This window comes from Eucalyptus grandis, chromosome 8, assembly GCF_016545825.1.
Source record: "Eucalyptus grandis isolate ANBG69807.140 chromosome 8, ASM1654582v1, whole genome shotgun sequence".
NCBI lineage: Eukaryota > Viridiplantae > Streptophyta > Magnoliopsida > Myrtales > Myrtaceae > Eucalyptus > Eucalyptus grandis.
This window is the reverse complement of record NC_052619.1, coordinates 45,905,875-46,048,550: the sequence shown is the minus strand read 5'-3', so window position 1 is coordinate 46,048,550 and position 142,676 is coordinate 45,905,875. Positions and strand designations below refer to the sequence as shown.

General features: G+C 41.2%; 11 protein-coding genes, 1 long non-coding RNA gene and 1 pseudogene across 26 annotated transcripts; 3 read left to right on the top strand and 10 right to left on the bottom strand.

Annotated features, from left to right (window-relative positions):
* Nucleotides 1–14,714: 14,714 nt before the first annotated feature.
* Nucleotides 14,715–17,328, top strand: LOC104414598 (CBL-interacting serine/threonine-protein kinase 4). The gene is made up of 2 exons (XM_010025752.3): nucleotides 14,715–15,398; nucleotides 16,227–17,328. The coding sequence occupies exons 1-2, from the start codon at nucleotides 14,730–14,732 to the stop codon at nucleotides 16,944–16,946; spliced, it is 1,389 nt and encodes a 462-aa protein (XP_010024054.2). The 5' UTR covers nucleotides 14,715–14,729; the 3' UTR covers nucleotides 16,947–17,328.
* A 12,495-nt stretch (nucleotides 17,329–29,823) lies between these two features.
* LOC104414597 (serine/threonine receptor-like kinase NFP) lies at nucleotides 29,824–34,733 on the top strand. The gene is made up of 2 exons (XM_010025751.3): nucleotides 29,824–31,036; nucleotides 33,754–34,733. The coding sequence occupies exons 1-2, from the start codon at nucleotides 29,888–29,890 to the stop codon at nucleotides 34,501–34,503; spliced, it is 1,899 nt and encodes a 632-aa protein (XP_010024053.2). The 5' UTR covers nucleotides 29,824–29,887; the 3' UTR covers nucleotides 34,504–34,733.
* Nucleotides 34,734–39,335: 4,602 nt separating this feature from the next.
* Nucleotides 39,336–51,372, bottom strand: LOC120286258 (adenosylhomocysteinase-like). Of its 3 annotated transcripts, none has more exons than XM_039301247.1 (5): nucleotides 51,322–51,372; nucleotides 51,166–51,276; nucleotides 40,547–40,699; nucleotides 40,148–40,411; nucleotides 39,336–40,046 (listed from the first exon to the last, which is right to left on the bottom strand). In XM_039301247.1, the coding sequence occupies exons 1-5, from the start codon at nucleotides 51,370–51,372 to the stop codon at nucleotides 39,345–39,347; spliced, it is 1,281 nt and encodes a 426-aa protein (XP_039157181.1). In that variant the 3' UTR covers nucleotides 39,336–39,344. The 3 variants fall into 3 exon arrangements, with proteins under 3 accessions (XP_039157181.1, XP_039157180.1, XP_039157179.1); XM_039301246.1 differs by having other exon boundaries at nucleotides 40,148–40,492; nucleotides 40,619–40,699; XM_039301245.1 differs by having other exon boundaries at nucleotides 40,148–40,699.
* Nucleotides 51,373–55,758: 4,386 nt separating this feature from the next.
* Nucleotides 55,759–58,162, bottom strand: LOC120286842. Of its 6 annotated transcripts, XR_005545546.1 has the most exons (4): nucleotides 56,770–58,162; nucleotides 56,420–56,490; nucleotides 56,242–56,296; nucleotides 55,759–56,166 (listed from the first exon to the last, which is right to left on the bottom strand). XR_005545546.1 is itself a non-coding variant. In XM_039299400.1 (3 exons), exons 1-3 carry the CDS (start codon nucleotides 57,707–57,709, stop codon nucleotides 56,435–56,437), a joined length of 255 nt encoding a protein of 84 aa, XP_039155334.1. In that variant the 5' UTR covers nucleotides 57,710–58,161; the 3' UTR covers nucleotides 55,759–56,434. The 6 variants fall into 6 exon arrangements, 3 of the variants coding, with proteins under 3 accessions (XP_039155334.1, XP_039155332.1, XP_039155333.1); XR_005545545.1 differs by having other exon boundaries at nucleotides 56,242–56,490; XR_005545544.1 differs by having other exon boundaries at nucleotides 55,759–56,296; nucleotides 56,770–58,161.
* Nucleotides 58,163–58,537: 375 nt separating this feature from the next.
* LOC104414593 (adenosylhomocysteinase 1) lies at nucleotides 58,538–60,039 on the bottom strand. 2 transcript variants are annotated; one of them, XM_010025744.1, is made up of 3 exons: nucleotides 59,728–60,039; nucleotides 59,329–59,592; nucleotides 58,538–59,224 (listed from the first exon to the last, which is right to left on the bottom strand). In XM_010025744.1, the coding sequence occupies exons 1-3, from the start codon at nucleotides 60,037–60,039 to the stop codon at nucleotides 58,538–58,540; spliced, it is 1,263 nt and encodes a 420-aa protein (XP_010024046.1). The 2 variants fall into 2 exon arrangements, with proteins under 2 accessions (XP_010024046.1, XP_018716826.1); XM_018861281.1 differs by having other exon boundaries at nucleotides 59,329–60,039.
* Nucleotides 60,040–66,974: 6,935 nt separating this feature from the next.
* LOC120287780 (adenosylhomocysteinase 1-like) lies at nucleotides 66,975–68,488 on the bottom strand. The gene is made up of 2 exons (XM_039301146.1): nucleotides 67,778–68,488; nucleotides 66,975–67,676 (listed from the first exon to the last, which is right to left on the bottom strand). Exons 1-2 carry the CDS (start codon nucleotides 68,486–68,488, stop codon nucleotides 66,975–66,977), a joined length of 1,413 nt encoding a protein of 470 aa, XP_039157080.1.
* Nucleotides 68,489–86,971: 18,483 nt separating this feature from the next.
* Nucleotides 86,972–88,484, bottom strand: LOC104414586 (adenosylhomocysteinase). Of its 3 annotated transcripts, none has more exons than XM_010025738.3 (3): nucleotides 88,173–88,484; nucleotides 87,774–88,037; nucleotides 86,972–87,673 (listed from the first exon to the last, which is right to left on the bottom strand). In XM_010025738.3, exons 1-3 carry the CDS (start codon nucleotides 88,482–88,484, stop codon nucleotides 86,972–86,974), a joined length of 1,278 nt encoding a protein of 425 aa, XP_010024040.2. The 3 variants fall into 3 exon arrangements, with proteins under 3 accessions (XP_010024040.2, XP_039154656.1, XP_018716824.2); XM_039298722.1 differs by having other exon boundaries at nucleotides 87,774–88,118; nucleotides 88,245–88,484; XM_018861279.2 differs by having other exon boundaries at nucleotides 87,774–88,484.
* Nucleotides 88,485–103,744: 15,260 nt separating this feature from the next.
* On the bottom strand, nucleotides 103,745–104,889 carry LOC104414596 (adenosylhomocysteinase 1). Its single transcript, XM_039300027.1, has 2 exons — nucleotides 104,179–104,889; nucleotides 103,745–103,759 (listed from the first exon to the last, which is right to left on the bottom strand). Exons 1-2 carry the CDS (start codon nucleotides 104,887–104,889, stop codon nucleotides 103,745–103,747), a joined length of 726 nt encoding a protein of 241 aa, XP_039155961.1.
* A 1,688-nt stretch (nucleotides 104,890–106,577) lies between these two features.
* LOC104417266 (serine/threonine receptor-like kinase NFP) lies at nucleotides 106,578–106,898 on the top strand. The gene has a single exon (XM_010028574.2). The coding sequence runs from the start codon at nucleotides 106,578–106,580 to the stop codon at nucleotides 106,896–106,898; it is 321 nt and encodes a 106-aa protein (XP_010026876.2).
* A 5,902-nt stretch (nucleotides 106,899–112,800) lies between these two features.
* Nucleotides 112,801–115,012, bottom strand: LOC120287728. Of its 2 annotated transcripts, XR_005545990.1 has the most exons (4): nucleotides 114,926–115,012; nucleotides 113,426–113,740; nucleotides 113,263–113,333; nucleotides 112,801–113,139 (listed from the first exon to the last, which is right to left on the bottom strand). It is a non-coding gene; the product is annotated as an uncharacterized LOC120287728 (long non-coding RNA). The 2 variants fall into 2 exon arrangements; XR_005545989.1 differs by having other exon boundaries at nucleotides 112,801–113,333.
* Nucleotides 115,013–115,363: 351 nt separating this feature from the next.
* Nucleotides 115,364–116,862, bottom strand: LOC120287727 (annotated as a pseudogene).
* Nucleotides 116,863–122,608: 5,746 nt separating this feature from the next.
* LOC120287726 (adenosylhomocysteinase-like) lies at nucleotides 122,609–124,102 on the bottom strand. Of its 3 annotated transcripts, none has more exons than XM_039301031.1 (3): nucleotides 123,791–124,102; nucleotides 123,392–123,655; nucleotides 122,609–123,298 (listed from the first exon to the last, which is right to left on the bottom strand). In XM_039301031.1, exons 1-3 carry the CDS (start codon nucleotides 124,100–124,102, stop codon nucleotides 122,609–122,611), a joined length of 1,266 nt encoding a protein of 421 aa, XP_039156965.1. The 3 variants fall into 3 exon arrangements, with proteins under 3 accessions (XP_039156965.1, XP_039156966.1, XP_039156964.1); XM_039301032.1 differs by having other exon boundaries at nucleotides 123,392–123,736; nucleotides 123,863–124,090; XM_039301030.1 differs by having other exon boundaries at nucleotides 123,392–124,102.
* A 9,654-nt stretch (nucleotides 124,103–133,756) lies between these two features.
* On the bottom strand, nucleotides 133,757–135,276 carry LOC120286474 (adenosylhomocysteinase 1-like). Of its 2 annotated transcripts, XM_039298696.1 has the most exons (3): nucleotides 134,965–135,276; nucleotides 134,563–134,829; nucleotides 133,757–134,458 (listed from the first exon to the last, which is right to left on the bottom strand). In XM_039298696.1, exons 1-3 carry the CDS (start codon nucleotides 135,274–135,276, stop codon nucleotides 133,757–133,759), a joined length of 1,281 nt encoding a protein of 426 aa, XP_039154630.1. The 2 variants fall into 2 exon arrangements, with proteins under 2 accessions (XP_039154630.1, XP_039154629.1); XM_039298695.1 differs by having other exon boundaries at nucleotides 134,563–135,276.
* Between the last annotated feature and the right edge of the window lie 7,400 nt (nucleotides 135,277–142,676).

Below are 142,676 nucleotides of genomic sequence, written 5' to 3'. Positions count from 1 at the left end.
CAGTTTTTGAAATTTGATCACCATCCTATTTTAGTCACTCAATAGGAATGCTTTGTCACCTTTCAAAGTCCTTCTAACTTTCAACAATGGTCGATACAGCAAGGTTATACACACCTTTAATTTAGTGCCATTGGGCTTGCTTTATCATTTCATGAAAGGAATGGATTAACTATAGTTGCTTAAATGGCTCTTTTAGATACCCGTTTCTTGAACTATTAGCATGCTTGCATCGATACCATCCAAACCACCCTTAACATAGGAATAGTGTTTGTTATGCTGTTTCCAAACTTCAATACGGCTCTCTCAGATTCACCCCTTCTCTCAGCCCCTAAGATCTAGCTGTAGATTACTGAAGCACGTCAAACTTCGAACTCTATTGTTGCTACCTTATATCACCAAATAATTTATTCGGTCTAGAATCATGCCATTGACCTCAATTTCCCTTGTTTAGAAGATGCCTTGTTCATCTTGGTGGATAATAACCAAATTTCCTATGTCCATGTTCCTAAATAGATCCATCGAGATCAATTAGTTAAGTTACTCCCAGATACGTGGGTAATTAACTATGAAAAAATCCACCAAAATTCCAAATTGATCCAATCCACAAAGTCCCAATTCACTAAGAAGAAAGATGGCACAATTGTCATCAAATTTAGTAAGGAAAATGAAGAGACCACATCTTCTATTTTTCTTACTATTTTTATGATGCAACCTTATGCAACTCATGTTCCAGCCGATGAAGGCCATCCATATCCAAAATCTATGATTGAGTCTTCTAAGCGGGAGGGGTGTCCAACTCATTATTATAAAGATCCCCATACGAGACATTATTTCAGGGATCTAGATTGTCAGTGCCCTCTTTGCACAAATCCTCCAAATGACAAAGAAGATGATAGACCATCCAAAAGAAAAAAAGGTCAAAAGATAAACTTTACCAGAGGTACCTTGACGGAGACCCTAGTGTCGAATTTCTAGATGAAGATGAAGGAAAATATGAATTTATGGTCTCGTATGGACCACCTCGACCACACCCACCTCCAAAATTCCTTAAACCATATGAACCCGAACCTCCTCCATCTCCTCAGTTGCCACCTAGAAAGAAACCCTAGTCCCAAAAGCCAGTTATCTCACCCTTCTATAAACCTGTCCACAAATGGTTAAGAAGAATTCATTTCCTCTTAAAGTACCCAAAATGCCTTGGTCCTCATGTTCCCCAAAACTAGAACTATCACTTGTCCTTCCATTTGTTTATATGTTCCAATCCTCAGACTTTCCGCCTTGGGAAAGATCTAATTCTAATGTCTCATTCCCAGCATTAGAAGTGTTTATAGATGTTCACAATCAATGTTGTCATATCTCTAAGATCTCGAATCCTACAGATATTGATGACCATGGGAGGTAAAAAAAAAGTTATGGCAACCGAAGTTGTCCTAAATTGCCAGGCAAAAAATGATTGACCCAGAATAATGTTCTCAAAACAATTGATACCAAGCTTTCAACTAACTAAGCCCGTTTTGATTATGTTGACCAGAAGGTTGATCAAACGGCTTTGATCACAAATAAATTGCTCAAGACATTTCAAAAGAAACTTCACCAGATGGAATCTGGGAGAAATGTTTCTCATCATTATTTGGAAGATCAAAACGGCTGAAATGGAAAAATTGAGGAGACAAATCAAGCTCTTGTAGGATAGAAAAATTATTTCTCCTCCAGATCCATTTTCTCAGCCTTGTCAAGCGATTCCCAAGGATGTGGGCCCCTCTAGGGCTACCTCAATTGCTTCAATTATTGATGAAGCCCCAAAGTAGGATTAGAGGGATATTGTTACACTCTAAAATTGCATCGGAGAAATAGGAAGGCAAAGAAGAAGCAATGAAGAAAAGAAGCCAGCTCCTGAATCTTTTCTAGAGCCTCCCTATGTTCATATGGTCTCCAACCCACTTGAAGCTTTCCCACGAGACCTAGATAGACAAAGTATACAAAATATTACTTCGTTTGATTCTGCCAAGCAAAATTCCTCCGAATCAGTCTCAAAATCGGATTCCTCATCCTCCAAAAACACTTCAACTTCTGAGCCATAAACACAGTATCCCATGTACTTGCTATTTTTATGGTTGACCCCCTGAAGCAAAGATGGAATCAAATTCATCCAAGCTAGAAATAGTACACCTTCATGACTTAAATCTTGAACAGAAGTCTTCGACTTCAAAATACTACTTCACACCCAATGACATTCCATATTCCAAATGGCAAGTTAGACTGCAAGAATTCCATACTTGGCTCAACACCAAAGCACTTTTTATTGAACATCGTTATGATATGTTGACTAAGTTCGTGAGCAGATTCACTAGAAGTCTAAAAGATTGGTGGAGATCTATTTTGACCAGGATCAAATGACATTTTTGCTTTAGATAGATTTTCATCATGTGATCCGAGTTATCCACCAATTCTTTATTGGCGAACCAAAAGATCTCATTAAGCTTAGAAGATTATAATTTTTTTTTAAATGAAATGATGTTCTCTACGAAGAAAGCATCTCAATATGCATTTCCAAGAAATGCTTAAATCAGTACATGCTCTTGGAGTTTGTCCTAACCTTAGGTATTTTTAGCCTCTATTCCAAGGGAGATTAGCCAAATGGTGGAAAAATCCATTAAAAATAAATAGCAAATTGTTGCCAATGCTCCCTTAGAGAACTCTAGCAAGAGATACATCTTGCTCTTGATAATCTTTACGTTTGTAGAAAGGCTTTCAAAAGTTATCTAATAAATGGAACTTATTATCTCGGTCCTTATATTGCTAAGGAACTACAAAAGTTTCTGATGAAAATCTCTCCCACGGGTAAGTTCAGCAATTCCTTGGGATTGTAAATTATCTCGAGATTTTGTTCCAAAAATCACAGAGTTTGTAAATCCACTACAACAAATGTTCAAGAAAGATGCTCCTTCGTAAGGAACACAACAAACTAAGTTTGTACATAGACTTAAGGAAATTTTGCAACATCTTCCTCCTTTGCAAATCTCATCCACAGGAAATACTTGAAATAGACATCAATGATGAATATTGAGTTGCTATTCTTTTTGAAGAAATTGATGGAAAGTGATGAGTTTGTAGACATGAGGGTGGAAAATTTACACAAGCAGAAATGCATTTCTACTCTACATTCAAAGAAATTTTGACGGTAAAATAAGGCATTAAAAAATTTGAATTCGATCTTATAGGACATATTTTCCTGGTGGAGATGGACATGTTTTTATTCTCTCAAATGCTGAAGCTCAAACATAAGCAAGTTCCGCATCCACAACTTAGGTGGGCATAATGATTTTCACCAAACATATAGTGGGAAAAAATAAAATGTACTTGCTGATTTTCTGTCCAAGCCAAAAGAATTTGCAGCTATCACATCCATAAATATGTATGTGATAATAAATCCAAGGGGTAGTTTCAAGGCCTGAGAAATCAAACCCAAATCCCTTCATATTCATACCCACCGGAAATCTCTATACTTATCCAAGATAATGTTCTTGTTAAAAATCTTTGAAGACATATGTGGCAATATCATTTTCATATTTTTAGTGAATATAATGGTCTTCTCCTTAGACCAGATAGATTGTATCCAAAATATCTATTTATTCATCCTCTCACTTTCTTTCCGAATGAAGAATTTCCAGGAAAACTCAATGGTTTAATTGGTATTTGTTTAATCTTTATATCAATACCATCGAGTTTCCAATAGCCAAAATATCTCTTATTATTAGTAGAATTATTCAAGGAGAAACCAAGCATAAATATCTTGGGGACATACTTAGTTGGTTTAAACCATTAGGTGCATGAAAAAAATATTTTTCAAGCCTAAGTCAAAGCATGAATGCTTGACTCAAAACTTTATACAATCGTCTTACTTTTCAAACCATGAGTATTTGTTCGATCCAACGGAGATATGTGTAAAACTCAGATAAATGTTGAAGTATCCATATATAAGCCCCAACCTATTCAAAAAGAAATTTTTATAACACTCTCTTGTAGAATCCCAACTTATCCTCGATTGTATCGGGAATTATAGAGGATATTGTGCTAGCACAATTTATTCTGTTATAAGCTTCTCCAACAAAAGATAATCATGCTTCTTAGTATCATAGTGATGACTATCGCATGACTTGGCCAACAATCAATGCTTGCTTAAGAAATATACTACGGAATGGATGTACCGAACACTTCAAAGTCACCAGCAAATTCACAAGATCCATAGGGAGGACCACTGTCATAAGATCCTTTTGATCATATTAAATTACAGCTTGCACCCAACCTAGGCCTTGACAAAGAAAGTTCATTACTCCAACTTGAATATTTACCCCAACCTGGTATTCCAGCAAGTTCCAATGATGCTCCTACAAGTTCTCACCAGTCATCCAAAAGACCATGATCGATTGAAGTAATTGAAGAAGTAGAAAAGCTTCTCAAAATGCTCAGGCAACAGTATCCAGAAAAAAACACTTCCAATCCTCCTGACATTCCATCCAACTCATACCAATCTTTATATGATATAGGTATCAAACATCTTGAAGCTCTGGAAATCGAAACAATACTCAAAGAATATCGAAGATAAAAGTATGGAGAAGACTTGAATGACTCAAACGACCGTATTGAAGAGTCTATCCATAGGCATAATAAGTGAAGGGAAAGAAGACTTTGTTAAATACTTATTCAAGACAAAACAAAGAAGACGGAGGAATGAAGTGAAGGAGACGAAAAATTTGACCCAAAATACTATTCACATTCTATTTAGCATTGTTCATGTACTATTTTAGCACTATTTTGGAACAATAGCATACTGTTCATAATACGTAGCATTATAGTGGAACCGAAAAAAGCAGGATAATGAATACAGAAGTCAATCTCTCAGTAGAATAGCCTAGTAGTATGCACAAATAATTGCCTTTTTGTCGGCCATACGGAGTTTGTAAAGTTCTAGCATGTTGTTTCATGCCTATATAAGGCAGTATATGTAACTGTTAAGGGATAGAACGCAGTCTCTTTAGAAATAATATTATGTGGTTTGTTATAAATTTCTAAAACTTCTCTCTCCTCTTCATTTCTACCTGGTATGATCCCTTAAAAACTAGAATTGTTCTGATCAATCCTAGTACTATGCTCGTCACTTGCTACAATATGGAATCTATGCATTAGAATTCTCATACCCTAAAATTTTCTATGATATGAACCAAAAAACAAAAAGGAATTTGGTGGCTAATAAGCAATCCCTATTCTAAGGCCGAGGAAGGGTCGTGCGTGTGGGATAGCATACTTGCCACAAATTCTATTTTTGGTTTTCTAGATTCATATCATAGGCCATATAGGATGATGGTGATGAATAGATTTTACATCAACAATTGGCTAAAGAAATTATATTGAACCTTCACGTAAAAATTTAGGATTATATTATTAAAATTGAGAAGTTTAGAATTGAATCGGTATTAAAAAATGATTTGATAATTATCCCTCTCTAGATCGACTAAATTAATTCGAGTTGCATTTCATGGTTGTGAAGAATAATACTCCCAAAGCTTATTCCTAAAAAAAAAAAAAAATCCCAAATTTAGATCCAATTTCAAAGCTGCCCCAAAAATTTTTGTCTAAAAATTTGTTAACATTCACTTTAATCTTAAATCTATCCATGCATTCAAAAATTACCATAGGATTTTTCAAGATTTTCAACTTGAAAATATTGTTACTCCATACAAAAGCAAGGATCTCGATGAAAACGTGGGTTCGATAATGAATAGCTAATTAGCATTAATATTGATAAATATGGAAAAACAAGTAGCAATTTTTGGAAACATCGATAGATTTAGGGCTGAGTGAATATTGAGATATTTTTATTAGATAAAAAAATTCGTAGCAAAATTAGAGTTGGACTTGAAGTTTGTGAATTTTTTAGGGAATTGGGCAACTCTTCTCCATTTACTAGAATTATTGAAATAGCCTAAATTTTGCATCTGAGCCTATCCTTCATCCTTTTGTTTGGTAGTGCCGGAGAAAATTAGGTGAAGATTGGAAGGTGGGAAACAAATACTCGTGGAGAATTGATGGGCCCATTAGTTGAGCGTCGATTGAGGTAATGAGAGGCGGTGGTCCCGCGGGGTTAGGTTTTTATTTTACAGATGAGTAAAATTGGACTTTTAAAAAGATTTTGAGGGCGAAAAGGGAAATGGATCAAATTTCATTTTGAAAATGCTAAAAGTCCAAAGTAAATCCCTATATACCTTAGACTTTCAGCATTTGGCCAAATACTAAACCAAAACTTGAACCAAATGTCTCATTTTTTTTTTTCCTAATGGGCTTTAGAGGCTAAAAACTCTTTGAGAAAGCTAAACCAAATGCACCATTTGTCTCCGGAGAATCTATTTCCCTACAAAAGAAGTCAAATGAATTAATTTATAGATTCACAAAGATTAGAATTTTTAGATTGAAAAATACATACAAGAGAAACTCTTTTTTTTTAAAATTATCTTAAGCTAGCTTCATTCACTCAATTAAATTTGGTCGGAACATTCTAGTGACTATAGAAATCCACTTTAAAATGTGGCTGAACGATAAAGTAATATTGCACTAAATAAGGATATTTACTTTTAAAAGAGGATACATGACAAGTTAATTAAACTCATCAAATGAATTAGATAATTATTTAACTTGACAGTGGACTAATTTATTTTTATAAAAATTATGTACATATTATATCTCCTCTTCACTCAAGTGCAAATAGTCATCTTATGCAAACACATTTTTCCTTTCAATTCCTTTCTCTTTCCAAGCAAATCAAACTTCAATTCCTACACCTTATCTTTTTCTGTCTTATTCTCTGTTCCAAACAATTTCGAAGGAAAAATATCTCCTTCACCTAGATTTTCTTTGTTATAGGAGAAGTCTTACGTTCCTTTTAAAAATAAAATTTACAAAAATGTGATCTAACTTACTTTTGATGATTTACATGAACTACACACAAACATTCGACCTGCTGCTCGAACTAAGCGATCCTGCCTTACAGCAAGACCGCGTGATTGCGGAAGGGCCCAGCGAGATTTCGATAGCTTTCCTACTCGAGCCCAATTGGCCAACTTTAAAATTCTCTATTGTCTTCCAGCATATTCCTAAAGAGAAAAGATTGGTACTCTTTATCTTATTGTTTGTATGACATATAATCTCCACCAGGGCCACACAGATTAATAATGCACCTGATCTAACCTTTATTTCCATTGACTTTTTTCTCTAGATCAATAGGAAAGGAGCCTTAGACGAGAGGCGGAGGACGGGGTCCCCCCTGCCCCCATCCTCCTCCACAAATTGCCAAAAAGAATATTCTATAAAGAATGATTTTAATTAGCGATTGGAAGTGAGCCACAAGCTGTAATCAACCAGGTAGCAATCATGGGATTTGGAGCCTCGTTAGTTTTTTCTTTTTAATTTGTTTATTCTCAGCCTAGTGCGTACTCTTCTTCAGGAAGATGCTAAAAGCAAATTATGCCTAATTATTACATGAGTCACGTCATTAGCACCGTGGGGCATAGTGATCGATATTTTATTATTTCTCGAAACTAGTGTTTGACGTTAGACGAGCCGAACATTACATATTTAATGTGCACGACCCTATGTACCCCTTTGAATAAGCTAACGTTTATGAATACAATTATATGCTTTGTGTAGTAGAATCTTCACTTTTCAATTGAAATGCATGAGTCAGACTATGAGATTAGCGGGGCCGATTCATGGTTCTAGAATTATATGCATTGGCGATCTTCCTCGTCATTAAATAATTCATACCATCTATTGCCAAAAAGATAAAAAGAAGTTATAATGTACCTAAATATTTACTGCAGATTTTATTTCATGCCCATAGTCTAATATCCATGAATCCTATTGTCTGCTTTCCTATAAGATGGTTTTCATAAGTAGAAATCGTTTATTTCCAATTGAAATGCACGCATGTTGTCCGTTCAACACAAACTTACATCAACTAAACTAGAATTCTGTCTACAGCGGAAGTCACTAAAGATGTTTGCATGCCATGAGATTAGCAGGTCATTTCATGAGTCCGGACGTGACAAAATAATGGAATTACATTCCCGCGCCCATGCTAAGGTGTACCAAAATATGCATAGCAAACACAAAGGAAATAATTTAATAATTTATATAATATGATACCAAAAGGACGATTCTTCCTCCACGCTCTACTTATGGCACCATATTTTATTTATAAAGAGACAGCCGAACCCTTTTTTACTTAATATTTGGTTCATCAAAGCATATGCTTTAAAGATCCAAAATCTTAGCAAATATTTATGAAAAGAAGTGGAGAAGGGAGCACAAACGGAAAAACATAGCAAGAACACATGGGGCATGCATGGGGTGCAAAGGACCCAAAAGAAAAAGATGCCCCACTTTTCTAGGAGTCTTGTGGCTTTAAGAAAAAAAAATATCGTTTGATTTATTTAAGAGTTGTCTAGGTTAATAAGAATTCGACACATCATAAATCATATGTGAGCTGACTTGAGACTCGCTAAAATTATGATATGCATTGATTACACATGGAGCCGGTTCACTTTGTAATTCTTCTTTTAATTTCTTTAATCGATTTCTCCTATTGACTGATAAGTATTTTCAATGGTGATATCTCTAAGAAAAGAAAACATTCAAAGTTACAAGCCATTTTTTTTTATGTAAATTTCTCGACTTCTTTAAAAGAGCGGAAATCGTGAATCATCATTTTTTTAAGAGATTTGTATAAGATTCTTTGGTAATATTTCTTCGAGGAGATAAATAAGGGACCTAAAAAGATTCAAAATTATGTCTTTTTTTCGGATATCCCATGAGATTTCGTTAAACCATGGTTGGCTGTTTTAAAATTTTAATCTATCATATGATAGCACGGTTTAATATTTATATATTTTATCAATTTGAAATTGAGTCTCACTTTACTAATTTACAACTAATAATGAGTGTCTATATATATAATCACAAACGAGCCTTGGATTTAGCGGCTGGTTGTTCTAGAGATTTTAATTGTGCATTATTGGTATTCTATTAAAAGACACTCTTGGTAATAAAATAATCGTGGATCCTCCAACTATATTCCCTCCTAACCTCCTGATTTTTTATAATAATAATAATAATAATAAAGCGTCATGCGCGATCATTTCCACGCATCCTAATTGGCGCCGGACATTATAGTGTGGGCCCCATACCTTCGCACACGTGTCGCGAGAGGGACGGTGGGTCTGAATTCCCCCGCGATTGCTGCGATGCAACCTCCCAATGTCTGTATTACGATGACGAAAGTGGGGCCCGCCTGAAGTCGTGCCCCTTTTCGATTCCCGTACGATCGATCCGAGGGCCAGGATCGGTCCTACCGGTCAAAGGTTGCCAAAGCTACAGTTGAGCTCGCCTGTTGAAATTACGGAAACGGGGCAAGTCATATTCCCCACTGATTTTTGTCTAAATAAATACAGCCTTCGTTTATTGCGCGAAAAATAAATAATTTGAGTTTTCTTAAAAATAATCATCTGCATCGCTTAAAATAATTAATGAATAATAAAGTTTATTATTGACAATAATTTATGTTTGATATTTTTATGCGTGATGAAATTTTATTCATTCGATTTATAAATGATATTTTTTCAGTTTTTTTTCTTCAAAATTCTACAAAACATACCGAGCCTTAACAGACTAATCTTCAAACCACCTCCAATGACAGACGAGTGGGATTGCAAAAGCTCTATTTTCTTCTCCCTCCTGCGGAGAAATTAGTCTATTGATCATTTTTCTCTCATTATGTGGGTTTGTTGATCCACTACTCTTCTAAAGGAAAGTCATTTTGTAGATAGCAAAGAGAAAACCAAATTGTTGTAGAAAACTTACAATTGATAAGGGTGCTTTTACATCATATTGTGAATAAAAAATACATAATTCACTTTTACAAATTCCATATGCTTGAAATTTTCTCCCATTTACTACACAGTTACGTATGTGATTTTTCCTTTATTTGTTGGCATCCTTCTTGAAATATTGAGGATATCCCTAAATTGACAGAGTTTTGTAATTTCCTTATATTGTTTCGCATTGTATGATTGTTATATTTAATATGGACATAAAGGGATATTGAAATTAATTAAGATGGTAATGTTTGCAATTAATAATTAGGGTATACCACAAAAAACTCCAAGTTATGCTCACTGTGACACAAATACTCTATTTTTTCTTTGTGTCATTAAAAACCCTAAAATGCCCATTGTAATGTAAATATTATAATTCTAAAATTTACTGAAATAGAAATTATATATGTCACACAAGCATATGTTTGGGTTTCTTTATGACAAAAAAAAAAATTAATGGTATTTGTATCATAGTGGGCAAGTTTAAGGTTTTTGGTGACACAAAAAAATTAAGGTATTTGTGTCACAATAAGCATAATTTGAGATTTTATGTGGTATTTGCCTTAATAATTATGAGAAAATTAATGATATTAATAGCAATAGTACTATAACCAAAGAAAAGCAACAGAGAGAGACAAGTTGAGTAGAGGTCCGACCAAACTCGACGCATATTGGTTTGGCTGCATCCTTGATAGCAGATATGACTAATCGAAAGTGGACAGGCAGTCCGTTGCCAATGGCCATGGGCACTTATGGCCATAGATACGGTGGTGATGGCGGCGGCGGCGGCAACGACAAAGGCAAAAAATCGATGGACTCTTGTACACTTTGCAAAAATTGATGGATGATATGATATGTGGACTCGAGCTACTTTGTGGTAACTCGAGCTGATAACGGCACCTAGCTAAAGAACCTTAATATGGGTTATGCGTATGGAAATCAACATTGCAACTAGCCCTCACACGGCACCTAGCTAAAGAACCTTAATTTAGTGTAAAGTGATTAGCGTGGGATAGGAACCGGATACAGTACACATCTATGTAAGTTCAAGATGACCCAATGAAGGTCGTGCAAAGCCAGGATAGACCCATCTTTCACATGCAGAACGATAAAGCAAAAACAAAGGTAATGTGATAAGGAATATCTCATTGACAAAATAGAGTTTGGCCAAATCAAATCTTCGCCATATCAATTTTAGTCCAACACGCTTGAGTTCATCATCTACCTTTCGTAGAATTTAGATATGTGTCAAATAAAGAAAGAAAAGGTGGGAATTGCTTGTAAGTGTATGCATTCAACGAGTTTCAAAATTATCGCAAACGTTATGATAGGAAAGATTTATAAGTGATATGATCGCAAAAGTGGATAACTTAAATTATCCTAGAGATAAAAGAGGTAACTGTTGATTAGCTGTGTCCAATTAATGGCTGAGGTGATGTTTTTGGTACCGTCCATTGGACAAGTTGCTTCCCTCAGTTAAATTTAGAGAAAAAAGTCGCGAATGCAATAATATCTTTGCTTCCTCGCATGTGATTTGCTTGCTCCACTAAGAGAGCTCGGGATATCATTGTTTATTTCCCACTTGACACTACTTTATCTTTGGCGTCATAGTCTTGAATTGTCGCGCTTCTCCTGTGTTTGGTTTTTGTGTCTAATGGCGTTGTCATTTTGGTCTTTATTTTTTAGTGGGGGTTGCTTTTCGCGGAGCCGTCCTTTCATTCGATTTCACATCCTTGGTGGTTTTCAGCCGACACAGGATGAATCCTCCTCCTCAAATGAGGGGCGAGCCGTGTATTTTTGGTACTGATTGACGTTTACCTCACCAAGACACAGGAGTCCGAGAGCTTCATTGAGGCCGACCCTCCTACCAGGTTATTCTAATAGACCTATAAGACCGCGATCCTTAATTTGATATGTTGTTACCCACATGCCTCAATCCCCGATTGTGGAGATATTTTTCCCCCTCTCGAGGGGAATATCCTCAAATTTTATGACTTAGAGTTCAGCCGTAACAGTTTAAGGACTTATTAAGTTCCATTACTGATCTCTTCAAATAGGGCTCAAGGAACAAATTAATGCACCATTTACTAAGACATTTCAAGTAAGTAATAAGGCAAGATTACATTAGGTGCTTAAATTTAGAGAAGCCAGCGAATAAATGTATGGACATAATGGTGGACAAAAAGCTTTAGATTAGAGGCAAGAGACAGAAAATTTGTAACAACGGTTTCAAGCCTTAAAATGCTTATAAAAAATATCTTAATTTTAGAAGGTAAGTGTTGTTGTATGCATGAGGGCAAGGGACACCACGAACCTTAGGTGCTCTTGTGCATGAGACCTCTCTGATGAGAATCGGGATCACTTCGAGATCCAACTATTCATATGTTATGATTTCAGTGAGGTCTCAATGTCATTCTCCTAATTTTGATTAGGTACCACCAAGATCTAAACGAGCGTCTCTTCTCAATCTGGTAGTTGAGAGAGAGATAGATGTGCAGAGAATTATGGTTGGTGGGGTACTTGCTACTTCGCAGGTTGATGCGTTTTCAACATCCTTTTCGGCCCACCTTTTTTTTATTTTATTTTTTTAGTATAAATTTGACAGACATGTTTATAATCCACCAATTAGAAAATCAATTGAAGAAATTTTGCTCCTATCAAGAAGAGATGAGAGAAAACAATCATTTTTCACCTGTCACCAAGTAATAAAATAATTCATCCACATAATGGTTTTTGAGTGGTGGGATAGCCATGGAATTAATTTCACTCATAAAGGATTACCACGTAATATCATCCGGATTTAAGTACGATTAAGAAGATATAAATGTATCAAAATAACTAAAACTTATTATAAAAATATAATTAAATTTTAAAATTTTCAAAAATTGTAATCAAGTCTTAAAACTTGTCAAATTGATATAATTAAGTTCCACTGTTAACACCATCTAATTTAACAAATGGAAAATGCCGATGTGATTTTTTTTTATTTTAAGATAAATCATGCTGTAAAAAAATTAAAAAAAAAAAAAGAGGAAAAGAAGATTTTAGGCTGTCAAATGTGATATAATTAAGTTCCACTGTCAAATTGCTTTGGTTGGATACTCGGCTTTCATCTTCCCTGACCTTTCCTCATGTGTCCCTATTTTTAGAAGTCTTCGCATCTCCAAATCTATCATTGGAAGAACAACAGAGTGAGCAATAAACTCAGGCGGCCATGGCTGGAAGCTCGAAGTGAGCAATAAGCATTCGAAGAAATTTCCGCGAGCTTGAAGGATACAGTAAACATTCAAAGAAAGAAGAAGCTCATGCTTCTTTTGAGCAAGCGGCCATGGCTGTTTGAGTTTCGTTGAGCACGGACATGGCCACCCGAGCTTCGGCATTGTGTCCCCCTCGGCAGTTCTTTCAATCGAACGCTCGAGATCTTAACAGGGATGCGGGAGGCATAAGAGACCTGTACAAAGACCCAGATACAAGCGTCCATCTCCCTTGTCTCAATGAGAAAGTATATATAAATTCAATTATAAACTTTTTAATTGAACTGAATCTTTTTATCTTTTACCAATCGAGTCTATTTGATCAATTTATGTAGAAAATTACTGATGTAAACATTGGTTGACCGTCATACATGGCATGACACATTTGACATTAATGTTGATGATTTTTAAAAAAAAATATTAAATTTTCTTTTCGTTTTCATTTCCTCTTTTTCTTATATTTTCCTTCTTCTTCTTTTTATTTTTTCATTGTGGCCGGTGGTGCTTGCCAAAGCTTGTCGACCATAGGAGGAGGCCAGCCTCACCATGACCTAGCCAACTGCAAGCGAAGGCGGCCTTGCTGGCGGCTAGTGAGGCATGCTCACCTTCGCCCACAACTAGCAAGGCCAGCCTCACCAGAAATTGCCTATGAGGGCATAGTGGTTGATAAGTTCCGACGATTGGCTATAGTGAAAATGAAAAGAAAAAAATAAAAATTAATAAAAAATCAGAAAAAAAAAAAGTATTGTTAAAATTATAAATAAATAAATAAAATATTTATGTAAATAAATAAATAAAACATTGATGTCAATATCAACCGAGTCACCCACAGTCTACATCACTGATTACGGTTCACCGCCCAGCATTCTGACACGCCTCCCTCAAACAGTCAATGACGTGCGAGTCACTCCCTTCATGAATGGTTTCCGTTTGAAGAGTGGCTTCCGGCCTCTACAGACAGACTTGCAGATGCGAAAGACATCTGAAAATTTAGACGCATGTGAAAGCTAGAAGAAGATGAATGGTAACCTTTACTATTATTTTTTTTTCCCTTCTTAACTTTTGCCCTTTAAAAAAAAGATCTGATGTGGCGGGGACCACATTGGCACTGCTTATCAAAAATTAATTTGACAAAAAAGGCCACGTATCACGATGTTAACCGAAGAACTTGATCACAATATTTTGATAAGTTTCAAATTTCGATTTTACTTGTGAAAATTTTTAGTATTCAATTGTACTTGCTATAAGTTTTCGGACCTACGGTGCATTTATTCCGATTAAAAAAGAGTAATTGCTTTTGTATATATTTCACCAACCACAGTAATCCTCGGATTAAAAATATGTCACTGTCTCTTTTCCTCGGATAAAATAAGGAAATTAGGAAAAGGACATTTTCATTTCTTTTCCATCGATGAAAACAACACCAACGGGGAAGGGGGCAATTGCGGAAACCCAGGACAAAGAGACTCCTAGATTTGACTGAGAGTACAAAACCCAACTGCCCAACCGGTCCCCTTTATAATACACCCCCCACCACATTTCTCCTCGCATGAAAAACTCTCTCCTCGTGCTAACCAAACTCTCCTCCCCCAACAACCATGAAACCGCCGTCGCCGCCGTCGCCGCCGCCTCAGCCGCCGCCGGCGCCACCGCCCGCCCCCGCCTCCCGATCCTCCTCCACCACCACCACCAGACGATCCAGAACAAGTACCAACTGGGCCGGCTCCTAGGCCGGGGCAGCTTCGCCAAGGTCTACCAGGCCCTGTCCCTCGCCGACAACGCCCACGTTGCGATCAAAGTCATCAACAAGGACAGCTCCGCGCTCGCCCTCGAGCCCCAGATCCTCCGCGAGATCGGCGCCATGCGGCGGCTCCAGTCCCACCCCAACATCCTCCGGATCCACGAGGTGATGGCCACCCGGACCCGGATCTACCTCGTCATGGAGCTCGCCGCCGGCGGGGAGCTCTTCTCCAGGATCGTCCGCCGCGGCCGGTTCACCGAGCCGGCCGCCCGCCGATACTTCCAGCAGCTCGTGTCGGCGCTCAACTACTGCCACGAGAACGGGGTCGCGCACCGGGACGTCAAGCCGCAGAACCTGCTGCTGGACCACAAGGGGAACCTGAAGGTCTCGGACTTCGGGCTGTCGGCGCTGCCGGAGCAGCTCCGCGACGGCCTGCTCCACACCGCCTGCGGGACCCCGGCTTTCACTGCTCCTGAGGTTTGTTTGTGGTCTCTGATGAATCTGTTAAGTACGATGCCTGGTCAACTTTACGGTAGTTAAGGATTGGCTAGTTGTTGAATGTCCAGTATGTGGCTGTGAATATGCTTCGAATAATGTGGTTGGAGTTCGATGACGCCAACGGACATTACGAGGACGTAATTACGTAAGATTAACACATATAAACTTCTCTGATCTAAAGAAAAATCAGTCACTCTAGTCTATAAGAACGGATGAATTTATCTTGTCGAGTTGTTCTATATGAACTCCTGTTCTTCTTCTATCTGTTTTGCTTTTTCGCTGGTGACAAGTTCGATTTCAAAACACGGTATATAAAGTTTAGGACACTTCCAATCTTGTTACGGGTTGTCTATACAGTGCAATACACCCTATTGACTTGCGAAATGAATTCATGGTATGATTGAACACTTCTGATCGTCTTCAAGACTCATTTTGGGTGTGGAAAGTATCGATGAGTTACAGTTATAGCAAGTAGTTTTTTTCCCATTTCTTTTGAGTGTGGAAAGTGTCAGACTCCATTTGGCTTGAATCGAGTTGAAGTATTGCATACTTAATATACTCTGCTTGGTTTCATGGGAGATCATTCCTTGCCACATAATTGAACCTAGAAAGTATCAAAATGAGAAATATCTATCCCGGAGCCCACCATATATAAAGTTGATCAAGATGCCTCATACTATCAACTCATAGATAAATTATGTTTTGCTCTATTATGAACTAGGTGCTATGTCGATATCGACATCTTGCTGTACTATGAACTAATTCGTTCAACGGTTTACATCTCTCCTCGTTTCCATTCTACTTCAGGTTATTTGCCGGCGTGGCTACGAGGGATCCAAGGCGGACGCGTGGTCTTGTGGCGTCATCCTGTACATGTTGCTCTGCGGTCACATGCCCTTCAACGACAACAACCTGGTGACCATGTACAAGAAAATCCACAAGAGGGACTACCAGTTCCCCGAATGGATCTCCAAACCGGTGAAGCACATCATCCACCAGCTTCTCGATCCCAATCCCGACACGAGGATGAGCTTGCAAGTTTTGGCGGGCACTTCTTGGTTCAAGAAATCGCTCCCTTTGAAGTCCCACAATAGCTTCTCGGACATAGAACACTTGTTAGCCAGTGAAAAGGATTGTAGCGACTTCGATGTAGGTCCGAGCCTAAACGCGTTTGACATTATTTCTTTGTCGTCGGGTCTCGATTTGTCCGGGCTTTTCGAGATCGACAGTAGGAATGAGAGGAGGTTCGTGTCCAATGCTTCTATGGAAGTGATAATGGGGAAGTTGAAGGAGGTTGGTGGGAGATTAGGGTATAGTTTGGAGAGGGGGAAGGGTAGTAGTGTCATCTTAGGGAAAGGGAAGTTGGTCTTGGTGGTGGAAGTGGTGGCGGTTGTGGAGAAGGCGGTGTTAGTGGAGGCGAAGGTGGTCGTGGACGGTGGCGGCGAGTTTGAGGAGGCTCACTGGGGAGAGTGGAAGGTCGGGCTCGAGGACATTGTCGTCTCGTGGCACGACGAGCAAGTTTCTTGATCGAGATCCGAGGGATGAGATGCGAGATGGACGACTGTTATTCCCGACGTGATATAGCATGACATTTTATTCTGAAATAGGCAGAGAAGAGTTCGGGTTGTAGGATATTAACTGGAAAGAGGCAAGAACGTGATGGCGTTCGTATCGACGTAAGCCCTGGTATAGTCATTGGTACATTGTTTGATTGTAAGAGAAGGGAACGGGATGGGTTTGAACTAATGCTGGAGAGGAACATGTAATGGTCTTGTACATAACCCTCGGGCAAAATTGCTCTTTCGGTTCCTGCTCCGATTAGAGATTTCAGTATTGTGCTGTCAATGACTTTTGTGTATATTTTGGCTATTTGGCCTAGACAAATAAAGATGAATGCCTTTCCACAATACTAAAATCGATCAAGCTCCCATCTTTTTGTTGGCCGGAGGAAGCTCAATGAATTACAAATATAAAGGCTTGAGCCCATATGAATATGGGCTAATTCATATGAAGAAAATAATCTTTCATTATCTTTTGTATAGTAGCCACAAAAAGTGTTCACTCAAACTGTAGGGGTGAGCATGATCAGGTTGACGGTTCCCATCTTGGAACCTAGAATCATTCACTAAGGACCAGTTTTTAAAAATTGGAACCAAGACCAGCTCGTTAGTTCTAAGGATCCACCCAAACCGTCGGTCTAGTGCAGTTCCTAGGTGGGTGTGCAGTTTCTAGGTGGGTTTATAGAATTGGTTCTCAATCCCTATAAAGCTTGTTCGGCCTTATATTCAGATTAAATTGCAAGCCATTGATTTTGATTAAAAATTGAAAACTATAAAGCAAAATGACTAAATAATACTCGTTAACTAAAAACTTAATTTCTTCCAAGGTCATGGTATGATCTTTTAAAGGATTCTCGACACCGGAAACAAGCAGAGAATCAGACTTCACGTTAAAAGTCCTAACCTCCATAAAAATTAAAATATTAATCGTTTGATTCATCTTTTTTTAACATCAACATAATTTAATCATGAGAATGGCTAATAAGAGACCTAATTATATTCTTAAAATGAGCCGTTGGCTCTTATCGACATATCCAATAAGTTCTCTCCTTCCTCTCTATTTTTCTTTTTGGTTAAGAGAGCAAGTAAATGGATTATAAGAATGAAAAAAAAAGTAAGGGATTAATCCTATTATACACCAAAGAAATAAAATTAGTCAATAATATCTAATAACTACAAAATGCATGTGTGTGTGAGTGTGTGTGTGTGTGTGTATTGTTAAAAAACTACAAAATAATTAAGTATTTGAGATGGAATTTCTTTTTTTAAATATATATACCGGTCTGGCTTGTGTGTGTGTGTGTGTGTGTGTGTGTGGTGTGTTGTTAAAAAACTACAAAATAATTCAAATGGATAAACGAGCAATTCCACGCTTAAAAAGAGGAATTGAACCAATACTCACCAATTTCACTAAATTGGAATTGGGAACCGGACTGCCCCATAAGAATCGCCGATTCCAATTGAGTTGGTCCGATTCCTAGCGAGTTGGGTGGTTTCTGATTCTTTTACACAACCCTAGTTAAGAGGCAATAACAAGAGAGCCAGAGAGAGCAAGAAATATGGGTTGAGGACAATATATAATTTGCATCAAGCTGAAGTTCGGAAGTCGATCTGTGGCTTGATTGAGCTGAAATTTTGTTAGGATGCTCATGATACATTCTTCTTGATTCTAATCAATTTGATTGTCACTTCAAGCTCCCTACATCAAGTTTTTCATGGGTTTTATCGAACTTGCATTTCTGGTGAGATTTATCCTTGATCTTGATGTCTTTATGGCTATGTACCTCTAGCATTTTTAGAGAAGAACTTTGTTCATCCATTTTTGTTGATAGTGAAGATTTTTAGGTGGACTTTAGTCTTGTGGTTTTTATCTCCTCATGTCAATGAAGTTTTTTATGCAAAAAAATTACCTTTTATCTACATGCTTGGTATTATATTGCTATATTATATTGTTTCTTAAAGGTTTGCACAAGAGAGGAGATCGTTTTGTTCCGTTGCGCTAACTCGATATTATTCAGGTTGTTAATGCTCACCCAACTTTTCTATCTTTTAGAAAAGAAAAATTGACATCTTCAATTAATCATCTCGATGCAAGAACATATCAATATGTTTATATTGATGATCGATGTGTGTTCTCAAAGTTTACATATATATATATCCACTTTATTCTTCCACGAAAAATCTTGGACTATTTCTCTTACCATAGGCAGAGACCATCTTCTCTTCTACCCTCTTCATGCTCGGGATATTTTCTCTGAGCTTACCAAGCTCCTTCATTTGGAGTTAAGCCGATACATAGACCTTGTGAGTAAGAAAAAAAATCAAATTGAATTAGAAATTGGACCAAATTTACAAGTTCTAGGCACTTCTTGGTTCCTAAAAAATGGAACTGGTGAATACCGATCCCGTTTCCGGTCCAAGTGTGGACCCACCCACGCGGATCCCCCAGACTGGATAGTTATATATATTTTTAATTCTTATCATTGCAAACTAAAAACCTAACCTCTAATTGCCCATCCTTTCCATTTCACTCTGAGTCACAATGAAAGGTATAAACTCTAATTTCCCCTTTCTTTGCTCACGCATCTCTCTCGCTCACACGCTCAATCTCAGACTCTCGATCACGCCTCGTCGCTCACTCTTAGTTACGCCTTTCGCTCACAACAGCAACGCTCACTCTCAATCTCGTGAACCACGCCTGTCATGCCTCCCTCCTCATTGTCCTTAGTCCTTCTCGCTCATGGCTTAATGCTGGTGGCTCAACACCATCCTTTGTCCCTCTCGCTCGAGGCTCAATGCCACCCTCTGTCCGTCGCTCCTGTAAATCCCTCGATCCCTCTCCAGTCTGACACGACAGTAACCAGTCAAAGTGGTCTACATGAGGAATTGCACTATGAGAAGGTCCATTATGTTTCTTGGTTTGGAGAGACGATTATGAATATTTTACTTGAATTTATCTACTAGTGCCGTGATGGGACAAAACTGATAGTTACATGAGGTAATCTCTATACTCAAATTTGGCTAAATCATGAACGGCTAGTTCCTAGACCGACGAGGGAGTTGGACTAACTGGTCCAGTTCAATTCTCAGGTGGGTCTAGTCAGGTGGGCTGATTCCCGATTCTATAAAATAAAAACCAGTCCATCCTAAAAATGACTAACTCTAGTAGATCTGTCAAAAGAGTAGGTCAAATCATATTTGAATGAGTCCAAAATGAGTTCCATTCAAATTGACAAATTTATTTCATTATTGTAAATTTTTATTTTATGATCTAACCGTTTATTTTTCTGGGTGCTGTCAAGCAATCGGTAACATCAACAGACTATGTTTCCTTTTCTTGGAGAAAAAAAAGGCAAGAAATATTGTTAATTTGATTCTTTTTGGCAAAATATTAGCGGGCAGAATAATATTAGGTTTGCGTGGGATGTTATTTGTATATAGGTGATGTTTTTATTCGAGGAAAAAGTGGGTATATCGGAAAAACCTTGGTGCTGTCTCGGCATGCTGTTTTGGGTTCCTGATAAGTACAGTAATCAAGTATAAATTGTAAGCCGTTGAAAACGGCACCCCCAGGATCGACAAAGCAAGAATCTAGAACATAGTAACGGAAACAAGAGACTTGTATATGCGATTTAGAATCTATTGTTTTTAATGTGAAATAGCAGTGATCCAAAATTCAAATTTTCTCCTTTATTGCTCTCTAAATCACTAGCTCAAAGAGAGTGTCTTTCACAATACAATTCTATAACAGCTCCTTATGTGAGATTGTATTTGTGCATGCAGATTAAAGAAGAGACTTTAGTGCTATTTTAAAAAAATTCAGCTAGACTCTCTCATCTCGGATCGGGCTTAACTGCCCCCATAAACCTGACCCATATTACACCGATTAAGAACCTTTATAACTTACCTTATTAGACTAAAGCCGTAAAACAGTAAATTACAATTTCAATTAATATAATCCACATCAAAAAGCTCTTACATAAATGAAGTTCGTGCTAAAAGACCACTTATAGAACTTTCCCTTTTGATTAACATGGATAATTGGTGGGTATCATTATCAAACCCAAATCTAATTGGGTTTTGCTAGTTTAAATTGTCTAAATCCATAAGAATCCATTCTCTAAATTTTAACTAATCCACTTATGACTTAACCCACTAAATATGAGTTTTTTTTTTTTTTTTTTTTTTGTCTGTCATATTCTAACAATCATCTCTTTTATATTTTTGCTATGCCATTTGTAGAGCGTGAGGGTCAAACCTCACAGTTAAAAGTAAATATCATTACTTCCCTTACTATTGGGTCACTAAATCTGAGTTAAAAAGTGAATATATGACTCATTTTGACACCGATTTCTCACAATAATAGATGTATTTCCCTTCCGTCATCAGAAATGATGGTTATGAGATCATTCACGTTAAATTAGCCTAATAACTAATTTAGCTTCTGGTGCCTTCACAAGTAAGCTTGGATATGCAATTGCTAATGTAAAGCCAACCACTCTTAAGATGCGTTTGAGAGAGCATTTATAAGAAGCTCTGGGCCTCTAGAGGCTCTTAAATCAAAGTTTTGGTGTTTGATAGCACAATTTCAAAGATTTTGTCGCAGAGTTTTTCTTTGAAAATGTTCAAAACTCAATGCAAGCGCCTTACTTTGGGTTTTAGTATTTTTGCAAAATGCAACTTAAGAGGTTTAATGAAGTTTTTTGTTCCAATCTTGCCCTCATTAATATATTAAAATTTATGTTTTACTCCTAAATTTTGAACTTTTCTTGCGCCAGATCTGAATAAGAGACAGAGAGAAAGCCGTGGTCGATCATGGCTAGGAAGCTTTACGAAGGAGGCTGGCAAATTTCGCCGAGGGTCGATAGGGTTCGCCAAAGGTCATGCGAGTCAAATTCCATGATTTGCTGTTCAAAAAAAAAAAAATCCATGATTTGACTGACACTTGTGAGAGTCATGCATTTGAAATCTAGCCAAGTGGTCTCACCTCGCAAGAACTAGCTTGTTACTCGAATGCCAGTACTTCGTGCAAGCGGCGCCTTGCCTAGGGTCACCCAGCGTCAGTGTCACATTACCTAAGGTTGCAAGGCCTTGCTCTCTCGGTTGTCATTACGCCAAGGATCGCATTGCTTGAGATTGCTCTCTCATTTTTGTTAATCATTTATTTTATTTCTCATTTTACAAGTTGGTTTCTAAAGTATGATTTTTATTGTTTACCAAACAATATCTGCGTCAAGTGAGAATCCGTGGAATCAAATTCTTTCGTCTAGATTCAAAGTTACAAAGTCAAAACTGTCCCAAACGCAACGCTCAATCAATAGTGCGGCAACCTCGCCATGTCGTGTACGAGGTGCTTGCTTCGATGATGCGTCCAGTGCCTTTCTCAATCACGCCGTGCCCCGCACGGGACGCAAACGATGAAGGGGTTTCTTTCTGCTAAGTGGGAGAAGAATCTAACTCTTTCGTCCTATCCAAAGCTGTTCTAGTCCCGACAAACAAGTTCGTTGTTGAATTTTTGAGGCTGCGAAATCGTTACTTATTTGACGGTACGAGTGTCGGCTAAGTTTAAGGTTTTATTTTGTAAAAAATAAATAATTTTAAAAATATTTTTTTAAAAATGTTGTCTCTATCACTTGAAATAATTAATTGATGAAAGATATTTTATTACTGACAATAATTTCTTATCTAAACATTTTCGTGAACATTGAAATTGTTTTCATTCATTTAATTATGTAAGGAATGGGTATGTTTATTTTTAGAAAAATATTTTTTAAATCTTTTATTTTTTGTAAAGCAAATAACCTAAGAGTCAACATTGATCTTACAATCTGTACCGAATTAAGCTGTTAGGTAGACTAAAAAAAAATACTGCAAAAGAATTATAAAGTCGGTTTGATAGTGGATAAAAATCGACTGATAAATTTTATTAGCTTCCCTACCAAACATGGACGAGTGAATATTATTTGGAAGGTTTTGAGAATATAACAAATATGGTTTTATTTTCCATGGGATATTTTATATCTTAACCACTTAAGTAAACCCTTCCTTACTTACAAACTATATTATTTGAAGGTTTAGATACTATAATTGATAAGATTTTAATTTCCACCGGATATTTTAAAACTTAACCAAGTGGTTTTTGGTTTTAAAAAAATTCATTAAGTTATGCGTCATTGAATGCACTTAATGAATTAAGGATGTTTGTTTCGTGGATAATGTTTTCAAAGAAAATATTTTCCAATCAATAGAAAATAAAAAAGAATATATATCCTTCAAAAATTGGGGAAAATGATTTATGTTTCTAAAAACAAAAAATCATTTCCCTTCTTTCTCACGCCAAGACTTCTCTTTTCTCCCTTTTGCACCTTCACTACTCCTCAATCCTCATGTTCATGTGCACGGACTACTCGCCATAACTTCACCGGCACTCGCCCAACGCCATCCAAACCTCCGAGCTGCACCACAACCTCCAACGACCCCTCCGCGACCTCAGCTCCTTGTCATCGCGAGGGTGTCACGGGGCTCAAGTGACCCGTGATCTGAACTCAGTGATGTTGAATTTGATGTCCCGAGCTCGAATTCGAGCTCGACAACATTGAATCGGTCACGATCAGCCTTGACTCAGTCGCGATAGACTCGGCCGTGATTCACCACTCAGTCTTCTTCCTCAGCTCTCTCTGCATCGACTAGGTCGTGCGCAGTAGCTGTTATGTCGGCTTCGAGAGCAACTTTGCATCGAGCCCCTCCGCCGTGGTCTTGCTCTCAGCAGATTTCACTGGATAATCGAAAGGGAAAGAAGAGCACGAGGCCCCTGTCCATCATCTTCTCCGAATTTCACCTTTACAGTTTGATTTTTGGCGATTAGTTTTTCTTCCTCTTTGGTTTATTTGGTCTTTGTTGTCTAGAGAGTCAAGCGAAGAGAATTTGTGTCCAATTTCCAATTTGCCTGTTGGATGTTGATTTCAAAGTCGCCCGAAGACTGAATTGCCGGTGATAATTCTTTTTTTTCCCCCTCTTTGGTCTTTCGAATAGTTCTTCATTTCGGTTAGAGGACTGGAAATTAGCGATCCTTCTTCAGTGAAATAGTTTTCACGGAGTCTAGCGAGCCAAAGATTCAGGCCCGTAGAGGCAAGGCTGGAGACCAAACATCAAAAAATAGTGCACATATATTTAAGAAAAAAATATTTTCCTTTCCACACCGTGAAAAATATTTTTCTTTTCATTTTCAAGTTTTAGTCAAACACCAGAAAATATTAACCTGAAAAACATTTTCTAAAAATATCATATTTTCGCAGCCTAAGGATGTATTTAAAATTTCATGATAAAGGAAAATACTTTCCATGGAAATCATTTTCAGATGAATGGTTAGTTTTTATTTGTTTAGAGTGCGTTTGATAACGATTCCGTTCTTGGGAAAAACATATGGTCATAAATAATTCTTTTTTATTTTGTTCCCGAGAAGAATTTTTGAGCATTTGAGTACATTTGGTAACTATCCAATATTTTTATTGTCGAATAAAAATGCATTTAGTATCACTCCTAATTTATTTTTTGTTTCTTTTAGTTTTTTAATTACATTTTTTTAATTTTTTTTCTCATTTTTTTTCCTTTCTCTTTTCCTCCTTCGTGGCAGATCTCTGGTGATCGGCAAGGCCAGGTCCAATGAGGGCAAGGTACGACAAGCTCATCGTACCCCACCTAACCGGTTGCCAACCACTACCTGTGGCGACAGTGATGGCCGATCATCAGTTGGGGGAAGAAGAAGAGAGAATAAGAGAGAATGAGAAAAGAAGAAAAGAAAAGAGAAAAAAGAAAAATTGTTTTTGGTTTGATTATGATATTATTCTTGGAAATAAAGAAGTAATTTTTTTCTACTTCTTAATACTATTCCAAATTTATTTTTGAAAAAAAAAATTATTCTTTGAAATAAAAAAATTTACCAAATGGATTTATATTTGAAATCTATTCTCGGAAAAAAATGATTTTTATTCCTAGAATTAAAAAATTTACCAAATTGATTTATATTTCAAATTTACTCTCGAAAAAAAAAAAATGGAATCGGTTATTATTTGACCAATTGCCAAATGCACCCTTAGTAATTTAGGAAAAGTGATTTCCTTTCTACCAAAAGGAGAAGTCTTTTTTTGTCCACTAAATATGAGACCTTTTTTTATACATCCTACTCTAATTGCCAAATGCACCCTTAGTAATTTAGAAAAAGTGATTTCCTTTCTACCAAAAGGAGAAGTCCTTTTTTGTCCACTAAATATGAGACCTTTTTTTTATACATCCTACTCTAACCCCCCTTCTCTCATACATCTACTCTGCTTCTTTGCAATCATGAAATCTTGTATACTACACTCGAAACTAAATGTCCCCACCTCACCTAATTCCCTTACCCTTGGGCATCAGCATGTCTAGTGGGTCACTAAATATAAATTAAAAAGTGAGTTTAGGACTCATTTTGACACCTCCTCTCACAATAGGTGAATTTCCCTTTCATTTCCAATGATGATGATGAGACCATTCATGTAAACGGGCACAATAAATAATTTACCCTTTTGTGCATGTAGTTGCCAATGTATAGCCACTCTTAGGATGCCTTTGGGAGAGCATTTAATCGACGCAAGAAACAAAGCGAAAGCTATGGTCAATCATGGCTAGGAAGCTTCATGAAAGAGGCTGGCAATCTTTGCTGACGGTCAAGCCGCGCCGGCAAGGGTTTACCGAAGGTTACACAAGTCATATTCCATGATTTGACCCACACTTGCGAGAGTCACGTCTTCGAGATCTAGCCAAGTGGTCTCACCTTGCAAGATCTGGCTTGTTGCTCCAATGCCAGCGCATCATGCAATGGTGAGGGCTTGCCTAGGGTCATGCATCGTCAGCGTCGCATTACCTAAGGGCACGAGGCCTTGCTCTCTCAGTTGTGTATTTACAGTAAGTATCACATTACTTGAAATTGCTCTCTCATTTTTCTTAGTCATTTATTTGATTTCTCATTTTACCAGTTGCTTACTAAAGTATGTTTTATATTGGTTACCGAACAATATTTGCATTAAGTGGAAACCCTTGGAATTAAATTCTTATGTCTAGATGCAAAGTCATGGAGTCAAAACCCTCCCGAGGGCACCCTCAATTAACAATTCGTCAATCTCGCTGCACGGTGAACGAGGAGCTAGCTTCGATGCGCACGGTGCCTTCCTCGAACCTCGCCAAAACAAGAAGGTTCTTTCTACATCTGTCATCCAATTTAAGGCCGTTCTAGTCAAGACAAATAAGATTACTGTTGTATTTTCATGGTCGCGAAGTCGTAGGTTGTTTCAATGCTGTGAAAGAAAATAAAATGAGAGAGTGAATATTATTGGTTTGACCCAGGTAGAGTAAATAATATACTAAAATGAAAATTTAAAAAATTGGTATGATAATGGATAAAAATCGATCGATAAATTTTATTAGCTTCCCCACCAAACATAGAGGAGTGAATACTATTGGAAGGTTTTGAGAATATAATTAATAAGGATTTAATTTCCATTGGATATTTTATAACTTGCCAATTAAGTGAACCCTTCCTTACTTAACAACTATATTATTTGAATGTTTTGATAATGCAATTGATAATATTATAATTTCCATTGGATATATTATAACTTAACCAATTCAGAAAGTCCTACCTCACTTACCGTCATCAAGTGGGTTTTGGCTTAAAAAAAAAATCATTAGGCCGCATGCAGTTGAGGTTATCAAACGTAGGGGGAGCACAATCCTAGAATAAAAATGGAAACGTGAGAATCGGACAGGTGGAAATCAGAGTGGTTCCAAATTTTATAATATGAGGAGTAGATTCCAAGATTTAAAAATTGTGGAATCTATTTCAATAGTTAAATTTCAGGTTCCAAGTGAACCGAGAACCTGAGATAAGTCATTTCATAACATTCAATAATGATTGTGTAATATAAAATCACTAGTATCAACTTCCATTTTTTGCGATATTCATGACTGATATTTTTATTTTGTTAATGTTTCATAATTTTTCTATGTCTAAATATGAGTTATGATCAGGGATACTAATAAATAATAGTTATTAAAGGTGATGATTCACTATAATCATTCCAGTAATAGTTCAAGTGGAACCTTTATAAACTTTGGAATCAATCCTGAAACTTGTGACATGTTAGGTTCCAAGTTTTTGAGCATGATAGGTTTTAGGTTCTAAAAATTTGAAAACTTATTTTGACCAATAGGTTCTAAGTTCCACTAGGAACTTAAACGCAACCTGGAATCGCTTACTCCTAATCGAAGACACTTAATGACATTGAGGGTATATCAGTTTCATTGAAAAATTCATGATAAAGGAAAACTACTTCCATAGAAAAAAGAAAATGGTTGGTTTTCCTTTTTTGGTGATTTACAAAATTGATTTCTTTCTTGCCAAATGGGGAAGTCGCTTTTCCCCCATCTGAACTTATTGTTTTTAGTCCATGAAAAACATTTTTCGTATAACAATTAATTTTCCGTCATCCAAATACCGTGGAAAATTGGAAATAATTTTTCAAAAATAGTTTTTTCTTCAAAACAAATGGACCTAGTGTTGAAAAGTTTATTTTCACCACTTCATTGTGGTTGTCAAACACGCCTATAATACGCATGACAACTTTGTGTGGTTTTGTAGGATGAAGTGCGCGCTCTTATAGTTTCTAATATGTGTTGGACTTGATTTAGAAAAAAGAGTTTAGATAATAGATACACGAAATTTAGCCTTTTTAAAAGTCCAACAAGATAAGGCCTTATTGTGGGCTAACATGGACTTTCCATGAGACTGACATGTCTTAGATTTGTTTCAACACGTAAAATTGTTTACAATGGAAACATTTTCATTTGCCAATACTAATCACAGACTCCACAGGTAAAGCATATACCCAGAGAGCACCAACATCTTTTATAAATTAATAATTTGGAAAATATTTTCGATGAAGAATGTTTTTATTATCAATAATAATTTATGATTAAATATTTTATATAAATGAAAATGATGAAATTATTTTTTTTTATTAATTTTTGTAAGTAATACATACGATATTTTTTAATAATATTTTCAAAATCATTTATTTCCATCAAATAAATGGAACCTTAGTCACTTGAAATTTGTTCGATACATGTCTTTATAAGCTTTTGACCTATAACTAGCTTCACGTGCTCTAAGAGAATGATTACGATGGTCAAGAATAGGGGTTTAATCTAGTCAAGTCAAGTTGAAACATGACTCGATCTCAATCAGGTATTGAATTTATTGTTCGAACTTGGTTCCCACAGAAACTCAAGATATTCAAGTTTTTACCCCCACACGTCCCCTCGAGCTTGAGCTTTAAAGGTGACCAACAAGTAAGCAACCTCCTCGCCCTTTGCAGGCCTGGGAGACACTAAAGATGGATGGACAAATTTGGGCAACGCCCTTACATGAGAAAACCTGGCCTGTGCAAATTTTGAAAATCGTACGTTACATACAAGCTCCCCTGGGCGAAGCATTAAGCACGACATCTGGCCCTATTTGTGCCTGCCCCATTGAGCACCTCAATTGAACTCTAGTCTAATAGGTTAAAATATTTTCTCAGCACTACGCATATGCGTACATATAAAATTAATTTGAATATAATAGTAGAAACTAGACTAATTTCATGAACCTATCAAGTTGAGTGCTGACTAACTCGATCTCACCTCGACAAGATGCTCCATTAATTCCGATTCTTCTTCCCCGGAAATCAGGCAAACAAATCTCTAGCAGCAAATCAGTCGAACCGAGAGCCCATCAAGGGCTTACTGACTTTGACTCCAGTGGGCCCGTAGTCAAAGAGAGAAAGCCATTGGATTGGTGCCACGTGTCTCCCGTCTTCAGCTGCCAACCAAAAGTCAAAATCGGCCACCGACGTGAAAGAACTGACGAACTCCCTGACCACATCCGTCCGTCATTCCCACAACCTTATCTTGATTTGACCCACAACATTTGATTCCCATCTCCAATTACCCAATGCTTGACTGACGTCTCGACAATTTTCTCTGTTCCCACTCGCCCTCTCTCCTTCTAGATCTAGACAAACTCATTCCAATCACTGCTTACATTAATACACCAAAGTTGTATAAATTGGACTTTTAATTTCATCAGACCTTAGGAAACGGTTTGAGCTTGAAAGTCTAACACTCCGAATGTTGAGCTCTGAATAACTAGGTAGGCATAAGCTTTTTTGCCAAACCTTGTCATGTTAAGTGGAACTTATATGCTATTATGCATACGTGATCTCGATATTATTTGAGAAATGGGCAATCACATAATTATAAAAGTTAAAACAAAAAAAAACTTTAAATTGGTGTATCCATTATAGATTTACCTTAAACTATTATTTTGAATATCCAGAATACAAAATTGATAAATTTACCTTTAATTAGTTTCATTACATTTTACAATCAAATCGATGAGTTTGATGATATATGATAATTGATTGATATGATAATTTGAGGTCTTACTCTCTATTTATTATAAATATATTAATTTGTGATTTTGCATTATATTAATCAAATTTAACAGAAATTAACAGATGATAAATTTATTAACAATATACTAATTTAGGTTTATAATAGTTAAAAATTAATTTAAAATCACAGAATTACCATTTAGGTTAAATTTATCATATGCATATTGATTTAACATTAATTTGATATTTTTGTGATATTAAATTATAGATATAATTATGATACTTTGAAATTATATCATTCAATTCCCGTGGACAAGTTGGAAATATCAGCCCGAGGAAACGACCCCTTTAAAAACTCAAAGAAGAATCCTCCTGCATATAAACCCCTCCTCACAGACAAGCCAGCAAGCATCCAAAACAAACCCAAAAAAAAAGAAACAAAATGACAGCCAAACTCCACCAGCCCACTCTCCTCCTGCTCCTCCTCATCCTCGTCGGCGTCTTCCTCCACCGCTCGCACGCGCAGCCCAACATCACCGGCTACAACTGCACGGCGAGCCAGACCGGCTACCCCTGCCGGACCTACGCCTTCTACCGGGGCGCCCTCGCCCCGAACTACACCGACCTCGCCTCCATCGGCGACCTCTTCGGCGTCAGCCGCCTCATGATCGCCGAACCCAGCAACATCTCCGCCTCCGCCGCCGCCCTGTCCGCCCCCCTCGTCGCCGACCAGCCCCTGCTCGTCCCCCTGACCTGCGGCTGCAACCCCACCAACGGCACCAACAACATCTCCAGCGCCAACACCAACTACACCATCCGCTCCGGCGACACCTTCTACCTCGTCTCCACCGGGGCCTTCGAGAACCTCACCTCGTACCAGTCGGTCGAGGTCGTGAACCCGTCCCTGGTCCCCACGAACCTGAGCATCGGGGACGACGTGGTGTTCCCCATCTTCTGCAAGTGCCCGAACACGACCCAGGTGGCGGGCGGGGTCAATTACCTGGTCTCGTACGTGCTCCAGTCCAGCGACAACCTCTCGAGCGTCGCGTCGAGATTCGGGGTCTCGGAACAGAGCATCGTGGACATCAACGGCAACAGCACCAAAACCACCGAGACCCTCTTCGTGCCCGTCTCCAAGCTCCCGAATCTGACCCAACCCAACGTCTCCGCCGCCGCCCCCGCCGCCCCTCCGGCCGCGAAGGAGGAGAGGACGGGGCTCATCGTGGGGCTGGCCATCGGGGTCGGACTCCTCGGGGCGTTCTTGATTCTGGGGATCGGGCTCTTGGTTCACAGGGAGAGATCGAGGGAGAAGAGGGGACCGGGCGGGTTGGAGGGAGACGGAGGGGAGAAGAGGCAGGCGTACGGCGACAAAGGGTCGCGGGAGATGGAGGTGAACCTGCTGGCCGACGTGACGGACTGCCTGGACAAGTACCGGGTGTTCGGGATCGACGAGCTGAAGGAGGCGACGGAAGGGTTCAGCCCCAGGTGCCTGATCCAGGGGTCGGTGTACAAGGGCTGCGTCGACGGCGAGATGTTCGCGATCAAGAAGATGAAGTGGAACGCCTACGAGGAGCTCAAGATTCTGCAGAAGGTAAGCGCTTTGTCTAGGTTATCTCTTCGATTGATTGATCTTCTGGTTTGCCTGGATTTCCAATTTCTCGCATTTCATCTTTGTTTTGTGCACTTGAATGAGTTCGAAACGGTAGTAATGATATATTTATGTCAAAATTGTGCTAAATTGCATGACATGGTTAATAAAACGGATCATGTTGGGGGTTTAATTTGTACATAATGAGATTAAATTTTAATTTTGTGCAATCTACTTAGAAAATGGCTAATATCGGTTAAATTAGTGAACGTGACTTGTATTGACCATTTAATGAAACATCGTAGAACCTTAGTGGTTAGATCGCTAAGAAGTATTATTATTAGTCAGGGTTCTTAATTTAATTGTACAATGTTAACGCAATAGTTCTATTCAAGTACTGATCAAACACTCTAAATCTTTTTCCTTTTGCAAATTAGAAAACAAAAAAATAGAGTTAATAAGTCCTTTAGTTTCTTCTCAATATCTTCTAGGATTTACGTGGGTATCCATTCTCTTCAAATAATCTTAAAAAGCTATTAAGAAAATCTAAATTTTCTCCTAGAAGTGAATTTTGCGTTGCATTCTCATTAAAGAAGGGGGGAAAGAAATCCAAGAATTGCAAAAGCATGTAAAAGCGACATTCGCTGACTTTTCAAATGGCGTTATCCAGAGGCAGGCCTTGCAAGTGGGCAGGCTAGACTTTTGTCGACACGAGAGTGCTAATGACTCCCCTTAACGCACTAATTAATTCGTCAAAATCTTGGAAAATCTTGAGATTTATTTGACTATTTCGTGAACTTATTTTTTCCTTTTTATGATAAGTAATTTTTTTCCCGAGTGGTTTTGTTTGGCCGGAAAACGCACATCTAATTGCGAGGGTTGGGTCAAATTACGTTGGGAGGCGGTAATCATGACTTTGGAATCTGAATAAAGTTTAATCCTTTTAATCAATTTTTTAATTATTATATGCGATGAAGAACTGGCCGTTGTCCTCGGATGGTGATGTCAGTGGAAAGACTAGGTGGAAAGACTGCACATGCACTCACATGCGGCTTTTGTCTTTGATTTTTATTAATACTAGTATCATTATTATTTTATTTTGTACAAAGGATATGAATTGGAATAATCGTTTTACAAATGGAAAATTTTTATACAACTTCTAGAATAGCGACAGGACGGAGAAGACCCCATTATTAAAACGACCATAAAATAAAAAATTGATCATGCGCGGACTTATTGCATTTTCTTTTCGAAATAAATTAATACGACTTTCAATTATTTATGTTTGGTTTAGGTGAGTTGAGGTTTTCCCTCATTATATATACCGTTTGGTCTATGTGCTTTAGCTGAAAAGTCATTGTACAGTTAAAAAGTCATTTTCATCACTGTACAATGAAATGTGATCATCATTTTCCACTCAGTATAAATCGATTGCATAGATCGACCGAAGGATTTATGGTGTCAAAATTCATATTTCATGACTAAATTGTAAAAAAAAATAAAATAAATAACGAATATTAAAGCGTAAGGTGTAAGTAAAGTACCCAAAGATAGATAAAAAAAAAAAAAAGTACCCAAGGATGATGCAATAATTTAAGATATATGGTGCTTTTTCTAATTTTCCGTGCCGTCCCTTCTCAAGCTGTTTTAAGTATTTGTCTAGATTTTTCTTATACGCTGTTTGAATTGAACATGATTCAATAAGTTATGACTGTTTACGTATTTTGCCTACTTTTTTTGTACGTTTATTGTTTCTTTGCCGTGAAATTTATATAATAAATCTTCCTTATGCATGTGGTGGTTGGCCGATTGCTTAGGCACGAATCTACCCAACTTTCCCACTTAATAAATATTTCGATGGTTCTTATTGTCCCGATGCGTGTTTAATTATGATATTTATATTATTTACTTTTTGTTTTATTGTCTGGACTATAGAGCTGTATCCCAAAATGTTGAGGTGGGCTGTGTGAGGAATAATAACTTGAACTAAAACACAAATTGCGGAAAGGCGCTTACGTTATTTATTAATGAGCCGAATGGTGCTCATCTTCCTTACAAAAACTCCGGGTATTTTTCCGAAAATAATCTTTGTTGAAAATATTTTAAGAAAAGAAAAAAAACTTATCTTCTAGTTATTTTTGCTTATGATATGAAAGTCATTTTTCTGATATTTGTTCTGGGAAACGATGAAATGCATAATTTGGGAAGAAGTCTTGAAAATCCCTGGTCTCAAGCTCGAGCGCCGGTAACTCGAACTTGAGGATCGGGCGTCCTAGGCCCGAGCTTGCCACTGGGGACCAGGGCACGTTCGTCGGCGTCTCAAGCGCGACCGCTGGGGACATGTGAACGAGCGGCACTCACTCGGCCCCGATGGCCGCGCCTGAGACCCCGACTGTTGATCCGTGACCCTAGTGGCCGGACTTGGGCCTAGCTAAGATTGGGACCTTGGTGTCTGGACCCAGGCCAAGGTTCCCAATTTGAGCGTCGGGTTTGTATTTTGGGAATTTATTTTTGATTTTCGAGAGGAAATTATGGCCTTAAATTTGTGCATAAATTTTCCATTGATTATAAAAATATTTTCTGTCCATTGATATTTTTAGATTGGAATGTCGGAAAATATGGAAAATATTTCCGAAATAGTAAACAAGTCATCATTATTCTGAGAAATTTGATTTGCCTTGCATCAGAATGTGACATGATAATGCATTTTGTTTTTGAAGGTGAACCATGGCAACCTAGTGAGGCTGGAGGGCTTCTGCATCGACCCGGAGGACGCGAACTGCTACCTCGTCTACGAGTTCATCCCGAGCGGGTCGCTCCACTCGTGGCTCCACGAGGCCGGCCACCGGGGGAGGCTGGATTGGAAGACCCGGCTGCGCATCGCCGTCGATGTGGCCAACGGCCTCCAGTACATCCACGAGCATACCCGCCCGCGGGTCGTCCACAAGGACATCAAGAGCAGCAACATCCTGCTCGACTCCAACATGCGGGCCAAGATCGCCAACTTCGGCCTCGCCAAGTCGGGCTGCAACGCCATCACCATGCACATCGTGGGCACCCAGGGCTACATCGCCCCCGAGTACCTGTCCGACGGGGTCGTGTCCACGAGGATGGACGTGTTCTCCTTCGGGGTCGTCCTGCTTGAGCTGGTCTCGGGGAGGGAGGCGACGGACGAGGAGGGGAGGGTGATGTGGGCCGCCGCCGTCGAGGCCTTCGGAGGGAGGAGCACCGAGGAGATCGGGAAGGCCGAGAGGCTGAAGGGATGGATGGACGAGGGCCTGCTGGCGGACGAGGCGTGCTCGACGGAGAGCGTCGCGAGCGTGATGAGCATCGCGATCTCGTGCTTGAACCGGGATCCGTCAAAGAGGCCGAGCATGGTGGAAATCGTGTACGCCTTGTGCAGGAGCGACGACATCTTTGATTTTTCGGAGGACGCATCATCAACTGATGCTCAAGTTTTGGCAAGATGAGAGAGAGAAAGAGAAACAGAGAAAGTCCATGGTCGGATCTACTGGCTTATATTACAATGTGGATAAATAAATTTGAATAGATGAGCTATAGTTATGATAGGTTTTTTTGGGGTGATAATATGTATATGCTGTTTTCATAAAAATGCATTAGCATGGTTTGATCAAATTTTGGTTCGTGATGCAGTTTAAACACAAATCAATACTTTTTATTTAGTTATACTTATATGCAAGGAATATACTTTATTTGTTATCGATTTGATTTAATTTTTTATTTTTGTTTTTTTTTTGGGGGGGGAGAGAGAGGATTGTACCTTTTCATCTATATCGTCCAAAGAAAAACATTTGAGACTTGATAAAATAATCATAAGTTGGAAAAATCACGCTCAGACCAAACGATTTAAAGAAAAATATGTCGAATAAGAACTTAGTGAAATTAAACTAATTATATACCCTCCCATAGTAAGATTAAATTGATGATCTACATATATATAATGTCAAGAAGCTCCGTTCCGAGCTTGTGATATATTCCGGCATCAAGCTCAGACCCACTGAAAAAAAATTGAGTAAGCCCGAAGGAAAAATGGGTCTAGGATCTCAACTGAAAACCTGAACCAACATGACCGGGCTGGGCCAGGCCAGGCCAGATTTTCAAGCTACAAGTCTGGTGGCGAAGAAAAGAAAGTGAGAGAGAGAGAGAAAGTGCAACAGGAGCTGTGCTGGGGGTATTAATAGGATTGATCATTTTTCAGTCCAGTCCGGTTCCGAGGTAAAACCAAGAACTAGGAATCAAACCGGGAGGACCGATTCCCAAATTCCGAGATAGGGAGTCGGACCCACCGACTGGTCCGGTCCGATCCTATGGAATCGGTAAATTTACTGTTTTTGGCCAAAAATAAAATGAAAAATGGGAGAAATTTGAAAGAATTAGAGTTTTTTTTCTTAAGAAATTTATAAATATTATAATATATATATATAAAATAACCAATCCGGTCTAGTCGGTTTAGTTTTCACCTTGGAATCGAGAATTAGACCGATTGGCCACTGGCCCAAAAAAGTGAGAATCGGGAATTAGATTACTGCCCTCTTTAGAAACCGCCTAAAATCGGCCAATTCGGTTTGCATAGTTCCTGGTTCAGGCAGTTCCGATGCATACCCCTAGTATTAACGATTTCGCTTTAGTTGTAGCTTTCAAGAACCCCAATTCAAATCAAACGGTTAGAGTATATATTAGTTTTGAACCAAAAATCACAAACCAAATACTCGGTTTGGTTCAAATTGATTTTTTGGTTTTCTTTTATAAATTGTTAAAAATAGGTTTAGTGCAAAAGGAGAGATATGTGGAAATTGTAATATTGAGAAGAGAGGCAACTTTTAACTTGATTAACGAAACTGGACCAAAACTATCTGAATTGGAATTTAAAAAAAAAAATTTTCTCATTATCTGAAGCTGAATAGGAAATGAAAGAAAATTTGGATTGATTCTGATTTTGGTTTGGTTTTCCAGTTTGGTTATGACAGCCCCTACTTGTGTAGAGTGAGAAAGACCAGAAAGAAACTTGAAGTTTCGGGTACATGTGGCAATGGTGAACGGATTTGTGTAAATCCTACGTGGCACTCGTCGAGCACTCGATATATTTTTCAAATTAATGATGTGATTGTTTCATTTAAAAATTCAAGATAAATAATTTTTTTTTAAAGGAAAAAGCCACCAAAAGCATTGAAACTTTGCTTAGTGACACATTTACTCTAAACTATTTTTTGGAACACAAAACCTCAAACTTTGCCCAATACGACATATTTACCCTAAACTTTTTTTATGACACCAAAAATTCTAAACTTTTATCTATGTGATATTTTTTGTGACACCAAAAATCTCAAATTTTATGTGTCATACATAACAAATTTGACTTTTTTGGTATCATTAAAAACTTTGAGATTTTTGGTGTTAAAAAAAATAATTTTGGGGCAAGTGTGTGGCACCGTACAAATTTATGGTAAATGTGTCACATAGATATAAGTTTGAGATTTTTATGTAATAAAAAATGTTTAATATAAACTGTCACGGCAAAATATAGGATTTTTTTTTCGAAAAAAAAAAAATAGTTACATTTTATTCGTTTGGCGATCTGGGATTTGGGAGCGAGAGATCTTCATGATTTGGGAGACAATGTTTGAGACGACGATTCCCAGTCTTGATACCTTTCCTGGGGCTCTTTTTATTGCTTTTCTTAAAAAGAGAAGCAGAGAGAGCAACCGCTTCGGATGAAATCTACACGGTGCTTTGCACTACCATTAATAAGTAGTTCTGTTCCTTAACGGTAAAGCAATTTTTTTAATTTTTTGGTCGAAAGTAGATATTGCATTCATATCATCGAAATAGACAAGTCTTACAAGACAACGATGGATAAACTCTGAACATAGAATTTCCAAGAGAAATAAAGGAGGGTAGCCCACCCAATTAAAAGGAAGTTTCTTGGCTTGATGGGTTCTAGCCAGCCAATTCGCTGCTCGATTTGCTGCACATGGACAATAAGGGCCCGTTTGTTTGTATTTTTTTTTTTTGTTTCTAAACACTTTTTCTTTTTTGTTTTCTTAACAAAAAAAGAATTTAAACGCGTTTGAAGCGTTTCGTTCCTTTTTTGTTCTTTTGTTCCGGAACAAAAAAAATGTAAAACAAACTAAACACAAATTTTGTTTTTGTTTCAAACACAAATCGAAACAAAAAAGGAACAAAAGGGAACATGTCTCCTCGAAGCCTCTCCTCGTGCAAGCGTACCGTCGTCTTCTCCGCGCCTCCCACTCTCCGGCGCGGCAGCCGCCTCGTCTCGAGACCATCCGGCTTCCACCGCCGTCCTCTCCGACGCCGACCCGCGCGAGCGTCTCCACTCGCGAGCGGGTGACGGAGCCGGGTCGCGGGTCGCTAGGGCGGCGGCGGCGGCTGCGGTGCGGGGCTCGGCCGTGGGGTCTCGAGCGGCGGACGTCTAGGAGCGGAGCGGCGAGGACGGCCTTGGCCGAGTCGTGGGCCGGCGCAGGTCGACGATCGAGCGGATCTCGAAGTCGTGGGTCATGGCGCGGTGAGATCGATGCGGCGGTGGCCAACGGAGGCTCGAGACGCAGATGCGTCGACGGGCGTGAGGCGGAGGGGCGGTCGCCGATGCGGTGGCGGCGAGGAGGCGTCGAGCGCGGTCGCCGATGCGGTGGAGGGAGACGACGGTGTGGCTCGGGTCACCGTCGGCCCGCGCGGCGAGGCCGACCACGCCCGGGCCGGGCGAGCTCGATCTCGCCCAGATCCGGCGAGGCCGAGCTCGCCAGCGGCCGGCGACGCCGAGCATCGCCGGGGCCGGCGACGCCGAGCCTCACCGGGCCGGCGAGCCTCGCCGTGGCCGGGCGAGGCCGCGACCCTCGTCGGGCGGCCGGCCATGGCCAAGGCGGCGGCAGAGCCAAAAGTAGAAAAAAGGAAAAAGGAAAAAGAAAAAGAAAAAAGGAAAAAGAAAAGAAAAAGGAAAAATAAGAAAGAAAATAAAAATAAAAATAAAATATTAACAAATTAAAAGAAAAAAAAAATTATACAAACTTACCAAACGTGTTTCTATTCTTATTATATTTCTGAACAAGTTTACCAAACACGTTTTTTTGTTCGAAATTGTTCCTGGGAACAAAACACTTTTTTTATTTCGTTCTAACAATTTTTAAACGTAAACGCAAACAAACGCACCCTAAACCACTCTTGCGGATTGACACAACTCTAACTCTGCTTTTTCTTATTATTTCTTTCAAATCCCATGGAGGATCGGCCCGGCCCAAGACAATATTAGCTAAAGTCGAGCAGTCACTTTCGCACGTCCATCTATGTCCATCTAAATATTTGACTTTTCTCTCTTCCCATGTGCCAAGTGTCAAGTTCCCTCAAGTACATGAGCCGTACAACAAGGAAAGAGCTTCGGCTTGCAGAGAGGAAGAAGCCTTAACTTCAGAAGCAAAACCCTCAACCACCCTCCCGATGGATGTCGGACGATTTCAGCGATTGAGCAGAGGAAATCGCACGATTCCAGCAATTGAGCAGAGGAAATCGCCTCCCGATGGATCTCGGACGATTCCAGCGATTAAGCAGAGGAAATCGCCAGGGAACCATGCTGAAATAAAAGAGATTGTTCTCAAGCTGATTATCCTATTCGATCCACCAGCCATTAAAAAGGGCTGGCCCCACTTGTAAGACCGATCCTTTCTATGTCGTTGTTTTGATGCGCGATTTGCTATTGGTGTTCGGCTGACCCATCTGACAAATTGTATACCAGGACTTGCTCAAATTGATATCTTTCCCTCCGACATTGGTCTTCCCTGGCTTGGTTCGCTTGGCACGCAAATTTGGGGCGAAAGCGTAGGGTTTCTTTGATGTGTTTCGGAACTGAATGGTCCACAATGTCCGATTTTTCTCTTATAATTCGAAGCGGAAGGAGACCGATCCAGAATATCAGGTCGGGTTTTGTTCGGGCGGGGCGTGGGTTTTTTTTCCTTTTTCTTTTTAATCATTGTCCGCTAATAATAGTCAGCGTCTTTTGGCTTTGAGAATCACTGAGGCCAACGGAAGTTTATTTTATCAAGTTTACTAATATAAATAAAGGACAGAGCAATTGAGATAAGTTTCGAAAAACAAAAGCACTGGAAAACGACCCAACCCCGACTTGACCCGATCCATCAACACCCCTACCTCCACTAATAAGATTTGAACCAGGTCCATTCTATATAGGACTTCCAAATTCATCCACGGCCCACCTTAGTCTCGACGATTAATCAGTCCACCTTTCTTCTCTCGGAATATATCCCTAAGGCGGGGACACTCTTTAGTCGGTGTGTTCCTTGCTGAGCTCGGTGAGCTTGGCGCCGAGCTTGTCGAGGTGAAGAGCGGCCACCCTCTCGTCCAGGTGCTTGGGCAAGGCGTAGACCTTCTTCTCATACTTGCCCGTCTCCCTTTCCATCCACAGCTCCAGCTGCGCCATCACATGGTTTGCGAAGGAGCAGGAGGCCGTCGCAAGGCGAGGGTGGCCGGTGGTGCAACCCAAGTTCACCAGGCGTCCCTCTGCCAAGACAATGACGCCCGACTGGGTGTCGGGAAAGACCCACCTGTCCGTCTGGGGATTGAAGGTGATGCGCTTCACGCCCGGGAAGGTCTCAAGGCCGGGCATGTCCATCGCATTATTGAAGGGACCGATGTTGCCGACGATGGCGTTGTTCTTCATCTTCCTCATGTGGTCGACCGTGATGATGCCCTTGCTGCCGCCGGCAGTGACGGCAAAGATGTCGGCCTCGGAGACAACATCCTCGAGGGTTAGGACCAGGATGCCTTCCATGAGAGCTTGGAGAGCTCGGATGGGATCGATCTCGGTCACGATAACACAAGCACCGGACTTCTTGAGGGCAGTAGCGCAGTCCTTGCCCACGTCTCCGTATCCACAGACCACAGCAACTTTCCCAGCGATCTCGACGTCGGTGGCCATCAGTAGACCGTCAGGCCCACAGGGGCGGCAACCGCACAAGTTTTGAAACTGTTTCATGCAAGAGCACTGTTCCAAGAAGGGATTAAATCGAGCTACTGATCACATTACTCAAATTATATAACTGGAATGACTAGATTCTTTATTAGTACCTTGGTCTTGGTGACAGAGTCGTTGACATTAATAACAGGGAATAAGAGAGTCCCATCGGCCTGCATCCCGTACAACCTCTCGACAGTAGTGGCGGTCGCCTCGGAGACTCCGACGAGTCTCTCCTTCATCTTGCGGTACCTCTGCGGATCGGTCTCCAACCCGTCCCTGATTATGGTCAGCAGGAACTGCAACTCCGCATTGTCGGTGGACGCCGGGTCCGGGAGATTCCCGGTGCTCTCATAGGCCTCCTCCGCCTTGACGCCCTCATGGATGAGGAGGATGGCGTTACCCCCATCGCTGACGATTAGGTCGGGGCCGCCACCGGGGCCCCAGTCGAGGGCCCGCTCAATGCACCACCAGTACTCCTGGAGGGTCTCGCCCTTCGGGGCAAAGACGGCAGCGGAGTCGCGGGCGATGGCGGCCGCGGCGTGGTCCTGGGTGGAGAAGGCGTTGCTTGAACACCAGCGGACGTCGGCGCCAAGGGCTTTGAGGGTCTCGATGAGGACGGCGGTCTGGGTGGTCACGTGGAGGAAGCCGGTGATCCTCGCGCCCTTGAGGGGCTGCAAAGGGAACACGGAGAGGCAAAACATGAGCGCCGGCATTTGGTTCTTCGTTTGGACAGAGACTTGAGACACGGAGGCGGCCCAAGTCGGCCGAAGGCTGACATATCCTTGACCTTGTACTCGCGTCCGCTCGCGGTTCTCTCCACTTGAAACGCCATTCCTCTAAAATTCCTTGCCTTCGGGGGTTTGTCCACGTCACAAAATATGAGATTCCACAAGTCATAAAACAGAGATCTTTGAAACTCACAATTCTGCGAGGGGAGAAGCTTTGTCCACAAATCACAAAATTATGAGATTCCACAAGTCCTAAAATGAGATGGTGTTGATTACGAGATTGCCATTGCGGGTGATCGCTTTGTCCACGTCACAAAATATGAGATTCCACAAGTCATAAAATTACGAGATTGCCATTGCGGGTGATCTCTTTGTCCACCCGCTTTGTCCACAAGTCACAAAATTATGAGATTCCACAAGTCCTAAAATTACGAGATTGCCATTGCAGCTGATTGCTTTGTCTACCAACTTTATTCACAAATCATAAAATTATAAGATTGCCATTGCGGGTGATCGCTTTGTCCAGCTACTTTATTCACAAATCATAAAATTACAAGATTGCCATTGCGGGTGATCGCTTTGTCCAGCTACTTTATTCACAAATCATAAAATTATAAGATTGCCATTGCGGGTGATCGCTTTGTCCAGCTACTTTATTCACAAATCATAAAATTACAAGATTGCCATTGCGGTGACCTCTTTTTCCACAAATCATAAAATTACGAGATTGCCATTGCAGGTACCGCTTTGTCCACCCACTTTGTCCACAAATCATTAAATTACGAGATTGCCATTGCAGGTAGGTGCTTTGCCTGCAAAATGACAAAATTACGAGATTGACGTTGCGGGTGGCCGCTTTGTCCACAAATCATCAAAATTACGAGATTGCCTGTGGGTCACAAAATTACGAGATTGCCATTTCGGGTGGCCGCTTTGTCCGCAAATCACAATTACGAATTTGCCATTGCGGGAGGCGGCTTTGTCCACAAATCACAAAATTACGAGATTCCTATCCGGGTGGCTGCTTTGCCCACAAATCACAAAATTACGAGAATGCCATCACGGGCCAAATATAATATTTATTCGGGCGAACGCCAAATACAATATTGACCAAATATTATACGAATTACGGGAATGCGATCACGTGATGTGCGCGCGCGCCCGGGGTAAAGTCCGTGTGATGACGGTTATCCGAGAAAAGAAGCCCCCAAAAAAACAAAAAAATTGGACAGAGTAGATTGCGATGTAAAACATAAAAGACAAAGAAATTGTTGCAACGAGACTGTGCAAAATTCGATTTTTACTTGAATATTCAATTGATTTCGACATGCTTGGACAAGTTAATGCAATTTTTTTTAACCAAAAAGGCTTTAAACCTATTATAATTATGTTGATACAATCCTACATTTTTTTTTATCAATTGAGTTCTACACTTTTGGCTTTTATGCAGAGTTAATTCATCAAGCAATTTTTGAACCGTAAATACATGCGGGCTAAGATCGCCAACTTCGGCCTCGTCAAGTCAGGCTGCAACGCCATCATCATGCACATCGTGGGCGCCTAGCGCTACGTTGCCCCGAGTAGCTATCTGACGGGTTCGTGTCGACGAGGATGGACGTGTTCTCCTTCGGGGTCGTCATGCTCGAGCTGGTCTCGAGGAGGGAGGCGACGGACGAGGAGGGGAGGGTGATGTGGGCTGCTGTGGTCGAGGCCTTCAAGGGGAGGAGCAACGAGGAGATCGGGAGGCTCGAGAGGCTGAGGGAGTGGATGGGCAAGGCCCTGGTGGCGGACTCGACATGCTCAATGGAGACCGTGGCGAGCGGGATGAGCGTCGTCATCTCGTGCCTGAACCGGGACCCTTTGAACAGGCCGAGCATGGTGGACATTGTGTACGCCTTGTGCAAGAGCGACGACGTCTTTGATATCTCGTAGGACGGATTATCAGCTGATGCTTAAGTTTGGCAAGATAGAGAGAAGTCTTGGTCGGATCTATTTGCTTATTATATTACAATGTGGGTAAATAAATTTGATTAGATGAGCTATAATGATAATAGTTTTTTTGGGGGTGATAATATGTATATGCTGTATTCAGGATATACATTAGCATGGTTTGATAAAATTTTGGTTCGTGATGCGGTTTAAATACAAACCAATACTTTTTATCTAATTATATTTATATGCAACGAATGTACTTAGTTGTTATCAATTTGATTTGGGAAGGGGGGGATATGTACCTCTTCATCTCTATCGTCCAAAGAAAAAACCATTATGAGACTTGATAAATATTCATAAGTTGGAAAAATCACGCTCAGACCAAACGATTTAAAGAGAAATATGTCGAATAGGAACTTGGTAAAATTAAACTAACTATGTATCCTTCCAAAGCAGGTTTAAATTGATGATATATGTATATCTATCTCAAGAAGCTCTATTCCGAGCTTGTGATATCTTCCGGCCTCGAGCCAAAAACCAAGCTCGACCCACTAAAAAGATTCGAGGAGTAGGCCCAAAGGAGAAATGGGTCTAGGATTGCACCCGGAAACCCGAACCAACTTGATCAGGCCGGGCCGGATTTTCGAGCTACAAGTCTTGGGGCGAAGAGAGAGAGAGAGAGAGAGAGAGCAACGGGAGCTGTCTTTGTAGGGGTGTTAACGGTTCGTTTGGTTCTAATTTTCAAGAACTCTAATTTGAACCGAACCATTAGGGTATACATTAGTTTTGAACTGAACCGTGTCCCAAACCGAATACTTGGTTCGATTCAAATTGGTTTTCCAGTTTTCTTTTTTTAAATATTAAAAATGGGTTTAGTGCAAAAGGAGGGTTATTGTGGAAATTGTAATATTAAGAAGATAGACAACTTTAAATTCAGTTGACTAACCAAACCGAATCAAAACTATCCAAACCGAAAAAAAAAAATTGTTTTATCATTATTTGATTCGAACCAAAAATGTACAAAAATTTGGATCAATTTTGATTTTGATTTGGTTTTCCAGTTTGATTCTAACACCCCTACTTGTGCTGAGCAGGATTGCAATTGCACGAAAGAAAGAGATTGAGAGAGGGGGGACAGAATGCGTAGGGTTTTATTTTTTTAGTAATATCTAAAAACCGGGTCCAAAATCAATCCATTTCCCTGATGGGTCTTCACTCGGAATTGGGAACCAGATCGGTTCTAACCGGTTCCCAAAAATTGGAACTGGTTCCCAAACTGGTTCTACTAGGAACCGGTTCCCAAACCGGTTTTCCGAGTGGTCCAGTCTGGGTTCCTAGTAAACCTGGTCCAATTGCTCACCCCTAATTTGAACCGCTTGCCTCACAGTGTGCTTTTCAACCTGCTTAAGGGACAAAGACTTACACTCTATTTCAAACCCCAAGGCTCTCTCTCTTCCTTCCCTTACCAAGGAAATCTAAACTTGATCATTACCACTCCCTATCTGTGGGAGGATTCTATCGAAAGAAATAAACTAGGGCTATTCAAACCTTCTGAAACTCTCTCATGCAGAACGGAGACGTGGACAAACAAAACAAACTAGAAAGGAAGAACCGTAGCTACATGATGCACCTACCCTTTAACTTTCTCTAATGCTGTTAAGTTGGCCAATGCATTTCTTTAGCTAATAGAGAGTCTTTGGCATAACGAGTGGTGCTTTAAAGAATAAAATAGTAATAGTAAAGTAAGAAATGAATGGCATTTTTAAGGCCTAAGTGAATGCATGAAAATGGTAAGAAGGAATAATTGGATGTAAATATATTTTAAGGTAATCATACTGTCACTACCAATACCATTGTTATACCACTAATGCAGTCTATTTGGCCCATCGATGATAGAGACAGACTTTGCCTTTGGGTGGGAATCACCTAATTTTGTAGTAATCAATCTATGATTATAATTCAAATTTGATCATAACTTATGAGATTATATTAAAAAATATTAATTACATAATTAATTATATGATTGAAGTACAAATTCTATAACACTTTGAGCGTCATTTGATATAATTAGTAATTATAATAATCATTACATTACACAATACATAATATCCGAAGAATATTCCAATTAAGGGCTCGAAGCATTATTAATTTCTCAAATAATGACCCGAGGTGAACTTTATCTTAAACAAGGACCTCAATGTCATCATTTTCTTAAATAAGGGTCTAAAGTGATCTTTATTTTTAATAAGAGCTTAATTTGACCATATCAATTTTAACAAAGGACTTGATCTCACTAGCCGATCAAGGGCATTTTCATTCTTTTGCTTTTTCTTATTTTCTTTCCTTATTTTTTTTCCTTTTTCTTTTTTTTTTTGGGCATAAAAAGACAAACTAAAAAAAAAGACTAAAACTTTAAGAAAACACACAAAAATTAAAAATTAAAAGATAAAATAAAAACTCAGACAAAGCGTTGGCCCTCGCTTATGGCTACCCATGGCTAGTGGGGACATCGATGCCTAGGCGAGGGCCGGCGACCTTACTGCCATGGCTAACACCCTACTTGCGATGGGACAACGACTAGGCCTTCCACGGAGGGGGGGAAGGTAGTTGCTCGTCCCTTGCATGTATTTTTTTTTAGTTTGTTTTTTTATGCAAGAAAATAGATAAATAAATAAAGAAATTTAAAAAGGGGAAGAAAATAAGAAAAAGCAAAAGGATGGAAATGCCCTTGATCGGTTGGTGAGGTGAGGTTCTTGTTTGAAATGAACATTGTCATTTCACTTTCTTATTTGAAACAATATTCACTTCAAATCCTTATTTAAGACAAAGTACATTTCAAGTCCTTATTTGAAAAATTGAGAGCACTTTGAGTTCTTACTTGGAATTTTCCCTAATATTTGACTACGATATAGAAATTTAGGTTATTGCACCCAATAGTGAGTAGCTAATATTATGCATATTGTTATATTTTGAACTATTTTCAATGTATATATATGTATTAACAAGAGAACATAATTATCGTTACATCAATTATATACTTCTTATTTCACATTTTATAATTAATCAAATAATGTGATATTTTTTTTTTGCTCAAAAAAAATAATGTGATTTTTTTATGTGATTGAAGTTTGTGTAGTCATTATTTAAACAATATAAATTAGTTTGCTCATAATTAACATAAAGTCTAATTATTTTTTATAATATAATATTGATAGAATGTGTAGGGAGAAAAGAGATAAAGGTATTTACAGAACAGCCATTACAGGCATGGGAGGTTCTCTCCACTGGCAACGCCAATTTTTTTTTTATCTTCTTCCGATTTTTCGACGGGGGTCTGAAACAAAAACTGGAGAGAGAGAGACAGAGAGAGTGACCGAAGGATCATGATGGGGATACGGGAGCCTGTAGGGCGGTATATCAATAGATGATGGTGGGCGCCCCGCCCGCCCGCCCCCTCTCTCTCTCTCTCTCAAGTCCAACTTCCTCAATCTTGAACGTGCCCCAAGTACCACGCTACGAAGAATTACGGGAACGCCACCGCGTCCCCGGCCGAAAAATTACGGGAATGCCACCCGACGCCTTTGAATTTTTTATGCCACCTGGCCTCGAAGGTTACGGGAATGCCACAGCGCCCCCGGCCGGAAATCACAAAATATTACAGGAATGTCACCCGATGCCTTTGAATTCTTGATGCCACCCCCACCCGTCGCTTTCAGTGCTCCCCTGGCCGGAAATCACAAAAAATTACAAGAATGAAACTCAACGCCTTTGAATTCTTGATGCCACCCCCACCCGTCGCTTTCAGTGCTCCCCGGCCGGAAATCACAAAAAATTACAAGAATGAAACTCAACGCCTTTGAATTCTTGATGCCACCCCCACCCGTCGCTTTCAGTGCTCGCCCGGCCAGAAATTACAGAAAATTACGAGAATGCCACCCGACGCTTTTGAATTTTTTATGCCACCTGACCTCGAAGATTACAGGAATGCCACAGCGCCCTCGGCCGGAAATTACAGAAAATTACGGGAATGCCACCCGACGCCTTTGAATTTTTATGCCACCTGGCCTCGAAGATTACGGGAATGCCACCCGACGCCTTTGAAAATTTTTGACGACACTCCCACCCGTCGCTTTTAGTGCTCCCTCGGCCGAAAATTACTGAAAATTACGGGAATGCCACCCGACGCCTTAGAATTTTTTTATGCCACCCCCACCGGCCCCTTTTGGTGTGGCCTCAAAAATTACGGGAATGCCACAGCGCTCCCGGCCAAAAATTACGGAAAATTACGGGAATGCCACCCGACCCTTTCAGTGTGGCTTCAAAATTACGGGAATGTCACCCCTCGCGTTGGCTTTGACCCGAAAATTACGCGAATGCCACCCCACGGCGCTTGGGCCGAAAAAGAAATTCGTGCAACGAGACTAATGCCAAATCCGATTTTTACTTAAAAACTCAATTGATTTTGATATGCTTGGGCAAGTTAATGCAATTTTTTTATCAAAAAGTTCGAACTTATTATAATCAAGTTAATTCAGTCCTAAATTTTTATTATATCAAATGAGTCTTGAACATTTTATATATGTGCAACTTCATCAATTTAGTCATTTTTGGACAGTAAATCAATTATATAGATGTCAATCATCATACGTGACACAATCAACGTTGACATAAATTAATATTTTAATATTATAATATTTTTTAAATAACTTTCTTCCCTTCTTCTTTTAGTAGATTCATAAGCCATTGGCAACTAGAATAGCATGATCTTGCACCCAATGGGCCCTATTGCCCTCTTCTCTCTCTTGCTCTTTGTAATCCAATTCTCTTAAGCTACATTTGGTCGTTTGAATTTATAATAAGAATAAGATTGGATAAGATATGATATGAAATCCAGGGATTTTGCTATATCCTATCAATTGTTTGATAATTTTAATAATAAAGTTGAATATATTCATATCATATTATATATATTGTTTGATATAAATGTCTATATGAATCACAATTTTTACAAACGGAGATGATAAAAATTTCTCACGATATTCTTATCTACCTTACTTTTATTTTATTTTTTTATTTTATGTTCCTCTCTTTTTTAATTAATTTCTTTTTTATTTCTTTCTTCTCCTCCCATCATTCTCTAATAAAATTTTATTAAATAGGAAATTTGTACTAATATACCTAAAATACTAAAACACCTAAAATATGTAATAAAATATATTTATATATTGAATTTATATTATAGATAGAATTAAATTCGAATATATAAATAAAAATAAGATTAAAATTTAAAAATAAATTTATTTTTTTATTTTGAATTTCTTTTATTAGAATTCAAATATTATTTTTATTGAAATATAATTTTAGTTTGGTAATTTAAGAAAATTTTTATTTGAAATTTTTTTCATATTATGAATATTAGAAATCATATCCGCATTTATCATATCTCCCCACTAGATAATTTTATTTGATTTATATTATCTTTATATCCGACTTTATCCTTTCTTTAGTAGGCATCAAATGTAAGATAGGATAAATTTTTATTCCGACCACTAAACATAGCCTTAGTTCTCATGCTTTGCACTTCCCTTCGCATCTTCTCTTCCTCCTCCATTTTGAATCCCTAGCCGCTCCACTTCTCAACGCGTTCAATCTTCTCTACGTCTCTCTATCACATTGACAAGTGCTAGTCTCAATGGAGAAGATGTGCAAATTCTTTCCGATTTTCAATCTTGCTAGATGGGCTTCAACGGCTCTCATTTTTTAAGGCGTGTTTATTAACGCTTCTATTCTCAGAAATAATTTATGATTAGAAATTATTCTTTTTGATTTTATTCCCGGAAACAATTTCTAAGCATTTTAAGGCGTTTGATAATTGTCCAAAATTTCAATTCTCGGAATAGAATTGTGGTTGATACCATGCTCAAAATTTCTACTCCTAATCATTTTCTTTTAATTTTTAAATAATTTTATTACTTTTTTCCTTCTTCTTTTTTTTTCTTTTTTTTTCCTTTTTTTCTCCTATTATTCTTCTTCAAGTCGATGGTCACCGGCCTTGGGATGACTAGCGACTGACCAAATGAGGGCCGATGGCCTCATCGGAGCGTCGCCGGCCCTCGGCGAGGCCGACCCTCGGCAGCCAAGCCATGGTTGGGCGAGGCCAAGCTTGCCTAGCCGCCGATGAGGCTTGACCTCACGATGGCTCGGGCTGAGCCTCGGCAAGGCTAGGTGAGCCTTGCCGATGGCCAAAGGAGGCCCGAGCTAGGCCCACTTGGCCACCGACAGGCTCGGCCTCGTCGGTAGTTGGGCTTGCCTCCGGTGAGCTTGCGTAGATCAATTGTTGGCAACCGGCGGCGATAGGCAATGAGCAGGAGACGGCAGTGGATAGTAATCATGGCAGTGGCAGCAAATGAAAAAGAGAGAAGAAGACAAGAAAAAAGAAACGAAAAGAAAAAGAGAAAATAGGTGCATGATTCTAGAATTGTTCCTAGGAACAAGAATCAACTCTTTTTTTAATTCTTATTTCTATTCCAAATCTACTTTCGGGGACAAAAAAATAAAAATTTATTCCTAGGAACAAAAATTTTGCTAAACGCATTTTTTCTAAATCTACTCTCGGGAACAAAAAAACATAAATAAGCACTTTTGGCAAGTCATCAAATAAGCCCTTATTGGTTGCCAAGTTTTGATGATTAGCTAGAATACAGAAGAAAAATAAAGAAAACAAAAAATAAATAAAATTTGGGAATAAAATAAAATATTATTAAAAATTATTCACGTAGCACCCGCCATGCTATGTAGTACAGTCAACATTCAAATTATGATTTTTAGCGAAAAATAACCAAATTAATTGAATCGACATAAATATAAAAGGTTGTAAAAAAAACTTTTGGACTAAATTAGCATAATTATAATAGGCTTAAGAAAAATAATATTTGTTGAAAATATTTCAAGAAAAAAAAAAACACTCATCTTCTAGTTATTTTGGATATAATATGAAAGTCATTTTTCTAGTATTTATTACGGGAAACTGATGAGACGCGCGATTTGAGAAGAAATCTTGAAAACACCCAAGTTTCAAGCTCGAGCATCTATGACTCAGGCTGACAGTCGGGCTCCTAGGCTTGAGCTTGGCAAATGGAGATCGGGGCATCTCAAGTGCGACCGTTTGGGACGTGGGAGCGAACGCCGCTCATGCTTGGGCAGAATTCCTGCGCTTGAGGCCCCGACCATTGGCTCATGACCCCGGTGGCCGAACCCAGGCCTAGCTCAAATTGGGATCCCAGCCCGAGCCGAGGTCCCCAATCTAAGTGCGAGTTTTAGTTGTATTTTGGGAATTTATTTTCAAGAAAAATATCATAATCTTAAACTTGTGTATATATTTCTCATTGATCATAAAAAAAAAAAAAAAAAAAAAGATCTATGGATTCATTTTTTTAAAGATATAAACGTCAGATTATAAGGAAAATATTTTCAAAATAATAAACAAGACATCATGATTCTAAGAAATTTGATTTGCCTTGCATTAGAATGTGATGGCCCTTCTTGTAAATGATAATGCATTTGGTAATATATGTGCGTTATAAGACTGATTCAACCTTAGCGATCTCTAAATGAAACAATGACTGTCGTTTTGTTTTTGAAGGTGAACCATGGCAATCTAGTGAGGCTGGAGGGCTTCTGCATCGATCCAGGGGACGTGAACTGATACCTTGTCTACAAGTTTGTCTCGAGCGGGTCGCTCCACTCGTGGCACCGCGAGGCCGGCCACCAAGGAGGCTGGATTGGAAGACCCGGTTGCAAATCACGGTCGATGTGGCCAACGGCCTATCTACGGGTTGTAATTTTCGTCCGCCTTGAATACTAATATCTCCGTTTCTGACCCAAAAAAAAAAACCTCCTGCATGATTCCAACATGCGGGCCGAGATTGCCAACTTTGGCCCTGCCAAGTCAGGCTGCAACGCCATCACCGTGCACATCGTGGGCACCGAGGGCTGCGTTGCCCTCGAGTAATATCTAACGAAAATTAACCGGGCTAAATTTGTCATAAGCCTAATAATTTTAGATTCTTTTTCTCGTAGCATTTAAAGAAAAAAAGGAAGAAATAATCTCAAACACTGGCAACAAATACTCCATAATACCGTCTTCCCAGCAGCGACGTTCGAATTCAAAAATAGGCACTCGCATTTTCCACCATAATCCCCACTTTCACGTGACCTTTTTCTCAGCCCCCATGACCCCAAACTCCCACTCCACTCCAACCAAGCAATGACGCTCAGCACCGCCACCCTCTCCCTCCTCCTCCTCCTCCTCCTCCTCCTCCTCCCACCGCCCCCCGCCGCCGCCGACCCGCTCCTCGACTCCCTCCTCCCCTCCGACGCCGTGGCGCTCCTCTCCTTTAAGTCCCGCGCCGACCTCGACATCCAGACGGGGTCTGGGTGGCCACGTGGAGGAAGCCAGTGATTCTCGCGCCCTTGAGGGGCTGCGAGGGACCGAACACGGAGCGGCAGGACATGAGGGCGGGCATTTGGACCGCCGCGAGCTCGATCTCGAGGAGGCCGAAGTCGGCCTGCAACATGTCCTTGACTTTGCACTCGCAGCGGCCGAAGTCGGCCTGCGACATGACCTTGACCTTGCACTCGCGGCGGCTGGCGGTTCTCTGCACTGACAACGCCATTTTTTTCAATCTTCTTCGGGTTTTTCGACGGGGGTCTGAAGCAACAAGCTGTGGGGAGAGAGAGAGAGAGAGAGAAGGAATGAGACGATGGGGATGTAGGAGCCCGCAGGGCAGTTTAAACAGATGACAATGGACGCCCCATCTTCTCTCTTTCTAAAGTCCGACTTCCAGAATCTTGAACGCGCGCCAAGTACCGCATTATTAATCAGTGTGGTCGAGAAAATTACGGGAATGCCACCGCGCCCCCGTCTGCAGCCAGAAAAACCATGGGAATGCCACCCGTCGCTTTCAGTGTGGCCTCGAATAGGTCAAATTACGGGAATACCACCGTCGCTTTCAGTCTGGCCTCGATAAATTTACGGGAACGCCACCGCACCCCCGTCCCCGGCCAGTAAAATTACGGGAATGCCACCGTCTCTTTGAGTCTGGCCTCGATAATCACGGGAATGCCATCGCGCCCCCGTCCCTAACTGGGAAAATTACGGGAAGGCCACCCGTCGCTTTCAGTGTGGCCTGAATTACGGGAATGCCACCGTCGCTTTCAGTCTGGCCTCGACAAATTTACAGGAACGCCACCGCGCCCCCGTCCCCGGCCAGAAAAATTACGGGAATGCCACCCGTGGCTTTCAGACAGGCCTGAAGGCCCTGAACCCCTCGCTCTGGCTTTGACCTGAAAATTACGGGAATGTCACCTCCCGCTTTGGCCTAGCCAGAAAATTACGGGAATGCCACCGCGGGCCAAACAAATGTAATATCTCGCCCTTCCTCTATTCCTCCCCTCTGCCACCGAATTAAAAGAATGCCATCATGGATGCACGTGCTCCATGGGGGTAAAAATAGAAACGATTTAATTTTAGATATGAATTTTGAATCATATACTCTGTAAGAAGACATGGAAAAGCATAAGAGTTAGAATTAAGGTAAAAGTAAAGTAAGACCAATAAAAAAAAAATTACAATGTACAAAATAAAAATAAACAGAAATTGGTGTAGCAAGACTATGCAAAATCTGATTTGTACTTGAAAACTCAATTGATTTCGATATGCTTGGATGAGTTAATGCAATTTCTTTTACCAAAAATGTTTTGAACTTATTATAATTGTGCCAATCCAATTTAAAATTCTTATTTTGTTAATTGAGTCTTGAACGTTTTGCATTTATATAAATTCAATCCATCTGGACATTTTTGGATTGTAAATTATTGATATGGACGCCAATCATCCTAAGTAACACGACTAGCGCCGATGTAAATGATTTTTTTAAATATTTTAATTTTTTTGAATTTTTATTTATTTATTTCTTTTTCTTTCTTTCTTTCGTAGTTGATTGCGAGACCTTGATGACGGCTAAAGACAAGGGCCGTCGAGGCTCAACCTCACCGTATGGAATGAGACTTCACCAGCCAATGTTGTCGATTGGCAAGTAGAATCGCACGATCTTGCACCTACTGAGCCATGATGTCCTCTTCTCTCTTCTAGTCTTTGTAATCTAGTCTTTTAGGCACTATTTGGTAACCATCCAAACAATGCCTGATTATGATTTTTTGTTCCTGAGAGTAATTTGGAAATAGAATCGCGTTTGGTAAAATTTTTGTTCCAGGGGAACAAATTTCTATTTTTTTGTTCCTAGAATTAGATTTGGAACATAATTAAAAATAAAATAAAAAGTTGATTATTGTTTTGAGAACAAATCTAAGAATCAAAACAACTCTTCTTCTTATTCTTCTTATTCTTCTCCTTCTTCATCGACTGCCATCTCGCAGTTGTCATTTGCTACCATCAACCGGTCCGGCAAACTCGCCAGTGGCCAGGCCGCCCAGCCCCGGCGAGGCTCGCCCAACCCCACCGGTGGCTAGCAGGCCTCACCTAGCCTCGACGAGGCCTCGCCCAACTACGGCGAGGCTCGGCCGATGAGGGTCGACCTCACGAGGGCCGGCGACGCTCCGTGAGGTCGTCGGCTCCGAAGAAGAAGAAGAATAGGAGAAAAGAAAAAAAGGAAAAAAATTATAAAAATATTTAAAAATTAAAAGAAATTGATTTGGAACAAAATCAATAAACACGGTACCAAACACAATTCTATTCTAGAATCAGAAATTTTGGATAGTTACCAAACGGCTTAAAATGCTTAGAATCCATTTTCGGAAACGGAATAAAAAAGAATCATTTCTGATCAAAATCTATTCCTAGGAACAAAATCGATACCAAACGCGCCCTTAGTTCTCAGGCTTTGCACTTTCCCTTTGCATCTTCTCCTCCTCCTCCGTTTTGAATCCCCAATGGCTCCACTTCTCAGTGCGTTCGATCTTCTCTACGTCTCTCTAGTAGAGGCAATCATCGATAGGTGCCAGTCAAAAGAGAGGACGGGCAAATTCTTTCCGATTTTCATTCGGCCTCGTTAGATCACCTCATCGGCTATCGTCTTTGATTGGTGGGCAAGTTTTGATGATCGGCTAGAATATGGAAGAAAAAGAAAGAAAAGAAAAATAAATAAAATTTGAAAAAAATTATTAAAAATTATTCACGTCAACATTTATCATACTACGTAGAACGATTAACGTTCATAGTACAATTTTCGCCAAAAATAGCCGATGAACGAATTGACACCACCGTAAAAGCTTGTAAAAAAATTTAGTAGTGAATTAGCATAATTATAATAGATTTAAGAAAAATCATCTCTGTTGAAAATATTCAAAAAAAAAAAAAACACCCATCTTCTAGTTCTTTTGGATATAATATGGAAGTCATTTTTCTAGTATTCGTTACAAGAAAATGATGAGATGCGTGACTTGAGAATAAGTCTTGAAAACACCTAGGTTTCAAGCTCGAGCATTAGTGACTCGAGCCTGACAATCGGGGTCTTAGGCTTGAGCTTGGCCAATGGAGATCGGGGCACGCTTTGCTGGCGTCTCAAGTGCGACCGTTGGGGAGGTGGGAACGAACGCCACTCATGCTCGGGCAGAATTCCTACGCTTGAGACCGTTGATTCATGACCCCGGTGCCTGAACCCGGGCCTAGCCCAGATTGGAATCCCAGCCTGAGCTGAGTTCCCCAGTCCAAGTGCCGAGTTTCAATTGTATTTTAGAAATTTATTTCCGATTTTCTAGAGAGGAAATCATAATCTTAAATGTGTGTATCGGTTTCTCATTGATTATATATATATATAATCTATTGATTCATTTTTTGTAGATATAAATGTCAGATTATAAGGAAAATATTTGCAAAATAATAAACAAGACATCATGATTCTAACAAATTTGATTTGCCTTGCATCAGAATGTGATGGCCTTCTCGTAAATGATAATGCATTTGGTAATATAAGCACATTATAAGATTGATTAAACCTTAGTGATCTCTAAATGAAACAATGATTGTTGTTTTGTTTTTGAAGGTGAACCATGGCAATCTAGTGAGGTTGGAGGGCTTTTGCATCGACCCGGAGGAGGCAAACTGCTACCTTGTCTACAAGTTCATCCCGAGCGGATCGCTCCACTTATGGCTCCACAAGGCCGGCCATGGGGAGGCTGGATTGGAAGACCCGGCTGCACATCACGGTCGATGTGGCCAAAGGCCTCAGTACATCCACGAGCACACCCGCCCGCAGGTCGTCCACAAGGACATCAAGGGTATTCCAGGACTTCATCATATGGTGGAATTTGGGTCGTGAAGATTTGCAGTTGTGAATGAGGAACGCTTCAATGGGCATTATCCATGTCAGGAGCTTCCATGCACTTACAGTTCCAAGAATATTCATTTCAGATTGAAAGCAAATTCCACTACAACGGCTCTCGTGTTCATTCTTTATTGAGGATTCTTCTGAGCACGCCACTTCAACTCTTAGAATGGAGAGCAAAGATTTGGTTTTGCTTGCTTTCTGAGTTGCCGAGACAGGAATTGCAAATGTCTCATACTTCTTCCAAGACCTCCTGCAGGGTCGTTTGTTCCACAACTCTAGAGCACAGTCAGGTAACGCCATCTTAGCATATACTTGTGCAGCTTCTATCCATCTGTGAATAATTCGCCAGTTGGTCTTCTCCCAAGCAAAAGTATTCCTTAGCTATACACGTCTCTGAGACTACATAGCTTGGCTCCCAAGCCTGCCATTCCGATTTAACATAAATGCTATCGCCCCTCTGTGTCAAAATACCACTAGAAGCAAATTCATGATGAGTCGTACCTGGAGCTGCATATCCTGTGGTACACTTGACAGCGAGCAAGATAAATTGATTCGCATGACCTTTACAGAACCTTGACACCAGCCTCGCCAAACCAGAATCACTCGCATGAGTAGTCATTTCATTATCAAGAAGAACATTGCTTGGCTCCCAGTCACAGCGGATTATCATTCAAACAGTGGAAAAACTTTCACCCCCACGTTGGAAAGTAATTTAGATAAATGTAGAGACGTTCTCACTCTAAGCATATCAACATTGGGTGTACTGGCTGCGAACATGAACACTAGATAGCTCTCAACAGGATTTTCACCTATCGGATGGGTAAATTTACAGAGAGGAACAAGAAGAGAGTAATCAACCACGCACAGAAATAAGTAGTATAATTTAGACATTTCTGGTAAAGGCCACTGACATATAAAAGTAAGCAATGTTACAAGACCTACAAGTAGGAAATGAAGAAGACAACAATACATAAAATGCGAAGTTCTCTGTGCATGTGAGATTACCGTGCATGAGAGAACTTGCTATTAGGTTCCATCTCTCCATGCAACTACCAACTATCTATAACAGAAGCAAGGAATGAGTCTTCAAGAAGATAGTTGTCTGATATTCTGGTCTGGTCCCTAGTCAATTTAGAAAGGCTAAAAAAAAAAACAAAGAAAGAAAGAAACTCTGAACATGCACCAAGGACTACTAACAGAAACAGAGCACACCCAGAAACACCATTGGTTTTCTTGCTCAACTAAGGTCACCCTGCAAGTAGGGAATGAAGGAGACAGCGTTACTGAGCCCCTGATACAGCGTTATTAAGCCCCTGATACAAAATATGGAGAAAGTAAATTCACAATAAATATAAGAAATTGGTTTGACCAGTACCAATCTCCAACTTTGTCAATCGTCAAAAGAATCCAATATCAGGTTCAATTCCATGTTTGTAGTTAACAACTCTGCATTAAATTCACAATAAAAATTAAACTAAAGTATCCATTTTTAAATAGAATGGTGCAAATATTCTATAAAAATATTTTTTCACCTAACTCAAAACTTTTGATTTCTTCAAAGTCCTCCTCAATCAAAAGTGAAAGGGTGCAGATCGTAGCCAATTTTGAGGACATATAAAAGCTTTCATCCACCATACTTGGGGTCAAGAAGCTATGAAACAAGTTAAGGACACAACCTCCTAAGCTAAATGCGGCCTCTAATGCTATAGTCAAGATAGGCATAACCTCTAATGCTCTTGTCTGCACAAGGAATCCTTTTAAAGTGATCCCACACAATGGATCTTCTCCTTCTATTTGTGGCACTAAGATCCCTCATCACAGGCATCTTGCAAAATCTGCGACACTTGAAACCTGCCAATTATTATTACAATCAGATAAAATGTCCCAGACCAATTTTCCTCTACAATACAATAATAAAAGCACAGTGCGTTATGGAAGCTGTAGTCTTCTACAGCCTCTTGACAAATAACTAGAAAAGCTCGCCTAAATGGCAGGATTCTTTGGCATGGAGTCCTGCCTATGAATGTCATATATAACTAGAAAAGCACTATGTAGTGCTGCAACTTTCAGGATAAAAAAACCACTGTAACGAGTGAAATTATGAAGTCATGACAAGCACATCTGTACATGCTGAACTATTAACTCTGCATAACTTCTCAAAAACAAGGCCTCTCTCCTATGACTCTGCAGAACTTCTTGAAAACACCAGATACAATTGACATCACAAAGGGGTCTGTTCTCCAAATTGCTGCCCTACATGATATAGTAGTATTGTGCTACCTATTAGAGGGCACAGAAGGTCAAAACTGCTCTACAATCTACATGCACGAGCAAATAAACACATAAACGTACACGCATGAACAATCCAACCTCGAAATAAAATAACACCAGCTAGCTCACATCGAAACAATTAAAGAACTAGTAAACACCAAGTACAGACACGTTTCCCTGGGCAAGAACTCAAGCATCTGCACGACGCAATTCCACCCTATGTGTACCGCCGAACTGTTGTGCAAAAATCCAAACAACGCAATTCATCAACACCTTAGAAATGACTCAAACGAGCTCTGAAGGAGAACAACGAGTGCATACACTGACGGAATACTTTTCTCGACTCTAGCTTCCCCGTAAGATGCAGATAACCTAACACAGCTAACGGAGTCATTAATCCCCCTGAAAAGTTCTTAAAACTCTCAGTCCTTCCGTGCTCAACATAAGTTCCTAAATCAAAGAAGGTAAGGAGATCATATCCATCTCCCTCCTCACATAACGCAGGAACTCATCTCTGAGTATCGCCATGCCACCAAGAGATCATGATTTCATGCACCTTTTCCCTCTGCCAATTGAATATTTGCACAGAGCACAACGAGCATTTCGACGTTTACACAAATCCTCCGACATAGCAAAGTTAACGCTCGACAGGCAGAATCCAATTCGACGGAACCTTGAAGACGCTCTGAACTCATCTCCCGAGCGACGGAATCGCGAGAAAAAGAGAGGAAGAGTGAATCCCAGGTCGAACCTTGAAGACACTTTGACCCGAGAGAGACCGAGATGGCGTAGCGTCTTTCGATGCGTTTCGGAACCGACTCGTCCGCAATGTCCGATTTTTCTCTTATTATCCGAACCGGAAGGAGAACTGGTCCGAATGTCGGTCGGCTTTTGTTTCGGGCGGGTTTCTTCTTCTTCTTTTTTTCTTTTTATATAAATAGTGGTCGCCTTTCAGCTTTGAGACATCGAGGCCGAGGGGAGTTTATTTTACTTTCTATTTTTATTTATTGCTGGAAACCTTAAGTAATAAGATTTAGACGAGGTCTTACATTCTCTTATACATAAATACATACATACATACATACATACATGCATACATACGTACGTACGTATTTATTTATTCTACTGGACTTCCAAACTTCATCCACGGCCCACTGCTCTCGGAATGTAAACCCAACCATACTTAGCTAAATATCAAGAATCCTAAAACGGCGACGCTGATCTAGTCGGAATGCTCCATGCTAAGCTTGGTGAGCTTAGCGCCAAGCTTGCCGAGGTGAAGAATGGCCACCTTCTCGTCCAGGTGCTTGGGCATGGCGTAGACCTTCTTCTCATACTTGCCCGTCTCCCTTTCCATCCACAGCTCCAGCTGCGCCATCACCTGGTTCGTGAAGGTGCAGGAGGACATCACCGAGCTAGGGTGGCCCAAGTTCACGAGGCGTCCGTCCGCCAAGACAATGACGCCCGACTCGGTGTCGGGGAAGACCCACCTGTCCGTCTGGGGATTGAAGGTGATGCGCTTCATGCCCGGGAAGCTCTCGAGTCCGGGCATGTCAATCGCCTTATCGAAGGGACCACTGTTGCAGACAATGGCGTTGTTCTTCATCTTCCTCATGTGGTCGACCGTGATGCCCTTGCTGCCGCCCGCGGTGACGATAAAGATGTCGGCCTCGGAGACAACATCCTCGAGGGTTAGGACCAGGATACCTTCCATGAGAGCCTGGAGAGCGCGGATGGGATTGATTTCGGTCACAATGACACAAGCACCGGCCTTCTTCAGGGCAGCAGCGCAGTCCTTGCCGACGTCTCCATATCCACAGACCACAGCAACTTTCCCGGCAATCTTAATGTCGGTGGCCATCAGTAGACCGTCAGGCCCAGAGGGGCGGCAACCGCACAAATTTTGAAACTGTTCCATGCAAGAGCACTGCGTTCCAAGAAGGGATTAAATGGAGCTACTCGTGACTCTACTCTTTATCATAAAACTGGAATGACTAGATTCTTTATTAGTACCTTGGTCTCGGTGACAGAGTCGTTGACATTAATAACGGGGAATAAGAGAGTCCCATTGGCCTGCATCCGGTACAGCCTCTCGACAGCAGTGGCGGTCGCCACGGAGACTCCGACGAGTCTCTCCTTCATCTTGTGGTACCTCTTCAGATCGGTCTCCAACCCATCCCTGATTATGGTCAGCACGATCTGCAACTCCGTATTATCAGTGGACGCCGGGTCGGGGAGATTCCCAGTGTTCTCGTAGGCCTCCTCCGCCTTGATGCCCTCATGGATGAGGAGGATGGCATCGCCCCCATCGCCGACGATGAGGTCAGGGCCACCGCCGGGGCCCCACTCGAGGGCCCGCTCGATGCACCACCAGTACTCCTGGGGCGTCTCGCCCTTCGGGGCAAAGACGGCAGCGGAGTCGCGGGCGATGACAGCCGCCGCGTGGTCCTGGGTGGAGAAGGTGTTGCACGAGCACCAGCGGGCCTCGGCGCCGAGGGCGGTGAGGGTCTCGATGAGGACGGCAGTCTGGATGGTCATGTGGACGGAGCCGGTGATCCTTGCGCCCTTGAGTGGTTGCGAGGGGCCAAACACCGAGCGGCAGGACATGAGGGCGGGCATTTGGACCTCCGCGAGCTGGATCTCGAGGCGGCCGAAGTCCGCTTGCGACATGTCCTTGACCTTGTACTCGCGGCCGCTGGCGGTTCTCTCCGCTGGCAACGCCATTCCTTTTTCCTTCTTCGGGTGTTTGGACTGAGATCCGAAACACAAACCCTGTGGGGGGAGAGAGACAGAGAGAGATGGTGGGAGGGATGGAGCGAAGGAAGGAGATGGTGTTGAGGAATTTAAGTACTTGAGCCGGCTGCCTCTCAATACATACATGTCTACATCATCAACGTTTTGAGCCGGTTAGTACATACACGTCCCCATCATCGAGGTTTTGAGCCAGTTAGTACATACACGTCCCCATCATCGAGGTTTTGAGCTAGTTGATATCAATGCTCGCAATAGACGAGACCGCTGACTGTAGCAAATCACTATAGCAAGTCACTGTAGCAAGTCACTGTAGCGTTACTGTAGCGTTAAGCTAGGAAAATCACTGTTCATTATCACTGTTCATACATGTCTACATACATACATCGAGGTTTTGAGCCGGTTAGTACATACACGTTCCCATCATCGAGGTTTTGAGCCGGTTAGTACATACACATCCCCATCATCGAGGTTTTGAGCTAGTTGATATCAATGCTCGCAAATGCACAGAGACCGATCGAAGCAAATCACTGTAGCAAGTCACTGTAGCATTACTGTAGCAAGTCACTGTAGCATTACTGTAGCGTTAAGCTAGGAAAATCACTGTTCATTATCACTATTCATACAATGCACATCCCCATCATCGAGGTTTTGAGCTGGTTAGTACATACACATCGCCGTCATCAAGGTTGCCTCTCAGTACATCCACATCCACATTAGCAAGGTTCCTCTTGAAGTGAAAGCTGTTGTTGGAAAAGGAATTGGAAATCAGAATTTGATATAATGAATTATTTGCTTCCCACAAAGTTTGAAAATGAGAGTACTAGCGTGCAAAGTGATCACCCGCCCCAACGCAAATATTGTAACTTCGAACCCACTTAGTCAATGATTTTCAATCATAAGATTAGAAAACTTCCACACTTACATATTAGCTCACACACTCACATATTTTCAATGTAAGACAATATATTTCTTAATTTATTTTATAAACAAACTATCAACAATTGCTCAATACTTTATGAAGAGAGAAATGGATGGCCATGATTTGGTGTTGGAAGTTGGTAGCTCTGGTGAAAAAGGGATAAGAGAGTTGCATAGAAGCCGGCCGCTGGATCTGGAGCACGCTGAAACCGTGGGCTGTGTGGAACAGATCAAGCCTTAGCTTTGATAGATGGGCTGGTTTTGTAGGCCCGGCCAGCATGAAAGCCTTTCTTCCTCCGCGTGCTTGTGGGTGTGCGCGCGCGCATGGCTGAAGACCCAATCATTCCAAATAAAATGCAGGTGAAAGTTTGAGAGTAGAATATCCATTTTGAATTTTCCTTTATGTAAGCTTGCAAGTTAAATGTGAATTAAATATTTAGTACCAATAGCTTCCGATATCGTGTCACTAGTTTTCCAAATCGGTCAAGCAACAACAGTCATGGGCTTGTCTCGAGACATCACCCGATTGACGAACGAAAAGTTTCCCCAGAGCAAGGCCCAGCTTCGAGGGACATCTTGGCCCATGAATGAATGTGCAGTATGAGAAGCCTCTTCACTAATTATAAACATGTCAATACATAAGCATTGGCCTCTCTCTCTCTCTCTCCGGCGCAATGGGATAATCACGACACACACGACGAATACGGCAAGCAAAGGGCCGCCGGTAGCCGGGATTGGAGAAGAAGGCGAAGGTTGTCTCTCTATAGAACCATATTCGAAGTATCGAGCGAAGGCTTTGCAAGGAAAAGAGAATTGAATTGTTGTGAATTACAAAAATCGTGCTTTTGGTCTCCGTTTTTATACTTGAAGTGTGCCATCTTTGTTCTATCTATTTTAATGAAACATCATTTTGATCACTATAGTATGAAATGTGGAAATAATTACTAAAAAGTCATAAAACTATTATATAGTTGCCAATTCAATCATAAACATTTCAATTTGATTAATTTAGGCCTAAATCTTTTGATGATTTACCAATTTAGTTCTTTCAGCCGATTTTGACTGGAAATCGCTATGTAGACAGTGACTGTCCTATATGACATGACCAGTATTGATACAAACAATTTTTGCAAATATTTACAAAAAAAAAAATTGATTTTTTCTTTTCTTTTGTCCCTATTATTTTTTCTTTTCTTTTCTTTGACCGAGGTCATTGGCCAAAGCTTAGGCAAAGGTCACGACACCCTCATTGACCACAGTGGGGGCACACGCCCCCTCCCCCCCCAAATCTAAGCTAGTCCGGTGTGTCGTGACGCTTGTACCTAGGCGAGGGTGGCCCTCACTAGATCGGGGCATGATGTTGGAGTTGAGTTGAGTTTTTGGGGATTGGTGTGACGTTTGGACTTGAGTTGTCAACAAAGCAATCAATGAGCACAATTTGCAATTGACAAGTAACCAATGCAAATTGGTATTATGTGACCCAATCATGTTATCAATGAAGAGTGGTTAACTAAGACAGTTATCGATATAAGATGATAAGTGGTCGATTGCGCATAAGTAGAGGAATGAAGATTGCAAAGGAATATTTGAATAAGAGCTAACTCAAAAGATATCTTAGAGAGCATAATTGCTTGTGGATAAGAATGTGTAGTTGAAGACAATCGGTATGAAGCCTAAAACAATTGGGCTGTGTTTGGTGATTAGGATAAAATTCATAATAAGATAAATATTATCATATCTTGCATTCGGTGCATGCTCAACACAGGATAAAATTGGATATAAAAGGGATATGAGCCGGATAAAATTATTCCACGAGAGAAGTGAAATAAAGGTGGATAAAATTTTTAATATTCATAAGAAGAAAGTTTTTTCTCAAATAACAAACTTCTTGTATAAAAAAATTTAAAATTATATTTCAACATAATTAATATTTGAATTCTAATATAAGAAATGCAAAATAATAAAAAATAACAATTTATTTTTTAATTTAATCTTATTTTTATTTATATATTTGAATTTAATTCTATCATATAATATAAATTCAATAAATATATATTTATTACATATTTTAAGTGTTTTAGTATTTTAGGTATATTAGTACAGTTTTTTCATTTAATAAAATTTTATTATAGAACGATGGAAGGGGAAGAAAGAAATAAAAGCATAAATTTATTTAAAAAGAGAGGAAAATAATTTTAAAAAGCAAATAAAAATAAAGTTGCTCACAAGAGATTTTTACTATTTCCGTTTGTAAAATTTGCAATTCATTTATAATGATATGATGTTTATAACAAACTATATATATATATATGATATGATGTTATTATATCCGACTTTATTATCGAAATCACCAAATAGTGGATAAAATATAACAAAATCCTTTGGATTTTATATTATATCATATTTAGTCATATTCTAGTTAGAAATCAAAACGACAAATGTAGCCTTAGAGTTTGCAAATCAAAAGAGAACCCGATGGTTATATTTTGTACAAGATTATGTAAGGCCAGAGTGAATCGGTTGTAAAGGATTTGTAATAAAAAAAAAAAACAATTGTGCAATTTCTCAAATTCAATTTATTTATCAATATGTCATCCTTCATTCTTTAGGTTTATCTTTAGTTTTATGTTAGTGATCCTTTACACAATTACTATGAATCAAAATAGAACCCAATTTATCTAAAAGACCAAAGATCCAATTTTTGGTGAAACATATTTCGTTGACAATCCAATTACGGCGAATCATAAGTACAAGAATTATAATGAATTTCAATCTTGAGTAAACGACTGAAAGTAAGCTTTTCCGCCGTGTCTTCGTCTTCGATATAATTTGATAATTTGCGATATTGGGTATCTTTCTCATTTTCCTTATGGGGGGAGAAAATCGAATGTCAGTTCTTGAGCTTTTCTAATTATGTGTGCAAATTTTCATTTTAAGCTATCTGAATTGAACATAACTTGATTAGCAATGATCGTTTACATCAATTTGCCTACTTATTTAAGAAAATCCAGGTTTACCCAAAAAAGTTTTTTCTTATTTAAAAAAGCACGGGTTTCCACCAGCATTCCAATTATACCCCCACATATTTTGTGTTTGAGCCATAAATTTTGCTTTTTAAATCTTGCTTCTGCATGTTGTGATTGGCTGATTGCTTGGGTGAGGAATATATAGACTAGAAGACAAATTGCGGAAGGCCCTTATGTTATCTATTAATGAGCCAAATGGTGCGCATCTCCCTCACAAAACTCCGGTTATTTTAAGAAAAATGAATTTTACTGAAATGTTTTAAAAAATCATTTTCTAATTGTATTTTACAAATAATACGAAAGTCGTTTTCTCATGTTTGTTAGAGGAAATGATGGAGCAAATGTTTCAGGAAAAAGTCTTGAGAACGACTCCCGGTCCTAAAGTTCGAGCGCCGGAAACGTGGGCAGAGATAGGCTCATTCATGGGGGTCTTGGGCCAGATTGCTCCTTGGTGCCCAAGCCTGCGTCCCCTAAGGCGGGCGTAGAACCCCGGGCAATCAATCTTGGGTACCCAATTCCTACGGGAACCCAATGGCCAAGCCCGTGACCGTAGTGGCCGGTCCCTCACACTTGTTGATATTTAAATATTCTAATACTTCCCTTTATGCATAGACTGGAATTTGGTGTAAGTTTAAAACGTGAAAATATGTAATTAGGGAGCCAAATATGGACTTGGAAAGATTTAAATTCAAGACTTTCTAGCTGTAATAGCATGTAAGATTTGAGGGATCATTGTCAACGAATCTAAAACTTTAAGCCATTAGATGAATGCACGGATAATATTAAAATGTTCTAACAATCCACAATAATATTAATAGCAGCATCATCCTGCTAGACTTAACATGCGGGCCAAGATCGCCAACTTCGGCCTCGAGAAGTTGGGCTGCAACGCTGTCACCATGCACTCATGGGCACCCAGGGCTCCATAGCCTCAGAGTATGTCGTATGGGGTCGTGTCCATGAGGATGGATGTGTTCTTGTTCAGGCTGGCCTTGGAAGAGAGGCGATGGAAGAGGAGGGGAGAGTGATGTAGGCTAGCGTGGTCGAGGCCTTTGGCAGAAGTAGCAACGAGAAGATCGGAAAGGCCGAGAGGGTGAGGGGATGGATGGACAAGGGCCTTTGGCAGAAGTAGCGGACTTCTTGTGCTCGGTGGAGACTGGAGAGCATTGCGATCTCGTGCTTGAATTGGGACCCGTCGAAGATGCCAAGCGTGGTGGACATAGTTTATGCCTTGTGCAGGAGCAATGGCATCTTCGATATCTCGGAAAATGTATATAGTCCAAGAGCTAAGTTGAATATGTACAAAAAATCCTAGTACTATATTGAAAAAATTAAAAATTCATAGATCAAATTGTATCATATTGTACATTGAGTTAAAATTTACGAATCATTTGTGTCATTATCCCATTATTAAACTTGAAGTGTGCCATCTTTCTTCTATGTACTTTGAATGAAAATGAGGGCTTGGGCAAAGGTCGTGATGCTCATGTTGTGTCTGGGTGTGGTTGTGCCACCCAAATCAAGCAAGGGCAATATCCTCGCCCAAATCGATGAGGGTTGCGGCACTCTCACCTAGGGTTGGTGACCTCCTCTGGCCATTATCGAGGTTGCAGATCGGCGGAGGGGAATAAGAAAGAAAATTGAAAAATGAAAAATATATAAATAAATAAATTATTAAAAAGTATTCACGTTAATGTTGATCATATTATGTAGGACCTCGCGGTCTATGTCGGTGATATTCAGCAAAAATTTGGTTGAAATGACTATATTAATAAATCGTCAAAAGATTTAGAACTAAATTGATCAAAATTAAAGTTTTAGAATTGAATTGGTATCTATACAATAGAATTATAACTTTTTTTGGTAATTTTCCAATAAAATAGAATCCCCATTTTTCACTCATGATAAATCGATTACCCATACTTGACCGAATGATTAATGATGTAGAAATACATATTTCATGACTAAATAGTAAAAAAAAAAAATGTCGAAGTACAAGAATTAAAATGAAATTTCAATCTTAATTAATGGACACGCTTGTCCGTCGTGTCTTTTGTCTTCGATAAAATCCTCCTTGGCAATTTGATAATTTTAGATATTGGGTTTTCCTTACATTTGGATAAAAATGATTGTTAGTTCTTGAGATTTTCTAATTATTTGTGCAAATTTTCATTGTAAGCTATATGAATTGAACATGACTCGATGAGTAATGTTCGAGAAAAGTACTAAAAAGTTTTAAACCTATTATATTAGTATCAATTTAGTCATACACATTTTCAATAAAACTAATGTAGTCTATCGACAGAAAAAAAAAAACTAATTTAATCATAAATCTTTTGCATTTATGCCAATTTAATCAATTCGATCAATTTTGCCGAAAATCAGTGATGTTGACACCAACCATCCTATGTGGTATGGTTGGCATTAGCATAAACTTTTTTTTTTAATTATTAATTTCTCAATATCATTTTCAATCTTTTTATTAATTTTTCCTCTCTTTTTCCCCCTTTTTTTTCATTCTTTTCTTTTTTTCTTTCCTCTCTCTCTGCGTAGCGTCTTTCGATGCGTTTCGGAACCGAATCGTCCGCAATGTCCGCTTTTTCTCTTATTATCCGAACCGGAAGGAGAACTGGTCCGAATGTCGGTCGGGTTTTGTTTCGGGCGGGTTTCTTCTTCTTTTTTAATTTTATATATTATCGTCCACTAATAATGGTGGTCGCCTTTCAGCTTTTAGAATCACGAGGCCGAGGGGAGTTTATTTTACTTTCTATTTTTGTTTATAGCTGGAAACCTTAAGTAATAAGATTTAGACGAGGCCTTACATTCTCTTATTTATACATACATACATAAATATGTATTTATTCTACTGGACTTCCATAATTCATCCACGGCCCACCGCTCTCCGAATGTACCCAACCATACTTAGCTAAATATCAAGAATCCTAAAACGGCGAAGTTGATCTAGTCGGCATGCTCTTTGCTAAGCTTGGTGAGCTTAGCGCCGAGCTTGCCGAGGTGAAGACTGGCCACCTTCTCGTCCAGGTGCTTGGGCAAGGCGTAGACCTTCTTCTCATACTTGCCCGTCTCCCTTTCCATCCAAAGCTCCAGCTGCGCCATTGCCTGGTTCGCGAAGGAGCAGGAGGACGTCACTGAGCAAGGGTGGCCGGTGGCGTGACCCAAGTTCACGAGGCGGCCCTCCGCCAGCACAATGACGCCCAGCTCGGTGTCAGGGAAGACCCACCTGTCCGTCTGGGGATTGAAGGTGATGCGCTTCACGCCCGGAAAGGTCTCGAGGCCGAGCATGTCGATCGCGTTATCGAAGGGACCGACGTTGCAGATGATGGCATTATTCTTCATCTTCCTCATGTGGTCGACCATTATGATGCCCTTGCTGCTGCCGGCGGTCACGACAAAGATGTCGGCCTCGGAGACAACATCCTCCAGGGTTTTGACCTGGATACCTTCTTGGACAGCTTGGAGAGCACAGATGGGATCGATCTCGGTCACAATGACACGAGCACCGGCCTCCTTGAGGGCAGCAGCGCGGTCCTTGCCGACGACTCCATATCCACAGACCACAGCAACTTTCCCGGCGATCTCGACGCCGGCAGCCATCAGTAGACCGTCAGGCCCAGAGGGGCGGCAACCGCACAAGTTCTGAAACTGTTTCATGCAAGAGCACTGTGTTCCAAGGGATTAAATGGAGCTACTCGTGACTCTACTCTCAATCATAAAACAGGAATGACTAGATTCTTTATTAGTACCTTAGTCTCGGTGACAGAGTCGTTGACATTAATAACGGGGAATAAGAGAGTCCCATTGGCCTGCATCCCGTACAACCTCTCGACAGCAGTGGCGGTCGCCTCGGAGACTCCCACGAGTCTCTCCTTCATCTTGTGGTACCTCTGCGGATCGGTCTCCAACCCGTCCCTGATTATGGTCAGCCGGATCTGCAACTCCGGGTTGTTGGTAGACGCCGGGTCGGGGATATTCCCGGTGCTCTCATAGACCTCCTCCGCCTTCACGCCCTCGTGGATGAGGAGGGTGGCATCGCCTCCGTCGTCAATGATGAGGTCGGGGACGCCGCCGGGGCCCCAGTCGAGGGCCCGCTCGATGCACCACCAGTAGTCCTGGGGCGTCTCACCCTTCCAGGCGAAGACGGCAGCGGAGTCGCGGGCGATGGCGGCCGCGGCGTGGTCCTGGGTGGAGAAGGCGTTGCGCGAGCAGCAGCGGACCTCAGCACCCAGAGCGGTGAGGCTCTCGATGAGGACGGCAGTCTGGATGGTCATGTGGACAGAGCCGGTGATCCTCGCGCCCTTGAGGGGCTGCGAGGGGCCGAACACGGAGCGGCAGGACATGAGGGCGGGCATTTGGTCCTCCGCGAGCTCGATCAGGAGGCGGCCGAAGTCGGCCTGCGACATGTCCTTGACCTTGTACTCGCGGCGGCTGGCGGCTCTCTCCACTGGCAACGCCATTTTTTGTGTCTTCTTCGGGTTTTTCGACGGAGGTCTGAAACAACAATCTGCAGCGAGAGAGAGAGAGAGAGCTAGCGAAGGAGACGATGGTAATGCAAGAGCATGGAGGGCGGTATAAATAGATGAGGGCGCTGTCATCTGAAACAACAAGCCCCTTCTGAAAATTACCCTGTTCCACTTTGAAAATTACGGGAATGCCACGCCCTGTCTCCACGATTTCGTCCCAGTCAAGTACCCCGCACCAATCGGGCTTGGGAGATTTCGTCCCGGTAAATTACGGGAATGCCAGGCGGGGTTGGGCGGGAATGCCAGGCGGGGGTGGGCCCGAAAGAAAATTACGGGAATGCCAGGCCGGGGTGGGCCCGAAAGAAAATTACGGGAATGCCAGGCGGGGGTGGGCGGGAATGCCAGGCAGGGGTGGCCAGAGAAAATTACGGGAATGTCAGGCGGGGGTGGGCGGGAATGCCAGGCGGGGGTGGGCCAGAAAGAAAATTACGGGAATGCCACGCTGGGGTGGTCAGAAAATCACGCGGGGGTCGGCCCCCTCTTTGGCGACGAATTACGCGAATGCCACCGCGTGATGTGTGCGCTCGCCGAGGGTAGAGATCCGTGTGACGACGGTTGTCCGAGAAAAGACCCCCAAAAAGATAATAATAATAAAATTGGACAGAGTAGACTGAGATGTAAAAAATAAAAAGAAAAATAAATTGTTGCGACTAGACTACGCAAAATCCGATTTGTACTTGAAAACTCAATTGATTTTCATATGCCTGGACGAGTTAATGCAAATTGGTTTACCAAAAAGTTCTAAACTTATTATAATTATGTCAATTCAGTCTTAAATTTTTATTTTATTAATTAAGTCGTGAACATTTTGTATTTGTACAAATTCAATCAATGTATCCATTTTTGGATCATAAATCACCGATATGAATGCCAGCCATCCTATGTGCCTCAATCGATGCTTGGTAATGGTAAAATGATTTGTGTAAATCCTATGTGACACTCATTGAGCACCTAATAATTTTTAAAAATTAATGGTGTGATTGTTTTGCATAAAATTTCAAGATAAAGGATAATACTTTTCAGTGAAAGCATTTTCAAAGAAAATAGTTACATTTCATTCGTTTGGTAATTTGGAATTTAGCAGAGAGAGAGAGAGAGAGAGAGAGAGTGTGCTCTCCACAATTTTTGAGATGATGATTGAGACTACAATCCCCAGTCTCAATACCTTTCCCAGGGATCTTCTATTGCTTTTCTTTAAAAGATGAGCAGAGAGAACAACCACCCGGATAAAGTCCACATAGTGCTTCACACGATCACTAGTAGTTCCATATGCAGAATAAAGCAATTTATCATATTAAAAGAAAATAGATTGTTCCCGGCTGAGTGAAGCCTATTTGACCTAACAGGGATAAAACCAATCCTTTCAATGTTGTTATTTAAGTGCGCGATTGCTATTGGCTTTGCGCTGACCCTCTGATCAAATTGTATACCAGATGTGCTCGAGATGATCAAATCGATATCTTTCCCTCGGGCATCAGTCTTCCTTGGCTTGGCTTGCTTGGCACGCACATTTGGTAGTGAAAGCGTAGGCTTTCTTTGATGTGTTTCAGAACTAAATCGTCCACAATGTCCAATTTTTCTCTTATTATTTGAACCGGAAGGAAACCTAATTCAAATATCATATCGGGTTTTGTTCAGGTGGGGGTCGGGTTTTCCCTTTTTTTCTTTTTAGTAATTGTCCGCTAATAATAATCGATGCCTTTCAGCTTTGATAGTCGCTGAGGTCAAGGAGAGTTTATATGATCAAGTCTACTAATATAAATAAAGAATATGTGAGAAGGGGGTGAAGTTATTATTTTATTTGATAGCTGTTGGGAATGACTGATCCCCGAAATACTGGATACGACACTAAATCGAATCCCTAAATCAATGCGGAAGACGAAGCCCGGAAAACACGTATCACCGATCGTAAAGCACACCACGGAGTCGAGCGTACCTTGTTAACCACAGATTAAACACCGTCGTCAATGGAGGAAGAGAATCCGGTCGATGAAGCCTTGAAGGAAGAAAGTGGAAGCCGTATGCCTCTTTTGTTTCGGGAGAGAAAACGCGGGAGAGAAGCGTACGTTGATTGTGCCAAAGGGTGCGTCTCTCTTTCTCTCTCTCCTCCCTTTTATACCTTCCCCATCCACGGGCCCTATTCCCGTGGGCCGGGCTTTTGGGCCCAACTTGGGCGGACGGGCCAACTCGGGCCCATCTCATAAATCCATCATCTCCCACTCGCACATGGTGGTACAAAACCAACATGGGCGGACAGGCCCTACTCGGCCTCATCGAGAAAAATCCATCATAGATTTTCTCTTAACATGGTGGACCGAACATAATCCTCTTTTCCTCTCTTCAACATTCATACCGGTGAATAATCCGTGCGACCAGCATACTTTGAGAGCTCGTTGCCATACATCTGTTAGGAATATATAGCAGCTCATAATGGGCATCACACTCCGAGTAGATTTAGTATGCAAGTACCCTAGATCGATTGATCACATTTATATCTCTCTTGATCTCTTTCAAACAATGATATATATATTGTATTCACAATTATGATTATCACAAAGACAGTCATAATTGGTTAACCGGTGAATACAAAACTACAATGTGATTCTCCAAAATCGGTCTTCCTCTTTCCTTCAAACTCTCAACTTCGGTTCAGCTTGCTTTTCTAGAAATGTCCCATTAGATCGAATCAAACTCATGACCATTGGCAACATCCTAAGATAGCAAACACTAAATAGAAATCTTGAGAATAAGTAAGAGTCATGAGGGGACTAAAAATTGAGGAACTCTTTTCCTCAAGAGTCACACGACATAAAAAAGAAGAAGTTGAGATCAAACTTTTGCCACTCTTATTGGTCGTCTCATGCATACGTAGTATGAAATACGTATTACGGTATCAACTCCTTTCCCATGGAGCGTATGTCTACACTTTCAATACCGTACAGATGATAGTTCGACATACCCAATGTCTAATTTGAGTTCACGTATCTACTCATTCACAAAATTCATCGAACTCACATCCGGCATCTTAGACGAGATAAAGTAAAATATGTGGGGTATTTTACTTTCGGATATCACAAGTATTATGTCCTCATCTTAACACTTAGTTAAGGCGACATGTGTATTTTAAGCTTGAGCTCTCGATTATCACCTAGATAATAAGCTTAAATACTGTCTCATCTCTATTTATCACATAGTAAATAGAGGCGATTACCCGTGTGAGTGGGCTAATCTTATATCCGTCCGACATACTCCTCAACTTAAAGTAATGCACCGAGCATTAAGATGCATAAAGATCATACAAAGATTCATAGACATTAATGATGAAAACACAAATTCATCAAATGTGAACTCTTAGGGAAATTACAATATTCAGTACATCATCCTCTACGCAACCTAGAGATTTCACATGGCCACAAAACACATCTCTAGGTATTGGCTTTGTCATAGGATCTCGCTACCATTCTATGCGTAGTATGTACTCTAAGTTCACATCTTTTCGTGCAATCATATCCATGACAAAATTATACTTGGTATCTATATGTTTGGTCTTGCCATGATATTTTGGATTTTTGGTGTACGCTTTTGCTGCTTGGCTATCATAATTAACCAACAATTAATCCGCAGCACTTCCAATAACACCTAAATGATCCAAAAATCTCTTAAGCCAAACATCTTCTTATACTGCGTTGCCGATAATGCCACGAACTCAATTCCCATCGTGGACAAGGCTATACACTTTTGTTTCTTACTGCTCCAACACATGGTGCCATTATTCGGTAAGAGAACAAACCTAGAGGTAAATTTCCTTTTATTTAAATCTCCTCCCAATCAACATCGAATAGCCTTAGAGTCGCAGATCCTTTCCATAATAACTCAACATATAATCAGCAGTCCACTTTAGATACCTCAAGTATTCACTTAACGGCTTTCCAACGTGCTTGACCTGGATTGGATTAGTATCTACTCACCATTCCAACTGCAAAACATATGTTAGGTCTTGTACACATCATAGCGTACAACAAGCTTCTAACAAGACTAGCATAAGGAACATGTTTCATTTGTTCCTTCTCTTGTGGAGTCCTTGGACACAGTCTATGGCTCAATCCTTCACCTTTTGCAATAGAAGCGTCAATGGGTTTACAATCCCATATCATTCAATTCAAAATTTTGGAAGACAACCAACTTTTGACAGTATTGACTAGCTCCATATTGCTTCCGGCAATTAGTATATCATCAACATATAATGATATGATCACAAATTGATCCTTGGATCTTTTTTGATATATACACAATGATCCTCATCTATCATTGTAAAGTCATATGCCATTATAGCATTATGAAAACGTATATATCATTGTCTTGACGACGCTTAAGGCCATATATTGACCCCCCAAAGTCGACATACCTTTTCTTCTTGGCCTTTCACTATGAAACCAACAGTTGTTCCATATATATTTCATCCTCTAATTCTCCATTGAGGCAAGCAGTCTTTACATCCATTTGATGTAACTCAAGATCCGACTAGCCACTATTGCCGAATAATGCGAATTGAGGTAAATCTCACTACAGAGAAAACGTATCTTCATAATCAATTCCTTCCCGTTGATTATACCCTTCGCCACAAGGCGAGCCTTATGCCTTTCTATCGAGTCATTAGCCTTTCGCTTTATTTTGAGAACCCATTTATTCCCAATAGCTGCGTCCTTTTGCGATCAACCAATTCCCAGACTTGGTTTGATTTCATTGACTCCATTTCCTCTTCCATTGCATTAATCCATTTTTCCTTACTATGGCAATTCAGAGCCTCATTAATATTTCTTGGCTCATCCTCATCTTGTGGAGCAACCATAAAAGTTTCCCCTTCAATGTCAAAACGTCGACGGGGAATACTTTGGCGACTTGTTCGCCATATGGGAGATTGTACACTTAGCACATCATTCCCCATTATGCTCCCACTGATTAGATAATGACGATATCATCTCATCATGTGGTTGTAATTGAGAATGAGTTGAATTCAATTCATCACATCTCATATTACTCCCACTTGGATGAACTCAACCAATATCATTATCTAGATCCAAGGTTTCAAATAGGGAGTGATCTTCTCCTATTTCGCCCTTCTTAGGAAAATTCATCCACTAAGAATGTGACATCCCGTGATTCAAATTCAGTTATTCTCCCACTTTCCTGCTCATCTATGAACACATACCCTTTCGAGTGTTCGGAGTATCTCATTAAAATACTCTACTTTTATCTGGGACTCAATTTCCCAAACTTGTGAGAGGACATATGAGTATAGGCAGCATAACCCCATGGCTTAAGTAAACTTAAGTTCGGTTTCTACCTATCCATAACTCATATGGAGTGGAACTAACTGATTTGGAAGGCACCCGGTTAAGTATTTAGGCAGCAGTTAACAACGTATCACTCCATAAAAGTGATATGTAAGTTAGCATACGCCATCATGGACCTAACCATTTCAAAAGTAGGGTTGTTTCTTCTCTCTCGCAACACCATTTTGTTGAGGAGTATATGGAATAGACAACTGTATTTCTATTCCTTTTCACCACATAATTTTCTGAACTCATCAGATAAATATTATCGACCTCGATTGGATCTCAATACTTTTATTTTCTTGTCTAATTGATTTTCTACCAAGTTCATAAACCTTTTGAAAACAACTTATGCTTCAGATTTATGAGAAATCAAATAGACACCTCCGAATCGAGTATAATCATCTATTAAGAGTGATGAAATAAACAGCCCCTTGCCTTCCTTTCACATTCATTGAACCACAGACGTTCAAATGGATTAAATGCCGAGGAAATTCAGCTCTTTTACCTTTTCCAAATGGTCTCCTTGTCATTTTCCCTTCTAGACAATGCTTACATATGGGCAAATCGACTTTTTCAATGTTGCCCAACAAGCCCTCTTTTGGCTAGTCTGTTCATATGTTGTTGGCCCATATGACCAAGTCTAGCATGCCATCATATTCACATCATTATCATATAAGATAGAAGACGTGAAACAAGGGGATAACATATTGACATCATCACAAGTCAACATTTAGTACAATAAAACCATCTAGAAAGTGACCACAACCATAGCAGTTTGTATCTAAACACAAATCTACACATTTATTATGGAAGTTCATACCAAAACCAAGCTTAACCAACATCAAAACAGACAATTAAATTTCGACGAATCTCCGAGAGCATTTAGAACATCATGTAGGAACAAGTTGCGTCCACACACATGTTTAGTTGGCAGGTGCCAATCATTTTAACTTCAGCTCGGAGTTGTTTTCCACATAGATCCACTCGGTTCAGTTGGTATTCGTCGGAATTCCACGAAGAATCCTTTATCCTTCGCTACATCGTGTGCTGCTCCCGAATCTACAAATCCACAAAGGATTGGATTCAGCCAATAATTCAGAACTTGACACATAAGCAAAGTTCTCAAATGTACAAGAGGTGTATGCCTTCTTTGGCTCACGTCGCAAGTATAGTGACCTTTCTTGTCACAGTTGTAACATTTCACCATTGACATTTTCTTAACTTGAGGACGTTTTCCTCTCTTGTGTTGGTTAACTCTTGATTTCTTGCAATAAGGACTTGATCCTTTGCATTCCCACATATTGAACGAATCAATACGCTTGCGCTTAGAGCTCAAAACCCTTTATGAGCTAGAACCAGCATTGCAAATATCTATTCTCAGCTCACATGCCGTTAAGCGGTCCTCTACCAGCTCAAGGTGGCGCACAAAGCATCCTCAAGATCTTCCATAATATGGTCAAGAGCTTCTAGTGCTTCTTGCTTTTCCAGACATATTGAATCTTCATATTCAATATTTCACAATAGTTGCCGTTCATATCAAAGCAATCACGTTCTTAAATGCTGAAACTATCGGTCCAACACATCGACATACATGCACGAATAATTAATGCCTATCATTTATGCATTCCTATTTACATAGACCCATCATATTAATGAATAATTTCAAGTAAGGCTTCGTAATCAAAAGGTCACTATGTTTCCAATCATCCTCCAAAAATCCTAACTTAAAATTATCATTAATATGATTGTCATATGCAAAATCAATTCTATGAAGTCACAAAAACTTCTATAACTACCCACAGCTAACTACCCACAAAGAATCAAGAAGAATAAAGCAAATATTATCTAACATCCAATAGAATAATGAGCTTTCACATAATACAACTATACATTACACTAAGCAATATATACAAAGAAAAATATCAACATGGAAAGAGATATTTACATCTTTAAAAAAATCTCACAATTAATCTAAGAAATAATTAGGAAATGTCCCTTCTAATCTATCACCAAAACATCGAGAAAACCGAAGGTACATTTGCCAACCATGGAAAAACTTTTGAGAGCTCTCATGTCGCCACCAAGGCGCATTCACTCGCGCCACGTAGCGCACAATCTAAGGGTTGAAGTTTTGGCCAACTCAATCCTATAGTACTCTCTTACAAAAAGCTTCCACCAGCCTCCTATAACCTAGGGACCACGTTGACCTCCCATAGCCGATCTAACACTGCTTTCCATTCAGGTGGAAGAGTGTTCAACAAAGCCGGCACCTTCTCAAAATCCGGCATAAGATAACCATTATTGATGATTTCGTATCATCGATTGACTTGACCATATGTGATACTAAATCACCATCAAGCCACCAAAATCAGCTAACTCTTTTCATTAGCCTTTTTAGTCTAGCTCTTCATTCATCCGTTCTCTGGATTGTATCCGTGCATTACGCATCATAGTTTCGCAACAAATGCGTAACTAAAATGGATCACTTATAATCCATAATAAACAAAATGGAAAAATACATAAATTTCCATGATTCATGCAACAAATGCAGAATTAAAATGGATGACCTACAACCCACACAGACATAATTGAAAAAAGAAACAAATTCCTTTTTTTTTTTTTTTTTTGGTGGTCAATAGTCAACGGCCAAGTCAACGGTCAACGGTCAAAGTCACGGTCAACGGTCAGTCAACGGTCAAGTCAACGGTCAACGGTCGTCGCCGGTCAACGCTCGTCGGTCGTCGGACCGGCCGGACCGGACGGATCGGTCGGACCGGTTGGACCGTTCGGGCGGACCGGCCGCACGTGCCGCGCGCGTGCGCGGGATGACGTCACGCAGACGTCAGCGACATGTGCCACGCGCGTGCCATCGTCAGCGGGTCGGGTCGGGTCGGGTCGCCGCCCGCCAACCGACGTCATCGCTGACGTCATTGATGACGTCAGCCCAGGTTGTTATCGATCGTTGGGTGACGCATCTTGGCGTCGCACGCGTCGGTCCGTGGACCGGCAAGCGTCCGGGTTCGCTCGCCGGCGGCGAAGGGCGCGCCCGGTTCGCCACCGGCGTGTGCCACGCGCGCCTGGGCGAACCAGCGCCTCGGTGCGTCGCACCCACGCGCGCCGCCTTCCGGCCGCGCGTGTGGGCGCGTGCGGCGTCGCCGCGGCGCTCGACATACCGCTGACTCGTCTCGACGCCCCCTTTCTCCCCGTGCCATCGAGATTTTGATTTTGACATACGAAAACATGTAAAAATGGCCGAAGAGCGCTCGGGTGTCGGGATTTTCGCCCGATCCGTACGGCCGAAGATTTTTTCGCGATAAATCAATCAAAAACATCAAATTGATCGGGAAAACGTGAACTAGGCTCGATACAAATGTTGGGAATGACTCGATCTCGAAATACCGGATACGACACTAAATCGAATCCCTAAATCAATGCGGAAGACGAAGCCCGGGAAAACACGTATCACCGATCGTAAAGCACACCACGGAGTCGAGCGTACCTTGTTAACCACGAGATTAAACACCGTCGTCAATGGAGGAAGAGAATCCGTCGATGAAGCCTTGAAGGGAAGAAAGTGGAAGCCGTATGCCTACTGTTCTTCGGGAGAGAAAACGCGCGGGAGAGAAGCGTACGTTGATTGTGCCAAAGGGTGCGTCTCTCTTTCTCTCTCTCCTCCCTTTTATACCTTCCCCCATCCACGGGCCCTATTCCCGTGGGCCGGGCTTTTTGGGCCCAACTTGGGCGGACGGGCCAACTCAGGCCCATCTCATAAATCCATCAATAGCAAAAACAAAGCAATATAGATAAGTTCCAAATATCAGGTTAGGTCGGGTAAAGCACAGCCACTTTTTTTCACGTAGGTTCAAGTATCGTGAATACCCAATCTAACCCATTCACACCCCCTTACTTTTCTAATAAGATTCCAAAGTCGGTGATCCTCACACCCTTGAGGGGCTGCAAAGGGCCGAACTCCGATTGGCAAGACATGAGGGCTGCCATTTGGACCTTCGTGAACTTGATCTCAAGGCACATGATGCTAATTACTAATCAACATAAGATTCACTTGTAACAAGATGACCACCTGACAATCACGCTCAGCGAAGACTTTCTTTCCAAAAGGAGACAAAATTGTAAACAATAAAAAAGCAAAATCTGGAATTCCAGGATTTCATCACATGGTGGAATTTGGGATGTGAAGATTTGCAGTTGTGAATGAGGAACGCTTAAATTGGAATTTGGCTTGTGAAGTCTCATTTCCAGGCCATACCTAGCCACGACAGGGTTGAGCCTCACTGGCCCTCGCCCTCGCCGATCACCAAGGTCCCGTGATTAGCTAGATGAAGAGGGGAACAAAAAAATAATTCAAAAAAAATTAAAAGATTAAAAAAATTATTTATATCAGCGCTGATTGTGTCGTGTAAGATCATCGGCGTCCATATCAATGTTTTACAGTCCAAAGATGGCCAAATTGACTGAATTTACACAAATTCAAAATGTTCAAGACTCAATTGATAAAAAAAAAAAACTAGTCATTAATTAACACAATTATAATAAGTTTATAATATTTTGATAAAAATAAAAATTGCATCAACTCGTCCAAGCATATTGAAATCACAGCCTGGTCACGACAATTTCTTTTTCTTTTCACTTTTTTTACGTAGCAATCTACTCTACTCAAAGTGGGCCCGAGTGATACTATATTTGGCACATGAATGCCCACCAAAGCGAATGCCCGCGGTCCAAGCGCATGCCGGCCAATGCTCGACCCGTCAAAGCGAAGGTGCGCCCGATCGAATGCTCACACGATCAGTCGAGCGTGCCCATCAATGCGAATGCCCCTCAATGTACGCGCAGCGGTGTTTCCTTAAGCAATTTGGCATTGGGGCCGGCGGCGTTCTCATCTAATTTATTGTTACTTTCAGCTTTTTCATCATTTTTCATCTCATTTTTTTTTTCATTTTCAGCTTTTTCATCTAATTTTGTTCTGCCACTTTCAGCTTTTTCGTCTCATGAGTCTTTGTTCATTTTGCATCTCATTTTTCCGTTTTTTTTTTCCCTTTTCATGTCAATTTTCCTTGTCACTGCCAGCTATAGTGTTCATATGTTCAGCCAAACATCTCACTTTGATGTGTCGATACAGTATCTTTAATGAATTACTTCCTCTGTAAAATTGTTAATGGTTACAAAAATTTTCCATAATACAACAAAATCTCAAAATGAGAGCACCGCATAACAATTCTATACTTCTCCAATAAATTCTTCACAAGGGCACAAACTTAATGATTGCGCACCCTCGCGTGGATACTATAAGTCCCAGCGCACTTAACCCATGATTTTCAATTATAAGGTCAGAAAACTTTCGCACATATTGCCCCACATATGGACATCTTTTTTACCTGAGCGCCAACATTTGGACCTCTGTGAGCTCAATCTCGAGGCGGCCAAAGTCGGCCTGCGACATGTCCTTGATCTTTCACGGCAGCCGGTGGTTCTCTCCACTGGCAAAGACATGAGGGTGGGCATTTTGACCTCCGCGAGCTTGATCTCGAAGCGGCCGAAGTCGGCCTGTGACAGGTCCTTGACCTTGTACTCACGGGGGCTGGTGGTTATCTCCACTGGCAACGCCATTCTTTTTTCCTTCGTTGGGTGTTTTAGTCTGAGAGAGAGAGAGAGAGAGAGAGCGCTAAGGAAGGAGGAGGCGTTTAGGGATACAAATACGCAAGTTGCTTGGCTGAGCTGGTGAGCCGGGGGTGCGAACTGCTAGCGCAATAAACGGAACAGATGTCCACTTCAACAAAAGTAAGGAGAGGGTGTTAATTCAATTTGTGTGGAGAGTAATTTAATTCGTGTTGAAGGCCGTACCTACCCTCCCCAAACTCGGCCGGGGGCCCACAGCCGGTGGGACTACAAAGGTACTTGCCTGCAGTCAGCGATGGCCTCGCTAGTTCGGGCGAGGTTATCGCGGCCAACAAGGTTGCCGGTGACCCTTGCCAGCGAAGCAAAGAAAAATAAGAGATAAGAAATTAAGAATAATAAAAATCCACATAAGACTTCTGTTTATTTTTAAAATATGATGTTGAAATGGAAATTTGAGTAGTTTATTAAGAGAGAGATGGATGGTCAGGATTTGATTTTGGAAGTTGGTATGTCCGGCGAAAAAGCGAGAAGACAGAAGCCTAGATGCTTTCCACGTGTCCCCTTCCTTGTGGTTAGACAGCGCGCCCCGACTTTCCTTCCCGCTCTCTTTATTTTCTCTCCGTTCTTCCCCCCGCTTGCGTACGCCGCAAGCCCCAGGCGCCTGCACAACAGGTGTCGAGCGGGCGAGTGAGCTGTCTTAATGCGCCACGTCGGTTACGGAAGCGTGACCGGATTGGCCAGGCGGATGCTGGAACTGGAGCACGCAGAAACTGCGGGCTGTGTAGAGCAAATCAAGCCTCAGCTTTGATAGATAGGCTGGATCTGTAGGGCCGGCCAGCATGAAAGGAATTTGAAAGCCCTTTCTCCCTCTGCGTGCTCGTGTGTGTGCATGGCCGAAGACGCAATCATCCTAATGAAATGCAACTGGGTGAAATTTAAGAGTAAAATATCCATTTTGAATTTTGTTTTATGTAAAATTGCGAGTTAAATGTGAATTACTAACTCAGCACTAGACCTATCAAAATGGGTTGTAAATCCATTTCTTAACTCATATTTGATGAGTTATGTTATTATGTAAATTAGTTATATTCTGTAAATGGGTTATAATGAGTTTAAAATGGTAAAACACAAAATAATATGGATGTCAAATGAATTCACAACTTACTTAAATTTAACTCATTTTTATGACTCTCTCTCGCCCTTACTCAATCTCATGCTCGTTCGTTCCTTCCTCTTATCTCAATTTAGTTTATGAGCTTTGCTAGATTGAGATGAATATATAAGTATTTTAGTAATATTTGTTGGGTTGGCAGGGTATGAGTTGGATTAGATATGAGTACTAAATTTGTGTTGTATGTAAATGGGTCAATTTGGATTGGATCATTTTTCACTCAAACCACTTATTTAATAGGTCTACTTAGCACTCATAACTTCTTATATTGTCTTCCGATTAAGTAAGAGTCACGGACTTGTCCCAAGACATCTCTAGACTGACAGACCAAAAGTTTTGCTAGAGCAACGCCCGGCTTCGGTATAGATCTGGGCCCATGAATGAATGTGCGATTGAGAAACCTCTTCCTATCTCGCCAAGATTGAATTCCATCTTCTTCGATAATTCTTCAAGAAAGTTATGCTAATCCCGTAGCAAAAGCAACGGTCTCTCCTCCCCCACCCCCCTCCCCCGGGCAAAAAATTAAATCTGGGCAAAGGCAAGGCATTGTGGCTCTCGTGTTTGAACAAGGGTGGCCCTTGCTAGATTTGAGCATGACGAAGGAGTTGAGTTTTTCGGTATTGGTGTGACATTAGACTTGAGTTGTCGACAGAGCAATTAACGAGCATAATCACGAATAGATTAATAAATGCAAATCAGTGTTATGTGACAGAATGATGTTATTAATGAAGAGTGGCTAACTAAGATAGTTATCAATATAAGATGGATGAGTGGTTGATTGCACTTTAGCAAAGTAACGAAGACCGCAAAGGAATACTTGAATAAGAGCGAACTCGAAAGATACCTCGGAGAGCCTAACCACTTGCGGATAAGAACATGCAGTTGAAGACAATTAGAGATTGTAATTTGAAAAATAACAGCATGTCGACAGTCATATTTTGTACGAGGCTATATAAATCAGAGTGAATCAGTTGTAAATGATCCGTAATATAAAAAAGGAAAAAAATCCAGTCTGAATCACCACGGAACCGATTCATCTAAAAAACCAAAGATCCATACTTTAGTGAGAGGGATTTCGGGTCCGTTTGAGAACCACTTCTCCCAAAGCCCTTTGGAGACCTAAAGATACTTGGGCAAATTCTAGCCCGTTTGGCAAAAAATTTTGAACCCACATTCTCCGAATGCCAGCCTTGTGAAGGCTTTCGGCATTTTCCGTATGCCACGCCTGCACTGTTCACAATTTTTTTTTTTCCGAAATTATCCTCACGAATTTTTTGATTTTCCAAGTGCGTGCCCTTGTCGAGCACTGTTCATCTTCTCCGGGCGTAGAGAGACGCCGCGACCTAGGCGATCTTCATCGGAGGTCGGGCGACCTCCGCACGGAGCTCGCCGGGGCCGCGCAACCCCCGAGATCTAGTGCTTGGAGGAGGCTCAAGCGGCGACCGGATCCGGGTCGCGCCGCCGCCCCGGATGGGTTGCGGCGGTGCCGTGCGACCTCCTGCGACCTCGCGCCGCCCAGATCCGGGGGCGACGAGGTCGCGCGACCCCACCACGACCCAGATCTCGGGGCGGCGAGGTCCTCCGGCGACTTCGATGCCGGATCAAGGTCGCCGGAGGTCGAGGCGGCGTCGCACGACCTCGCCGCCCCAAATCCGGGTCGCCCGAGGTCGAGGCGGCGTCGCGCGACCTCGCCGCCCCTGATCCGGGTCGTCGGAGGTCGCGACGGCGCCGTGCGACCTCCCCGCCTCGATCCGGGTCGCCGGAGGTCGTCGGAGGTCGCCGGAGGTTGCCTGAGGTCGCCGACGGTCGTTGCCCTTGCCGGTCAATTTTTAAAAAATTTTCTTTTGTCAAATTTTTTTTTTATCACAAAAGTCCTTTGTAAATGCAATTCCCCAAACACTATTTTATTCAAAGTACTTCACAAAGAGGCTTTCAAAAAGAGGCTTTCAAAGTACAATTTACCAAACAAGTTGCATTTTGAAAAACACCTTTAACTCAAGGTTTTTGCATTTTCCCAAGAACTTTCCTCAAAAATAGTTTCCAAATGCACCCTTCGTCAATGAACCAACTTTGGCGAATAAGAAGTACAAGAATTAAAATGAATTTCAATCTCAAGTAAAGGATCGAAAGTAAGTTTTTCCGTAGCGTTTTTGTCTTCGATGAATTCTCTGTGATAATCTGATAATTTGCGATATTGGGCGTCTTTCCGATTTGCCTTACACGGGGAGAAAATCGTTGTCAGTTCTTGAGCTTTTTTAATTATTTGTGCAAATTTTCATTTTAAGCTCTATAAACTGAACACGACTCGACTAGTAATGATTGTTCACATAGTTGCCTACTTATATAGGCAAACCTAGTTCGACCAAAAAAAAATATATAGGCAAATCTAGGTTTTTTTACCCAAAAAAGATACTTTTTTTTAGATAAAAAAAAAAAAAAAAAAAGCAAGTCCATATGGGTTTTCTACAACTTTCCTGTCATGCCCCACATATTTTATGTTTTAGCTATGAATTTTGCTTTTTAAATCTTCCTTATGCGTGTCGTGATAGACCGATTGCTTGGGCACGAATTACTCTTCCACTTGTATTTTTCTTGGTCTTATTATCGCGATGCACGTATGATTATGAATTTATGATGATCATATTATACTTTTTTTTTTATTGTCTAGACTTTCATATTATTTGTATGATACAGTTTCAAAATAAGTTATTTTTAACATTTCAATAGAATTCATTTTCCATTAATAATAAGAGTTTTGTGACACCATTTGACTCATTAACCAATATTAATTAATTAAAGTCGATTGTGTGAGAAATATATCAACTAGGAGGTAATTTTATATCAGATAGTGATCACTAAATGTGACAATGCTATGAAGATTGGCTCATCTATCGTTCTAGTAATTTCGACGGTACCATCTTGAGTCGAATGAATAAGCTTTGTGAGCTCAAGAGGTATCAATGGTTCGGATCAGAGTTTCACTAAACCCAGCTCGAAACATGGAGGGAATACTTTCGCTGTGACCTGGCCTTGCGTGCAATTCAAACTGACAACACAGTTCTGGTCGGGTTCTTTCTTGCTTTTTTCTAAGTATTCACATTATTACAAGCTAATACCCTAATTCGAGCTTCCATTATATTCAGTAATAGCTCTTTCCAAGCAAGAGAAGTGCGGTCAAACGGTTCTTTTCTTTTCTTCTTTTCCTTCCAGAATCACAGAAAATACTGCACATTCAAGCTAATACTACTCAACATAAGGTTCGCTTGTAATAAGATGACCACCAGACAAGCACACTCAGCAAAGACTTTCTTTCCAAAAGGAGACAATTTTAAAAAAAAAATGGAATTCCAGGACTTCATCATATGGTGGAATTTGGGATGTGAAGATTTGCAGTTGTGAATGAGGAACGCTTAAATTGGCATTATCCATGTCAGGAGCTTCCATGCACTTACACCTGCAAGATCATTCATCTCAGATTGAAAGCAAAGTCCACTACAACGGCTCTCGTGTTCATTCTATTGAGGATTCTTCTGAGCACGCCACTTCAACTCTTGGTATGGAGAGCAAAGATTCCGTTTTGCTTGCTTTCTGAGTTGCCGAGACAGGAATTGCAAATGTCTCATACTTCTTCCAAGACCTCCTGCACGGTCGTTTGTTCCACAACTCCAGCGCACAATCAGGTAATGCCATCTTAGCATACTTGTGCAGCTTCTATCCATCTCTGAATAATTCACCAGTTGGTCTTCTCCCGAGCAAAAGTATTCCTTAGCTGTACACGTCTCTGAGACTAGATAGCTTGGCTCCCACGCCCGCCATTCCGATTAAACATAAATACTATCGCCCCTCTGTGTCAAAATACCACTAGAAGCAAATTCATGATGAGTCGTACCTGGAGCTGCGTATCCTGTGGTACACTTGACAGCGAGCAAGATAAATTGATTCACATGATCTTTACAGAACCTTGACACCAGCCTTGCCAAACCAGAATCACTCACATGAGTAGTCATTTCATTATCAAGAAGAACATTGCTTGGCTCCCAGTCACAGCGGATTATCATTCAAACTGTGGAAAAACTGTTCGCCCCCACGTTGAAAAGTAATTTAGATAAATGTAGAGACATTCTCACTCTAAGCATATCAACATTGGGTGTACTGGCTGCGAACATGAACACTGGATAGCTCTCAACAGGATTTTCACCTATCGGATGGGTAAATTTACAGAGAGGAACAAGAAGAGAGTAATCAACCACGCACAGAAATAAGTAGTATAATTTAGACATTTCTGGTAAAGGCCACTGACATATAAAAGTAAGCAATGTTACAAGACCTACAAGTAGGAAATGAAGAAGACAACAATACATAAAATGCGAAGTTCTCTGTGCATGTGAGATTACAGTACAAAGATTACTGTGCATGAGAGAACTTGCTATTAGGTTCCATCTCTCCATGCAGCTACCAACTATCTATAACATAAGCAAGGAGTGAGTCTTCAAGAAGATAGTTGTCTAATATTCTGGTCTGGTCCTTAGTCAATTTAGAAAGGTTAAAAAAAAAAAGAAAAAGAAACTCTGAACATGCACCAAGGACTACTAACAGAAACAGAGCACACCCAGAAACACCATTGGTTTTCAGGATAAAAAAACCACTATAACGAGTGAAATTATGTACTTATGACAAGCACATCTGTACATGCTGAACTATTAACTCTGCATAACTTCTTGAAAACAAGGCCTCTCTCCTATGACTCCGCAGAACTTCTTGAAAACACCAGATACGATTGACATCAAAAAAGGTTCTGTTTTCCAAATTGCTGCCCTACATGATCTAGTAGTATTGCGCTACTTATTAGAGGGCACAGAGGCTCAAAACTGCTCTACATGTGCGAGCAAATAAACACATAAACGTACACGCATGAAGAATCCGACCTCAAAATAAAATAACACCAGTTAGCTCACATCGAAACAATTAAAGAACTAGTAAACACCAAGTACAGACACGTTTCCCTGGGCAAGAACTCAAGCATCTGCACGACACAATTCCACCGTATGTGTACCCCCGAATTTGTCATGTAAAAATACAAACCATGCAATTCATCAACACCTTAGAAATGACTCAAACGAGCTCAGAAGGAGAACAAGGAGCGCATGATGCCTGATTCGAAAGTCCATACACTAAGATGGGATACTTTTCTCGACTCCAGCTTCCCTTGTAAGATGCAGATAACCTAACACAGCTAAAGAAGTCATTAAGCACACTCAAAAATTCTTAAAACTCTCAATCCTTCCATGCTCAACATTCAATTTGAAAGCAATATAGCAATTAGAAGCGGCTGCCGAAAGCCACCCTAAATTTGTCAGTCACAAAAACAAACAAGAAAGTTCCTAAAACAAAGAAGCTAAGGAGATCATATTCATCTTTCTCCTCACATAACGCAGAAACTCATCTCTGAGTATCGCCATGCCACCAAGAGATCATGATTTCATGCACCTTTTCCCTCTGCCAATTGAATGTTTGCACAGAATACAACTGATGAACACTACAAGCATTTCGATGTTGATACAATCGTACGACTTAAGCATACGAAGGACAGCACCGTCCATCCGACAAAGCAAATTTAACGCTCGACAGGCAAAACCCAATGCGATGGAGTATTGAAGACAAGCTCTGAACTTATCTCCGAGAGGCGAAATCGCGAGAAAAGGGAGGAAGAATGAATCGGAGATCGAATCTTGAACACTTCAACTCGATCGATCGAGAGAGAGAGAAAGGGGGGGAGGGGGAGCGAGTCGAATACGATGGAGTACGGAAGACAGAGACGGCGCCGAACCGGAACGTCAATTGATCCGAAACATCGGGTCGGGTTTTGTTCGGGCGGAGCCCGGTTTTTTGGGTTAAATAATCGTCGACTAATGACAGTCGTCGCTTCTGACCCCGAAAAAGAAAAACAAAAAAGACTAACAACAGTCGTCCCCTTTTAACTCCGAGAATCATTGAGGCCGACGGCAATTTCTTTACATCCCTTTCATTTTTTTAAAATTTTATTTATAGCTGAGAAACCTTCCGTTATAAGATTAGGACCAAGCCATACATGCATCCTCTTACATATATATATATATATATATATATATATATATATATATATTATTCTACGGGCAATTCCAAACTTCATCTCGACCAAAAAAAAAAAAATTCCAAACTTCATCCACAGCCCGTTCTAGACCCACCATAGTATTTTTCTCCTATCGGAAAAATATCCCTGTACGGGGACACTCTTCAGTCGGCGTGCTCCTTGTTAGGTTTGGTGAGCTTAGCGCCGAGCTTGCCGAGGTGAAGAGCGGCCACCTTCTCGTCCAGGTGCTTGGGCAAGACGTAAACCTTCTTCTCATACTTGCCCGTGTCCCTTTCCATCCACAGCTCCAGCTGCGCCATCGCATGGTTCGCGAAGGAGCAGGAGGATGTCACCGAGCAAGGGTGGCCGGTGGCGTGACCCAAGTTCACAAGGCGTCCTTCCGCCAACACAATGACGCCCGACTGGGTGTCAGGGAACACCCACCTGTCCGTCTGGGGATTGAATGTGATGCGCTTCACGCCCGGAAAGGTCTCGAGGCCGAGCATGTCGATCGCGTTATCGAAGGGACCGACGTTGCAGATGATGGCATTATTCTTCATCTTCCTCATGTGGTCGACCATGATGATGCCCTTGCTGCTGCCGGCGGTCACGACAAAGATGTCGGCCTCAGAGACAACATCCTCCAGGGTTTGGACCTGGATACCTTCATTGACAGCTTGGAGAGCACAGATGGGATCGATCTCGGTCACAATGACACGAGCACCGGCCTCCTTGAGGGCAGCAGCGCGGTCCTTGCCGACGACTCCATATCCACAGACCACAGCGACTTTCCCGGCGATCTCGACGTCGGCAGCCATCAGTAGACCGTCAGGCCCAGAGGGGCGGCAACCGCACAAGTTCTGAAACTGTTTCATGCAAGAGCACTGTGTTCCAAGGGATTAAATGGAGCTACTCGTGACTCTACTCTCAATCATAAAACGGAATGACTAGATTCTTTATTAGTACCTTGGTCTTGGTGACACAGTCGTTGACATTAATAACGGGGAATAAGAGAGTCCCATGGGCCTGCATCCCGTACAACCTCTCGACAGCAGTGGCAGTCGCCTCCGAGACTCCGACTAGTCCCTCCTTCATCTTGTGGTACCTCTTCGGATCGGTCTGCATCCCGTCCCTGATTATGGTCAGCAGGATCTGCAACTCCGGGTTGTTGGTAGACGCCGGGTCGGGGAGATTCCCGGTTTTCTTATAGGCCTCCTCTGCCTTGATGCCCTCGAGGATGAGGAGTATGGCGTCGCCCCCGTCGCCGACGATGAGGTCAGGGCCACTGCCGGGGCCCCAGTCGAGGGCCCGCTCGATGCACCACCAGTACTCCTGGAGGGTCTCGCCCTTCCAGGCAAAGACGGCAGCAGAGTCGCGGGCGATGGCGGCTGCGGCGTGGTCCTGGGTGGAGAAGGCGTTGCTTGAACACCAGCGGACCTCGGCACCGAGGGCGGTGAGGGTCTCGATGAGGACTGCAGTCTGGGGGGTCATGTGGAGGTAGCCAGAGATCCTCGCGCCCTTGAGGGGCTGCGAGGGGCCGAACACGGAGCGGAAGGACATGAGGGCAGGCATTTGGACCTCCGCGAGCTCGATCTGGAGGCGGCCGAAGTCGGCCTGCGACATATCCTTGACCTTGTACTCGCGGCGGCTGGCGGCTCTCTCCACAGACAACGCCATTTTCTTTTGTCTTCTTCGGGTTTTTCGACGGAGGTCTGAAACAACAATCTGCAGTGAGAGAGAGAGAGAGCGAGGAAGGAGACGATGGAAATGCAGGAGCATGGAGGGCGGTATAAATAGATGAGGGCGCTGTGGTCCGAAACAACAAGCCCCCTCTGAAAATTACCTCGTTCCACTCTGAAAATTACGGGAATGCCACGCCCGTTGGGCGAATTTGCGCGGCCCCCTCTGAAAATTACGGGAATGCCACGCCCGTCCCGCGAATTTGCGCGGCCCCCTCTGAAATTACGGGAATGCCACGCCCGTTGGGCGAATTTGCGCGGCCCCCTCTGAAAATTACGGGAATGCCACGCCCGTCCCGTTGGGCGACATTGCGCGGCCCCCTCTGAAAATTACGGGAATGCCACGCCCGTGTGGGCGAGATTGCGCGGCGAGATTGCGCCACTTTGAAAATTACGGGAATGCCACGCCCGCCGGTGATTTCCTCCCCCTCTGAAAATTACGGAATGCCACGCCCGTTGGGCGAATTTGCGCGGCCCCCTCTGAAAATTACGGGAATGCCACGCCCGTCCCGCGAATTTGCGCGGCCCCCTCCGAAAATTACGGGAATGCCACGCCCGTGTGGGCGACATTGCGCGGCGAGATTGCGCCACTTTGAAAATTACGGGAATGCCACGCCCGCCGGTGATTTCCTGATTTTGTCCCAGAAAAAATAAAAAATAAGAATTGGACAGAGTAGATTGCGATGTAAAAAATATAAAGAAAGATAAATAGTTGCGACTAGACTATGCCAAATCTAATTTGTACTTGAAAACTCAATTGATTTTGATATGTTTAGACGAGTTAATGCAATTTTTTTTACCAGAAAGTTCTAAACTTATTATAATCGTGTCAATTCAGCCTTAAATTTTTATTTTATCAATTTTGTCATGAACGTTTTGCAGTGTGCAAATTTAATTAATTTATCCATTTTTGGACCGTAAATCACTAATATAGACACCAAGCATCCTATATATGTCTCGATTGACGCTCAGTAATGGTGAAATGATTTGTGTAAATCCTACGTGGCACTCATTGAGCACCTAATATTTTTTAAAAATTAATGGTGTGATTGTTTTGCATAAAATTTCAAGATAAAAGGATGATACTTTTTGGTGAAAGCATTTTCAAAGAAAATAGTTATTTTTCAGTCGTTTGGTGATTTGGAATTTAGCGCAGAGAGAGAGAGAGAGAGAGGGTGCTCTCCAAAGTTTTTGAGATTATGATTGAGACTACAGTCCCCAGTCTCGAGTTGAGAGACTCTCAACACCTGTCCCAGGGCTCTTTCTATTGGTTTTCTTTAAAAAGATGAGCAGAGAGAACAACCACCTCAAGTAAAGTCCACACTGCTTTACACGACCACTAGTAGTTCCATATGCAGAATAAAGCAATTTATCATATTAAAAGAAAAGAGATTGTTCCCAGGTTGAGTTAAGCCTATTTTACCTAACAGGGATAAAACCAATCCTTTCTATTATGTTAGTTAAGCCTAGTAGTTCCATTGGCTCGGGCTGACCATTGGCTCGGGCCGACCCATCGATCAAATTGTATACCAGGATGTTGGAGATGCAGTTGAAGATTGTGCTTGATCCCGATTGTAGATTGATTGATTCAATGAATAGGAAGTTTTAGTAAATAGGAAATTTATTATTCTTTGTATATTGTTTCCTTTTATTCTCTTCCTTCCTTACACTATAAATGTATTAATGTGCTTGTACACAAATTAATGCAATACACATATAATTTCCTCTCTTTCTTGTATTTCCTGTCATGGTATCAGAGCTGTCCTTCCTGGCCTAGCTTCCGCATCTTTTGAGTTGCCTTCGGTTCTTTTATCTGAGTGTTGTTGCACCCTGCAAAACAATCAGCAAACCGAATAGGAATTCTTCTTCTTCCTTTTTCTCTTGATATCATGACAAAGGACAAGAATGTCGAGAGCTCTTTTGCAGAAGAAACACCTACACCAGATCCAGTGATCGCAACTCGCGTAGATCAATCTTCGAAGAAACTCTCTCTGCGGGGTTGAATCGCGATGGGCCCAACCTCCGCCCAGTCCGGTGGCCACCAATTTTCCCTCCAGCTAATTGGTTTCGGTGGGCTACCGGGCAGATGATGTGGACCCAATATCCATACGGACCTACGCCGTCTGTAGTAAGCCCAACTGAAGCATCGGGTCAAACGATCCCGGGTCAGGCGATCCCGGGTCAGGAAGCCGGATCCATCCCGGGTCAAGGGACGAATCCCTACCAGGGACTTCAACCCGATTCGTCTTTGGGATTTTGACCCGAACGACGCCGTCGGGTCGGGAAGCCGATCTATCCGGGGTCAAAGGACGAATCCCTACCCGGGACTTCAACCCGGATTCATGCCGATGGTCCTTCCGTTTGGTGGCGGCGGCCGGCTGGAGCCCGGCGATCCCCTCTACACTTCGCCGGCGGATGGCCCTGAGTTACGCCTCATCAGCAACCAGCTTACCGGACCGGAAAATTATTCCTCGTGGGCTCGAGACCTCCGGCGGGCTCTGGTGACCAAAGACAAAGACGGCTTCCTTGACGGAACCGTCTCCTTTCCGACCGACGAACGCCTCCAGCGCCTCTGGCGGAAGTGCAACCAGTTGGTTCGCACTTGGATCGGCAACACGCTCGCCCCCGATGTCGCGGCTGGATTACCACCTACCGAAGACTCCAAACAAATCTGGGACAGCGTCGAGAGATGTATGGCGGCTTGATCGAGCGCGGCTCTTCAAAGATCACGCAAAGCTTGACGGAATTGAAGCAAGGGAACCTCTCGGTTACCGCTTGCTTCAACCGTCTCTCCTCTCGTGGAATGAACCGGAATCGCCGAGGATCGCCTTCGGGGACCCGAAACAACCCTAAGACAAGATACAGAGACATGCAGGAAAGGGAGAAAAGCACGCGGTTCTTACTTATACTCAACGATTCTTACTCGGCGTTTAGATCTCAGATTCTCGCCATGGAACCATCATCGCCGCTCGGACGCATCTATCGGCTTGCCGTCCAAGAAGAGAGTCAGCGCCTCGCCGTGGCCGAGCACGCCCGAGTGGGAGAAGGGATGAGCCTTGCTGTTTTTCCGTCCGGCGTGGGCTCACGAGACACGATGGCCGGAGACAATGGAACGACTACCTGTTCGGGATACCCAAAAATGGGTAATGCAGCTGCGGCGAGGAGGAAAAACGATGGAAACCCTACCTTTTTTCGATCGGACGGTTTGGATTCGCACGGGAGATCCAACGGTATGGATTCGCACGGGAGATCCAACGGCTCTGATTCAGGGGGGCTACTGGACGGTCCAGATCAGCGCGAGAGGATGGACGGCTATAGATCACCGCGCGAGAGGATGGACGGCTATAGATCATCCGAGAACTTCAATAGATCGGATGGCTATCATGGCGCCACGTCAGCTCAAGTTTATAAGGGATCCTATGATCCACGTGGTGCCACGTCATCGGGGAAAGGTCGGTGGGCAATATAGTAAATTCAAAAATAAATATTGTGAATATTGCAAACGTCCACACCATACTATTGAAACATGCTGGAAATTGCATGGAAAGCCTACCGATAAAAATAGGAAAGAAAAGGAATCGTCACCTTATCGGGTCTTGACACAAAGGATGGATGAAGCACAGCAAACAATTACTCAAGATCGGATCGGAATATCCCGCAAATTATGAATCAATTGAAGATGGGTGACAAAAGTGCAGGATTCTCGGTACTTTTCTTCATGAAGGAAATTCTTTTTCTATGAATGCATGGATAATTGATACGGGGCTAGTGACCATATAATTTGTACCGAGCATCTTTTTCCACAATTAATAGAAAATCAGAATTTTCGATATCGCATACGTCTTCCAAATGGAAACGTGACTCAAGTTACCAAGACTGGCACTGTTCACCTTGGTCCTAACTTTGTCCTCAGAAATGTCTTATACATTCCTGATTTTGAGTTCAATCTACTCTCTGTCTCAAAAGTTTGCATAGATAGTTCCTGTCATGCAATATTTAGCTCCGAGAATTGTTTGTTTCAGGACCGTTCGACTGGCAAACTGATGGGCTTGGGTAGTATTACAGAAGGACTGTACTACTGGATTGATTCGCCAAGAGATGTAGAATTACTAAATAAAGACATCTCTTGTAATGCTATTAATAGAAATAAAAATCTTCTTTTTCATCGAAGATTGGGTCATAGTGCATGTTTTCCTCATCCTAAATGTTCAATTTGTCCCTTGGCCAAACAATCTCGAGCATCCTTTCCAAAAAGTACGTCTCGAGCAGATAGGAAATTTTCTTTACTTCATATGGACATCTGGGGACCTTATCACACTTCTCATCGTGATGGCTCCCGTTTCTTTCTCACGATTGTGGATGACTATACAAGGGCCACTTGGGTATATCTTATGCAATCAAAAAGCCAAACATTTACTCATCTTTCGAATTTTGTTTCCTTAGTCAAAACTCAATTCAAAGAATCTGTGCAACGAATTCGTACAGATAATGGGCGTGAATTTTTCACTTCTGATTGTATAAAATTCCTATCTTCTCAAGGGATACTTCATGAGAGTTCTTGTACCTACACACCACAACAAAATGGGGTGGTAGAACGTAAGCACATGCATCTCTTAGAAGTAGCACGTGCGTTAAAATATCAAGCCTCTATTCCCGAAGGTTTTGGGAGATTGTGTGGTCACCGCCTATTTGATTAATCGCATGCCAACTCGTATTCTGGATGGGAAACTCCTTTTGAACTACTTTATAAATGAGACAGTCTCGCAATGATCATCTTCGAGTATTTGGTTGTCTGTGTTATGCAACAAATGTCGGCCCTTTGGATAAAATGGGTCCTCGTGCCACACAATGCATATTCATGGGATATCCATCTCTTCAAAAAGGCTATCGAGTTATGGAGATTTCTACTGGAAATTTCTTTATCGGCAGGGATGTCATCTTTCATGAGGATATTTTTCCATTTAAAGATATGATACATTCGTCCTCTGCATCATCATCCCCAAACCATAGGCCTTTTTTGTCTGAAGAAGATTTATCTATGGCTTCTCAATATTTGTTAATTGCTCCGGAACCATCCACTTCTGTTCCAAGGAAGGCCACCTTTTCTGAAGACAACTTATCTCCCGAACAACGAGAATCCTCTTTTGCCTCGGCTCCATCAGAGACTACTTATGAACATTTCTCAGCACCTGAACCAGTAGTCGCTGAACAGCCTCGACGCTCTGGACGACAAACTCGTCCACCTACATGGACTAAGGATTACATTTGTTCCACATCACGATCTCCAGGTACGAGGTATCCTGTCTCTTCATATGTGTCTTTTAATAGACTATCACCGGAACATATGTGTTGTGTCAGCCGTCTCTCGGAAGAAAACGAACCTTCTTCTTTCCATGAAGCATATCGTGATCCAAGATGGCAACATGCCATGGAATCAGAACTTACTGCCTTAATGGAGAACCATACTTGGGACATTGTTCCACTTCCCTCACACCGAAAACCCATCGGATGTAAATGGGTTTATAAAATCAAGTATCGGGCAGATGGTTCAGTTGAAAGATACAAAGCTCGGCTAGTGGCTAAAGGATTCACTCAGAAAGAAGGGTTCGATTATCATGAAACCTTCTCCCCTGTTGCCAAAGAAGTCACCGTTCGTTCCTTCTTATCCATTGCAGCCATAAGAAATTGGTCTTTACATCAGATGGATGTCAACAATGCCTTCCTTCACGGCGATCTCGATGAAGAAATCTATATGGAACTTCCACACGGATTACGCAAACAGGGGGAGTCTCGGGTATGTCGTCTATGCAAATCCCTGTACGGATTGAAACAAGCATCTAGACAGTGGTATGCCAAGTTCACTGCTGCATTAACTAATGCGGGATTTCAACACTCTAAGCATGATTATGCCCTGTTTACATGGAGTGAAGGTAATTCATCAATCTATCTGCTGATATATGTTGATGATATACTTGTTATGGGAAACAATGACTCACATGTTGCAAGATTTAAAAAGTATTTGCACTCTACTTTCCATATCAAGGATTTGGGACCACCCAAGTATTTTCTTGGAATTGAAATTGCTCGATCCGACAAAGGTATCAATCTTAGTCAGAGGAAGTTCATTCTTGAAATTGTTTCTGAAGCCGGGTTATCTGGATGCAAACCAGCTGTCATACCAGCTGAGCAGAATGCAAAATTGACTACTCATGAATATGATCTGAGCTCTTCTTCATCTATTGAGGACCCACTACTCAAAGACCCGTCAACATATCAGCGACTTGTTGGCAAATTAATATATCTTACTATGACAAGACCTGATATATGCTATGCAGTACAGATACTCAGTCAATTCATGCATAGTCCAAAACAATCTCATATGGATGTAGCTTTAAAGGTTGTGAAGTATTTGAAAGGATGTCCAGGACTTGGGATTTTCTTATCCCGTGACTGCAACATGAAGATGACGGCTTTCTGTGATACGGATTATGCTACTTGTCCAATGACTAGAAGATCAATTACTGGTTTCTGCATCAAGTTGGGAAAGTCATTAATCTCGTGGAAGACAAAGAAGCAATCAACTGTCTCCTTATCATCGGCTGAATCAGAATATCGAGCCATGGCAAAGACCACTTGCGAAGTGATCTGGATTCGAGGATTACTTTCAGATCTCGGGTTACAGGTTAGTGGATCAACTGAATTATTTTGTGACAATGATGCTGCACTCAAATTGGCAGCAAATCCAGTTTTTCATGAAAGGACGAAACACATTGAAGTTGATTGCCACTTCACACGAGATAAGATCAGAGAAGGAATCCTTGTAGCAAAAGGTATTGGAACAGTGGATCAACCTGCAGACATCTTCACCAAGCCATTATGTCAGAGACAACATAGTTATCTACTAAGCAAGCTGGGTGTCCTCGACATATATAGGCCACCAGCTTGAGGGGGAGTGTTGGAGATGCAGTTGAAGATTGTGCTTGATCCTGATTGTAGATTGATTGATTTAATGAATAGGAAGTTTTAGTAAATAGGAAATTTATTATTCTTTGTATATTGTTTCCTTTTATTCTCTTCCTTCCTTACACTATAAATGTATTAATGTGCTTGTACACAAATTAATGCAATACACATATAATTTCCTCTCTTTCTTGTATTTCCTGTCACAGGATGTACTCGATCGATATCTTTCCCTCGGGATGGTCTTCCTTGGCTTGGCTTGCTCGGCACGCACATTTGGGAGTGAAAGCTTAGGCTTTCTCGATTTGTTTCGAACTGAATCGTCCACAATGTCCAATTTTTCTCTTATTATTCGAACCGGAAGGAAACCTAATCCAAATATCAAATCGGGTTTTGTTCAGGTGGGGGTCGGGTATTTCCTGTTTTCTTTTTAATAATTGTCCGCAATCGATGTATTTCAGCTTTGAGAGTCGCTGAGGCCAAGGAGAGTTTATTTTATCAAGTCTACTAATATAAATAAAGAATATGTGAGAAGGGGGTGAAGTTTTTATTTTATTTGATAACAAAAACAAAGCAATATAGATAAGTTCCGGATATCACGTTAGGTCAGGTAAATCACAGCCCCATTTTTTTTTACATAGGTTCAAGTATCCTTCAAATTCCCAACCTGACCCATTGACACCTCCTTACTTTTCTAATAAGATTTCAAAGTTGGCGATCCTCACACCCTTGAGGGGCTGGGTCGAATTCCGATTGGCAAGACATGAGGGCTGCCATTTGGACCTTCATGAACTTGATCTCAAGGTAGCCAAAGTTGGCTTGTAACATGTCCTTGACCTTGTACTCACGGCCGCTAACGGTTGAGAGAGAGAGAGAGGGAGATGGTGTTGAGGAATTTAAATACTTGAGCCGTTCCTGTACATCCTCAAAGGGAAATTAATCTGAACGGCGTATTAGATGACATATGACAATTGATGGTCAGCAACTTGTGGTTTTTTGTTATATTAATCTAATTTAATGGAAATCAATGGAGGGTATAATTATCACAAATATACTATATTAAGGTTTTTAATAGTCAAAAAATTGTTGTGGGGTAAATTCGTAATGTGTTGATTCATTTGAAATTTTTCATGATATTAATCTAAAAGAAAAATTAAAAGAAATGGCTGTGGAGTTGTCATTAGAGACAGGGGTGAGTATAATTCGGGTAGGTGGTTCCCAACTTAGAACTGGGAACCGCCCATTAAGAACTGATTTCTTAGTGGATCTAAAGAACCGATCTCCAATCCCTAAAAAATTGCATTAATCAATTAATATCATGATGAACCTAGTTTCTATTTAGAGCACCAAAGCTTATTCAGCCTTATATTCAGGTTGAATTGCAAGCCACTGATTTTGATAAAGGATTAAAAACTATAGGGCAAAACGAATAAACTATACTCGTTAGCTAAGAACTTAATTTCTTCAAATATTATGGTGTGGTCGAGTTTGAGTTTCCGATACTGGAAACATGTGGAGAATTAGACTTCACTTTAAAAGTCTTAATCTCTACATAAATTAAAATATTAATCTCTTAATCCATCTTTTTTAACGACCACCTAATTTAATCGCGGAAATGGATAAGGAGAGACTTAATTAGGCTCTTAATTTCATATCATGATGACAAAGCACAGCAACATTTATGGACATCTCCAATCAATTCTTTCATTCCTCTTTGCTTGTTTATTTTGTATTGATTGAGAAAACAAGTAAATGGATTATTAGAATGAAAAAAAAAAAGAGAGTAAAGGGTTAATCCTATTACATACTCAAAAGACAAAATTAGTCAAATGTACGTATATTTTTTGGTCGAAAAACTACGGGATAATTAAGTAATTGAGATAAAATATTTTTTCAATATCTATATACACACATCGTCAAGTCCGATTCAATCCGGATGGGTGGATGGGCGATTCCACGCTTAGAATATGGAACTGGATCGATATTCACTGGTTCCACTAAATTGGGATCGGACCGACTCTCGTGGAAATCTTCGGTCCCGATCTGGTCCGGTCCGATTTAGGGCAGTTTCCCGGTTCTTTTGTACTCCTCTAAATATAGCTAGGCAAAGACTAGCAGCCACTTGTCTGAATATAATTGGGCTCCACTAGACCATTGTCCACGTAGTGCCACCAATAAAGAGAAGCAACCCATTATAATTATACATTATATAATATACATCAGCAAGGAAAAAGAAGAAAGAAGAAAGGAAAAAAAAAAGGTGAGTAACATCTTATTGTCTGTATCGTCACAAAACTCCACATCTTCATGTCGATAAACACCGGCCTTTATCTCATCGTCCACCTGCTCTCCCTAAAAATGCTGATATGGGTGAAATTAAGCAATTAAGCACTTAGTCAGCATAATAATGTCGCACAAAGTTCTTAATGGTTACTTGCAAAAATTAAGTCTTAAAATAAGAGTATCCTGATATTTTTCCAACAAATTCTCTACAAGCACGAAAACTTAATATTCGCGTGCCCACACATAGATGCCATAGGTTCCAACCCACTTAGCCCATGATTTTAAATTATAAGATTATAAGAGTTCCACACTTTCATATTGACTCACACACTTGCATCTTTTCAATATACGATTAGACCTCTTAATTTATTTTATATACGAACTATCAATAATTGCACCGTCATTTTCAATCAATAACGGCACCGTTGGACGAGCATGCTCAATGCTTTATTGAGAGAGAAATGGACGGTCAGGATTTGGCGTTGGAAGTTGGTCATCTGGTGGAAAAGGAAGAAGACAGTTGGCGTGGAAGCCGGACACTGGCACCGGGGCATGCATGATGAACGGTCAGGATTTGGATTTTGGTGGAATCGGAAAAAATGGACGGCCGGGATGGATTTGGCTTAAAAACACGGATGGTGGGCCGTGTAGAACAAGTCAAGTCTTAGCTTTGAATCTTTGATAGATGAGCTGGATTTGCGGGCCCGGCCAGGATGAAAGGAATTCGACAGCCTTTCTTCCTCCTGCGTGCATTTTGAATTTTATTTTCTGTAAAATTGCAAGTTAAATGTGAATTAATAACTCAGCGTTAGACTTATCAAAATGGGTCATAGAACCATTTCTTAACTTGCATTCGATGGGCTGAGTTGTTACATAAGTTAATGATATTCTACAAATGGGTTATAAATAACTTTAGAATAATAAAATCTAAAATAATATAAATGTTATATAAGTTAACAATTTACTTAGACCTAATCCACATCTATAACTCTCTTTTCACTCTCTCTCACCCTCACTCAATATCACACTCACTCTGTGCTCTCATCCCGATTTGGGCATGAATTTTTCTAAATTTGATTAAATATAGAAATATTTTAATAATTTGGTTGGGTCACGTATGAGTTTAGTTGGGTATAGGTCACTATATTTGTATTATATGAAAATGGATCAATTTGGATTAGACCATTGTTCGACTTAACCCTATTTGACAGGTCTAGTTAACACTAACAACTTTTTATGTTAGTTGTTTTCAAAACCAAGTAAGTAATGGTCATGGGCTTGTCCCGTGACATCTCTAGACTAAAAGACTACAAGATTCACCAGAGCAAGGCCTGGCTTCGAGAGAGATCTGGGCCCACGAATGAATGTGTGATATGAGAAACTTCTTATCTTGCTAAGATTGAATGCCCTCTCAGCGAATGGGAACTTGATAAAATTAAACTAACTATATATCCTCCAAAAGCATAATTAAATTGATGATCGAAATATACATTTTATGTGAAGAAGAATCATTCCGAGCTTGTCATATATTTCGGCCTCGAGCCCAAAAATCGAGCTCGACCCGCTGAAAAGATTTGAGGAGTAGGCCTGAAGGAGGAATGGGACTAGGATCGCGCCCAGAAATCCGAACCAACTTGACCGGGCCGGTCTGGATTTTCGAGCTACAAGTCTGGTGGCGAAGAAAAGAAAGTGAGGGAGGAGAGAGCGAGAAGAAACGCAAAGGAACTTGTAGTTTCTAATGAAGCCAGAGTGGGGGCCAGTCAGATACACGTGGTAATGATGAATGGCTTAGTGTAAATCCTACGTAACACTTGTTGAGCACTCAATATTTGCCCTTAATGAGAAATAATACATAAAAATAAAAAGGAAGGGCATGTAATTACAATAAGAAACTCACACCCAAGTTCCATAGCCTTGAGTCCACTATTCCAATTATGATTTTCATATTCCCATAGGAAAGGGTCGTTCCCCTTTTTCAAATTAATGATGTTGTTTCATATAAAACTTCATGAAAAAAGAAAATACTTTTTAAAAATCATTTTCAAGAGAAATAGTCATTTCCCATTTTTATTTGGTGGCATGCTAAAAAATGTGATTGAAAATATTATTGGGCGTTTAGATCTCATTTGGAATAATGGGTATTGAAGAAGGTGAAGAAGTGAACGTGTGTGGAAGGTGGAAATGATTTCTTGCTTAAGAAAATGATTTTCCCTATTCAAAGATGGGAATTCTTTTTCCTTTTTATTTTTTTTTTAATTTGGGATATATGCACTAAAAGTCTTAAAACTTATTTCGAAAGTACAATTGAGTCATACAACTTGAAAAAAATCAAATATTAAATTTTATCAAATTTGTACAATCAAGTCATTCTATTAACACACTTATTTTATTTAACAAAAATATTGAGGTGGCATTTTCAAATTAATTTTTTTCCTATGTGGTTTTTTTATTATTTTATTTTCCAAATATATTTAAAGTAAATACAAAAACTAAAAAAAAAATGCTCAAATTTTAATTGACAAAACAAAACTAGAAAAAGATAAAAATGGTAGGGCCTCCTCGAAAAGGAGCTACTACTACCCATCGTCTGAGGGGATAGTGGGGGAGGGTGGCTGGCCCTCACCATTCTTGGGCAAGGCCTTGTTAGCCCCAGGAAATGGCCAATGAGGTTCACTTAGGCAAATGTCGCTAAGATTTGCCCATCATAGGTTGAGGAACCCAAATTTGAGCACCAGCCCTAGCTAGCCGGGCGAGGCCTCATCGACCATAGGTGAGGGCCGACGACCCTTGCTAGGATCGAGTAAGGGCTAGTGTTGCCTAGGCCTAGCAATACCGGCCCTTGCTTGGGGTTGGGGAGGCCTCAGTTGGGGTCAACCACCCTCGTCCAAGGCCAGCGACCTCCTCTGGCCACTCCAACGACATGCAATGGCAATGGGAGCCCCTCTCTAAGGAGGCCTTGGCACCTTTTTTTTTTTTTTCAATTTTATTTTTCCTATACAAAATTTTAGCCTTTTCTTAGTTTTTTTAAATTTAATTTAAACATATTTTGAAAATAAAATAATAAAAAAGTCACATACAAAAGAAAATTAATTAGAAAATGCCATATCAACATTTTCCATTAAGTAAATTGACGATGTTAACAAAAGAATTCAATTGCATTAATTTGACAATATATTAAATCTGATTGCACTTTTTGCAAGTTTGAGAACTCAATTGCATTTTTGTAACAAATTTTAAGAATTCCAGTAAACATATTTCTTCAATTTTTAAGTGCTGAAGTTTTGTTTTATTGTAAATATTTTTCTATTAATTAACTATTTTCAATGAATTAAACACATGAAAGTTCATAAAATTAATTCCCGAGAGAGAGAAAGCGGGAGGGGCCATGCGGCAGAATACCAATCCAGTTGGGCTATAAACTAAACAGGCCCCCTCTTGCCCCTTCAAGACCATCACCAGGAATATTTAATATGTATTATAAAGAAATTATATGTTAATATATGACTTATTCTCTATTATGTCATAATTAATTTATGGTTACAATTCAAATTTGATTATATATTATGAGATCATTTTAAAACTTACCGATTACATAGATAATAATATAATTGAAGTACAAATTTTATAACACCTAGAGCATCATTCGATGTAACTAGTAATTTTTTTTGGTCGGAAGTAATTAGTAATTAAGATAATCATTACATCATGAATTACATAATGTCTGACTATGATATGGAAATTTAGATAATTTTACCCAATAGTAAGCAACTGATATTATGCTGATTGTTATTTATGAAATATTTTCTAGTGTACTATATAGATATCCAAGATCAAGAGAACATAACCATCATTATATCAATTATATACTTTTTATTTCACATTTTATTATTAATTATATAATTTATTTTTTACATGATTGAAGTTTGTGTAATCATTATGTAAACAATATAAATAAATTCGCTTATAATTAATATAAGCTCTAGTTACAACTGCAAACTAATAACAAATATAAAACGAAAAACTCCACAATAGTATGGTTCCTCATACCTCCTCGAAATTACTACAACAATAGATGAGTAAAATCTTTGTGGTATTATCACATTCAATGATCATTATCTGATATAAAATTAAATAAAAATTTACCTCTTTGAGTCAACAAAATCCAACTAGTTGAGTAAAATGAGTGTTTTCGATTTCCTTTACCAGTCAAGCTCGAAATTAAATATTGGAAATAGCACCATCTTGAGTCAAATGAATTAGCTTTGTGAGCACTAGGAGGATCAATGGTTCGTACCGAAATTTCACTAAAACCAACTCAAAATGTGAAGGGAACACGTTCTCTGTGACCTGACCCTGCATGCAATTCGAACTGACAACACTGTTCCGGTCAGGTTCTTTTTTGCTTTTTTCGAAAATTCATGCCGCTACAAGCTTATACCCTAATTTGAGCTTCCATTATATTCAGTAATAGCTCTTTCCAAGCAAGAGAGCTAAGGTCAAACGGTTCTATTTATTCCTGAATCACAGATAATACTGCACATGATGCTAATACTAATCAACATAAGGTTCACTTGTAATAAGATGACCACCTGACAAGCACACTCAGCAAAGACTTTCTTCCCAAAAGGAGACAAATAAAAAATAAATAAAAAATAAAAAAATAAAAAGAGGAAAAGAACTGGAATTCCAGGACTTCATCACATGGTGGAATTTGGAATGTGAAGAGTTGCAGTTGTGAATGAGGAACGCTCAAATTCGCATTATCCATGTCAGGAGCTTCCATGCACTTCAGTTCCAAGATATATTTATCTCAGATTGAAAGCAAATTCACTACAACGACTCTCTTGTCCGTTATTTCTTGATGATTCTTCTGAGGACGCCACTCCAAGCAAAGATACGATTTTTGCTTTCTGAGTTGCCAACATAAGAATTGCAAATATTTTCCCCTTCTTCCAAGACCTCTTACAGGATCATTTGGTCCACAACTCTAGGACACAATCAGGCAATGCCATCTTAACAAACTGGTGCAGCTTCAATTCATCTTGGAATGGCCGGCCTTCTCCAGAGCAAGAGCATTCTTTAGCTGTACGCATCTCTGGGACTAGATAGCTTGGCTTCCATGCCTGCCCTTCCGATTAAACACCAGTACTATAGCCCTCTACATCACAATATCACTAGGAGCAAATTCATGATAAATCATACCTGGAGACGCATATCCTGTGGTACCCTTGATACCGAGCAAGCTAAATTGATGCGCATGATCTTTACAGAACCTTGCCAAACCAGAATCACTTACATAAGCAGTCACTTGATTATCAAGAAGAACATTGCTTGGCTCCCGTCAGAGCAGATTACCAGTCACAGTGGAAAGATCATTTACCCCCACGTTGGAAAGTAATGTAGATTAATGTAGAGATATTCTCACTTTAAGCAGATGAACATTGGATGTATTGCCTGCTGACATGAGCATTGGATACCTCTTGAGAGGATGTTCACTATTTGATGGGTAAATTTACAGAGAGGAACAAGAAGAGAGTAATCGACCGCACAGAAGTAAGTAGTATAATCCAGAAATTTCTGTTGAAAGCTACTGAGATATACAAGCAGTGTTACTAGACCTGCAAGTAGGAAATGAAGAAGACAACAATCACTAAATGCCCGATACATAAAATGTGAAGTTCTCTGTGCATGTGAGATTACGCTACAAAGATTTCCGTACATGAGAGAACTCGCTGTTAGGTTCTATCTCTCCATGGAACTACCATCTACAACAGAAGCAAGGTTCGACAAAAGAAAAACAGAAGCAAGGGGTGAGTCTCTAAGAAGATATTTTTCTAACATTCCAGTCCCTAGTCAATTTAGAAAGGTAAAAATAAAAAATAAAAGACTCTAAATGTGCACCAAGGACTACTAATAGAAACAGAGCACACCCAGAAACACCATTGGTTTTCTTGCTCAACAAAGGTCAACCTGCAAGCAGGAAATGAAGAAGACAGCAATCACTAAACACCTGATACAGAATATGAAGAAGTGAATTTGCAATAAAAATAAGTAATTGGTTTAAAAAGTACCAATCTCCAACTTCATCAATTGTCAAGAGGAACCAATATCGAGTTCGGTTCCAAGGTCGTAGTTCACAACTCAGCATTGATTTCACAATGAAAATGAGAACTAAAGTATCCTTTGTAATATGAAAGGGTTTAAATATTCTATAAAAATAATTTTTTACTGAACTCAAAAACTTCGAGTTCTTCTAAGTCCTCAACTGAAAGTGAAAGTGGTGCAGATCGTGACCAATCTTGAGCACATATATGAGCCTCCACCATACTCAGGATCAAAAAGCTACAAAATGCATCAATCATATAAAATTGGAGTGACTAGATGAGTACCTTGGTCTTGATGACAGAGTCGTTGACATTAATAACGGGGAATAAGAGAGTCCCATTGGCCTGCATCCCGTGAAACCTCTCGACAGTAGTGGCAGTCGCCTCCGAGACTCCGACGAGTCTCTCCTTCATCTTGTGGTACCTCTTCGGATCGGTCTCCAACCCGTCCCTGATTGTGGTCAGCAGGATCTGCAACTCCGGGTTGTTGGTAGACGCCGGGTCGGGGAGATTACCGGTGCTCTCATAGGCCTCCTCTGCCTTGATGCCCTCGAGGATGAGCAGGATGGCGTCGCCCCCGTCGCTGACGATGAGGTCGGGGCCACCGCCGGGGCCCCAGTCGAGGGCCCGCTCGATGCACCACCGGTACTCCTGGGGGGTCTCGCCCTTCCAGGCAAAGACGGCAGCGGAGTCGCGGGCGATGGCGGCCGCAACGTGGTCCTGGGTGGAGAAAGCGTTGCTTGAACACCAGCGGACCTCGGCACCGAGGGCGGTGAAGGTCTCGATGAGTACAGCGGTCTGGGGGGTCATGTGGAGGTAGCCGGCGATCCTCGCGCCCTTGAGGGGTTGCGAGGGGCTGAACTCGGAGCGGCAGGACATAAGGGCGGCCAGTTGGTCCTCCGCGAGCTCGATCTCGAGGCGGCCGAAGTCAGCCTGCGACATGTCCTTGACCTTGTACTCGCGGCCGGTGGCGGTTCTCTCCAATGGTAACGCCATTCTTTTTTCCTTCTTCGGGTGCTTGGACAGGGATCCGAGACAGTCTGTGGAGAGAGGGAGAGAGCGAGTGGCCGAAGGCAGGAGACGGTGTTGAGGAATTTGAAAACTTGAGCCGTTCCTGCACATCGCTCGCTTTAAATAAGGTCACTTTCAGGAATTTACGAGATTGCCATTCCGGGTCGATTTCACGACGCGCTTTGACCACAAATCACAAAATTAGGAGATTGCAATTGGGCGTGGCTGCTTTGTCCACCCGCTTTGTCCACAAATCACAAAATTATGAGATTCCACAAGTCCTAAAATTACGAGATTGCCATTGCAGCTGATTGCTTTGTCTACCTACTTTATTCACAAATCATAAAATTACAAGATTGCAATTGCGGGTGATCGCTTTGTCTAGCTACTTTATTCACAAATCATAAAATTACAAGATTGCAATTGCGGGTAATCCCTTTGTCCAGCTACTTTATTAACAAATCATAAAATTATAAGATTGTAATTGCGGGTGATCCCTTTTCACTAGCTATCGCGGGTGATTCCTTTGTCTAGCTATTGCGGATGATCCCTTTGTCCAGCTACTTTATTCACAAATCATAAAATTACACGATTGCAATTGCGGGTGATCCCTTTTCACTAGCTATCGCGGGTGATCCCTTTGTCTAGCTGTTGCGGGTGATCGCTTTGTCCAGTTACTTTATTCACAAATCATAAAATTATAACATTGCAATTGCGGGTGACCACTTTGTCCAACTACTTTATTAACAAATCATAAAATTACAAGATTGCCATTGCGGTGACCTCTTTTTCCACAAATCATAAAATTACGAGATTGCCTGTGGGTAGCCGCTTTGCCCGCAAAATCACAAACTTACGAGATTTGCATTCCGGGTGGTCGCTTCGCCCGCAAAATCACAAAATTACGAGATTGCCATTCTGGGTGGCCTCTTTGCCCACAAAATGACAAAATTACGAGATTGCCATTTCGGGTGGCCGCTTTGTCCGCAAATCACAATTACGAATTTGCCATTGCAGGAGGCCGCTTTCTCCACAAATCACAAAATTACGAGATTGCTATCCGGGTGGCTGCTTTGCCCACAAATCACAAAATTACGAGAATGCCATCACGGGCCAAATATAATATTTATTCGGGCGAACGCCAAATACAATATTGGCTAAATATGATACGAATTACGGGAATGCGATCACGTGATGTGTGCGCGCGCCCGGGGTAAAGTCCGTGTGATGACGGTTATCCGAGAAAAGAAGCCCCCAAAAAAACAAAAAATTTGGACAGAGTAGATTGCGATGTAAAACATAAAAAGACAAAGAAATTGTTGCAACGAGACTGTGCAAAATTCGATTTTTACTTGAAATTTCAATTGATTTCGACATGCTTGGACAAGTTAATGCAATTTTTTTTTTTTTAACCAAAAAGACTTTAAACCTATTATAATTATGTTGATACAATCCTACAATTTTTTTTTTTTTTTTATCAATTGAGTTCTACACTTTTGGCTTTTGTGCAGAGTTAATTCATCAAGCAATTTTTGAACCGTAAATACATGCGGGCCAAGATCGCCAACTTCGGCCTCGTCAAGTCAGGCTGCAACGCCATCATCATGCACATCGTGGGCGCCTAGCGCTACGTTGCCCCCGAGTAGCTATCTGACGGGTTCGTGTCGACGAGGATGGACGTGTTCTCCTTCGGGGTCGTCATGCTCGAGCTGGTCTCGAGGAGGGAGGCGACGGACGAGGAGGGGAGGGTGATGTGGGCTACTGTGGTCGAGGCCTTCAAGGGGAGAAGCAACGAGGAGATCGGGAGGCTCGAGAGGCTGAGGAAGTGGATGGGCAAGGGCCTGGTGGCGGACTCGACATGCTCAATGGAGACCGTGGCGAGCGTGATGAGCGTCGTGATCTCGTGCCTGAACCGGGACCCTTTGAAGAGGCCGAGCATGGTGGACATTGTGTACGCCTTGTGCAAGAGCGACGACGTCTTTGATATCCCGTAGGACGGATTATCAGCTGATGCTTAAGTTTGGCAAGATAGAGAGAAGTCTTGGTTGGATCTATTTGCTTATTATATTACAATGTGGGTAAATAAATTTGATTAGATGAGCTATAGTTATGATAGTTTTTTTGGGGTGATAATATGTATATGCTGTATTCACGATATACATTAGCATGGTTTGATTAAATTTTGGTTCGTGATGCGGTTTAAATACAAACCAATACTTTTTATTTAATTATATTTATATGCAACGAATGTACTTTATCAATTTGATTTGGGAAGGGGGGGGTGGGGATATGTACCTTTTCATCTCTATCGTCCAAAGAAAAAACCATTACGAGACTTGATAAATATTCATAAGTTGGAAAAATCACGCTCAGACCAAACGATTTAAAGAGAAATATGTCGAGTAGGAACTTGGTAAAATTAAACTAACTATGTATCCTTCCAAAGCAGGTTTAAATTGATGATCTATGTATATCTATCTCAAGAAGCTCCGTTCCGAGCTTGTGATATATTCCGGCCTCGAGCCTAGAAACCGAGCTCGACCCACTAAAAAGATTTGAGGAGTAGGCCCGAAGGAGAAATGGGTCTAGGATCGCACCCGGAAACCCGAACCAACTTGATCAAGCCGGGCCAGATTTTCGAGCTACAAGTCTGGGGGCGAGGAAGAGAGAGAGAGAGAGAGCAACGGGAGCTGTGCTGCAGGGGTATTAACGGTTCAGTTTGGTTCTAATTTTCAAGAACCCTAATTTGAACCGAACCATTAGGGTATACATTAACTTTGAACTGAACCGTGTCCCAAACCGAATACTTGGTTCGATTCAAATTGGTTTTCTAGTTTTCTTTTTTTAAATATTAAAAATGGGTTTAGTGCAAAACGAGGGTTATTGTGGAAATTGTAATATTAAGAAGATAGACAACTTTAAATTCAGTTAAGCTAACCAAACTGAATCAAAACTATCCAAACCAGAATAAAAAAAAAAATTGTTTTATCATTATTTGATTCGAACCAAAAATGTACAAAAATTTGGATTGATTTTGATTTTGATTTGGTTTTCCAGTTTGGTTCTAACACCCCTACTTGTGCTGAGCAGGATTGCAATTGCACGAAAAGAAAGAGATTGAGAGAGGGGGTCGGGAATGCGTAGGGTTTTATTTTTTTAGTAATATCTAAAAACCAGGTCCAAAATTAGTCTGTTTCCCTGGTGGGTCTTCACTCGGAATCGGGAACCGAACCGTTCTAACCGGTTCCCAAACCGGTTTTCTGAGTGGTCCAGTCTGGATTCCGAGTAAACCTGGTCCAATTGCTCACCCCTAATTTGAACTGCTTGCCTCACAGCATGCTTTTCAACCTGCTTAAGGGACAAAGACTTACACTCTATTTCAAACCCCAAGGCTCTCTCTCTTCCTTCCCTTACCAAGGAAATCTAAACCTGATCATTACCACTCCCTATCTGTGGGAGGATTCTATCGAAAGAAATAAACTAGGGCTATTCAAACCTTTGAAACTCTCTCATGCAGAACGGAGACATGGACAAACAAAACAAACTAGAAAGGAAGAACCGTAGCTACATGATGCACCTACCCTTTACCTTTCTCTAATGCTGTTAAGTTGGCCAATGCCTTTCTTTAGTTAATAGAGAGTCTTTGGCATAACGAGTGGTGCTTTAAAGCATAAAATAGTAATAGTAAAGTAAGAAATGAATGGCATTTTTAAGGCCTAAGTGAATGCACGAAAAGGGTAAGAAGGAACAACTGGATGTAAATATATTTTAAGGTAATCATACTGTCACTACCAATACCATTGTTATACCACTAATGCAGTCTATTTGGCCCATCGATGATAGAGACAGACTTCGCCTTCGGGTGGGAATCACCTAATTTTGTAGTAATCAATCTACGATTATAATTCAAATTTGATCATAACTTATGAGATTATATTAAATAATATTAATTACATAATTAATTATATGATTGAAGTACATATTCTATAACACTTTGAGCGTCATTTGATATAATTAGTAATTATAATAATCATTACATTACACAATACATAATATCTGAAGAAGATTCCAAATAAGGGCTCGAAGCATTATTAATTTCTCAAATAACGACCCGAGGTGAACTTTATCTTAAACAAGGACCTCAATGTCATCATTTTCTTAAATAATGGTCTAAAGTGATCTTTATTTTTAATAAGAGCTTAATTTGACCATATTAATTTTAAAAAGGACTTGATCTCACTAGCCGATCAAGGGCATTTTCGTCCTTTTGCTTTTTCTTATTTTCTTTCCTTATTATTTTTTTTTTTTTTTTTTCCTTTTTCTTTTTTTTTTTTGGCATAAAAAGACAAACTAAAAAAAAAAAGACTAAAACTTTAAGAAAACACACAGAAATTTAAAAATAAAAAATAAAATAAAAACTCAGACAAAGCGTTGGCCCTTGCTTATGGCTACCCATGGCTAGTGGGGACATCAAGAATCGAGAAATTTTGGACGATTACTAAACGGCTTAAAATTCTTAATCCATTTCCGGAAACAGAATAAAAAAGAATCATTTCGATCGAATCTACTCCTACGAATAATTGTTACCAAACGCGCCCTTAGTTCTCGGGCTTTGCGCTTTCCCTTTGCATCTTCTCCTCCTCCTCCGTTTTGAATCCCCAGCGGCTCCACTTCTCAGTGCGTTCAATCTTCTCTGCGTCTCTCTAGTAGAGGCAATCATCGATAGGTGCCGGTCAATGGAGAGGAAGGGCAAATTCTTTCCGATTTTCATTCGGCCTCGTTAGATCACCTCATCGGCTATCGTCTTTGATTGGTGGGCAAGTTTTGATGATCAACTAGAATATGGAAGAAAAAGAAAGAAAAGAAAAGAAAAATTGAAAAAAAATTATTAAAAATTATTCACGTTAACATTTATCATACTACGTAGAACGATTAACGTTCATAGTACAATTTTCGGCCAAAAATAGCCAGATGAACTGAATTGACACCATTGTAAAAACTTGTAAAAAAATTTAGTAGTGAATTAGCATAATTATAATAGATTTAAGAAAAATCATCTTTGTTGAAAATATTCAAAAAAAAAAAAAAACACCTATCTTCTAGTTCTTTTGGATATAATATGGAAGTAATTTTTCTAGTATTCGTTACAAGAAAATGATGAGATGCGTGATTTGAGAATAAGTCTTGAAAACACCTAGGTTTCAAGCTCGAGCATCGGTGACTCGAGCCTGACAATCGGGGTCTTAGGCTTGAGCTTGGCCAATGGAGATCGGGGCACGCTTTGCTGGCGTCTCAAGTGCGACCGTTGGGGACGTGGGAACGAACGCCACTCATGCTCGGGCAGAATTCCTACGCTTGAGACCGTTGATTCATGACCCCGGTGGCCGAACCCGGGCCTAGCCCAGATTGGAATCCCAGCCTGAGCCGAGTTCCCCAGTCTAAGTGCCGAGTTTCAATTGTATTTTAGAAATTTATTTCCGATTTTTTAGAGAGGAAATCATAATCTTAAATGTGTGTATCGGTTTCTCATTGATTATATATATATATATATATATATATATATATATATATAAAATCTATTGATTCATTTTTTGTAGATATAAATGTCAGATTATAAGGAAAATATTTGCAAAATAATAAACAAGACATCATGATTCTAACAAATTTGATTTGCCTTGCATCAGAATGTGATGGCCTTCTCGTAAATGATAATGCATTTGGTAATATAAGCACATTATAAGATTGATTAAACCTTAGTGATCTCTAAATGAAACAATGATTGTTGTTTTGTTTTTGAAGGTGAACCATGGCAATCTAGTGAGGTTGGAGGGCTTTTGCATCGACCCGGAGGAGGCAAACTGCTACCTTGTCTACAAGTTCATCCCGAGCGGATCGCTCCACTTATGGCTCCACAAGGCCGGCCATGGGGAGGCTGGATTGGAAGACCCGGCTGCACATCACGGTCGATGTGGCCAAAGGCCTCAGTACATCCACGAGCACACCCGCCCGCAGGTCGTCCACAAGGACATCAAGGGTATTCCAGGACTTCATCATATGGTGGGAATTTGGGTCGTGAAGATTTGCAGTTGTGAATGAGGAACGCTTCAATGGGCATTATCCATGTCAGGAGCTTCCATGCACTTACAGTTCCAAGAATATTCATTTCAGATTGAAAGCAAATTCCACTACAACGGCTCTCGTGTTCATTCTTTATTGAGGATTCTTCTGAGCACGCCACTTCAACTCTTGGTATGGAGAGCAAAGATTCGGTTCTGCTTGCTTTCTGAGTTGCCGAGACAGGAATTGCAAATGTCTCATACTTCTTCCAAGACCTCCTGCACGGTCGTTTGTTCCACAACTCTAGAGCACAATCAGGTAATGCCATCTTGTGCAGCTTCTATCCATCTCTGAATAATTCGCCAGTTGGTCTTCTCCCAAGCAAAAGTATTCCTTAGCTATACACGTCTCTGAGACTACATAACTTGGCTCCCAAGCCTGCCATTCCGATTTAACATAAATGCTATCGCCCCTCTGTGTCAAAATACCACTAGAAGCAAATTCATGATGAGTCGTACCTGGAGCTGCATATCCTGTGGTACACTTGACAGCGAGCAAGATAAATTGATTCGCATGACCTTTACAGAACCTTGACACCAGCCTCGCCAAACCAGAATCACTCGCATGAGTAGTCATTTCATTATCAAGAAGAACATTGCTTGGCTCCCAGTCACAGCGGATTATCATTCAAACAGTGGAAAAACTGTTCACCCCCACGTTGGAAAGTAATTTAGATAAATGTAGAGACGTTCTCACTCTAAGCATATCAACATTGGGTGTACTGGCTGCGAACATGAACACTAGATAGCTCTCGACAGAATTTTCACGTATCGGATGGGTAAATTTACAGAGAGGAACAAGAAGAGAGTAAGGGGGTGCATGACAACCCAAAATTTTGTTTTGAAATAGTTTTTCATTCCAGACCACTGTTTGGAAGAGAAACCGTTTGATAAACCTATTCGCTTTTTCTATTTACGGAATAGATTTCTATTCCATAAATAGGTTTGGAAGAGAAATCGAAGCTCAAAATTTTATACTTGATTTCTCGGAAGAGAAATCGAAATAATTTCTCTCACTAAACCCTAATTTCGGTGAGTCCTCCCTCATCTCCTCTACGTCTTTGCCTCCTCCTCTTCCTCCGCCTCTCCTCATTTTATTAAAAATAAAAATAAATAAAAATAAATATATTCATTTTATTCATTTAAAAATAAAAATAAATTTATTAAAATAAATAAATTATTTTTATTTATCATTTTATTTTTAGTTTATCAAAAATAAATTTATTAAATTTATTAAAAATAATTTATTTATGATAAATAAAAATAATTTATTTTTATTTAAAATAAATTTATTATTATTTGCCTTGAGTGTTTTGCCAAATCAATTTTTTTTATTTTTTTATTCATTTTAAAATAAATTTATTCATAAAATAAAATAAAATAAAATAAAACTTATTTTTATATTTTTATTTTATTTTTTATGATTTATTTTATTTTATTTTATTCATTATTTTTTTTGTTACTAAATCATTTTTATTTTTATTTTTTATATTAAAGGTCGTCGGTCGTCGCCACCGCCGTCCGAAAGGAAGAAATTTTGTGTCGTTATCAAACGAATTTCTATTTTTAGAGTAGAAATTTTGTGTCGTTATCAAACGGTTATTTTTGCTTAGAAACTCTTCTAGAAATAGAAATAGAAAAATCTATTTCTGTTCCAGAAACAATTTCTGGAACATGATGGTTGTCATGCGCGCCCTAATCAACCACGCACAGAAATAAGTAGTATAATTTAGACATTTCTGGTGAAGGCCACTGACATATTAAAGTAAGCAATGTTACAAGACCTATAAGTAGGAAATGAAGAAGACAACAATACATAAAATGCGAAGTACTCTGTCCATGCGAGATTACACTACAAAAATTACCGTGCATGAGAGAACTTGCTATTAGGTTCCATCTCTCCATGCAACTACCAACTATCTATAACAGAAGCAAGGAATGAGTCTTCAAGAAGATAGTTGTCTGATATTCTGGTCTGGTCCCTGGTCAATTTAGAAAGGTTAAAAAAAAACAAAAAAGAAGAATAAAGAAAGAAACTCTGGACATGCACCAAGGACTACTAACAGAAACAGAGCACACCCAGAAACACCATTGGCTTTCTTGCTCAACTAAGGTCACCCTGCAAGTAGGGAATGAAGGAGACGGCGTTACTGAGCCCCTGATACAGCGTTATTAAGCCCCTGATACAAAATATGGAGAAAGCAAATTCACAATAAATATAAGAAATTGGTTTGACCAGTACCAATCTCCAACTTTGTCAATCGTCAAAAGAATCCAATATCAGGTTCAATTCCATGTTTGTAGTTAACAACTCTGCATTAAATTCACAATGAAAATTAGAACTAAAGTATCCATTTTTAAATAGAATGGTGCAAATATTCTATAAAAATATTTTTTCACCTAACTCAAAACTATTGATTTCTTCAAAGTCCTCCTCAATCAAAAGTGAAAGTGGTGCAGATCATAGCCAATCTTGAGGACATATAAAAGCTTTCATCCACCATACTTGGGGTTAAGAAGCTATGAAACAAGTTAAGGACACAACCTCCTAAGCTAAATGCGGCCTCTAATGCTATAGTCAAGATAGGCACAACCTCTAATGCTCTTGTCTGCACAAGGAATCCTTCTAAAGTGATCCCACACAATGGATCTTCTCCTTCTATTTGTGGCACTAAGATCCCTCATCGCAGGCATCTTGCAAAATCTGCGACACTTGAAACCTGCCAATTATTATTACAATCAGATAAAATGTCCCAGACCAATTTTCCTCTACAATACAATAATAAAAGCACAGTGCGTTATGGAAGCTGTAGTCTTCTACAGCCTCTTGACAAATAACTGGAAAAGCCCGCCTAAATGGCAGGATTCTTTGGCATGGAGTCCTGCCTATGAATGTCATATATAACTAGAAAAGCACTATGTAGTGCTGCAACTTTCAGGATAAAAAAACCACTGTAACGAGTGAAATTATGAACTTATGACAAGCACATCTGTACATGCTGAACTATTAACTCTGCATAACTTCTCGAAAACAAGGCCTCTCTCCTATGACTCTGCAGAACTTCTTGAAAACACCAGATACAATTGACATCACAAAGGGTTCTGTTCTCCAAATTACTGCCCTACATGATATAGTAGTATTGCGCTACCTATTAGAGGGCACAGAAGGTCAAAACTGCTCTACAATCTACATGCACGAGCAAATAAACACTTAAACGTACACGCATGAACAATCCAACCTCGAAATAAAATAACACCAGCTAGCTCACATCGAAACAATTAAAGAACTAGTAAACACCAAGTACAGACACGTTTCCCTGGGCAAGAACTCAAGCATCTGCACGACACAATTCCACCCTATGTGTACCGCCGAACTGTTGTGCAAAAATCCAAACAACGCAATTCATCAACACCTTAGAAATGACTCAAACGAGCTCTGAAGGAGAACAACGAGTGCATACACTGACGGAATACTTTTCTCGACTCTAGCTTCCCGTAAGATGCAGATAACCTAACACAGCTAACGGAGTCATTAATCCCCCTGAAAAGTTCTTAAAACTCTCAGTCCTTCCGTGCTCAACATAAGTTCCTAAATCAAAGAAGGTAAGGAGATCATATTCATCTCCCTCCTCACATAACGCAGGAACTCATCTCTGAGTATCGCCATGCCACCAAGAGATCATGATTTCATGCACCTTTTCCCTCTGCCAATTGAATATTTGCACAGAACACAACTGATGAACACAGCGAGCATTTCGACGTTTACACAAATCCTCCGACATACCAAATTTAAGGCTCGACAGGCAGAACCCAATTCCACAGAGCCTTGAAGACGCTCTGAACTTATCTCCCGAGAGACGAAAACGCGAGAAAAAAATAGAGGAAGAGTGAATCCCAGGTCGAACCTTGAAGACACTTTGACCCGAGAGAGACCGAGATGGCGTAGCGTCTTTCGATGCGTTTCGGAACCGACTCGTCCGCAATGTCCGATTTTTCTCTTATTATCCGAACCGGAAGGAGAACTGGTCCGAATGTCGGTCGGCTTTTGTTTCGGGCGGGTTTCTTCTTCTTCTTTTTTTCTTTTTATATAAATAGTGGTCGCCTTTCAGCTTTGAGACATCGAGGCCGAGGGGAGTTTATTTTACTTTCTATTTTTATTTATAGCTGAAAACCTTAAGTAATAAAATTAGACGAGGCCTTACATTCTCTTATACATAAATACATACATACATATTTATTTATTCTACTGGACTTCCAAACTTCATCCACGGCCCACTGCTCTCGGAATGTAAACCCAACCATACATAGCTAAATATCAAGAATCCTAAAACGGCGACGCTGATCTAGTCGGAATGCTCCATGCTAAGCTTGGTGAGCTTAGCGCCAAGCTTGCCGAGGTGAAGAATGGCCACCTTCTCGTCCAGGTGCTTGGGCATGGCGTAGACCTTCTTCTCATACTTGCCCGTGTCCCTTTCCATCCACAGCTCCAGCTGCGCCATCACCTGGTTCGTGAAGGTGCAGGAGGACATCACCGAGCTAGGGTGGCCCAAGTGCACGAGGCGTCCCTCCGCCAAGACAATGACGCCCGACTTGGTGTCGGGGAAGACCCACCTGTCCGTCTGGGGATTGAAGGTGATGCGCTTCATGCCCGGGAAGCTCGAGTCCGGGCATGTCAATCGCCTTATCGAAGGGACCACTGTTGCAGACAATGGCGTTGTTCTTCATCTTCCTCATGTGGTCGACCGTGATGCCCTTGCTGCCGCCCGCGGTGACGATAAAGATGTCGGCCTCAGAGACAACATCCTCGAGGGTTAGGACCAGGATACCTTCCATGAGAGCCTGGAGAGCGCGGATGGGATTGATTTCGGTCACAATGACACAAGCACCGGCCTTCTTCAGGGCAGCAGCGCAGTCCTTGCCGACGTCTCCATATCCACAGACCACAGCAACTTTCCCGGCAATCTCAATGTCGGTGGCCATCAGTAGACCGTCAGGCCCAGAGGGGAGGCAACCGCACAAATTTTGAAACTGTTCCATGCAAGAGCACTGCGTTCCAAGAAGGGATTAAATGGAGCTACTCGTGACTCTATCTTTATCATAAAACTGGAATGACTAGATTCTTTATTAGTACCTTGGTCTCGGTGACAGAGTCGTTGACATTAATAACGGGGAATAAGAGAGTCCCATTGGCCTGCATCCGGTACAGCCTCTCGACAGCAGTGGCGGTCGCCACGGAGACTCCGACGAGTCTCTCCTTCATCTTGCGGTACCTCTTCAGATCGGTCTCCAACCCATCCCTGATTATGGTCAGCACGATCTGCAACTCCGTATTATCAGTGGACGCCGGGTCGGGGAGATTCCCACCGTTCTCGTAGGCCTCCTCCGCCTTGATGCCCTCATGGATGAGGAGGATGGCATCGCCCCCATCGTTGACGATGAGGTCGGGGCCACCGCCGGGGCCCCAGTCGAGGGCCCGCTCGATGCACCACCAGTACTCCCGGGGCGTCTCGCCCTTCAGGGCAAAGACGGCAGCGGAGTCGCGGGCGATGACAGCCGCCGCGTGGTCCTGGGTGGAGAAGGTGTTGCACGAGCACCAGCGGGCCTCGGCGCCGAGGGCGGTGAGGGTCTCGATGAGGACGGCAGTCTGGATGGTCATGTGGACGGAGCCGGTGATCCTTGCGCCCTTGAGCGGCTGCGAGGGGCCAAACACCGAGCGGCAGGACATGAGGGCGGGCATTTGGACCTCCGCGAGCTGGATCTCGAGGCGGCCGAAGTCCGCTTGCGACATGTCCTTGACCTTGTACTCGCGGCCGCTGGCGGTTCTCTCCGCTGGCAACGCCATTCCTTTTTCCTTCTTCGGGTGTTTGGACTGAGATCCGAAACACAAACCCTGTGGGGGGAGAGAGAGAGAGAGAGAGATGGTCGGAGGGATGGAGCGAAGGAAGGAGATGGTGTTGAGGAATTTAAGTACTTGAGCCGGCTGCCTCTCAGTACATACACGTCTACATCATCAACGTTTTGAGCCGGTTAGTACATACACGTCCCCGTCATCGAGGTTTTGAGCCGGTTAGTACATACACATCCCCATCATCGAGGTTTTGAGCTAGTTGATATCAATGCTTGCGACGGACGAGCCGTGGATCATGAAGATATCACCAGTAGCAAGTCATCTTAAAGATACCGTAGCAAGTCACGTAAAGATGTTAGGAAAATCACTGTTCATTATCACTGTTCATACAATGCACATCCCCATTATCGAGGTTTTGAGCTGGTTAGTACATACACGTCGCCGTCATCAAGGTTGCCTCTCAGTACATCCACATCCACATTAGCAAGGTTCCTCTTGAAGTGAAAGCTGTTGTTGGAAAAGGAATTGGAAATCAGAATTTGATTTAATGAATTATTTGCTTCCCACAAAGTCTGAAAATGAGAGTACTAGCGTGCAAAGTGATCACCCACCCCGACGCGATATTGTAACTTCGAACCCACTTAGTCAATGATTTTCAATCATAAGATTAGAAAACTTCCCACACTTACATATTAGCTCACACACTCACATCTTTTCAATGTAAGACAAAATATTTCTTAATTTATTTTACAAAAAAACTATCAACAATTGCTCAATACTTTATGAAGAGAGAAATGGATGGCCATGATTTGGTGTTGGAAGTTGGTAGCTCCGGTGAAAAAGGGAGAAGAGAGTTGCATAGAAGCCGGCTGCTGGATCTGGAGCACGCTGAAACCGTGGGCTGTGTGGAACAGATCAAGCCTTAGCTTTGATAGATGGGCTGGTTTTGTAGGCCCGGCCAGCATGAAAGCCTTTCTTCCTCCGCGTGCTTGTGTGTGTGTGCGCGCGCATGGCTGAAGACCCAATCATTTTAAATAAAATGCAATTATTAGGTGAAAGTTTGAGAGTAGAATATCCATTTTGAATTTTCCTTTATGTAAGCTTGCAAGTTAAATGTGAATTAAATATTTAGTACTAATAGCTTCCGATGTCGTGTCAGTAGTTTTGCAAATCGGTCAAGCAGCAATAGTCATGGGCTCGTCCCGAGACATCACCCGATTGACGAACCAAAAGTTTCACCAAAGCAAGGCCCAGCTTATAGGGAGCTCTAGGCCCATGAATGAATGTGCAGATGACAAACCTCTCTCTCTCTCTCTCTCTCTCTCATGTTTCGTAAGGGCTAAAAAGAAATGAAAAGAGAATCATATTGCCGTGAATTATGAAAATCGTATTTTTAGTTTCTTGATGCATATTATGTTGGCTTCACTTCTATCTTTACTTAGATCTCTGTATATTAAAGGAAAATAACACAAATAGTTCCTGAATGTTGGCCTGATGATGCATTCTCTAAATTTTTAATTTGTTCAATGCAATTCCTACACTGTAATCAAATGTATGATGTGGTCATTGAACTTCCAATTTACCCAATGAAATCCATGAACTTTTAGTTAATATTTAGGTTCATCATTAAATTTTGGCTCAATATGCAATGTGGCATCTGAATTTTTAATTTGTTAGTCCCTACACTGTAATCAAATGTATAATATGGTTATTGAACTTTTAATGATTTCTGAACTTTTATTATATGTTCAAGTTTGTCCCTAAATTTTGGCCCAACCTATAGTGTGGTTTTCAAATTTTTAATTTGTTCAATATGGTCCTTAAACTATAATCAAATGTATAATGCGGTTCTTAAACTTTTAATTTGTTCAATATGATCCCCGAACTACTGATATATATTCAAGAGTATAAATATGTTCAACATTAATTTAAGTTTAAGAATAATGTTAAACATTTTCATATAGTCTAAGGATTAAATTGAATATGTACCAGAAGTCCAAAAATCATATTGAACAAATTAAAGTTTAAGGACCATATTGCACTACATTACACATTAAATTAAAGTTTAAAGACCATTTATATCATTATCCATTTATTAAACTTGAAGTGTGCCATCTTTTTTTTTTTCCATGTGCTTTGAATGAAAACCAAAGCTTGAGCAAGGTTGGTGACACCCTTGCCATGTCTGGTTGTGGTCGCACCACCCAAATCTAGTGAGGGCGCTGTAGCCCTCGCCTACATCCAATGAGGGTTGCAGGCTCTCACCTAGGGTCGGTGACCTTCCCCAGCCATCGTCAAGCCGTAGACCAACGAAGGGGAATAAGAAAGAAAATTATTAAAAAAAAATTTTAAAAATTATAAATTATCAACGTTAGCTAATTGTGGTATATAAAACAACCGTGATCTATGTCAACGATATTCTGCCAAAATTAGCTGAAAGAACTATACTAGCAAATCATCAAAAGGTTTAGGATTAAATTGGTCAAATTAAAATGTTTAGAATTGAATTGGCATCCGTATAATGGTTTATGACTTTTTTGGTAATTTTCCTTTGAAATGTGATCCCCATTTTTCACTCATGATAAATCAATTACACAGACTTAAACGAATTATTATTATTGTAGAAATGCATATTTCATAACTAAATCGTAAAGAAAATGTCGAAGTACAAGAATTAAAATGAATTTCAATCTTAATTAAATGACCGAAAGTAAGCTTTTCTGTTGCATCTTTGTCTTCGATGAATCCTCTATTGCCATTTAATAAATTTTGATAGTGGGGGTCTTTCCGATTACCTTACATTTGGATAAAATTGATTGTCAGTTCTTGAGCTTTTCTAATTATTTGGGCAAATTTTTATTTTTAGCTGTCTGAATTGAACATGGCTCGATGAGTAATGATCGAAAAAGTACCAAAAAGTTATAAACCTATTATATTAATATAAATTCAGTCATAAACTTTCGGGTGAACTAATTTAATTTTTTGACAAAAAAGAAAAAAAAATGGATTTAGCCATAAACCTTTTTTATTTGTGCTAATATAGTGTCCAGTCAATTTGGTTAGAAATTACTAACGTGAACGTTGGCCATCGTACATCTACATAGCACGACCAGTACCAATGTAGACTTTTTTTAATTATTAAATATTCTTTTTTTTTTTTATTTTTTATTAATTCCCTTTGCCAATTGCCAACCTTTGTGATGGCCGGTGGAGGTCGTTAGCTACCGTCAAGGGGAGGCCTTGTCGGCCTTTGACAATTTTCTCTGTCTCCACTTCATTTTTTTTTCTCGGAAAGTTTCCTCCCGAACCTTAATTGGATTATGCATTGCCCACAATCAGTTATTGATTTTTTTTCGTGTTCGCGTCTTGCTTAGGGTTTTTGAATTGATGGAGTCGATTGGGAATGTCGATCAGGAGCTTTAATTCAGGGAGCCAGTAGGACCGATCTCGAAGTTAGGGCTTGCATTTGAAGGTGCGAATTAAATGGAGGTCGATTCCTCAATGGAGGCCCCTCGCCGTCTAGCCTCACCCATCCCTCGCCAGATTTGGCGAAAGGCAGCCTCGCCCAAATGGCGAGGGCATCCCAATCCCACGTATTTTGTGTTTTAGCCACGAATTTTGCGTTTTAACTCTTCCTTATGCATGTTGTGATTGGCTGATTGCTTGGGTACGAACTACTCCGTTTTTTTTTTTTTTTATTAACCACCCATCGTTGCAGCGTGGATGGTAGGGCTCTTGGACTCCACGCAGGAGGTCGGCTTTCTCCCCGCGAAGCGGAGGAGCGTTGCGTGATGTCTTGCTAGGGATGCGTGGGTGGTGGTTTCTTGCGTGCCTCCTCAGGGTTTACTCATTGCTATCGGCCGTGCGGTGGGTTCTGGGTCACCAGAAAAAAAAAAAAAAAAAAAAAAAAAAAAAAAAAAAAAAAAAACTACTCCGTTTTTCCACTTAGTATATATCCTGGTCTTGTTGTCGGGATGCACGTTTGATTATGAATTTATGATGATTATATTATACTTTTGTTTTACCGTCTAGATTCTATAGCTGTTCGATATTAATTAGTTAAAATCAGTCGTGTGAGGAACATATGAGCTAGAAGACAAATTGTGGAAGACGCTTATGTTATCTAGTAGTATTAATGAGCCGAATGGTGCGCATCACCCCCACAAAACTCCGATTATTTCATGAAAACTGAAATCTATTGAAATTTTTTAATATATATATATATATATATATTCTAATTATAGTTTAAAAATAATATGAAAGTGATTTTCTTATGTTTGTCAGCGGAAATGATGAAACACTTGTTTCAAGAAAAAGCCTTCTCGCTGAGGACTAGGGCTTGGGTGTCGGGGTCTCGGGCCCATACCTAGAGACTCAAGCTTGGCAACTGGGGATTGGGGCACATTTGCTGAAGTCCTGAGATATCAGGCCTGGCTGCCTAGGTTCAACTCAATATCTCCCAACTCTGATACCATGTAAGATTTTGCGAAATCACAGCCATAGATGTAGGCATGGTTATTATTTTAATATTTCAACAGTGCATAAGGACATCAAGAGCAGCAACAGCCTGCTGGACTCAAACATGCAGACCGAGATCGCAACTTCGGCCTCGCCAAGTTGGGCCGCAATGCTGTCACCGTGCACTTGTGGGCATGAGGATGGATGTGTTGTTATTTGGGGGTTGTCCTGCTCGAGGTGGCCTTGGGAGAGAGGCGATGGACGAGGCGATCGAGAAGGCCGAGAGGCTGATAGATGGATGGACAAGGGCCTGGTTGCGGACTCTCTAAATCCTTCCGTACTCAACATTCAAATTGGAAAACAAGCAAAAGAGCAATTAAAAGCGGGTGCCATAAACCACCCGAAATTTGCCAGTCGAAAACAAATAAGTTCCCAAAACAAAGTTCCTCAAAACAAAAAAGCTAAGGAGATCATACTCATCTCCCTCTCCACGCATGATGCAGAAACTCATCTGAGTATTGCCATGCCACCAAGAGAAGGGATCTCTTGTCACCACGCCTCTGTTCATGCTTTCATGCACCTTTTCCCTCCGCCAATTGAACATTGCACGGAACACAACTGATGAACGCTTGGAGCATTTCGATGTTTACATAAATGCTCCAACATGGCAAAGTGAAGGCTCGACAGGCAAAATCCAATTGATGGAGCCTTGAAGACACTCTGAACTCATCTCCGAGCGGTGAAATCGCTAGAAAAGAGAGGAATCGTGAATCAGAGATGGAACCTTAAAGACACTTCAACTCGATCGAGAGAGAGAGAGAGAGAGAGAGAGAAAGAGAGATTCGAATTCGATGGAGTAAGAGGAAGAGGGAGACCGAGCCGAACTTATGTCTTATTATCCGAACCGGAAGGAGACCTGATCCGAAGATAGGGTCGGATTTGTTCGGGCGGGGTTCGGGTTTTCTTGGGTTAAATAATCGTCCACTAATAACAGTTGTCGCTTCTGACCCCAAAAGAAACAAAAAAGACTAACAACAGTCAACTCTTTTCAGCTCTGAGAATCATTGCGGCCGAGGGGAATTTCTTTATATACTTTCATTGTTTTTAAAATTTTATTTATAGCTGAGAAACCTTCCGTTATAAGATTAGGACCAAGTCATACACTTATTCTATTTTACATTATACATATATATAAATAACTTTCGCCCACGGGTTGCCTGCCGTAGACCCTCTATAGTACTTTGCCCCTCTAGGAAAAATATCCCTAAAAGGCGACGCTGGTCTAGTCGGCGTGCTCCTTGCTGAGCTTGGTGAGCTTAGCGCCGAGCTTGCCGAGGTGAAGACTGGCCACCTTCTCGTCCAGATGCTTGGGCAAGGCGTAGACCTTCTTCTCATACTTGCCAGTGTCCCTTTCCATCCACAGCTCTAGCTGCGCCATCACCTGGTTCGCGAAGGAGCAGGAGGACATCACCGAGCTAGGGTGGCCCAAGTTTACGAGGCGTCCCTCTGCCAGCACAATGACGCCCGACTCAGTGTTGGGGAAGACCCACCTGTCCGTCTGGGGATTGGTGGTGACGCGCTTCATGCCCGGGAAGGTCTCGAGGCCGGGCATGTCAATCGCCTTATCGAAGGGACCGATGTTGCAGATGATGGCATTGTTCTTCATCTTCCTCATGTGGTCGATCATGATGATGCCCTTGCTGCTGCCAGCGGCGACGGCAAAGATGTCGCCCTCGGAGACAACATCCTCTAGGGTTAGGACCGGGATACCTTCATGGACAGCTTGGAGAGCGCGGATGGGATCGGCCTCGGTGATAGTGACACGAGCACCAGCCTTCTTGAGGGCAGCAGCACGGTCCTTGCCGACGTCTCCATATCCACAGACCACAGCAACTTTTCCAGTGATCTCTAGGTCGGTGGCCGTCATTAGACCGTCAGGCCCAGTGGGGCGGCAACCGCACAAATTTTGAAACTGTCTCATGCAAGAGCACTGTTCCAAGAAGGGAATAAATGGAGCTACTCATCACTCTACTCAAATTATATAACTGCAGTGGTTAGATTCTACCTTGCTTTTGGTGATGGACTCATTGACATTGATAGCAGGGAATAAGAGAGTCCCATTGGCCTGCATCCGGGACAATCTCTCAACAGCAGTGGCGGTTGCCTCGGAGACTCCGACGAGTCTCTCCTTCATCTTGCGATACCTCTTCGGGTCGGTCTCCAACCCATCCCTGATTATGGTCAGCACGATCTGCAACTCCAGGTTGTCGGTGGATGCCGGGTCGGGGAGATTCCCGGTGCTCTCGTAGGCCTCCTCTGCCTTGACACCCTCGCAGATGAAGAGGGTAGCGTCGCCTCCGTCGTTAACGATGAGGTCGGGGCCGCCGCTGGGTCCCCAGTCGAGGGCCTGCTCGATGCACCACCAATACTCCTGAGGCGTCTCACCCTTCCAGGCGAAGACAGCAGCAGAGTCGCGGGCGATGGCGGCTGCCGCATGGTCCTGGGTGGAGAAGCTGTTGCACGAGCACCAGCGGACCTCGGCACCGAGGGCAGTGAGGGTCTCGATGAGGACGGCAGTCTGGATGGTCATGTGGACAGAGCCACTGATTCTCGCGCCCTCGAGGGGCCGCGAGGGGCCGAACTCAGAGCGGCAGGCCATGAGGCTGGGCATTTCGACCTCCGCGAGCTCGATCTCGAGGCGGCCAAAGTCAGCCTGCCAAATTTCCTTGACCTTGTACTCGTGGCCGCTGGGGGTTCTCTCCATTTGAAATGCCATTCTTTTTTCCTTCGTCAGTTGTTTTGGACGGAGATATGAAACTCACTATGTGGAGGGAGGGAGGGAGGGAGGGAGGGAGAGAGAGAGAGAGAGCGACAAAGGAAGGAGATGGGGTTGAGAGAAATAAATACTTGAGCCTGGGACCGGGACGCGTTCCTTGATCTGTTTGTTAATGTGTTCCTCGAACATCGATGTGACTTGTGTTCTCCTTGCTTGATGAACTCATGAGTCTTGGGTATGTGCCTTCTTATTTCTTGACGTGATTGGTGTTCTTATTGCTTGATGTGATTTGTGATCTCCTTGGTGAACTTGTGAGTCTTCGGTATGTGCATTTTTCTTTCTTGATGTGATTGGCGTTCTTCTCTCTTGATGTGACTTGTGTTCTCATGAGTCTTGGGTATGTGCGTTCTTCTTTCTTGATGTGATTGGTGTTCTCCTTGCTTGATATGATATGTGATCTCCTTGCTTGATGAACTCATGAGTCTTGGGTACTGCGTTCTTCTTTCTTGATGTGATCAATGTTCTCCTTGCTTGATTGGTGTTCTTCTTGCTTGATGAACTCATGAGTCTTGGGTATGTGCGTTCTTCTTTCTTGATGTGATTGGTGTTTTTGTTGCTTGATGTGATTTGTGATCTCCTTACTTGGTGAACTCGTGAGACTTCGGTATGTGCGTTTTTTCTTTCTTGATGTGATTGGCGTTCTTCTCTCTTGATGTGACTTGTGTTCTCCTTGCTTAATGAACTCATGAGTCTTGGGTATGTGCGTTCTTCTTTCTTGATGTGATTGTTGCTCCTTGCTTGATATGATATGTGATCTCCTTGCTTGATGAACTCATGAGTCTTGGGTATGTGCGTTTTTCTTTCTTGATGTGATTGGTGTTCTCCTTGCTTGATTGGTGTTCTTCTTGCTTGATGAACTCATGAGTCTTGGGTATGTGCGTTCTTCTTTCTTGATGTGATTGGTGTTCTCCTTGCTTGATTGGTTTTCTCCTTGCTTGATGAACTCAGGAGCCTTGGGTATGTGCGTTCTCCTTGCTTGATGTGATTTGTGTTCTACTTGCTTGGTGAACTCATGAGTCTTGGGTATGTGCGTTCTTCTTTCTTGATGTGATTGTGTTCTTCTTTTTTGATGTGATTTGTGTTCTCTTTTCTTGATGAACTCATGCCTTGGGTATGTGCGTTTTTATTTCTTGATGTGATTTGTGTTCTCTTTTCTTGATGAACTCATGTCTTGGGTATGTGCGTTTTTCTTTCTTGATGTGATTGGTGTTCTTCTTTCTCGATGAACTCATCAGTCTTGGGCATGCGTTCTTAATAAGCTTTTGATAGATGAGCTGGATTGTAGGCCCGGCCAGCATGAAAGTAATTTGAAAGCCTTTCTTCCTCTGCATGCTTGTGTGTGTGCCTGGCCGAAGAAACAATCATCCTAATAAAATTCAATTATTAGGTGAAAGTTTGAGAATAAAATATCCATTTTGAATTTTTTTCATGTAATTTTGCAAGTTAAATGTGAATCAATAACTTAACACTAATAGCTTCGGAGGTTTGTGTTAGTTGTTCTCCAAACTGGTCAAGCAGCAATAGTCATGGGCTTGTCCCGAGACATTTCCAGACCGACAGGCTAGGAGTTTCACCAGAGCAAGGCCCAGTTTCGAGGGACATCTTGGCCCATGAATGAATGCGCGGTATGAGAAGCCTCTCCCTATCTCGCCGGGATTGGATGCCATCGTACTTCACTAATTATAAAATGTCAATACATAAGAATTGGCCTCTCTCTCTCTCTCTCTCTCTCTTTGCGCAATGGGATAATCACGGCACACACGACGAATACGGCAAGCAAAGGGCCGGCAGTCGGGATTGGAGAGGAAGGCGAAGGCCGTCTCTCTCTAGAACCATATTCGAAGTATCGAGCGAAGTCTTTGCAAGGAAAAGAGAACTGAATTGTTGTGAATTACAAAAATCGTGCTTTTGGTCTCCGTTTTTTAATCTTGAAGTGTGCCATCTTTGTTCTATCTATTTTAATGAAACGTCATTTTGATCACTGTAATATGAAATGCGAAAATAATTACTAAAAAGTCATAAAACTATTATATAGTTGTCAATTCAATCATAAACATTTGAATTTGACTAATTTAATCCTAAATCTTTTGATGATTTGCCAATTTAGTTCTTTCAGCCGATTTTGACTGGAAATCGCTATGTAGACAATAATTGTCTTATATGATATGACCAATATTGATACATACAATTTTTGAAAATATTTACAAAAAAAAAAAATATTTTCTTTTCTTTTTTCCCTATTTTTTTTCTTTTCTTTAACCAGGGTCGCTGGCCAAAGCTTGGGCAAAGGTCACAACGCCCTCATCGACCACAATGGGGCACACGGACCCTCCCCCAAATTTAAGCTAGGCTAGGGTGTCGTGACGCTCGTACCTAGGCGAGGGTGGCCCTCACTAGATCGGGGCATGATGCTGGAGTTGAGTTGAGTTTTTAGGGATTGGTGTGACGTTTGGACTTGAGTTGTCAACAAAGCAATCAATGAGCACAATTTGCAATTGACAGTAACCAATGCAAATCGGTATTATGTGACCAATGATGTTATCAATGAAGAGTGGTTAACTAAGATAGTTATCAATATAAGATGATAAGTGGTTAGTTGTACATAAGTAGAGGAATGAAGACTGCAAAGGAATATTTGAATAAGAGCTAACTCGAAAGATATCTCAAAGAGCATAACTACTTGTAGATAAGAATGTGTAGTTGAAGACAATCAGTATGAAGCCTAAAACAATTGGGTTGTGTTTGGTGGTTAGAATAAATTCAAGATAAGATAATAATTATCATATCTTGCGTTTGGTGCATGCTCAACGTAGGATAAAATTGGATATAAAACGGATATAAGCCGAATAAAATTATTCCATAGGAGAGATGGGATAAATGTGGATAAAATTTATAATATTCATAATAAGAAATTTTTTTCTCAAATAACAAACTTCTTATATAAACAAATTTAAAATTATATTTCAATATAAATAATATTTAAATTCTAATATAAGAAATGCAAAATAACAATTTATTTTTAATTTAATCTTATTTTTATTTATATATTTGAATTTAATTATATCCCATAATATAAATTCAATAAATGAATATATATTTATTACATATTTTAGGTGTTATAGTATTTTAGGTATATTAGTATAGTTTTCTGTTTAATAAATTTTATTATAGAATGATGGAAGGGGAAGAAAGAAATAAAAAATAAATTAATTTTAAAAAGAGAGGAAAATAAAATAAGAAAGCAAATAAAAATGAAGTTGCTCATAGGAGATTTTTACTATTTCCGTTTGTAATATTTGCAATTCATTTATATTGATTATATTGATATGACGTTTATATCAAACAATATATATGATATGATGTTATTATATCCGACTTCATTACTGAAATCACCAAATAGTGGATAAGATATAGCAAAATCCTTTAAATTTTATATCATATCATATTCAGTCATATTTTGGTTAAAAATCAAAACAACAATGTAGCCTTAGAGTTTGCAAATAAAAAGATAACCCGACGGTTATATTTTGTGGAAGATTATGTAAGGCCGAGTGAATCAATTGTAAAGGATCTGTAATAATAATAAAAATAAAAAACAATTGTGCAATTTCTCAAATTGAATTTATTTATCAATACGTCATCCTTCATTCTTTAGGTTTATCTTTAGTTTTATGTTAGTTATCCTAGTTACAAAATTACTTTGAATCACCATAGAACCCGATTTATCTAAAAGACCAAAGATCCAATATTTGGTGAAACATATTTCATTGACAATCCAATTTCGGCGAATCGAAGTACAAGAATTATAATGAATTTCAATCTTGAGTAAACGACTGAAGGTAAGCTTTTCTGTCACATCTTCGTCTTCGATATAATTTGATAATTTGCAATATTGGGTGTCTTTCTCATTTTCCTTACGGGGAGAAAATCAAATGTCAGTTCTTGAGCTTTTCTAATTATTTGTGCAAATTTTCATTTTAAGCTATCTGAATTGAACATAACTTGATCAGTTTGCCTACTTATTTAAGTAAATCCATGTTTACCCAAAAAAAAAAAAATTCTTATATAAAAAAGCATGGGTTTCCACTAGCATTCCAATTATGCCCCACATATTTTGTGTTTGAGCCATAAATTTTGCTTTTTAAATCTTGCTTCTGCATGTCGTGATTGGCTGATTGCTTGGGTGAGGAATATATAAACTAGAAGACAAATTGCGGAAGGCCCTTATGTTATCTATTAATGAGCCAAATGGTGCGCATCTCCCTCACAAAACTCCGGTTATTTTATGAAAAATGATTTTTATTGAAATTTTAAAAAAATTATTTTCTCATTGTATTTTACAAATAATCGAAAGTCATTTTCTCATGTTTGTTAGAGGAAATGATGGAGCACATGTTTCAGGAAAAATTCTTGAGAACGACTCCCGGTCCTAAAGTTCGAGCGCTAGAAACGTGGGCAGAGATAGGTTCATTCATGGGGGTCTCGGGCCCGGTTGCTCCTTGGTGCCCAAGCCTGCGTCCCCTAAGGCGGGCATAGAACCCCGGCAATCAATCTTGGATACCCAATTCCTATGGGAACCCGATGGCCAAGCCCGTGACCGTCATGCTTGTTGATATTTAAATATTCTAATACTTCCCTTTATGCATAGACTGGAATTTGGTCTAAGTTTAAAACATGAAAATATGTAATTAGGAAGGCAAATATGGACCTGGAAAGATTTAAATTTGAGACTTTCTATAATAGCATGTAAGATTTGAGGGATCATTGTCAACGAATCTAAAAATTTAAGCCATTAGATAAATGCACGGTTAATATTAAAATATTCTAACAATTCACAATAATATTAATAGCAGCAACATCCTGCTAGACTTAACATGCGGGCCAAGATCGCCAACTTCGGCCTCGCAAATTGGGCTGCAACGCTGTTACCATGCACTCATGGGCACCCAGGGCTCCATAGCCTCAGAGTATGTCCTATGGGGTCGTGTCCATGAGGATGGATGCGTTCTTGTTCAGGCTGGAGGAGGGGAGAGTGATGTAGGCTAGCGTGGTCGAGGCCTTTGGCAGAAGTAGCAACGAGGAGATCGGAAAGGCCGAGAGGGTGAGGGGATGGATGGACAAGGGCCTGGTAGCGGACTTCTTGTGCTCGGTGGAGACTGGAGAGCATTGCGATCTCGTGCTTGAATTGGGACCCGTCGAAGATGCCAAGCATGGTGGACATAGTTTATGCCTTGTGCAGGAGCAATGGCATCTTTGATGTCTCGGAAAATGGATTATCAGCCGATGCTCAGGTTTTGGCAACAGAGAGAGAGAGAGAGAGAGAGAGAGAGAGAGAGAGAGGTCATGGCTGAATGTACTTCGCTTATACAAGTAAGCAGTGTTACTAGACCTACAAGTAGGAAATGAAGAAGACAACAATTACTAAATGCCTGATACATAAAATGTGAAGTTCTCTGTGCATGTGAGATTACAAAGATATCCGTGCATGAGAGAACTCACTATTAGGTTCCATCTCTCCATGCAACTACCGACAATATGTAATAGAAGCAAGGAATGGGTCCCAAAGAAGAGATGTATTTCTAACATTCTGGTCTAGTCCCTAGTCAATTTAGAGAGGTTACAAAAGAAAACTCTGAACATGCATCAAGGACTACTAACAGAAACAGAGCACACCCAGAAACACCATTGGTTTTCTTGCTCAACTAAGGTCAACGTGCAAGCAGGAAATGAAAAAGACAACAATCACTAAACACCTAAATACAAAATATGAAGAAGTCAATTCGCAATAAAAAAGAAGAAGTTGGTATTAAAAAGTACCAATCTCCAACTTCGTCAATCATCAAGAGAAAAAAATATCACGTTCGGCTCCATGGTCATAATTGATAACTTTGCATTAAATTCACAATCAAAATGACAAATTAAGTATCCATCATAATATGGAATGTGTAAATATTCTATAAAAGTATTTTTTCACCCAACTCAAAATTTTCGAGCTCTTCTGAGTCCTCCTCAACCGAAAGTGAAACCGGTGCAGATCATAGCCAATCTTGAGCACATATGAAAGCCTTCACCCACCATACCTGAGGTCAAGGAGCTATGAAACACGTCGAGCACACAACCTGCTATGCTAAATACGGCCTCTGATGCTATGGTCGAGACAGGCACAGCCTCTAATGCTCTTGTCTGCATAAGGAATTCTTTTAAAATGATCCCACACGACAGATCTTCTCCTTCTATTTGTGGCACTAAGATCCCTCACTACAGGCATCTTGCAATCCTTAAATCCGTGGCACTTGAAACTTGCAAATTATTATTACAATCAGATTAAATGCGCCAGACCAATGTTCCTCTACAATCCAATAACAAAAGGACAATGTAATATGGAAGCTGTAGTCTTCTACAGCCTCTTGACAAATAACCAGAAATGCTCGCCTAGGTGGCAGGGTTCTTCGGCATTTAGTCCTGCCAATGAATGTCATAAATAACTAGAAAAGCACTATGTAATCCTGCAACTTTCAGGATAACAAAACCACAATAACAAGTGAGATTATAAGCTTATGAGAAGCACAACTATACATGCTGAACTATAACTCTGCACAACTTCTTGAAAACAAGACCTCTCTCCAATGACTCAGCAGAACATCTTGAAAACACTGCATACAATTGACCTGTTTTCCAAATTGCTGGCCTACAAGATATAGTAGTATTCAGCTAAGAGGTACAGAGGCTTGAAACCGCTCTACATGCCCGAGTAAATAAACACATAAATGTACATGCATGAAGAATCCAACCTCAAAATAAATAAATAAATAAATCCAGTTAGCACACCTTGAAACAATTCAAGAACTAGTGAACGCCAAGTACAAACCCATTTCCCTGGGCAGGAAAAGGGGAAATTTTATACACATCAAATCAGCTCGAGCATCTACATGACACGATTCCTCCCTATGGATGTACCCCGAACTTGTGCAAAAATTCAAACCATGCAATTCATCAACGTCTTAGAAATGGATCAAACGAGCTCCGAAGGAGAACAACAAACGCATGATGCCTGATTTGAAAGTTCATACACTAGAGGAAGTACTTTTCTCGACTCTACTTTCTCTGGAAAACGCAGATAACCTAACACAGCTAAAGGAGTCACCAATCACCCTCAAAATTTCTTAAAACTCTCAATCCTTCCGAAACCACCCGAAATTTGCCAGTCAAGAAACAAATAAGAAAGTTCCCAAAACAAAGAAGGTAAGAAGATCATATTCATCTCTCTTCTCACATAACGCAGGAACTCATCTCTGTGTATCGCCAAGCCACCAAGAGAAGGGTTCTCTGTCACCACGCCTCTGTTCATGATTTCGTGCACCTTTTCCTCTGCCAATTGAATATTGGCACAGAATACAACTGGTGAACACTACGAGCATTTCGATGTTGACACAATCGTACGACTTAGGCACATGAAGGAGAGTACCGTCCATCCAACAAAGCAAATTAACGCTCGACAGGCAAAACCCAATGCGATGGAGTCTTGAAGAAAAGCTCTAAACTTATCTCCGAGCGGCGAAATCGCGAGAAAAGAGAGGAAGAGTGAATCGGAGATCGAACCTTGAACATTTCAACGAAGGGGAGAGAGAGAGAGGGGGGGAGGGAGAGTGGTGCAGATCAAAAGTGAGAGTGGTGCAGATCAAAAGTGAAAGTTAAGGACACAACCTCCTAGGCTAAATGCGGCCTCTAATGCTATAGTCAAGATAGGCACAACCTCTAATGCTCTTGTCTGCACAAGGAATCCTTTTAAAGTGATCCCACACGATGGATCTTCTCCTTCTATTTGTGGCACTAAGATCCCTCATCGCAGTCATCTTGCAATCCTTCAATCTGCGACACTTGAAAGCCGCCAATTATTATTACAATCAGATAAAATGTCCCAGACCAATTTTCCTCTACAATACAATAATAAAAGCACAGTGCGTTATGGAAGCTGTAGTCTTCTACAGCCTCTTGACAAATAACTAGAAAAGCTCGCCTAAATGGCAGGATTCTTTGGCATGGAGTCCTGCCTATGAATGTCATATATAACTAGAAAAGCACTATGTAGTCCTGCAACTTTCAGGATTAAAAAACCACTATAACGAGTGAAATTATGAACTTATGACAAGCACATCTGTACATGCTGAATATAAACTCTGCATAACTTCTCAAAAACAAGGCCTCTCTCCTATGACTCTGCAGAACTTCTTGAAAACACCAGATACAATTGACATCACAAAGGGTCCTGTTCTCCAAATTGCTGCCCTACATGATATAGTAGTATCGCGCTACTTATTAGAGGGCACAGAGGCTCAAAACTGCTCTACATGCGCGAGCAAATAAACACATAAACATGCACGCATGAAGAATCCAACCTTGAAATAAAATAACACCAGTTAGCTCACATCGAAACAATTAAAGAACAAGTAAACACCAAGTACAGACACGTCTCCCTGGACAAGAACTCAAGCATCTGCACGACACAATTCCACCCTATGTGTACCGCCGAACTTGTCGTGCAAAAATCCAAACAACGCAATTCATCAACACCTTAGAAATGACTCAAACGAGCTCAGAAGGAGAACAAGGAGCGCATGATGCCGGATTCAAAAGTTCATATGCTAAGACGGAATACTTTTCTCGACTCCAGCTTCCCTGTAAGATGCAGATAACCTAACACAGCTAAAGGAGTCATTAAGCACCCTCAAAAGTTCTTAAAACTCTCAATCCTTCCATGCTCAACATTCAATTTGAAAGCAATATAGCAATTAGAAGCGGCTGCCGAAAACCACCCGAAATTTGCCAGTCAACAAACAAGTAATCATGTTCATCTCTCTCCTCACATAACGGAGGAACTCATCTCTGACTATCGCCATGCCACCAAGAGAAGGGTTCTCTCTTGACACAATCCTACAACTTAGGCACACGAAGGACAGCACCGTCCATCCGACAAAGCAAATTTAACGCTCGACAGGCAAAACCCCTTGCGATGGAGTCTTGAAGACAAGCTCTGAACTTATCTGCGAGCGGCAAAATCCCTAGAAAAGAGAGGAAGAGTGAATCGGAGATCGAACCTTGAAGACACTTTTAACTCGAGAGAGAGAGAGAGAGAGAGAGTAATTCGTATTCGAGGGGGCACGAGGTTGAGAAAGACCGCGCCGAACTTATCTCTTCTTATCCGAACCGGAAGGTGACCTGATCCGAAACATCGGGTCGGGTTTTGTTCGGGCGGAGTTCCTTTTTAGGCTTTAATAATCGTCGACTAATGACCGTGGTCGCTTCTGACCCCACCCCCTCCAATTAAAATAAAAGAGGACTAACAACAGTCATCGCTTTTCAGCTCCGAATTATTGAGACCGAAGGGAATTTCTTTAGTTTACTTTCAGTTCTTTTTAAATTTTTTTATAGCTGAGAAACCTTCCATTATAAGATTAGGACCAAGTCATACACGCATCCTCCATCTATATATATAATATTCTACAGGCAATTCCAAACTTTCACCTACGGTCAGCCCTAGACCGTCCATAATACTTTCCTCCTCTTGGAAAAATATCCCGAAACGGCGACGCTGATCTAGTCGGCGTGCTCCTTGCTGAGCTTGGTGAGCTTAGCGCCGAGCTTGCCGAGGTGAAGACTGGCCACCTTCTCGTCCATATGCCTGGGCAAGGCGTAGACCTTCTTCTCATACTTGTTGGTGTCCCTTTCCATCCACAACTCGAGCTGGGCCATCGCCTGGTTCGTGAAGGAGCAGGAGGACGTTGCGAGGCTAGGGTGGCCAGTGGCGCTACCCAAGTTCACGAGGCGTCCCTCTGCCAAGACAATGACGCCCGACTCAGTGTCGGGGAAGACCCACCTGTCCGTCTGGGGATTGAAGGTGATGCGCTCCACGCCCGGGAAGGTCTCAAGGCCGGGCATGTCGATCGCATTATTGAAGGGACCGATGTTGCAGACGATGGCGTTGTTCTTCATCTTCCTCATGTGGTCGACCGTGATGATGCCCTTGCTGCCGCCGGCGGTGACGGCAAAGATGTCGGCCTCGGAGACAACATCCTCCAGGGTTAGGACCAGTATACCTTCCATGAGAGCTTGGAGAGCCCGGATGGGATCGATTTCGGTCACAATGACACGAGCACCGGCCTTCTTGAGGGCAGCAGCGCCGTCCTTGCCGACGTCTCCGTATCCACAGACCACAGCAACTTTCCCGGCGATCTCGACGTCAGCGGCCATCAGTAGACCGTCAGGCCCAGAGGGGCGGCAACCGCACAAGTTTTGAAACTGTTTCATGCAAGAGCACTGTGTTCCAGGAAGGGATTAAATGGAGCTGCTCGTGACTTTACTCTCAATCATAAAACTGGAATGACTAGATTCTTTATTAGTACCTTGGTCTCGGTGTCAGAGTCGTTGACATTAATAACGGGGAATAAGAGAGTCCCATTGGCCTGCATGGGCCCGTACAACCTCTCGACAGCAGTGGCGGTCGCCTCGGAGACTCCGACGAGTCTCTCCTTCATCTTGTGGTACCTCTTCGGATCGGTCTCCAACCGGCCCCGGATTATGGTCAGCAGGATCTGCAACTCCAGGTTGTTGGTAGACGCCGGGTCGGGGAGATTCCCGGTGCTCTCATAGGCCTCCTCTGCCTTGATGCCCTCGAGGATGAGGAGGATGGCGTCGCCCCCGTCGCCGACGATGAGGTCGGGGCCACCGCCGGGGCCCCAGTCGAGGGCCTGCTCGATGCAGCACCAGTACTCCTGGGGGGTCTCGCCCTTCCAGGCAAAGACGGCAGCAGAGTCGCGGGCGATGGCGGCCGCGGCGTGGTCCTGGGTGGAGAAGGCGTTGCTTGAACACCAGCGGACCTCGGCGCCAAGGGCGGTGAGGGTCTCGATGAGGACTGCGGTCTGGGGGGTCATGTGGAGGTAGCCGGAGATCCTCGCGCCCTCGAGGGGCCGCGAGGGGCCGAACACGGAGCGGCAGGACATGAGGGCGGGCATTTGGACCTCCGCGAGCTCGATCTCAAGGCGGCCGAAGTCGGCCTGCGACATGTCCTTGACCTTGTACTCGCGGCGACTGGCGGCTCTCTCCCCAGACAACGCCATTTTTTTTTCTCTTCTTCGGGGTTTTCGACGGAGATCTGAAACAAAAATCTGCAGTGAGAGAGAGAGAGAGAGAGAGAGAGAGCGAGGAAGGAGACGATGGAAATGCAGTAGCATGGAGGGCGTTATAAAAAAAGATCGAGGGGACTGTGTCATCTGGCCCTACTCCGCCCGGGCGAGTGAAAAGTCCACCTTAAAGTGCCGTGCCCCCCTTCTCCGCACCCCCCACACGTAGTGTGGCTTTCATGGGCCATGTCTGGGGGACGGGCAAGACGGTCTCCGAGCCGTAGATGGGATGGGGGGGCTGATCTTGGCCGTCGGTGGGGGGACGGGCAAGACGGTCTCCGAGCCGTAGATGGGATGTGGGAGGGCAGATTGGCCGTCGGTTGGGGGACGGGCAAGACGGTCTCCGAGCCGTAGGATGGGATGTGGGAGGGCAGATTGGCCGTCGGTTGGGGGACGGGCAAGACGGTCTCCGAGCCGTAGGATGGGATGTGGGAGGGCAGATTGGCCGTCGGTTGGGGGACGGGCAAGACGGTCTCCGAGCCGTAGGATGGGATGGGGGGCAGATATTGGCCGTCGGTTGGGGAACGGGCAAGACGGTCTCCGAGCCGTAGATGGGATGGGGGGCAGATATTGGCCGTCGGTTGGGGGACGGGCAAGACGGTCTCCGAGCCGTAGGATGGGATCGGGGGTTGGGGGGTTGTCGGGTGGGGCCGTGCGAGTGAGTGCGTCCGGATGGGGTTTGTGTGTCGTGTTGGGAATTGGGCGAATTTGATTGGGGTGCGCCACTTGGGGAGACAGCTCCTCAAGATGCAACAATGTCTCTAAATGGGAGCATTGCAAATTTATTTATCGTGTTACCCACATGTAGATACTATAGATTCCGGCCCATTTAGCCCATGATTTTCAATTGTGAGGTTAAAATACATCCACACTTATATATTAGTCCACACACTTAAATCTTTTTGATCTAGGATAATGTACTTCTTAAAATATTTCACACAAACCATCAACAATTGCACTCTAATTCTCAATCAATAACAGCACCGTTCTACAGCATTGCTCAATACTTTAATAGAGAGATGGACGGTCAGGATTTGGTGTTGGAAGTTGGTAGGTATGGTGAAAAAGGAAGAAGACAGTCGGCATATAGAAGCCTAGATGCCTTCCACGTGTCCCCTTCCTAGTGGAGAGACACCCCGGCTCATTCCCACTCTCTTTATTTTCTCGGCGTCCTTCCCTCCGTTTGACTGTGCCTTTCCAGCTCCTGGGCTTGCGTTCGCCGCAAGCCCCAGGCGCCTGCACAACAGGGGTCGAGCGGTGCGGCCGAGGGAGCTGTCTTAATGCGCCACGTCGGTTCCGGAAGCGTGACCGGAGTGGCCAGGCGGATGCTGGAACTGGAGCACGCAGAAACTGCGGGCTGTGTGGAGCAAATCAAGCCGAGGCTTAGATAGATGGGCTGGATTTGTAGGCCCGGCCAGCATGAAAGGAATTCGAAAGCCCTTTCTCCCTCTGCGTGCTCGTGTGTGTGTGCATGGCCGAAGACGCAATCATCCTAATGAAATGGAACTAGGTGAAATTTAAGAGTAAAATATCCATTTTGAATTTTGTTTTATGTAAAATTGCAAGTTAAATGTGAATTACTAACTAGGCACTAGACCTATTGAATTGGATTGTAAATCCATTATTAATTCATTTTTGATGAGTTAGATTATTATATGAGTTAGTTATATTTTGTAAATGGGTTATAAATGAGTTTAAAATAGTAAAACATAAAATAATACGAGTGTCAAATGAGTTCATAACTTATTTAAATTTAACTCATTTCTATGACTCTCTATTGCCCTTACTCAATCTCATACTCGTTCACTCCTTGCTCTTATCTCAATTTAGATATGAGCTTTCCTAGATTGAGATGAATATATAAGTATGTTAGTAATATTTGTTGGTTTGGGCCAGGTATGAGTTAGATTAGATATGAGCACTAAATTTGTGTTATATGTAAATAGGTCAATTTGGATTGGACCATTTTTGACTCAAACCACTTATTTGATAGGTCTACTTAGCACTCAGCTTCTTATGTTGTTTTCCAGTTAAGTAATAGTCATGGACTTGTCCCGAGACATCTCTAGACTAACGGACCAGAAGTTTCGCTAGAGCAAGGGCCAGCTTCGAGATAGATCTGGGCCCACGAATGAATGTGCGATTGAGAAACCTCTTCCTACCTCGCCGAGATTGAATTCCATCTTCTTCAATAATTCTTCAAAGAAGTTATGCTAACCCTGTAGCAAAAGCAACGGTCTCTCCTCCCCACCCCCTCCCCCGGAAAAAAGGAAAAGAAAAAAGAAAATCTGGTTGAAGGCAAGGCATTGCGGCTCTTGTGTTTGAGCAAGGGCAGCCCTTGCTAAATCTGAGCATGATGTAGGAGTTGAGTTTTTTGGCATTGGTGTGACATTAGACTTGAGTTGTCGACGGAGCAATCAATGAGCACAATCGCCAATAGATTAACAAATGCAAATCGATGTTATGTGACGAATGATGTTATTAACGAAGAGTGGCTAACTAAGATAGTTATCAATATAAGATGGATGAGTGGTTGATTGCACTTTAGCAAAGTAATGAAGACCGCAATGGAATACTTGAATAAGAGCGAACTCGAAAGATACCTCGGAGAGCATAACCGCTTGCGGATAAGAACATGCAGTTGAAGACAATTAGTGTGAAGCCTAGAATCCTAGGAGCAATTAGAGATTGTAATTCAAAAAATAACTGCATGTCGACGGTCATATTTTGTACAAGGCTATATAAAATCAGAGTAAATCAGTTGTAAATGATCCATAATATAAAAAAGGAAAAAATCCAGTCTAAATCACCACGGAACCGATTCATCTAAAAAACCAAAGATCCATACTTTAGTGAGAGGGATTTTGTCAATGATCCAACTTTGGCGAATCAGAAGTACAAGAATTAAAATGAATTTCAATCTCAAGTAAAGGATCGAAAGTAAGTTTTTCCGTAGCGTTTTTATCTTCGATGAATTCTCTGTGATAATTTGATAATTTGCGATATTGGGCGTCTTTCCGATTTCCCTTACATGGGGAGAAAATCGTTGTCAGTTCTTAAGCTTTTTAATTATTTGTGCAAATTTTCAATTTAAGCTATATAAACTGAACACGAGTCGATTAGTAATGATTGTTCACATAGTTTACCTACTTATATGTTGTAATTATGGTTATAATTATGGTTAATGGATCAACGGAAGCCAATAAATTAAGATACGTTTTTCTGTTCACGTATCTCTTTTTGGATTCATGAATTTCTTATACTTTTATGTTCACGTATCTATTGAATTCATGAATTTCTTAGATTCATGTATCGTTTAGTTCATGTATTTATTGAGTTCATGAATCTCTTGAATTCATGTATCTTTGGATACATGAATCTCTTGGATTCACGTATCTCTTTATTCATGAATCTCGTGAATACACGCGTCTATTTAATTCATGTATCTCTTTAGTACATGAACTAAAAAGTCTCTATATATAGATAGGAACATAGAGCTTCATAGGGGTTTTGGTTTTCCGATTCAATTCCAAAAAAGAGCTTTGATGTCCTTTCTACTCTTCTTTTTTCACGAGTGTGCTGGTTCAATTGAACGGTTCGACGAGTCTGTTTGCATAGTGCTAATCCAAACAAGTTCGAGGTGTTGTATCTTGGGAGGCATAGTTCGTGAATCTGCGGGGCACCATTGGCGGGAACTAATCGCCTTAAGGAGATTCGGTTATCCGTACCTCACCTCTAATTTTATATTATTTTTCTAGTGATATCTTATTTTATTCTTCTCCAAGATTTGTAACATAAAAAGAATGATATTATATAACTGTTATCGTCTTCTTTATATTGATGTTCTGATTACAACAAATAGTGTGTATTATCTGGATATAATTTCCAACAATCTTAAGGCGATTATTATCACTCACTGTTTGCTGTTCTTGTCAGATTATTGAGATAGCTGAAAACAATCAAGTGCCATTCAATGTCCATAATGTTTCAAGAGATGTTCCTATGGTTGATTCGACCGTTGCTATGGAAGATGTTCAACCCTCAGGGTCTGAATTTGTAGTAGCTAATGCTACGGGCCCTTGGGCTAACACCAATTTTGGTGGTGCGGGTACAAGTCATCGACTGGTATGCAGGACATTTTTCATAACGGTACAAGCCAAATGGCTTTTGGCTCTATTTGTGGAGGGATGGTTCAACGAACCTTGCCTCTTGTGATGGCAATACCTCCGATTACAGCTAATGAGAGATTGTCTGTGGTGATGTCCGAAGCATCTCGGTGTCGAACACTAATGGTTGGTGGCTAGACACGGGTGCCACAAATCACATCTGTGTAGATAAACACATGTTCTCATCTTATGAGAAGGCTGAAGAAGATGAGAAGCTTTATATGGCTAACTCTGCATCAGCAAAGATTGCCGGAAGAGGAAAGGTGATCCTGAAGTTTACATCTGGCAAGGAGGTCGCCTTGCTGAATGTCTGCATGTACTTAGGAGATTCGGAAAAATCTAATTTCTAGCCCTATACTTGTCAAGAAGGGTTTCAAAGTTGTATTTGAATATGACAAGTTTGTACTTTCAAAAGGAGGGATGTATGTGGGGAAATGGTACTTGTGTAATGACCTGTTTAAGGCCAATGTGGTTGTCATTGATGTAAACTCAAAGTATGTGTACCCAAAGACTATTAATAAAGAAAAGTCTTGAGTTTACCTTTGTTGTGTCTCATTTTCTATGGCATGGTAGATTAGGACATGTAAACTATGGTACAATGAAGAGAATAGCAAACTTGGGGTTAATTCCAAGATTTGAGTTGGATGCCCATTACAAGTGTGAGACTTGTGTTGAGGCCAAGTTTGCTAAGAAACCTTTCAAATCCATTGAAAGAACGAGTGAACCTCTACAATTAATCCATAGTGATCTATGTGATTTAAAGTTTGTAGAAAGTAGAGGTGGAAAGAAGTACTTCATCACATTTGTGGATGATTGTACTAGATTTTGCTATGTTTATTTACTAACTAGCAAAGATGAGACTATGAGCATGTTTGTCAAGTATAAAAATGAAGTTGAAAACCAACTTGATAAACGAATCAAAGTGCTTAGGTACGATAGAGGAGGATAATACAGTTCAATCAATTTGAAAGAGTTTTGTGCTAGTTTTGGAATAATTCTCCAACGGCTGCACCTTATACTCCACAACAAAATGGAGTTGTTGAACGATTGAACAGGACACTAAAGGAGATGGCTAACGCCATGCTTTTGAGTTCAGGTTTACCTCAGAACTTGTGGGGGGGCAGTTTTAACTGCAAATTATATTCTTAATGAAATACCTCACAAAAGGCTAGGTAAAACTCCATACGAGTTATGAAATGAAAAGTTACCATCCTACAATTTTCTAAAAGTGAGGGGGTGCATAATGTGATTTATAATAGTAAGTCTAGACACATTTGTTGTAGACACAATACCATAAGGCAGTTGCTCTCAAATGAAATCATTTCTTTTTACTTTGTAAAGTCAAAGGAAAATATTGCGGATCCGCTGACAAAAGGTTTGTTGAAAGAGCATATAAACTGCGTATCGAGGGGAATGGGTTTAAGAGCCTTAACCCAATAAAGAGATTCCAGGGTGGAAACCTAACCTATGCGATTGGAGATCCCATGGTCTAGGTTCAATAGGACAACGCAAATTTTGGAAACTCTAGTGTAAGCACTGTCTACCATTCCTATGATGCAACAGTGCTTTCCTACAGCGTTATCAAGGGTACACTATGCGTTTAATGATTCCTATAACTTTGGATGTAACATCCAAGTAAGATATGGTAGGATATCTTTAATAGGAATACACCTATATGCGTGGAGCTGGCCGACTCTATGAAAATCTTTAAAGGCTAGATTTTCTAAAGCACGCACGAATCCTGAGAGGTTCAGGGCCGAAAGAACGAACACAACCGAGAACCAATGTGACATCCCGATTTTTCTCAAGTTTATTTCCAGTCAATTGAGTCGGGCAATTCATCTGTGCATATAGCTCGTTTCTCAGAGTTGGCCACTCACGAGAGAACTAGTTTATTGAGCGAAGTAATTAAGGAATTTTACCGCGTCAGACTTGGGGACTGATCACCCTCGGGTTAGATGCAAGAAAATTTCCCCAAAAGCTACTCAGTGGACTAGGCGCGCTAAAATCGCACCAGAGTGAAATTAACCGTGAAATTGAAATTGAATTCTGAAATTTGAAAGTCAAAGGGTGTTGCAAATCTTATTAGGAACATTGGATTAATTCATGGACTTTAATTTAGACTCAATTAGAAGAGAAGTGATGGAAATTGAAATAATTAAATGTGCAGAACTTGGACCCGGCGGAAAATGAATTGGACCTATTGGAAGATGTTGTGAAGATTTGAGTTAGTGGAGAGTGACGTCAGGTGGGTGATGTCATGGTGGGCCAAAATTAAGGAGAGCTTGACAAGTGTCACAAGCCAATTGGCTCACCAAAAGTGGGGTGTCCCATCCACTTCATCTTCAACCTCTAGCACCTTGGGAAGGGTCGAAATTGGGAGAGGGAGAGAAAGGATCCGGCGAACTTGTAGCTGGTCCGTCCGCCCCTTCGTCGCGTCTCCGTCGCCGCCGTCTCGCCCGCCGTCGCACGCCGTCGCCGTTCGCCGCTCGTTCGCGTGTGAGGCCCGGGTGCGAGCTCGTTGCGTCTCCGTCGCCGCCGTCTCCTCGCCCGAGCTACTGGTAGCCGACCGCAGCTTCCCGTCGCCGCCGACCGTCCGCTCAAGCCCCCGCCGGTTGTTGCACAAGCTGTCGCTGGTTCTCCTCCGCCGTTTCTCCGTCCGTTCAGCCGCTGTTGCGCCACCATTCAAGCCGGTTTGTTATCGGCGTCGTCGTGCTCTTCGCCGGAGACTCGTCGGAAAGTGATTCCAGTGAGTTTACCTCACTAAACCGTGATTAGCGAGTTAATGATGCCTTAAGTATGTTTAGCTTAAGTTGATTAAGATTAGGTGGTCAGATTAGTTTAATTAGTTGTGGATTAGATTGAGATGATTGATTAAAGTAAAGTGTGTTTTGTTTGAAGGTTAAGTATGTTTATTTTTAAAATAAGCCTTGATGTGACTTAAAGGAATTTGTTTATGATTTAAATAAATGCTTCGAAATTGTTGGATTATTTAATAATATACCATATTCCGAAATTTATTAAAATATTATTTAAAAAAAAAAAAACTCGAAAATTTATTTTTGATCCTATTTGCTTAGAATTTCGTGCCGATCGATGTATGTTTAGAATTTGAATTTGATGAGTAAATATTGCAAATTGAATGTTGATTGTGAAAAATAGGAATTTTAT

Coding starts and splice junctions, on each gene's coding strand:
- LOC104414598 (XM_010025752.3), top strand. CDS start 14,730: ATGAAAAACTCTCTCCTCGTGCTAACCAAACTCTCCTCCCCCAACAAC. Junction 15,399..16,226: donor CGGCTTTCACTGCTCCTGAG/GTTTGTTTGTGG, acceptor ATTCTACTTCAG/GTTATTTGCCGGCGTGGCTA.
- LOC104414597 (XM_010025751.3), top strand. CDS start 29,888: ATGACAGCCAAACTCCACCAGCCCACTCTCCTCCTGCTCCTCCTCATC. Junction 31,037..33,753: donor AGCTCAAGATTCTGCAGAAG/GTAAGCGCTTTG, acceptor TTGTTTTTGAAG/GTGAACCATGGCAACCTAGT.
- LOC120286258 (XM_039301245.1), bottom strand. CDS start 51,372: ATGGCGTTGTCAGTGCAGAGAACCGCCAGCCGCCGCGAGTGCAAGGTC. Junction 51,277..51,321: donor GCCGCGAGTGCAAGGTCAAG/GTCATGTCGCAG, acceptor TGCAAAGTCAAG/GACATGTTGCAGGCCGACTT. Junction 40,700..51,165: donor CCTCGCAGCCCCTCAAGGGC/GCGAGAATCACT, acceptor CAGCCCCTCAAG/GGCGCGAGGATCACCGGCTT.
- LOC120286842 (XM_039299398.1), bottom strand. CDS start 58,010: ATGAGTTCAGAGCGTCTTCAAGGTTCCGTCGAATTGGATTCTGCCTGT. Junction 56,896..57,871: donor TCAATTGGCAGAGGGAAAAG/GTGCATGAAATC, acceptor AATAATTGGCAG/GTTTCAAGTGTCGCAGATTT. Junction 56,491..56,769: donor TGCAGACAAGAGCATTAGAG/GTTATGCCTATC, acceptor AATTTAATGCAG/AGTTGTTAACTACAAACATG.
- LOC104414593 (XM_018861281.1), bottom strand. CDS start 60,039: ATGGCGTTGCCAGCGGAGAGAACCGCCAGCGGCCGCGAGTACAAGGTC. Junction 59,225..59,328: donor ACTCTGTCACCGAGACCAAG/GTACTAATAAAG, acceptor TGCATGGAACAG/TTTCAAAATTTGTGCGGTTG.
- LOC120287780 (XM_039301146.1), bottom strand. CDS start 68,488: ATGGCGTTGCCAGTGGAGAGAGCCGCCAGCCGCCGCGAGTACAAGGTC. Junction 67,677..67,777: donor ACTCTGTCACCGAGACTAAG/GTACTAATAAAG, acceptor TGCATGAAACAG/TTTCAGAACTTGTGCGGTTG.
- LOC104414586 (XM_018861279.2), bottom strand. CDS start 88,484: ATGGCGTTGTCTGTGGAGAGAGCCGCCAGCCGCCGCGAGTACAAGGTC. Junction 87,674..87,773: donor ACTGTGTCACCAAGACCAAG/GTACTAATAAAG, acceptor TGCATGAAACAG/TTTCAGAACTTGTGCGGTTG.
- LOC104414596 (XM_039300027.1), bottom strand. CDS start 104,889: ATGGCGTTACCATTGGAGAGAACCGCCACCGGCCGCGAGTACAAGGTC.
- LOC104417266 (XM_010028574.2), top strand. CDS start 106,578: ATGGACGTGTTCTCCTTCGGGGTCGTCATGCTCGAGCTGGTCTCGAGG.
- LOC120287726 (XM_039301030.1), bottom strand. CDS start 124,102: ATGGCATTTCAAATGGAGAGAACCCCCAGCGGCCACGAGTACAAGGTC. Junction 123,299..123,391: donor AGTCCATCACCAAAAGCAAG/GTAGAATCTAAC, acceptor TGCATGAGACAG/TTTCAAAATTTGTGCGGTTG.
- LOC120286474 (XM_039298695.1), bottom strand. CDS start 135,276: ATGGCGTTGTCTGGGGAGAGAGCCGCCAGTCGCCGCGAGTACAAGGTC. Junction 134,459..134,562: donor ACTCTGACACCGAGACCAAG/GTACTAATAAAG, acceptor TGCATGAAACAG/TTTCAAAACTTGTGCGGTTG.